The sequence below is a fragment of the Nyctibius grandis genome, chromosome 17, assembly GCF_013368605.1.
Source record: "Nyctibius grandis isolate bNycGra1 chromosome 17, bNycGra1.pri, whole genome shotgun sequence".
NCBI classification, from domain to species: domain Eukaryota; kingdom Metazoa; phylum Chordata; class Aves; order Nyctibiiformes; family Nyctibiidae; genus Nyctibius; species Nyctibius grandis.
In genome coordinates, this window is record NC_090674.1 from 11,898,115 (window position 1) to 12,033,773 (window position 135,659).

General features: G+C 58.0%; 9 protein-coding genes and 1 pseudogene across 16 annotated transcripts; all 10 read right to left on the reverse strand.

Moving 5' to 3' along the window:
* Window positions 1-442: 442 nt before the first annotated feature.
* Window positions 443-2,639, reverse strand: CFAP126 (cilia and flagella associated protein 126). Its single transcript, XM_068415160.1, has 5 exons — window positions 2,613-2,639; window positions 2,461-2,523; window positions 1,839-1,919; window positions 1,539-1,715; window positions 443-904 (listed from the first exon to the last, which is right to left on the reverse strand). Exons 1-5 carry the CDS (start codon window positions 2,637-2,639, stop codon window positions 443-445), a joined length of 810 nt encoding a protein of 269 aa, XP_068271261.1.
* A 527-nt stretch (window positions 2,640-3,166) lies between these two features.
* VSIG8 (V-set and immunoglobulin domain containing 8) lies at window positions 3,167-5,962 on the reverse strand. The gene is made up of 6 exons (XM_068415161.1): window positions 5,765-5,962; window positions 5,210-5,411; window positions 4,960-5,124; window positions 4,537-4,659; window positions 4,261-4,396; window positions 3,167-3,719 (listed from the first exon to the last, which is right to left on the reverse strand). The coding sequence occupies exons 1-6, from the start codon at window positions 5,960-5,962 to the stop codon at window positions 3,548-3,550; spliced, it is 996 nt and encodes a 331-aa protein (XP_068271262.1). The 3' UTR covers window positions 3,167-3,547.
* Window positions 5,963-8,945: 2,983 nt separating this feature from the next.
* CFAP45 (cilia and flagella associated protein 45) lies at window positions 8,946-17,939 on the reverse strand. Its single transcript, XM_068415272.1, has 12 exons — window positions 17,911-17,939; window positions 17,655-17,765; window positions 14,642-14,778; window positions 12,495-12,636; window positions 11,653-11,817; window positions 11,227-11,405; window positions 10,869-10,998; window positions 10,421-10,567; window positions 10,231-10,344; window positions 9,764-9,957; window positions 9,325-9,549; window positions 8,946-9,123 (listed from the first exon to the last, which is right to left on the reverse strand). The coding sequence occupies exons 1-12, from the start codon at window positions 17,911-17,913 to the stop codon at window positions 9,000-9,002; spliced, it is 1,671 nt and encodes a 556-aa protein (XP_068271373.1). The 5' UTR covers window positions 17,914-17,939; the 3' UTR covers window positions 8,946-8,999.
* Window positions 17,940-18,521: 582 nt separating this feature from the next.
* On the reverse strand, window positions 18,522-21,929 carry TAGLN2 (transgelin 2). The gene is made up of 5 exons (XM_068415310.1): window positions 21,840-21,929; window positions 19,508-19,703; window positions 19,259-19,433; window positions 19,077-19,179; window positions 18,522-18,997 (listed from the first exon to the last, which is right to left on the reverse strand). Exons 2-5 carry the CDS (start codon window positions 19,685-19,687, stop codon window positions 18,856-18,858), a joined length of 600 nt encoding a protein of 199 aa, XP_068271411.1. The 5' UTR covers window positions 19,688-19,703; window positions 21,840-21,929; the 3' UTR covers window positions 18,522-18,855.
* Window positions 21,930-24,238: 2,309 nt separating this feature from the next.
* On the reverse strand, window positions 24,239-36,042 carry IGSF9 (immunoglobulin superfamily member 9). The gene is given in 21 exon segments (XM_068415260.1): window positions 24,239-24,442; window positions 24,581-24,726; window positions 25,032-26,390; window positions 26,771-26,816; window positions 27,051-27,221; window positions 27,677-27,761; window positions 27,952-28,202; window positions 28,323-28,498; window positions 28,593-28,716; window positions 28,866-29,016; window positions 29,319-29,354; window positions 29,356-29,436; window positions 29,543-29,683; window positions 29,758-29,900; window positions 30,093-30,238; window positions 30,440-30,581; window positions 30,741-30,921; window positions 31,089-31,240; window positions 31,364-31,516; window positions 35,226-35,417; window positions 35,681-36,042. Coding segments are annotated over 21 exon segments (4,074 nt in total). The 5' UTR covers window positions 35,739-36,042; the 3' UTR covers window positions 24,239-24,302.
* A 1,578-nt stretch (window positions 36,043-37,620) lies between these two features.
* On the reverse strand, window positions 37,621-40,301 carry DUSP23 (dual specificity phosphatase 23). Of its 4 annotated transcripts, none has more exons than XM_068414706.1 (4): window positions 40,208-40,301; window positions 38,966-39,130; window positions 38,546-38,727; window positions 37,621-38,204 (listed from the first exon to the last, which is right to left on the reverse strand). In XM_068414706.1, exons 1-4 carry the CDS (start codon window positions 40,271-40,273, stop codon window positions 37,997-37,999), a joined length of 621 nt encoding a protein of 206 aa, XP_068270807.1. In that variant the 5' UTR covers window positions 40,274-40,301; the 3' UTR covers window positions 37,621-37,996. The 4 variants fall into 4 exon arrangements, with proteins under 4 accessions (XP_068270807.1, XP_068270805.1, XP_068270808.1 ...); XM_068414704.1 differs by having other exon boundaries at window positions 38,966-39,238; window positions 40,208-40,290; XM_068414707.1 differs by lacking the exon at window positions 37,621-38,204 and adding an exon at window positions 38,217-38,377 and having other exon boundaries at window positions 38,966-39,238; window positions 40,208-40,288.
* Window positions 40,302-40,307: 6 nt separating this feature from the next.
* On the reverse strand, window positions 40,308-41,131 carry LOC137671567 (mucosal pentraxin pseudogene; annotated as a pseudogene).
* Window positions 41,132-42,147: 1,016 nt separating this feature from the next.
* Window positions 42,148-43,192, reverse strand: LOC137671070 (serum amyloid P-component-like). The gene is made up of 2 exons (XM_068414308.1): window positions 43,119-43,192; window positions 42,148-42,861 (listed from the first exon to the last, which is right to left on the reverse strand). The coding sequence occupies exons 1-2, from the start codon at window positions 43,180-43,182 to the stop codon at window positions 42,242-42,244; spliced, it is 684 nt and encodes a 227-aa protein (XP_068270409.1). The 5' UTR covers window positions 43,183-43,192; the 3' UTR covers window positions 42,148-42,241.
* Window positions 43,193-44,837: 1,645 nt separating this feature from the next.
* Window positions 44,838-46,506, reverse strand: ACKR1 (atypical chemokine receptor 1 (Duffy blood group)). Its single transcript, XM_068414306.1, has 2 exons — window positions 46,330-46,506; window positions 44,838-45,868 (listed from the first exon to the last, which is right to left on the reverse strand). Exons 1-2 carry the CDS (start codon window positions 46,348-46,350, stop codon window positions 44,939-44,941), a joined length of 951 nt encoding a protein of 316 aa, XP_068270407.1. The 5' UTR covers window positions 46,351-46,506; the 3' UTR covers window positions 44,838-44,938.
* A 1,092-nt stretch (window positions 46,507-47,598) lies between these two features.
* On the reverse strand, window positions 47,599-73,480 carry CADM3 (cell adhesion molecule 3). 5 transcript variants are annotated; one of them, XM_068414301.1, is made up of 11 exons: window positions 73,328-73,480; window positions 58,457-58,597; window positions 58,085-58,237; window positions 57,718-57,855; window positions 57,312-57,482; window positions 56,640-56,730; window positions 56,078-56,247; window positions 53,980-54,102; window positions 52,712-52,837; window positions 52,123-52,188; window positions 47,599-51,633 (listed from the first exon to the last, which is right to left on the reverse strand). In XM_068414301.1, exons 1-11 carry the CDS (start codon window positions 73,395-73,397, stop codon window positions 51,515-51,517), a joined length of 1,368 nt encoding a protein of 455 aa, XP_068270402.1. In that variant the 5' UTR covers window positions 73,398-73,480; the 3' UTR covers window positions 47,599-51,514. The 5 variants fall into 5 exon arrangements, with proteins under 5 accessions (XP_068270402.1, XP_068270405.1, XP_068270403.1 ...); XM_068414303.1 differs by having other exon boundaries at window positions 51,537-51,633; window positions 52,130-52,188; XM_068414304.1 differs by lacking the exon at window positions 53,980-54,102.
* Window positions 73,481-135,659: the final 62,179 nt, after the last annotated feature.

The window sequence follows — 135,659 nt, forward strand, 5'->3', positions numbered from 1 at the left end:
AACGAAGTTAGAGACTTCGCTGCATCTCTCAGCTGCGCTTCACAGACCTTATTTCCCTTTCGGGAGCCGTGGCAGGGGCTGGCAGCGCAGCCCCACGGCTGGGGCAGACGGACCTGCTCCATCCCCACCACGAGCGATGGGTCGAGGCACGGGTGAAACCAGCCTGCGATGGCAGGGAGAGGCCGGGTGAGCCGTCAGCGGCTCCAGGCCTGTGGTGGGTCCCACATTTCCAGCACGAGACACGGTTAAATGGGACGAGCCGAGATAGATACACCACGCAGCCTCACACAGCCTGGACCTGCCTGGGGCTTTGCTCTGAGCTACTGAAACCAAATGGGATTTATTTTTAAAACAAAACAAAACCAAACCAAACCTGTGTTTTTGCAATTGCCATGAAAACACAAGTGCGGGCCCTGTGGTGCTGTCCCAGCGTCAGCCGCACTCAGGCTTCTGGCTCAGGGGATCTGCTCCCCGGGGCTCGGCCGCTGCGGACCCCCGGGCTGGGAGCGGAGGGCTGCAGCGGGGTGCCTTGCCAAGCACTGGCCTCCCTCGGAGCAGGGTACATCGAGGCTGGGGTTTTGGGCGAGCTGGTGTCCACACATTGGAGGTCTGTCCCCGCAGGCTGCTGGGAGCACGGGGTTTGTCCCCCGTGCTTGGCCTGCCGGGAGGACGGCTGGCGCGCAGACGGGGGCTCCGGGGACGCGTCTGCCTTCAGCCGGACCTCGGTGCAGCCGGGCTCACGGGAGAGTGGTGCCACGGCTCCTGCTCCGGGGCCAGGCGGCTCCTCCAGCGGCGCCCTGGGAGGGGACCTGAGGGGCTGGGTACCCTCGCTGGATGCCCGACGGCTCCTTCGGGAAGGCTCCCCGAAGAAGGTGGTCTGTGTGTCCGACCGAGGCTCCTGGGGCTGCGCGAGGGAGATGGGTTCTACGCTCATGGTGCAAAGATGGGGACGGGGGGCAGTGGGAGAAGGGGGTGGCAAAGGGACCGGACAGAAATGCTGGGGCAGGTGGGTCTGGGCCAGCCCCCGCTGCCCCGAGGGGTTCGCTGTGGGGCCAGGCTCTGTGCTGGGCTCACCACGGCACTTGGGGCCAGGGCTGGTCTGCCCAAGGACGAGGCACCGTTGCTGCGGTCCCCAGGGAAAAGCAGGGAGTGGGAAAGGGGTGCTGGGGGCTCCGGGAACCCCTCTGCATCAGGGCAGCCCCTGTTCTCGGCTGCTTTTCTCTGGGAGGAGAGCGGCGGGTTGTGAGCTCCTCCTGCCGGCACCGCAGCGGCCGCAGCAGCCCAGCACCCTGCCAGCAGCGGGGAGACCAGCCTGGGTTCGGGGTGAAGCGGAGGGAACCCCATCCTGAGAGCAAGTGGGTGGTAGCCCAAGCACCGGGCGCTGCCTCGTTGTGCAAAACACCCCTGAAATCTGCTCGTGGGGCGTCCCCTGCGGAGCGGGGAGCGCCGTGGCCTGTGCCAGCTCACGAAGCTGCCCTGGGAGATGGGCCACACCGGAGCCCATGGGCGCTGTTGCCGGGCTGCCGGAGGGCACCCACCTTGCCGGTGATCTCCGTCCGGAGGCCGTTACAGGCGTGGGTCAGGGTGGTGGGCTGGCGGAGCCGGTCCATGAGCCGTGCGGCAGCGGCGGCCGAGCGGGAGGTCAGGTCCAGCCGGGCCGGGGGGATCCTCGGTGGCATGTCCCACGTCCCCACAAACGTGCCCCATGGGGAGGCCTGGGAGGAAGAGGGGGAGCAGGGCCTGGCGATGGTGTGGGGGCAAAGGGGGGCCCCTGTGCCAGCTGAAGGCAGGAGCTGCCACCTCTGGCCCCCCCACGGGTGCTCCTGGACCTGGCTCACCTGGGAGCGGGGCACGGCGGGGAGCAGGTGCCCCCGGTCATCAGCGATGATCTGCGTGGAGCCCCCCCGCAGCGAGGGGCGCTGGGGGGTGGATGTATGGCCAGGGGTCCCGGGGACAGGTCCAGGCCAGGGTTGAGGGGCATCCCAGGAGGGTCTGGGTCGGAGCTGAGGGGGGGTCCCAGGAGGGTCTGGGCCAGAGCTGAGGGGGATCCCAGGGGTTTGGACTGGGGCCCAGGGGGTCCCAGGGGGTCCCACGTGTCCAGGGCAGGGCTAAGGGGTCTCAGGAGTCCAGGCTGGGGGGATCCTGGGGGCCTGGGCCAGGACTGAGTGAGGTCGAGGGGGTCCTGGGGTTCCAGGCCAGGGCTAAGGGGTCTCGGGGGGGTCCAGGCCAGAGCTGAGGGTGTCCCGGGGGTCCAAGCCAGGGCTGGGGGAGTCCTGGGGGTCTGGGCCAGAGCTGAGGGGGGTCCCGCAGGTCCGGGCTGGGGCTGAGGAGGGTCCCAGGGGTCCTGGGAGTCCAGGTCAGGGCTGGGGGCCTCGGGGGGGTCAAGGCCGGGGCTGGGGGCTCCCGGGGTGGGTCCCAGGGGTGCGGGCCGGGGCCTCGGGGGGTCCGGGCCGGGGGTACCTGCCGGCCGGGCCGGGTCACGCTCCAGTTCTGCAGGCGGTGGGGGCTGAAGGCGTCGTCGTACTGCGGGGGGAGCGGGGCCGGTGAGCGCCCGCCCCGCCCCGCCCCGCCCCGGCCTCCCCGTTCCACCCCCGGGCCCCCCCGGCCCCCACCTGCCCCGCGCCGTAACGGGCCGCCATGCGCCGCGCGCGCCGTCTCCTGGCAACCGCCCCGCGTGACCTCGCGCCGCGCGCTCCCCCTGGCGGCCGCGACGGGCGCTGCCGGCGGGGCGGGGCGGGGGCGTGGCTCGTGACGTCAGCGCCAGCTGTGCCGCGCCGTGCCCACGCGGGGACGGGCGGGGACGGGGCCCCGCCACGGCCGCGGCGTTACGGGACCCGTCCCAGGACGAGCTTCCCTCCACCGCTCCATGAATCGGGGCCGCCGGCTCCCCCGGACCGCCGCAAACCCGGGGCCGGGGCCGGGGCCGGGGCCGGCAGCCGCCTCCTCCCCCGGCTGCCCGGCCAGGGAGAGGCGAGACGCGACAGGACAGCGCTGAATTCACTTTAGTTTATTTCTTTTCCTTTTTTTTTTTTTTTCTTGTTCCGAACTGCAAATCCTGGTGCCAACGGCATCTCGTCTCGAATAACACCCAATTGCTAATGCCAATGGGGGGGCACCGGGCCGGAGGCGGGGGGCTGCCAGGCAGCCGGTTTGGGCGATTGGGGGCTGCCGCGTCCCTGCTCGATGCTGAGGGGACGGGCCGGAGAGAAATAAATATTGCTGAACTGGCAAGGGATGCCTCCGGGAGCGGGGCTGGGAGCTGCCCCGGGAGCCGGGCTGGGGCTGGGGGCGGGACATACAAAAAAGGGGTCCAAAAAAAAAAAAAAGAAAACCAACAAAAGAGACTGATGAACTCGAAGGGTTTGCTGGAAGCCGGGACTGTTCGGGGGGAGGAGGGAGCTGGGAGCCTGACTTCAATTTGCACGGTGAGCCCTGGCAGCACAGCCCTGCGCTGCTTGGCACCGGATCCCGGCAGTGCCACCGGCTCTGGGCGTGCGTCGCTCCCCCCGTGGAGCCGAATCGGGGCGGGCGCAGGGCTGGTGCGGGGTTACAAGGCCGGGCAGGCAACCTGGTGCCGCATGCCCTCGTTGCACATGAGGGCGGGCGCCCGCTCGTCTCCGTCGCAGTGCTGGCACTGCATGTAGCTGATGCCGTGGGGCGAGTAGCTGTGGTGGGTGCAGACGTTGCAGGCGCGGGTCATGGTGCCGCCTGTGCTGCTCCTGCGGGCAGAGGAGAGCCCCGGCAGCACCTGTCAGTGCTCGGCGGTGCCCACTGGCACCCACTGGCAGCCTACTGGTTTCCATCACTGCCAAACAGTGCCCGGTAGCACTCATCAGCAACCGTTGGTGCCTGTCAGTGCCCTTTGGCACCCATCAGTACCTGATGGCTCCCACTGGTGCTCAGCGGGGTCCCTTGGTACCTGGCACTTCCCAATGGTGCCTATCAGCACCCATTGGTGCCCATCGGTCCCCATCATTGTCTGGTGGTACCCATAGGTGACCCACGGTGGCCATCACACTGCCTGGTGGCACCCAGCAGTGCCCATCGGTCCCCAGTGGCACCCAGCAGTGCCCATGGGTGCCCATCGGTCCACAGTGTTACCCAGTGGTGCCCATGGGTGCCCATTGGTCCCCGGTGGTACCCAGCGGTGCCCATGGGTGCCCATCGGTCCCCAGTAGTGCCCAGTGATGCCCGTCAGTGCCCAGCAGCACCCGCTGGTGCCCGCTGGCTCTGTGCCGGTCCCCTGCCCCATGCCCTCACCTGCAGTCGCTGCAGGTCTGCTGGCACTCCTTCTGACGGTAGCGGCAGATCAGCGCCCAGATGAGGAGCCCGAGCAGGCTGAGGAGCAGGAGGCAGCCCAGGATGGAGCCCACGATGATGCCCACGCTCCTTCCTCCTGCCGCGGGAGCACAGCCTGTCACCGCCGGCCTCCCCGCCGGCTGCCCACTGGTCTCTGTGCCCCGGTGGCACCCTGGGATACAGAGCCAGCCCCCGGCAGCGCCCTGCCTGCACTGTCCCCTCAGTGGTGGCACTTACTTGGCACGAGGCTGAGGTTGAGCTGGCACACGGAGTAGCCCACCTGGTTGGTGACGCGGCACTGGTAGATGCCAACGTGCACCTCCGACAGGCTACGGATTAACAGGTCGCCAGGAGCACGTCCTGCAGTGGGGAGAGACGGCGCCGTCAGCCCCACCGCCGTGCCCCTGCCGGCACCCACACCCTGGGACATGGAACGCACAGACACGGGAGCACACGGACAAGGGCACATGCAGACAGGAACACCCATGAACACAGGAGCACACGGACACCCACGTACCTGGGTGCACACAGCCATGAGCACCCACCAACACGTGCACCCACAGACAGGGACACCCCACCCACGAGCGTCTCCCCACACCCAGCAGAGCCCCCCCGCCCCAGGGAAGTGCCCTGGGTGGGTGCAGCCCCGCCAGCACCCACCTTGGATGGTGCCAGAGGGCAGGCGTCCCCCGCCGTAGCCGTCGGCCAGCTTGGCCCACTGGTAGGCGAGCGGGGTGGTGCCCCCCCGGCTGTAGCACCGCAGCAGGATGCTGCCCCCCACTATCAGCTCCCCCTCGGTCCAGCACTGTGGGATGGCTGGCTTCTCTGCGGGGACAGGGACATCGTCACCGTCAGGGGTCCAGGGACCACCCGGGGCACCCAAGAGGGGGACATGGCAGGGGGAGCTCACCTTGCACAGTGACGATGACCTCGTGCACGGCCACGGTGTTTTTCTTCACCCGGCACTGGTAGGTGCCAGTGTCAGAGACCTGCAGGTCGGCCAGGCGGATGGAGGCGTCGTACTGGCTGGGGTCGTTCTGCACAAAGGCCACCCGGTCCTGCAGCCCCGAGCCACTGCCGTAGTTGACGTGGTGGTCGTAGTAGGACAGGAACTGGGGGGAGAAAGTGGGGAGACTGGGCAGGGCTGGTCTGGGTAGGGGGGACAGAGAGAACTGCCAGCTGGGGAAGGGAAATGCACTGTCTGGTGCCTGCCTGGCTCTGCCTGCCCTGCCAGGTCCTTCCCTGCCCTGCCAGGTCCTTCCCTGCCCTGCCAGACCCTGCCTGGTCCTTCCCATCCCGGTGCTCCCAGATCCTGCCTGGCTCTGCCAGGTCCTTCTCTGTCCTGCCAGACCCTGCCTGTCCTTGCCTGTCCTGCCTGCTCAGTGGGGCTCTGTCTGGTCCATCCCAGCCCTACCTGCCCTGCCTGCCCGGTGGCACGGCAGCTGCCAGGACAAGCGACACTCACCACATTCTCTGGGCTGGGCCGCTCAGGTGTGATCTGGATCCACTCGATGCCCACGCCCTGGGGACCGTTGTCTTCAGGCTCGAGGACGTAGGGGCAGCCCAGCTTCACTGAGTCGCCCTTGGCCAGGTACAGCACCTCCCGGCCCTTGCCATTGATCCTGACGGCCAGGAGGAGAGCTGGGGAGAGACCAGCACCCATCGCACTAGGGAGCACAGCGGCACCCCAAACCTGCACCCCCCAGTGCACCCCAGCCCCACGTCCTGCAGCACAGGGAGTAGGGACGGGGCAGGGACCCATCTGCCGGGGTCAGGCACCTGCAGGGCTGGGTCTCCTGGTGGGTCTGAGCACCCATCAGGGTGGCACCTGCTGGGTCCCGTGAAGCTGCATGAGGGACAAAGGGACATGGTGGGCTCAATGCCACCTGCCCAGCTCCGGCCAACACGGGTGGGTGTCAGGGCAGGACCAGCCCTGTCTGCGGGTGCTCTGCTGGCCATGGGGTGCATCTGGCACCCCGGGGTGCCCCGCGGCTGGGCAGGGACCCCCTCTATCCTGGGCGGCATCGCTGCAGGAGTGGGCCCGAGTGCAGGGACCCTCAGCGCCTACCTGGCATGAGACCCAGGAGCAGGAGCAGGCTGGCGCCGTGCCCTGCCATGACGCTGCAGCCGTGCCGGGCGGTGAGGAGGAGCGGGAGCGGAGGAGGCTCCGAGGCGACGAGGCAGCCGGCCGTGCGGGGCGGCTTTTACATGCTGGGCCGGGGCGCTCCTCCCTGTGGGGCGGATGCCTTTGGGATGACTGAGTGGCTCCAAGCTGTGCGTGAGCGATGCCGCCCTGCTCCACTCCCTACCCGGTAATTAAGCATTGCCATGCTATGGGCTCCCATCCAGCCTGACCCGGCCGGGGTCCACTGCAGGCAGCATGGGCGAGGGGCACCAGCACGCCCTGGAGCAGCGGAGCAGGAACTGGGGGGGCCATGGACCCCACGGTACCCGTTGGCTGGTACCGTGGTGTGGGCACTGGCAGGATGAGCGTCGTCGGTGGGAAGAGGCTGCCTGGGCCCCCCTGGCAGCAGCCCCAGCGCAGCCGAGCACAGTGGCTGCATGAAAGTGCCGGCTTGGCCCCGTGCAGGTCCCAAAAGCCTTTTGGACTCGGGGAAGGACTCAGGACAATTGGAAGAGCTTAAAGGTGTGGTTTGACCATGGGCTTAAGTTCCTGCAGATCCCTCCTCCAGTCCTGCCCCCTCAGCGAGCGGGCACAGGGACACCACCGCGGCCATGTGGGGACCGTGGCACCCGCCAAGCCCATGCTGGCTCTGGTGGCATGGCTGGAAAACAGTGCGGAGGCCTGGCTGGTGCTCCAGGCCATGGCTCACTGCATGGGGACATAGTGGCATGGCAGCAGCAGGGGCAGCACATCCCAGGCCATGCTCAGCACAGTGGAGGGGACAAGCACTGCAGCTGGAGGAGGCTGGGACAGCTGGATGGGAGGAAGAGAGGGGCCAAAACCTGCTGGGATCTGAGGGCAGGAGCTGGGACAGGGATGCTCAGCAGCAGGCGTTGCGGGCCACGCTGGGGATGCTCAGCCCCGTGGGAAGCCCCAGCCGTGGGCACTCTCCGTGCCCGGCTGAGCCCCTCGCTGGGCTGCCCCGGTGCTGTGGGTCAGGCCCCGTGTCCGGCTCACCGGGCAGTGCCCTGCGGCACAGCTCAGCCGTGCTGGTGCTTTCCAGGCCAGGCTGCCCCAGCCAGCTCGGCAGCACCGCCCAGCCGGTCCCAAACGCTCCCCGGGGCCAAGAGCTGCTCCATTTACTGGCCCCAAGCTGAGCTCACCACTGCCGGTTAACCCTCACCAGCCCCGTGCTGGGAATCGGGGCCGAGCCCAGCACGTGCTTCACCGCGTCTGTGATTTCGGGGCCCCGTGCGGGGCCTGGCCCCGGGGCAGCACCGACGCGGCCAGCGGTGCCGGGGCCGTTCCCGCGTGGCGCGGCCGTTCCCGCCGTGACGGGGCCGTGGCTCACCGCGGCTCAGGGCTCCTGGCCACCGCGCTGGCTCCCAGCTGGTGACTCCTGCGTGCCTGGACACGGGGAGCCCTGCTCGCGCAGAGGGTGGGGAAGCCGCTCCACCCCGGCCGGCCACCCACCGGTGGTCACGGCCCCCTCATTGCGGCCACCGCGGTGGCTTTGAAACCCTCCGGGCTGAGCCTGGCCTAGAACAGGGCTGTGACCGCCTGGCCGAGGCCGTGACCGGGAGTGACACACTGGCGTGTGGCTGCTGGGGACTGGGACAGAGGCGTGGGCAGCTGAGCCCGGTGCTGGGCACCGCAGATGCCTCTGGGCTGGGCACCGGTGCGAGGCCCTGGGGGTCCCACAGAGCTCGGTGGCCGTGAGGGCTTGCTTGGGGCTGGTCCGAGGTGGCAGATGCCCTGCAGAGCCAGCGATGTGTTGCAGCCCGTGCCCCAAAGGGACCGCGCAGCCCCACGTTACCGGGCTCCATCACGACACGGGGACACACAGAAGCTAAAGAGACAGGGAACGGAGAAGAATAGGCTGCAGCGTTTCATCCTCCCTATTTGCCCAGCCCGGAGGAGGCTCAGGGCTCACAGCAGCGTCCTCCGAGCCGTCCCCCTGCCCTGGGCAGTCTCGCCTTTGCCAGCTCTCCTTATTTTTCAGCTGCTCTGACAATTAATCAGAGCCACTCCTGCGGGATTCTGGCACTCTGAAGCTGCCAGTCCCTATCCAAATTGATTTCAAATGTTTACATCATGCTCCGGTCTCTTTGCTTTGCCCCTAAAGAAGGCCACTGCCGCAGGGCCTGGAGGTGACACCTCGGTGAGAAGGTGGCAGTGCCAGGTTTGATGCAGTTGCGGGCAGCCAGGGCCAGGGCTGTGTGCGTGGAGAAGAGCCCGCCTGGCTCATGGGGACCCCACCTGAGCTGGGAATACCCACCCTGCTCTGAGCTGCTTCCGTGCTGACACTGAGCTGTGCTGAGGGCCTGGGGACGCTCCTGCCCCTCCAAGGACACCGGCCACCTCTGACAGCTCTGTCCCAGTGGATGCGGGGAGACGGGCAAGGGGTGACTTCTGTCCCAGGAGTGGGGCAGGTCAGACAATGAGCCTTTGGGCTACTTCAGCCCTAAGGGCAGCTCCTGGCCCACAAACCCAAAGTGAGAGAAGGACGAAAGACACTGTCTACTCCATAAACGTTTCTGTTCATAGAAAAATCAGCCTAAGAAAATGGAAACCCCTAAGTCGCTGGGGAACCGGAGCTCCGCTCCTCACGGGGCTGAGCCTGGCCAGGGGCTGCATTCGCTCGGCTCAGAACCCTCCGCTCCACCTGGGCACAGTACTTCTCGGGGATGCCGGAGGCTCTGCAGAGGAAAGAAACCATCAGGCACCCTGTGCTACACCGGAGCCAGGCTTTGGGATGTGGCCCTGGAGCGGATCCTGTTTGATGAGGATGCAAAGGACCCCGTGAGGTGGCCCAGGGGTCAGGAGATGATGGGAAGCTGGGAAGGACCTGGGGACATGCAGGGACCCAGGGAAGTAGGCAGCTGCTGGCAGCACATCACCTGAGCTCCTGCATCTTCTGCTGCTTGAGCTGGGTGATGCGCTGGCTGCGCTGGCGAGCCTCCTCCTGCAGCCGCTGGCACTCCTCGAAGGCGGCCACCCGCTCCTGCGCCAGCTGCTGCTGACGCTCCCTCATCTGGCACCGGACATCGTTAGCGTGGGCGAGCCGCAGACCTGCCTTCCGCGCTTCCTCTGCCTTCTCCTTCTCCATCTGCTCCCGCTGCGCCCTGCGGGAGAGCTCGGGGCAGATGAAGGGCCCCACTCCAGCCCCTGCACATGCCAATAACCTGCCCGTGGGGCCTCAGCCAGCACCAGAGCCACCGGCTGTGCTGACTTGTCGCTGGCAGCCCCCCTGCCACTACGTCACCCATCCCTCGGCCCCATTTCGCAAGGCAGAGCCTGGCCATCTCGCCAGCGAGCTCCCAGCACCGTCCCTCTCACCTGAGGATCCTCTCGAACTCGTCGCGGTCCTGCTGCACCTGCACGGCCATGCTGTGCTCGCGCTGGGCCATCTGCTCCAGGCGGGTCCGCTTCAGCATCTGCTCCAGCTCGGCCTTCCTCCGCGCTGTCTCCTTCTCCTTGCGCCGCCACTCGCGCTCGGCCGCCTCTTGGCTGCGCTTGGCCCTCAGCGCGTCCTGCCGAAGGGGGACAGCGGTGACACCAGAGGCTCGTGGAGGGCGTCCCTCGTTGGGCAGGTACGGAAGCGCTTGACCGTGGCTTTGCCTCTCTCTCAGTGCCACGGCCAGCACTGCTCCAGGACGTCACCTGGCTCCAGGTGCTGGTCCACACCTGCAACGCCCCAGCAGACCCACCACATCCAGGGGAGCCTCCGCTTTGCTGGGGTGGTGACGAGGAAGGTGGTGAGTGCGCCAGCACGGGAGCACATCGCGTGTCAGCAAGCCGCTCACCTGCTCTGCCTTGTGGTCCCGGGCCCTCTCTTGCATGGCCCTCAAGCGTGCCGTCTCCTTCTCCTTCTCCAAACGGATTCTTTCCTGCTCAGCTTCGAACTTGGCCTCACGCTCCTGCATGGGACAGAGCCTCGTGGCAGCTCCCCGCAGCACCGCTGCTGCCCGCTGAACACACGCTCAGCTCTGTTACCATTTTCTGCCTCTGGTACTCGAGCACCCGTTCGTCTGCCATCCTCTCCTGCTCCCGCTGCTCCTCCTTGCGCCGCTGGTTCTCATCGTTGACACGTTTAATCTCAGCCTGGATTTTCTTCTGTTGCTCCTGTCTCTGCTCCAAGTCCTGAAAATGGTGCAGAGGGTGCGAGGGTGACAGGGCAAGTGCTGCAGCACAGAGCGCTCCCTCCGCTCCCCCCGTGTGCCTGCCTGGGGGCCCACCAGCACGCTCGGGGCGAGGGAGGGCTCAGTGGCTTGGGCCACTTTCTCAGGATGCCTCAACTTCCCCAAGAGACCAGAGCTTTAATTCTGCTGGCTGTTGTCTCCACGTGCCAAGTCTGACTTGCCCAGCACTGGGTCACCCCTCCAACAGGGTGAAAAATCTAACTCCCGCCCCCCCCTGCTCCCCGGCAGATCACTGGTCGCACCTTCAGGTCCTTCATCTTCAGCTGCTCCAAGTGCTCCAGCAGCTCCTGCGTCTCGCGGTCCCGTTGCTCGGCTCTCAAAGCCCGCTCCTCCGCGTTCTGCTGGATCTGCTTCACAAGCTCCTGCCTCCCTCTGGAAAGAGAGTGGAAGGTTTCCCTCCGGCTCCGTCCCACTCCCAGGAGCAGAAATGCCGGCACGGACATCGGGTGGTGTGTCTGCTGCCTCGTGCTGCCCGTCCCAGTCACTGTGACTGGGAGACGTGCTGCGGGGTGAAGCCGGCAGCTGTAGGTTATCCCAGCTCCTGCATCCTCTGGGAAGAGGACAGATGCCTCCGCGGGGAAGAGGGACCCTTTTGCAAACCTGATCAGCTCCTGCTTCCTCCTGCGCTCCAGTTCCTCCTGCATCTTGTTGGCCTTGTCCCTCTCCACCTCCATCATCTTGGCCAGGCGCTTCTCTTCTTCCTCCAGCTCTTTCGCGATGAGCTGCTTCTCGAGGATCTGCGTGTCACGGATCATGTGGCACTTGGCACCGAGGATCAGCTGTGGGGACAAAAGGTCTCCCTGGTCTCCGAGCCAGACTTGGCAGCGGCAGCAGGGACAGACACACAGATGAGGAGGGGGAAAAGGGAAGGAGAGGAAGACTCTGGGTAGCGACAAGTAGAGCAGGGTTTAGGTGTAGAGTGGCTGGGTGAAGCTCACGGGGGCTCTCGGCAGCCTGTCTGAGCAGGTCTTGACACCTGCAGAAGGTCCTGCGGTGCTGGGTGACGCGAGGGGCCCCCGACCCTACCTCGCTCAACTCCTTGATCTCGTCTTCCTGCTCCAAGCGCATCCTGCCTGCCCGCTGCAGCAGGTTCTGGGCCCGCTCCCGTGCCTCCTCCTCCAGCTCGCTCAGCTTCCCCATCTCCTGCTGCAGGACGGCCCTTTCCTTGGCCATGCGTTCACTGGCTGCCTCCTGAGGGGACAGGCAGGGCTGCTGAGGGGACAGGCAGGGCTCCCGAGGGGACAGGCAGGGCTGCCGAAAGCCGGTCGCCCTCCCGGGGCAGCCCTGCGGGGCTGAGCCTGCCTGGGGGTGCTGTGGGGCAGCCCGGCTCACGAGGGGCACGCTCGACCGCACCATGTCCCCAGCACAGAGCCAAGGGGCAGCTCAGGCTCCTCCAGCCATGGCACAGGGGCCAGGTAGTCCCTTCCCACACCCCTAGTGAGGAGAGACCCCACTCCCTTTGCAGGGTGGCAGAAATGCAGCACAGAGGCTTTGTCACAGCTTCCGGGGTCATCTGGGGAAGCAACCAGCGTGGGATCGCTGGGTACAACCAGCGTGGGATTGCTTCCCCACCCATGGACTGGGCAAACCCAGGGATCCTGCACAGCCCTCGCTGGGCTGGGGGTCAGAGGAGACCCGAGACACCCAGCCGTGCTGCCTCCCCTGCTCACTGCCCCGGCAGCGATGGGCGCACCAAAACGTGGGTGAAAGAGGGACGAAGGTGGTGGCCCCCAAGCAGAGCTCCGGGGACAGCCCCAGCTGGCGTCTCTGACCCACGAGGTTGGCTCTACCTGGGCGCATCCACCTCCACCCGCAGCCCGAGACCTTCAGCAAGCAGGGAAAGAAGGGGCAGGAGGGTAAATGCCTACAAGAACCGCTTCCTTCTGCGCTTTGAGGGCTGCCAGCTTGGCCTCACGCTCCTCCTTCGTCAGGACTCGAGCTGCCTCTGCGATGCGCTGGAAATTCTCCTGCCTGATGACGAGGGCTGCTGCCGGGTTCTGCACAGGGACGCTGGCAGCACGGGGCACAGAGAGAGCGCGGTCAGTGGCACGGGGTCTCTGACAGCTCCCCTCGTTCCCTGCCCCGCTGACCCCCTGCCCGGCCGTGGGACCTGCCCGGCTGCCCACGCCGGGGGCGGCAGGAGTCACCGCAGAGCAATGCAGGAAGCGCCTGAGCTGCGGGGACCCGGCTCTCCCGGTCGGGGGGAAGGAAGAAACAGAAAGCGCAGTGAAAGCGGCACCACGCTGTCATGCACGGGGGACAGGACGCTCAGCGGGGTGGCCAGGGGCCTCCTGGGAAAGCCCCAAAACATTCAGCATGGGCCTAGTCAGCCCCAATGAAAAATGCTGGAAGTATTTCAGTCCAACTTGACTTTCCCAGCTCTCGTTTGGGAAAATTCTGACCACTGCCCTGACCCCTTTTCCATCAGGACAAGCTGCCCATCCCTGCCCCAGACTGACTGTCGCTGCTCCTGTGTGCTGGATCAAAACCTCTGTTCTGTGGGGACAGATTTTGGGGAGCAGAAGCTGCCTTTTCACTCTGTTTAATGACACTCAGCCTGCTCCGGCTCCAGATCCACACAGCACAGCCCGGCTTTGGCTCCGCTGCCCCGGGAATCCACCCGGCACAAGACGAGGGAGCACTGCGCTGCCCAAACGCGGAGCACCCTCTCCCCTCCCAGCGCTGGCAGGTGTCCCTCCAGCTCACCACGGCTCGGCAGAGCCACGAACTCTGCCTGTGACTCACGCTGTGGTTTAGAGGAAATCACCGAAGCTCCTGGTGCCCCCATTTCCCCACTTGTAAAAATGTGGATAATAATATGGGGCTGTTTTCCAGGGGAGTTGTAAGGAGTTAATTACTCTTTGTATTACTCAGATACCATGGTGACGTGTGTGGCGTAGGAGCGTATATTAACCAAAAGCATACAGCACTTTGAAGATGTTCAGGACTAAGAATTTACTCATTATTACTGTGTGTCACCTTTCATCCACCCTTGTGAATATGAACAGATACCTGCATAATGACCATTCGAGAGCTGCATCACGGCATCGGATTCCAGGACGCTTTAAAGAATGGCTAATGGTCACAACGGCACTAATAAATGTAATGACACAGTGGCCACTGCTTTAGTCGTCCCAGTGTTTGGGTGACCAGCCTGGGATGTCCAGGGCCTGATTTTCAGGAATTAAACCAGCACAAACAGTTTCCATCAGCCTCAGCTGCAGCTGCGGCCGTGCGACACACCTGCAAATTGGTCCTCGGCTCCAGCAGCAGGGTCAAATAAGAACGTGAATGTATAAAACCAGGTACCAGCCTCGAGAGCCTGACCCAGCGCCTCTGTGCCATTTCACTCTCCACCAAACCCAAACCCGACCCATCCGCGGGGCGGGTGTCACGTTTTGCGGGGTGTAAGAGCATTACACAGAGGTTCAAAACAGGAAGCAAAGATGAACCTCACACCGAGCGACAACTACAAGGAAAATTTAGGGAGGTCAAAATGAGGTTAAATTGGAGCTGGCCGGGATAATGGCCCTATTCTCGTCTATGTGCTGCAGGCTTTTAACGAGGTGTAGTAATTAGCGCCAGGGTTCTTACAGTTCAGCCTTGCTTATAAACCATCCCTGTAGAGAAACACACAGCTCCCGGTGCGCAGGGGCTGCAGGCGACGCTCCGCTGCCTTTCTCACATGGGGCTTTTCGGTATCAGGGCGCGGGAGGCAGCGTTCGATACCTGATGGGGGGCTGTTCAGCCCAGAAGGAGCTTTTCTGGCTGCTGAGAAGGTTTTATGTTGCTTTTTAATTGTTCTTGTGATGGTTCAGTGACTCTGTAAAACACTCAGCGCTTGCCGGCTCCACTGCTGCCTGAGCCAGGCATATCGGAGCGCTGCTGCCCGTCCCTCCTCCCCTGTGATGTCCTGGCAAACGGTGGGACAAGCTCCACGCACCGAGACGGTGCTGTGACAGACACGCAGGGCTCCCGAAAGATCCTCAGAGCTGCCACTCGCGCACAGACTTACACAAGGTCACGGACGAAGTCCTTGGTGATGAGACGGATGGTCTCGGGCTTGTGCCTGCCGGCGGGCGACGCTTTCGAGGCAGTCTGCACATCCTGAAGGATCACGATGGGGCTGCCAGAGCGTGACTGCTGCAGGCTCTGAAAGAAAGGACGGTGTTTCCCACAGCTTTCCTGCCACCGCCCCGCGCCCAGCTCCTGCCCCCAGCTCCTGGGCACAGAGGTGTTCTGGGCACGAGAGGCCGCAGGTTGCCCTGAGCTCGGGACGCTGACAAACACCCTCTCGCACCACCAAGACCAGTGAAGTCTGGGCATGGGAAGGTTCTCACTCAGATCTGAAGTGAACTATGAGCTGACAGCTGTTTGCTTGGGGCCAGACCTCACACACGCTCAAGCATCATCTCGGCTACCTTGAGCTGATGGCAGTTGCCCCTGCCCCGCTCACCTGTGGCCACTGGCACCCGTGTCCTGCTGAGCCCCATGGACTCGGGAAAAACCAACCCAGACTGACCCAAACTCGCTGGGGGCTGGCAGGGGGGTCCTGGGGAGGGGCAAGTGGGGACAGCTCGAGGTCTGGCCTTGCAGACCAGTCTGCGAACGGCACTGGGCAGAAAACAGTCCTCCCAGTACAGCCAGGGCTGGTGCTGGTCCCTTTGCTCGAGCCGAGGCTGCCACCTAGTGAAGTGTCCCCGGGCAGCGTGGTGACTCGGGGACCCCGCTCCACACCCCCGGGCAGGGTGGGCGCTGGGTGCCCTGGAGGGGTGGGAGCAGCCGGGGAATGTCCTGAACATGCGTGGGTCCACCCACACGAACCGCCGATCAGGCCCGCAGGGTCTCCGACAGGCAGGAACAGGTGCCCCGACCACCCCGGGGTCCCCACTGGGGCCGCTGGCAGCCCCCCGGGACGCAGCAGTGTCAGAGCAGGGGCCGGTCTGCAGAGCAAACCTCCAGCACCGAGCGGGACGGTCCCCGGCCAGGGGACCTGAGCCCGGCAGGGCCAGCCTCCGGTGTGAGGTCGGGATTCCCAAGCCCAGGGCCGCTTCCCCGAGCCCAACCACGGCGCAGGCGTCCTGGTGAAATCCTCACCCAGGTCAGGGAACCGCAAGAGCTAATCTAAGGTACACACAGATGTGTGGTTTCCCTCGTACTTCTATTTACTAGTTCAGCTTTAAAATCCTAAGCGACTGCTGGAACAAAGCCAACAGCCGGCCGGGCGCTGAGTGGTTCCCTGGGAACTTGCTGCTGGCAATATTTCCATTTTGCGGGTCTGGTGACCCCAAGCCACGGACTCTCCCGCAGCCCAGCACAGCAGATACCGGAGCAGCTTCCCAGCCACCACAGGCCCCAGGTGCGAGCTGTTGAATTAAAGGGTTTGTCACTGAAACACCCATGCAAACAAAGATAATAGTGTTATTCACTGCAGCCAGCCCGCACGTTGTCCCCAAAGCCAGGAGAACTCCTTGGACTAGACCTGGATTAATCTCAGGGGATTCAATTAACACCCATATGTGCATTACGACATATTTATCTAACTGCCTTGAAGGCCTCCGAGATAACAGATCGTAAACCTGCCCAGGGCTCCTCGGCTCGAAGGGCGTCCAAGGCACACGGACCCGGCAGCCCCAGAGCAGGTCGCTTGCCGGGAGCGCTCCCAGCCTCCTGCCCCACGAGGCAAACTGTCCGCGCAGCCGCCAGTTGGGGAGCAGAGGTAATCTTCACTACACGCTTCCTTCCTCTTCTCCGAAAAGCCAAAGGGTTTTGGCAAGTCTGTTCAGACAGATTTGTTTCAAGCGATAAGACCCAGGAGAGGAAATTACAGCCACAACCACACACCCCCGCGGAGGGACAAGTGCCCGGACACAGCGCGGTCCCCGTGCGGCAGCCGGCCGCCCGCTGGAGATACCCACAACGTTTCATCAGCCTAAGAGACAGCGAGCGTGAGACAGGCCAAACTCCAGCGGCGTCCAGCCTGGCCCGTGTACCTCCATCTGTGTCAAAGATGACACGAAGGGTGGGGAGAGCCAACGGCTGCAGCCGTAAACCCAACCTGCCATGGGGAGAGCCGATAAAGGAGGCGGGGGGAGCAGCAGTGGGGGAAGGATGTCCAAAACATCACCCTTGCCTGGAAAATGCCATCATCCACCTCAGTGAAAAGGGCTGCAGCTCTGCCCTGGGCTCTCCTGCAGCAGCTGGGGACAGCCAAGGGACGAGCGTGGAGGAAGCGAGACTTTTCCTTACAAGACCGAGAGGAAAGAGCTGTTGATCTCTGTTTATCTCCTCTCTCAATGGCCAGGGCATCCGGCCAGGAGGTCAGAGACCTGCTGTAATTCTGCCTCGTCTCCAAGGGGACTGATTTCGTAGCTCCCCGCTGAAAGTCTAAATATGTTGGCAACGAGCTGCTCTGGAAGCTTCCAGCCCCTGCTCCAAGGACTCTCTCTGTCTCCCACATGAAATAACCGCTGTCTAACATACAGACCCCACAACGCTGGCTCCCCTCCTTTATGGGGTGTCCCACCTCCTGAGCCTCCTTTGTCTCACTAATTAACTAATTACCCTGTGAAAAGTGGAAGCACGTGGCACCAAGGAGGACCAGAGGCACACGCAGCCCCTGGTCTGGTGGCCTTGGAACCCTCCCAGAAGGAACTGAACATTGGGTGCCCACAGCGGGGCAAGGAATTAAGGGCGCAGACGTGGCAGGACCCAGGAGGTCTGGAACACAGGGACCATGGGGGCACTACGGTGGAAAGGAGCCTCCGGTGAGTGAGCCAGTGCGAGCAGGGCAGGATGAGGCCCGGCAGAAGAGGTGCGACGGGCCGAGGCACCGGGATCTCCCTGCCTGGAGGGTGCCTGAGCCAGGGCTGAGGATCACCGGGCAGGACCCCAGCACCACGGTGCCCCAGGTGGGCCGGGGCTGGCTCCGGCCTGGTGAGGTCCCAGCCACCCCGACCCCCACCCTGGCCTTGCCCGGCGCAGGGGGCAGGCAGCCGGTGGTGCCCCCCGGTATCCCAGCTCCTTACCCGGCTCTCTCTGAACAGCATCTCATCCACCGCGGTGCTCTGGCGCCTCCGCCGGTACCGGCTGCGGGGCTGGCTGGGGGCACGGCCGGGGCGTGCGGGGATGTTGGTGGGCTGCGGGGGGAGAGGGGCCGTGAACGGGCTGCGGCGGGGGGGACCCGGGGAGGAGGCGCCGGGGGAAGCGGGGAGGAAGGACCGGGGAACCGGGGGACCGGGCAGGGGGGGCCAGGCCCGGCGCACCGGCACAGGCCGCGCTCACCATCCCGCTCCGCGCGGCGGCCGCCGCCCGTCGCCATGGCAACGCCGTCCCGCCGCTCCCCCGGCAACGCCGCGCGCGCGCACGGGGGCGGGGCCGAGGGCGCTCTATGGTGGGGGGAGCGCGGGGGGCGCGTGTGCTCACGCGCGGGTCGGTGCACGCGGGGGCTGCGTGCGGGCCGCGCGCGTGCCCGGGCACACCCCCCCGCGCACACCCGCGGGCTCACGCGCGTTCACACCGGCCGCGCGCGCACCTGCCTGCACGCCCACAGCCGAGGCGCGCGCGCGTGCGCACGGGCGGGCCCCGCCCAGCCTCGCCCTCAGGCCCCGCCCCTTAGCCCTTGTCCCCGCCTCCCCAGCCCCGCCCATCAGCCCAGGCCCCGCCCCATCAGCCCAGGCCCCGCCCCTCAAGCCCCGCCCCGCCCCGCCGGCCCCGCCCCTCCCCGTGCCCCGCCTGCCGCCATGCCGCGGTGCGAGGCCGGGGGGTCCCTGCACCCCCAGGCTGGGGTCCCCTCAACCACCCCCGGGTCTCCCCTCACCCTGGGGCCTCATTTCCCCCCTCCACCCCAGGCCCCCCCCCTTCCCCCCCCCCTCATGACCGCCCAGGCCTGGAAATAAGAGGAGCCGTTTATTGGGGCGTGGGGGGGCCCCCCCCAGCACAGCGGTGGGGCCGGGGGGGGCACTGCAGCCCCCAAGGCACTGGGGGGGATGTGGGCGCAGCGGCGGGGGAGCCAGCACAGCAGGGCCCCCCCCACGCCCAGATGAATAATAATAATACAAAAAGACTTTGGTCCCAGAAATACTGGAAGGGAGGCGGGCGCCCGGGCTGGGGCAGCCGGCTGGTCCGCGGTGGGGGGGTGTTAAGGCAGTTTGGGGTCTGGCCCCGGGGGGGCCCCTCACAGGCAGGGCCCGGGGGGGGCCCGGCTGGGCGCGGGGGGGGGGGAGGCGCTCAGAGGATCTGGCGGGGCATGCCGTAGCCCGTCATGCCAGCCTGCGAGGCGCCCCGGTTGGTGCCCATCTGCAGCCCGATGACGCTCTGGCCCTCCTTCAGCTTGTCCTCGGAGAAGACGCGCCGGTTCTCCTGCGACTTCCTGCGGGCACAGCGGGTGTCAGCGTCCCCGCGGGACCCCACAGCCTGGCATCACCCCCCACCCAGCACCCACCACCTACTTGGGGAACCAGTTGGGGTCTCCCACGAAGAGCCCGTCGCCCTTGGCCACGGCCAGGCTGCCCAGGTTCATCAGGGTCCTCTGCACACACGCCATGTTCTTCCCTGCAAGGCCCCAGGCAGGCTCGGCTCTGTCCCTGTCCCCGGCCCTGGCCCGGCCCCCCGCGCCTACCCAGCCACTCACCCTCCCAGAGGTCGACGGTCTGGAAGATGTCGGTGGCGGCGATGCCGTAGCGCTCGGCTGCCTGCAGGAACTGAGAGATCTGCTCCATCTGCTTGAAGGCCATGGCGGACGCCTGGATCTTGGCCACCGGCCCCTGGCCCCGCGGGTGCAGGCTGTTGATGAGCCGGCACAGCACCTGGCCAGGAGGCAGCCGGGGGTCAGTGCGCGGTGCGGCGGCCCCCCGCCCCGGCTGGCCCCGGGGGTACTCACGGTGCCGTCCTTCAGCCACTGCTGGAAGCCGTCCCTGCCGGGCGCCGGCTGCCCAACGTCCCCGCCGCACTGTGCCAGGATCCACCGCACCAGGATCTGCTCCAGCTCGGGGTCATACTGCCGGTCGATCTTCTGCTGCACTTCCCGGCTGAGGCCATACGACGGTCCCCGGTTTGCCATGCTGACGGCAGGGGGTCTGCAGAGATCGGACCCCCGTCAGCAGCTCCAGTGGCACTGGGGCATCCGGCACGGGATGGACGTGGCCCTGTGACCACGGTGTGGTGGAGCCCCTCGGGGACAGCGGGTGACAGCAGGCGCAGCAGCTGCTCCCCAGCAGCGTGGCAGAGCCCCATCCTGCCCGGACAGGCTGCCTGGACGTCCGGCACAGAGCCTTATCGCCCGTGCCAGGCGCTGCCCGGGCGCTGCCCTGCCCTGCCCGCTTCCTGCCCAGCCGGCCAGGAGTGGGTGCTGGGTCCGTGTCCACCTGAGGGCGACGGGACAATTCGACCCCAGGCAGGGTGGGCAGCACCGCAGCCCCTCTGTGCCAGGGCCGGACCCCCTGCCCCAAGCATCCCCGTCCCCACGGCTCAGCCCTGCCAAGCGCGCGCAGACTTGGCAGGCGCTCGCTGCCGGTCGGAGCTTGTTTGCGAAGCTCACCCGTTTGCTCGGGCCAGGTGCCAGATCCGGGACCGGCTCGGGAGCGCGGGGCCCGGGGCTGCCGGCAGCGGTGCCCCCACCCCAGCAGGGGAGCCAGTGGGGCCCACGGCCAGGCACTGCCCTTGCCAAGGTGCCGCAGGAGCGGTGCCACCCACGCTGGGGAGGACGGAGGTTGTACAAGGGGACCTGATCGGACCAGCGCTGCCCTATCATGCAGCCAGGGTGCTCCAAGCCCTGGGGTGCTCTGGACCCCCTCTGCCCACCAGCAACGCCCAGCCCTGCACCCCTGGCACGCAGGAGCAGGAGCATGTGCTGCTCCCCCCCAGGGGTGCAGGTGCCCCTGCCAGTCTCGGTGCCCGTGTCCCAGCTGGGGACGCGTGGCAGTTGCCGGCCTTGGCCATCCCAGCCCACGCCTAGGGGACCGGGCTCAGTTTGGGACAGAGCTCGACCTCCTCACACGCCTGGCTTCAGGCTCGGGGCTCCTGCCACTGGGAGCAGCCACCCCGGCTCATCGGGACAGGAGGAAAAAACCACCCCGAGCCCTGGGGAAGCCGGCAGCGGTCGCGGGGCGGCCGCGTGAAGCCGCAGCACCACAGCCACCCTGTGACCACAGACTGCCCCGGGCTGGCCGGGCATCCCCCCAAAGCCATCGGCCACCGTGGGCCTCCCCAGGGCGAGGGATGGGGCACGGGCAGCTCCCACGGGGAGGAAGCTGCTTCCCCGGGGCGCGGGGAGCGCCCGGCCAGGGGCCAAGCCAGTTGGGAAACAAAGAGGAGCTGAAATTGTTGCAGATAGGGCTGATTTCCCGACACAGCTGGGGCTTGCCCAGACGGGAGGGGAGGGGAGGGCCGGACCCAGCCCAGCTGCGACACCGCCATGCGGACACCCCATAGCAGCCCTGGGGGTAGCGGGGAGGGGACCCTTCCCAGGTCGGCTGGGACATGGCCAACCTGGGGACCCTCCAGGCATCCCGGGCGCAGCAGGGAGAGGATCCCAATTGGGATGCAGCCACCCTGGGGTCCCCAGAGATACCCTGGGTGTCCCACAGATCTCCTGGGACCAGCAAGGAGGGGACTATACCCAGCCCAGCTGGGACAAGGCCACCCTGCAGACCCCATAGATCCCCACAGTCCCAGCAGGGAGGGGACCCCAGCCAGCCCTGGGGACTCCCAGGACACCCTAAGGGCAGCAGGGAGGGGACCCTGCCCAGGGCACAGCCACCCTGGGTCCCCACAGACCCCCGGGGTAGCGGGGAGGGGACCGCGGCTCGGGCAAGGCGCAGCGGAGCAGCGGGGCCGCCGTGGCGGCTCCGAGCGACCGCGCCCCCGGGGCGCCCGGAGCGGCGGCGCCGGAAGCCGCACCCCGGTCCCGGGTCCCGCTTCCCGGGCGCGGCCGCGTGTCTCGGCGGCTCCGTGGGCGCCGCGCCCGGCCCTGCCCGGGGCCGTTACCGCGGCAGGGCGGGGACGGCCCGGGGGTCCGGTCCCGGTCCCGGTCTCGCTCCGGGCCCCCGGGACAGCGCGGCCCCGGCCATTTTAGGGCAGAGTGGCCGGTCCCGTCCCCGTCCCCCTCTCCATCCCGGTCTCGTCCCCGTCCGCATCTCCATCTCCACCCCGGTCCCCGTCCCGGTCCCGTCCCCACCTGCCGCCCGGTGCCTGCCGCCCACGCCCCTCCCTACCTGCGGCGCCGATCCCGCGGTCCCGGGGCGGCAGTGGCGGATGCCGCCGCCCGCGCCCTTTTCACGGCTGATGTCAGCGCGGCCGGGGGCGGCCCGGTACCGCCCGCCCCCGGGGCGGGTCCGCCTGTCCGGGGCCGCGCCGCCACCGCGCCCCGGGCGGCCCCGCGGGGAGGGGGCTCCGGGCCGGGCGGGATGGGGGGGGGGGCACGGGGCTGTGTGGGGACAGGGCAGCGGTGGTGGCAGGGGGACACCGGGGTTGCGGTGGGGACAGGATGGCCGTGGTGGCCGAGGTGAGGGTGGCTGTGGTGGCAGGGGACAGAGTGGCTGTGGTGGGGACAGGGTGGCCATAGTGTTCCAAGGGACATCAGGGGTTGGGTGGGGACAGGGACTGCAGTGGCAGGGGGATGTGGGGGCTGTGGTGACCATGGTGGAGACAGAGCCCGGCATGGTGGCAGCAGGGGACAAGGCTGTGACAGTGACAGGGCTCAGCTGTGGTAGCAGGGGTCACAGTCACTATGCTGGCAGGGGACATGGTGGTGGGTGTCAGAGCCCTGCCGTGGTGGAGACCACCAGGGCCTGGCCATGGTGGCAGGGGGAGAGCTTGGGGGGCAGCAGGCCCTGCAGGGACAGTGTCCCCAGCACCCACGGTGTCCCTGGCAGCGCAGGGAGGCACGATGGCGCTTGCACAAGTCCCGTCTCCATGGGAAGCGCAACCAAAACAACAAACAAAACCTCGGCCCGAAGCCACCATCTGCTTCCGGCAGCGTCCCCACGACCCCACCCACCCCTCAGCACCCAAAGTCTGGCCTGGGCTCAGCACCCACCCCCTGAGCTGGCTGAGCTGCCACCCTCCTCGGGAGCTCGGTTGCGAGGACACCGTCTTGGTGGGGACTGGCCTGAGTGCCCCCACTGCGGTGGCCAGTGTCCCTCCTGCACCCATGGGTGACACGTGGCGGGTTGTGTGTTGTCCCTGTGCTTCCCCCATGCCCCCTCCCCGGGTTGCGGGTGTCCCCCAGGGATTTCCAGTGGGGTTTCCTGTGGCTTCGGTGACATAGGTGCATGGCTGGGGGACACGCAGATGAGGGGACCAGGGCAGGGGGTGGCACATGACCAAGGGTACTGGGGTGACCCATGGGACATGGGTGACATAGAGGGGTCAAGGTGTGACATGAGGGTGCAGGAATAGGGGTAGGGTTAGGGGTGACAGAATAAGGGTGGCACAGTAGCAGGACCCAGGGGAACAGCTTTAAGGGTGACACAGGGGGGCAGGACCCATGGTAGGGGAGGCCCAGGGTGACACAGAGAGCAGCAGGGAGATGATACAGGGGGACAGGTCCCATGGGCGTGACACAGAGATCAGGGAAAGGGTGATGCAGGGGCAGGATCCTGAAAGGACTCGGCCAGGGGAGTCGGGGGGTAAGAGAGGGTGATTTGCAGACAGGACCCCTGGGGGCAACAAGGGGGCCAGAGCTCCAGGGCACAGGGCCAGGGTGGCACAGGGCAGGACCCAGGGGAGTGGCACAGGGACAGGACCCCAGGGGACAGGGCTGGGGCTGATACGGAGGTGAGGGAGTGGTACAGGGCAGGATGCTCGGGGAATGCAGCGGGGGTGACACAGGCAGGAGCCCTAGGGGACACGGGGGGGGGGACCTGGGGGACAGGACTGGGGCTCATGAAGGGGACGTGGGGTGACATGCAGGGACCACAGGGACACAGGGCAGGACCGGGGTAACGATGTGACGCAGGGCAGGTCCGGGGGGACAGAGGGAGGGACACGGGGGGATGGAGGGGACAGACGGGGGTGATACATGGTGGGGGACACGGGGGCGACCCGACATGACCCGTGGGAGCGCCCAGGAGAGAACCCCGGAACGGAGGATGACGTATGCGCTCCGGGCCCCGCCCCCCGTGACGCGGCCCCGCGGCATGGCCATGTAAGGGAACGGGGCGCGCAGGCCCCGCCCGCCCCGCGCGGCGCCGCCGCCAGACCCCGCCCGCAGCCCAGCGAGGGGGGGGGGACACCGGGACCGGGGGGGCACCGGGCAGGGAGGGGGCTGGGGGGGCACCGGGCAGGGAGGGGGCACCGGGCAGGGAGGGGGCTGGGGGGGCACCGGGACCGGGGTGGGGGGGACACGAGGAGGGAAGCCTGCGCCAAGCATGGGGACTGAGAGGATGGGGGGGGGCAGCGGGGAGGGGTGAGGGATGCAGCGGGATTAGGAGATGGGACACAGAGGGGGGGGGTTGATGGGGGGGGCTACCCCCCACAGGGGTGCAGGAAGCACCGGCACGGGGGAGGTAGGGGAGGGGGTGGCATAACCCTGGAGGGACCGTGGGTGGTGGGTGCGCCGGGGCTGGGGGGGTGGCGGGTGTCTGTCCCCCTGCCACACACGAGCTGGTGCTGCTCTCACGCCTTTTTATTCCACCCCGACACCCTTGTCCCCACACCAGGGGTCCCGGGGGTCCCTAGAGCAGCGTGGCCAGCTCTAAGCGCTCGGCGCAGCACCCGCGGGGTCCCGGGGCCGTGCCGCGCTCCGGGGGGCCGCCCGCTGCCGCCAACGTCTCCGCCGACATCGAGCTCACCAGGGAGGAGCCGCCGCTGGGCTCTGCGGGGAGACAGGCAGCGTCACCCCCGGGGAGGTGGGGGCCAGAGGGCCCTGCCACCCCCTTTCCCTACCACCTCAGCCTGAGAAGGGTGGGGACAGCCCCGCAGGGCCGCGGTGGTCGGGGGGTCCAGCACTCACTCTGCCGCTCCAGGTCATGCAGGGCAATGGTGGAGAGGGGCCGCGCTGGGCCCCCGCTGCGGTAGAGCTGCAGCGCCTCGAGGATGTCCGACTCCAGGGCGAACTCCGTATCCCACTCATAGTTCTCGTCCACTGAGGTGTTCCTCCTGTGGGGACAGGCGTCAGGACAGTCCCCACACAGGTACCCCGGGGGCTGTGGGGACATGGGGAAGGAGGCAGCAGGTGTGAGGGCAGGCAGGGATGCTGTGGGGAGAGCTGGGGGGTCCCCAGGGGCAGCGACGGTGGGGACCCCACAGCGGGGTGTCCCCAGGGAGCAGTAGGGGGGGTGCCACAGGGGCTGGGAGGCAGCGGGGCGGCTCAGCACCCGGAGACTCAGGCCAAGCCCTGTAGGACAAGCTGAGAGCTGCCCCGGCCTGAGCTGGCCCATCCCCGGTGTCCGCCTGTGGCTCACCTCTTCCCCGTGCCGCCGGGGGCTGGGTCCATCCTTGCCCTGCCCTCCTCCACCGCTGAGCCTCCGCTGTGCCAGCCACCCCCGTCCCCCAGGGGGGTGCCCAGGCAGGTGCCCCCCAGGGACGGTGCCAGCGAGGGGGGCCGCAGGAAGGAGGCGCTGCCTCGGCCGCTGCTCTGGCTGGTCAAACTGCCCCGCGGCAGTTGCTCCAGGGGTGGCGGATCCGGCAGCCTGCCCGGTGCCGAGCTGGGCTCCATGGTGCCAGCCGAGGGCACAGCCTCCGTCCTGCCAGCGCCGGCGAGGAGGCGGTGAGCCGGCTGGGTGGGGGGCCGCAGGCTGGCCCCGGGGCTGGGGGAGCCGGGCCAGGCAGCGGTGCCGGGCAGCGAGGCCTTGGCAGGACCCACCGGCAGCCTGGGGGGCTTCAGGAAAGCGGTGGCTGGGGGGCAGGCGGCGTTGGCACACGTGTCAATGCAGTCTGGGCACAGGGTCTGCCCCACGCGCTGCAGGGAGCCCCCAGCTCCTGGCGGGGTGGTTGGGGGGCTGGTGGGGGGCTCGGGCTGGCCGCTGGCACGGCTGGGCTCGTCCGGCTCCTCCGGGGGTGGCCAGTCGCCGTCAACACACATCTCCTTGAAGAAGGGCAGGCTCAGGTACTGGAGGATCCCGCTTGGGGCCGGCTGCTGGCTGCACCCACGGCTGGGGCAGGCTGGGGGGCCAAGTGGTGGCTGCGGGGAGCTCTCGAGGGGCAGCGAGTCCCAGAGGGTGCTGGCGGTGCCCTGGCACAGCCCGGCGCTGCCAGGGCTGTCGCACAGCTCCTCCACGGTGCTGTAAGGCAGAGTCGCGGTGGAGGCCACGGGGCTGACGTCGACGATGCACAACGCGGCGGCCTCGTCCACGGGGCTGCTGCTGCCGTAGCCAAAGTAGTGGCCCTGGTGGCAGCCGGTGGCCCGGGCTCCCCGGGGGGCCTGCCCCGCGGGCCGGGGGCGCAGCGAGACCCCCTTGTGGCAGACGGGCTCCTCCTCTGCGGGACGCTGGAGGCCTTCGGGCTGTGGCCCCGGGGGGTCCCGCAGGGGGCACGGCTCCGGCCCAGCGTAGGGCAGCGCCCCGAAGCCGCTCTCCTGCGGCTGTGTGTCAGTCTCCACCACGAAGCGCCCGTCGGGGCCGCGGGAGATCCGCTCCAGGGGCACGTGCTCCCCGACGTTGCTCTCGTTCACGGCGTACTGGGAACCAGCCCCGGCGATGCTCAGACCCAGGCTGGTGCCGGCCTTCTCGCCCCACAGCAGCGTCCGGCGCAGGCTCCGGCAGGCAGATGGCTGCAGCTTCAGCTTCACGGTGCTGTCTGGGCTACCAGAGCCACGAGAATTGCTGCAGGGAAGAAGGGAGCTGCTGCAGCACCGCTGCCCTGGCTCCAGGCTTGTCCGGCTGCCCCAGGGCTGGGCCTGCGGCAGGAGGGACGGTGACTGCACCGCTGCCTCGCAGACCTGCTCCTGCGCGCTCAGCTTTCTGATCCCTTCTTCAGCCAACACTCCCCGGAGCAGAGAGCAGCATGCCCCGGGGAGCCCTGTCCCACAGCACCCTGCTCCTTACACCCCCTTTGTGCCAGCCCTCAGCCCACAGTGATGGGGGGGTCCAGCTGCCCCCCGTCCTGTCCCTCTGCCCCCGGCCAGCAGTGAGTGAACGATGGGGAGCGCAGCAAGACAGGGAGGGAGGGGGACGGGGAGGGAGCGTGGCATGGCGTGACTTACTGTGGAAGTGGAAGCTTCTTGCTGGGGGAGAAGACGAGTGGTGGATCTGGAAGGTCATGAGAACACAAGGGGATCACATGATGAGCAACACAAAGTGATGATGATGATGATGAGGCGGCAGCACCCACTCAGCCCCACTATCACCCCTGGTGAGCCCCCCCAGCCCCACGCTGGCCTGTCCCCTCCCCAGGCACCGGCTCCTGCCGCCCGGCACACAGCGCTTCGAGCTTTCCAGGAGCCCCGGGATCCCAGCGCCTGCGCCCGGCCAGCCGGCTCCTACCTTGCCTTCGCTTCTGGAGGCGTGCGGCACGCCGGCGGTTCATGATGCAGGCAGCCATGGTGCTGAAGATGACGGCCACGCTGAGGAAGCAGATCCCCCCGATGACCCCGGCCAGCACCGGCTGTGGCAGGAGCTCGGGCAGCTGGGTGCGAGACGGATACACCTCCATGCCTGGGCCAGACAGGAGACCCTGTCAGAGGCTCCGTTACCCACGGGGCACGCCAGCACAGCGGGCACAGCCTCCCTCATGTCACCAGCACCACAGGAACAAACAGCAAAGCCTTGTCTCTCGTCCCTTGGGGCTGCCCTGCCTTGGCACGGACCCCGTTCCCTCTGCCGTGCCAGCAACCGGGAGCAGGGATGCTCTGCGCAGAGCTCTCCTGCCAGGCCCGTGAGACTGAAGTCACACCAGATCCGCACATGGAGATGGGTGTTCCCACAGCGTCAGCTTTGGGGGTCCTGCTCTGGGCGCTGTGTGCCCTGGTCTAGCAGCAGAGACACTTGGGGGTGGGAACAGCGTGAAGGGGTTTATGTTTGGGAAGGTCCTAGACGACGCCAGGCACTTTATACCTCCGGTTTCTGTCCCCAGGGCAGGAAGAGCAAGCGGGTGGCAGCCCAGGCCTTACCTGCCGTAGAGACGTTCACCGTGTTGCTGGGATTGCTGATGTAGCTTCCAGCAAAGGCCACCAGTCGGAACTCGTAGAAGGCATCCTGGGGGAGCAGGGGGCCATCAGCCTCGTTGGCACGGTGGCCAGCCAAGCCTCAGCCCGCACAGCTGTAGAGCCGAGCAGCTCCGCGGCATCGCCAGAAGCCCCAGCTCTGGGTGGCAACGACACAGGAGATCTGACCCCCTCCCTTGCTGCATCCCCCCAAGAGAGGGGGCACCCGGTGACCTTCCCACCTTGATGAGTCCTGGCACCAGGAGCTGGGTCTTCGTGCTGGGGATGGAGCGGTCCAGCACCTCCCAGCCGCCCTTGCCCTGCCGCAGCTCCAGCGCGTAGCCGCCCAGGGCCACCGAGGACTGAGCCGGGGGCTGCCACTGCAGCAGGACCCCGCGCACAGTCTCGTTGGCCGTCAGAGCCTGTGGCGGGGACAGGAAGATGCGCACGGTCATGGCCGGTGGCTCCGGAGGCACTGTGGTCACTGGGAAGCCTGAGGAGAAAGGGGATGCTGGTGTGAGGGGACAGCAGGGCAGAAACTGGAGCCTCCTACGTGCTCGAGGGCTCTGGGGGGACGGGGGCTGCTCTGGGGAGCACACGGGCCCCCTCTTACCTCTGGGCATGGAGGTGACGATCTGGCTGAAGGGGCCGCTGCCCAGCTTGTTCTGGGCCAGGACGCTGAACTGGTAGCTCGTGTCTGGCTGCAGATTCTCCACCACGAGGTGCTGAGCCCCCACCGGCACCGAGAGTGACACCCAGTCACGATGGGCCCGGGGCGGATGCTTCACCCTGAGGAGATGTAGGACCTGCGAGTCCAGCACTGAGGGCCCAGGTGGGGAGGAAGGGGCGCGTGGGACACCAGCCCCGGCCCCCGGGGACTCACAGTGGTGTGTACCAGACGGTGAACCGCTGGAAATAACCCCCGTCAAACCCCGGCTCCCAGGAGACGTTGGCTGCCAGCAGGAGCGGGAGCACAGAGACGTTGGTGACAGCGTGAGGACTGGTACCTGGTGGGGGAAGCAGAGAGAAGAGCTGTCAGAGCGGGTGGCTCAGACAACAGCCGTGCAGGGGCGTTTCCATCCCAGCACAGGGAGGCTGGTGTTGTCCACCCCAGGGCGGCCCAGCACCCACGGCACCTGCCCACCAGGCGACTCACCCAGCACGTGGACGTAGGTGGCGGCGCTGACACTGGCCACCTGGTTGGTGGCTGTGCACTCCCAGACCCCGTGCTGCTCCTTGACGAGTGGGCGGAAGATGAGGCTGCTGTTTCCATCCACCTGCGCGCTGCTCTTCCCCGCGCCGCCCACCTGCACGGACACGCTGACGGTGGGCAACCACCCACCCCCCACCCAGGGCTGGGACAGCCAGCACGACCCACCTCCCTGGGGCTGGTTTAGGAACCGAGGGGCGGGATTTTGCCCTGGTTTCTTAGAGGGCAACACAAGCAAAGTGCCCTGAGCCCCTTCTCCTGCAGGAACCAGGAGATGTGACCCTGTAGCATCTGTGGGGGCACGGACACAGGAACCGCCCTAGCGCGATGCCCCAGAGGCCCAAAGCAGCATCCGCCCCCAGGAGGGCTCAGCTGGTTCCCTGGAGCAGCAGCTCCTACCTTCAGCCAGGTGACAGTTGGGGGGGGGGTCCCCACGAGCGGCGCAGTGGATCACCAGCTCCCGGCCCACCTCCTGGAAGTATTCCTCCTTGGGGCGCACCGTGAAGCTGGGGGGGTCCTGGAAGGCAGGCGCACACGGTGCAGGGTCAGTGGCAGGCGACGGGCACGCGGCAGTTGAGGCTGCTCGGTACAGGGGGTGGGAGCGCGCCCACCGCCTGCCTCACCTTCAGCAGGACGCGCGTGGGCTGGGACGCGCCAGCGGTGCCGTAGCTGTTGTACGGGGTGCACGTGTACACCCCCAGCACGTCGTCGTTCCCCGTCGCGATGACGATGGAGCCGTCTGGTCTGAGGGACCAGCCAGGGAGCTGGAGAGGGGGGCGTGGGTCAGGACGAGGGGCTCGGGGGGTGGGAGGGCAGGGGAGGGCGCAAGCTGCGGCACCTTGTCCAGCTCCAGCGGGTGCCCGTCCCTCGTCCAGCTGACGGAGAGCAGAGGGGGGTTGGCCCTGGTGGGGCAGCGGATCACACCCCGCATCCCCTTGGGCAGGGGGGTCTCTGGGAGCATTGCGGTCACCTGCGCCGGATCTGCGAGGGCAAACAGGGCACCGGGGCCTGCGTGAGGGCGGCCGGGGGCTGCGGTCCCCGTGGCAGCTGAAGGGGCACCCGCTTCCCACCACGACCTGGGGGGACCCCCCCCCGCTGCCCCAGCAGGGCCCGTCTGTGAGCGGAGCCGGTGACAGCGTAGCCCGGGCTGGCAGGGGGCTGCGGGGCCCTTACACAGCACCGTGACGAAGGCCGAGGCGGAAGGCGGCTTCCACAGCCCGTTGCTGGGGATGCAGGTGTATCTGCCAGCGTCGTCTGGGGTCGTTCGCTGGAGCAAGAGGCTCCCGTCCACCAGGATGCGGACCCGAGCCCGGAGGTGGCTGCAGGGAAGGGGAGGGTAGTGGTGAGCGGCACGGCTGGAACCGTCTCCACCGCCCTGGGATGAGCGAACCCCCCACCACGCACCCAGCCAGCCCACCACGCTCAGATCCAGGTTCTGCAGGGCCACAGCAGCCCGCTGGCCCCCGCACCGCCGGCAGGAGCCTGCAGCCACCGTGGTGCCATCCCCATCCTCACCGTACCTGAGGTGGAAGACATTGCTGCTGCCCTGGAACCAGGTGTAGGTGAGGTTTCCCGGGTATGCCTCAGCCTGGCATGCCAGAAATGCATCTTGGGAGATGTTGACGGTGACATTCTGGGGTGGCACCACGATGATGGGTGGCCCTGCAGTGTGGGGCAGAGGGGACAGTGAGGGCTGGGGACAGGGGACAGCCCCAGCTGCTCCCAAAGCCCATCATACCCACACATGCCCCAAAGCCCACCCCCGCGACACTGCTCCCTCCGTGCCCACATGGCCAGAGCCAGGAGGGCGCCTGCTCCTACCCTGCACGAGGACGCGGGTGGTGTGGGTGATGGTGCCCTCCTTGCTGGAAGCATGGCAGGTGTAGGTGCCCGCGCTGGCGCGCTCCACCACGGCGATGCTCAGTGTCCCGTTCCTCACCTGCCACGGCACCGGGCGCGTGGCATGGCCACCAAGGGATGCAACACTCTCAGGAACATGGTGCTGTGGGCAGGGCCGGTGGCAGGAGGTGGGTGCCACCACGGTGGGGATGGGCGCCCGCTCTCCAGCCAAGCAGAGCCGCATTACCCTGCATGCCTGGCTGCCCACGAGACCCTGGCCGAGGTGGGGGACACATCACGGGGGGACAACCGGTAGTTTGTCGTCCTCACCTGCACTGTGTCCCCGCTCTGGACAGCCAGGTCGCTCCTCTCCCAGATGACAACAGGCTGGGGGTTGCCGACAGCCGTGCAGGTAAGGCTCAGCACATCCCGGTCCCGCACCTCCACAAATGCAGGGGGGGTCTCCAGGAAGGTGGGGGGTGCTGTAAAGACAAGTCCAGACCCTCACCCCCAGCTCCAGCTCAACTATGTGAAGACCAGTGGATCCAGTCCCAGCCCTGAGAGATCTCGGCTGGTGCTGGGCAGCGGGTGGGATCAGCCGGTACCGTTGACAGTGAGGTGGATCCAGGTGCCGTTCTGAAAGTCAGTGTCGGTGCTGTGCTGGTCGAGGAAGAGTACGCGGCATTCATACCAGCCCTGGTCCTCGGCACGCAGGAGGTCGATGCGCAGCGAGGCGCCTTCCTCGATCCGCACGCGACCTGTGTGCCAGAAGTGGCCGTCACAGCCAGCGCTGCCAGCGCGGGGACAGCCACGGCCCCGGGCCACCCACAGCCCTGGGCCACCTGCCCACGCAGCACTCGCCCCCGCCACAGGCTCAACGGCTTCCCCAGGAGCGGGGACGACTGCTCCGCTTGGCAGCAGCAGGGCCAGACCCTTCCTCGGCCACCCTTTCCCCCAGAGCCCCCCCGGCCATCTCGCCCCAAGGAGCCCTGCTAAGCCCCAGGCACCCCCACACCATCCTGTCCCCACAGCACAGGAGGGTCAGGCGAACCCCTCACCTGCCTTGCAGGGACAAGCACTACGGGCCTCTGGAGGGGTACGGCGGTGGGGGGCTCTCCTGGACCGCAGGGCCCCCACCCCGAGCGGCAGCAGCCCTGCGGCCCACGGCCTCTTTGACGAGGAGAAGGGTAAGGGCGCAAAGCGATAGCACGCGCAGCCCTGTAATCCCCCGGGCTATTATCAGAGCCATAATCGGCTCAGGTGTGCCGCAGGCAACTGGCTCAGCCCCGAGCAGGGGGCACAGGCAGCGCACCCACTGCCCCGGCACCCCCCAGGGCTGCGTGCCCCCACCCCACTGCAGGCACCCACAGCCCGGAGAGCTGCTCCAGGCCTGGGATGCGGGTTTAGCCCCAGGTGTGCCATTGCCCGGGGTGGCCTCGCTCCCAGCACCGTGGCAGGGCCATGGCCAGGACGGTGGCAGCACTGCAAGCAGCTCCTGGTGCTGGAGCGGCCCAAGATGCTCCCGTTGACAGCCCAGAGCTCCCCGGGACCAGCAGCTTCCTGAAGCGTTCCCACAAAGCGAGTTTTGCCAATGCCCCCGTCAGCTCTGCCCAGGAGCTCGGTGCCACAGGCGGTCCCCACACGCCACCCAGGCCGGCACCTTGCAGGTGCTACCGGCAGCACGAGGCTGCATCCTGCCCGAGGAGCCTGGGAGGAGAAGGAGGAGCAGAGGTGGGACCTGGGCAGGCTGGTTTGGGCACAAAGGCTGGGTGGCTGAGGGACAGGATCGCACGGCGAGTGCTGGGGCAGCACAGACACACGCAAACCCTTCCCCACAGCGCTCGGAGCTTCTTCCAGCCACCCACCACGTCTCCCACCCCTCCTGCTTCTCCCCCTGGCCAGCTCCAACCCAGACCCACAGCGTCTCCCGCGGCAGGGGACTTGGCCACAGATGGATCTACTGGGTGCCTCCGGCAGCATCCCTCACTCGGAGCATGAAGCAACACTACAGGCAAACCTCGAAGACGAGGGCAGTGGCAGAAGCAGCGAGCGGGATGGGAGCCACGGCAAAACACGCGTGGGACAAAGGGTCCTCCCTCCCGTGGCTGCTCTCACACTGACCCCGCACGGCAGCTCTGGGAAGCCCCATCCCTGCCTGCAGCTGCCAGGGGCTGAGCGGGAGCAGCAGGCTGCTGAACAAAGGTCCCTTTGGAAGGATCAGAGTGCCTCGGGGATGCCCCCCGCCTCCCCCTAATCCCCGTGCTGGCCCCAGCCCCCTCCTCCTCTTCCACCACTCGGCAGATAACAAAACCGCCGCTGCTCTCCGGACCAGCATCCCCCAGCGCCTGGCAACCGCCATTCAGGGGGACACAAAGGGGGCTGCAGCCCCAGCCCCGCGGCTGCTGCTGACACGGGGTGCCTGAGCAGGCAGCCAGGCCAGGGACCACCAGCCCCGCTCCAGGCCAGCCGATGGCAGGGGACAGTGGCCCATGACGCTGTGGGGGACAGCGGCACCTGGGGGAGAGCTGGCCCCGTTCTCCCAAGCGACCCAAGGGGCTCTCACGGAGATGGCTGCAGCCCAGCCAGTCCCCAGGACTCCTGAAATCACCCCATGAGGGACACAGATGACAGCAGGGGCTGGCTGGTCCCTCTGGTTGACACCTGAGCTGCTCTGCCTGGGAAGGGCTGGAAAGGAGGGGCTGCCCTCACCCCTACCCTGTGCCCACGGCCCCTGCCCTTCCCTCCATCCCTTCCCAGCCCCCAGAGGATTAAAACCAAGCTGCCCAGCTGCCATGGTGACAGCCACCAGCCCCCCTGCCCACCCACCTCGCCCTTATTACAGCCGCCAGCCCCCTTCCCTCAGCACAACCCCCCCAGCGCTGATCCCACAGCCCCCCAGGGCCGTGCTGGCAGCAGGGACCAGGGGGAGGGCTGAAGGCAGCACAGGCAGGACGCTGCCGGGCCCTTTCGGGGTAACCCGAGCTCCGGCAGCCGAGGGGCCCTGCGGTGCCAGGCTCAGGTAACAGGAACCCAGCCCGGGCCTCCTGGGAAAGCAGGTGCCTGGTCATCACTGGAGGGTTTGTTGTCACCACCGGTCACACAGAGCCAGCTCGGGGTGGGCTGCAGTGCAAAGGTGGCTCCAGGCACAGGCTGGCAGCGGGGAGAGGCCGAGGTGTGCCCCAAAAATCGGGCTCCTGCACAGCCCAGGAAGAGACAGACCTCTCTGTCCCTGGCAGGAGCTGGCTTGGCTGGAAACCTCAGCCTGCCATGCATTTTTTAGGCAAGGGCCGGTTTCGGTGGCGGGGGCAGGCTCCTGACCTAGCACGATCCAGCGCTCCAGCCGTCGCTACGCAGTCCCATGGGAGGACCGGAGGGAGGATTTCGGTGTCACAGGCTGTCGGGGCTGGGCTCAGCCCTAAACACCAACCAGCTTCCCCGTCCTCCAGGGACGCTCCTGTTGCCTTCACCTGCATGCTCGCAGGGATCCCTCTCGGTCTGCCACTGCTTCACTTCAAACATCCCGTAAAGAGGAGAATACCCGCCTCCCACGCCGCAGCCCTTCCCCAGCGCAGCTTTGCTCAAATCCCAGCCAGCCCAGCACTGCCAATTAGCAGCTTCGCCAAAATCCCCTCCCCAGGCGCAACCTTCAGGCAACCCGCATGGGCCGAGGTGGCGGCGTGGCAGCACCCGGGCGTCCGCAGTCCCTGACACGGGGCACCCCACTGTCGCCGGCCCTGGTCCGGCACAGCAGACCGGACGGGAGAGCCAGGGCAGTGTGGCAGGCGGCGTGGCAGCACCCGGGCGTCCGCAGTCCCTGACACGGGGCACCCCACTGTCGCCGGCCCTGGTCCGGCACAGCAGACCGGACGGGAGAGCCAGGGCAGTGTGGCAGGCAGTGCCATGATGCTCCAGCCTGGGTGCAGGCAGGTGGGCGCTCGCCTGTCCTGTTCCCAAGCGGGTGGTGCTGGGGGAGGCCCCAGCAGCCAGAGACCACGGTGATGGGAGCAATGGCTAGCGTGCTGGGTGCCGCCCGCCTAGGGAGCTTCTCCACCCCGGCACGGATCCCTCCTGCTGCCAAGCTGGCCAGGGGCTGCATCTCCCCTGCGAGCTGGGTATCCACGTCCCCTGTGCCTCCTACTCCAGCCATCCCTGCAGCTGCTGCACAAAGAGGGGACTCTCCTCTGCTGTGGGGACCTCCCTGGCCCCACAACGTCCCCTCCTGCCACCCAGGGCCAGAGGAAGAGCCCCGTGCTTCCCCACAGCCCCGGGAGCGTGATTAATGCAGCCTGACAGGAGCAGCCCTCAGCTGGGGCCCAGCCAAGGAGAGCGGGGACGTGGGACACCGCAGCCAGCCCAGTCGGCCTCGTGTGCTGCCCTGGACCAGCCCAGCCCGGGGGCTGGGGCCAGGAGGGCCCCCCAGGACTCCACAACTGCCCGCCACCGCCGCAGCCCGGCCACGGGACTTACCGACGTACTCCGGGTCCACCCGCGGCGAGTAGAGCCCGAACTTGATGAAGATGGGGAGGACGAAGCCGAAGCGGACCCACTCGATCACGTAGAGGGGAGGACGGGCCCCGTGGGCGTCCAGGAGGTCGCAGCCCAGCACCGTGCTCTCCCCGACTCGCCCCACCACGGCCCTGGGCTCGCTCTGGCCGCTGCCTGCGGGACCACGCCGGGAAGGGTGAGCCCCGCCAGCGGGACGGGACCCTGCCCGGCCCCGACCCCCCACCCCGCGGACCCCTTCCCAGCGGCGGCACCAGCCCCCCGGCCCCGCGAGCGGCACCACGTGCGCTGTCCCCGCCGCCATCGGCGTCCCAGGGGCCCGGCACCGGCCGGACCGGCCCCGCCGGCAGCGCGGCCGCCCCCGCCTCAGCCCTAGGCCCCCGCCCCAGCCCGGCCCCTCCGCCGCGGCGGCCCCTTACCCTCAACGCCGGCGCCGGCGAGCAGGCTGAGGACGGCGGCGAGCAGCCACCACCGCATAGCCCAGGTCCCCCCTCCGGCGGCTCCCGCGGCGGCCCGGGGCGGGCGGCGGGGGCCGAGCGGCAGCGGGCGGCCGGGGGCCAGCAGCTGGTCACCAGGGGCCGGCAGCTCGTTACCAGGGGCCGGCAGCTCGTTACCAGGGGCCGGCAGCTCGTCACTAGGGGCCGGCAGCTCGTTACCAGGGGCCGGCAGCTCGTTACCAGGGGCCGGCAGCTCGTTACCAGGGGCCGGCGCGGGGTCTCCGGGGCCGGTGCCTCAGGGCCCACGGACCGGTGGGCACGGCCGGGCTGCCCGCGGCGCACCGGCCCCGGGGCGCTGGCGGCTCCGCGTCCCGCCGCTCCGCAGGCCCGGCTCGGCTCAGCTCTCCCTCCACTCCGGCCGCCGCGCGGCCGCAAACAAACCCGCGGCGCCGGGAGCGGCCGCCCCGGGCCCCGCCCCCGCTGCTCTGGGAACAGCCAATCGGGAGCCCCCATGAAGCGGCCAATGGAGCCGCGGGGCAGCGGGAGCCGCGGGGGCTGCTGGGAGTTGTAGTTCCGGCGGAAAGGGCGGGGGGAGCGAGGGTGGGACCGTGCTGCGGGTGCGGCCGCGTGACACGCGCGGAGGACGCGGCGCGGGACGTGCGCGTGACCGGGTGCGCGTGACACGGGTGTGCGCGCGCGTGTGTGTGAGACAGGCGTGTGTGACCACGTGTGCGTGACACAGGTGTGTGTGACACCAGTGTGCCCACACGCTGCCTGGCTGGGAGCATCCACAACACGCGGCGCCCACCCGGGGCTGCTGCAGGCTGAGCCCCCCCTGTGCCGAGCCGTGCCGTGCCGTGCCGTGCCACATCACACCACACACAGCCCCGCGGCGGTGGGCACAGGGTACCGCCGTGACAGCCGTGGTGCCAGGGCTCCCCACCTGCCCTTCCCTATCCCAGCTGCCTCCTCTCTAATCCCACCCTAAACGTGTCCCTGGCGCGGGGCCGGCCGCTGGTGCGGTGTCCCCACCCTGCCAGGCTGAGCCGGAGCTGGCCTGCCTGCCAGGCTGGGGGCTCTGGAAGGCCTCCTGGGACAGGGGCTGGCGAGGGACAGGACACCCACCGCATCCTGTTGCCTCGACGGAGCACAGCATCGAGGGCCGAGCATGGCCGTGCCGGACTGCACGCACTGTGCTGGGCCCTGCTCTGCGGCACTGCCACGTGCCGGGAGTGGCGCTGAGTCGGGGGTGCTGGGGCAAAGCCCCCCCAGTCCCAACCCCCCTTTCCTGGGGCAGGGGGGTCCGCAGTCCCCCTCGTCGGCCTGGCATGGCCTGGCTCGGCCCGGCCCCCTGAGCCGGGGAGACTATTAAGGACAGAGCTAAAGTAAGAGGAGTTAAAGTAAATAATTCTGTGGTTAAGCTGCTTTTCTGCATCTCACGGGCCCATGTGAGCCCTGCAGCTCCCGCGGGCTTAGGCGCTGCAGCTGGACAGCGCTGCCCCGTCCCCGTCATCCCTGTCCCCCTGCGCAGGGCTGTCCCCCCAGCCACTCGTGCCCCAGGCAAGGGGTGCAGGCAGAGCCGAGCACCCCCTAGACAGCTCCAATTCCTGAAGTGGCATCACAGCCACCGGAGCCATGTCATCGCTCATGGGACGCAGGTGCTTCCCAAACCCGCACTGGGGAAGAGCTGTGGAGCACCGGACAGAGCTGGAGGCTGCTTTCTAACCCCTGCTTTTCGGGGTACCCCACACCCTGTGGTGAAATGCACTCCCAGTCACCTCCTCCATCCCTGCCAGTCCTATCCCAGGCCCTGTGGGAGGAGCCGGGTCCAGGAGAGGGGGACATTGGGGTGCTACAGCTGGCCCCAGACGGCCAGTTGCCCCCCTGCCACAGCTCTGAGCAGGGCACAGCCATTTTGTCAGCAGTACCTGGTGCCACCACCCTGGTGCTTTATTCCCGAAGGAAGACAATGACATTTTGGTGTTTCAGAGCAACATCTGGGGGCCGCGGAGCTGCCTGGCAGAGGCGACGGCCCTGCCAGCCTGGCGTGCGGACACGGCGCTCGTGCCCAGTGAGCGCCAGGCGCTCCCGGCCATGTGCTGCATGCCCGGGAATGGGGACGGTGACGCTTCTTGCACTTAGGATTTAAATGCACCAAGGTTAGGAGCAGCTGAGAAGAGATTTTCAGGATTGGACTTTTGGACAGAGATGCCTAAATTCCATCTAAGCTTCACTTTAAGCATCAACGTCCCGGGCCGGCCCCTGTGCGCTGACACGGCTGCCACCCTCCGCGTGGCATCACTGCTTTGGCAGGCGACCAGCTCTGGTGACCGTCTGCCGGTGCCCGACATGCAGCTGCTCACGCTCCCCAAGGGCCGAGGCCCGAGAGCCAGGACCCCCGCAGCTGGGGTGCGGCTGCCGACCGAGCCGGGTGGTGCAGCGGGGTGGCAGGGAGCCGGCAGAGCTGCGAGCGCGTGTGCTGCCCACTGGTTCCCCACACACAGACCTGGAGAGAAGCCACAGCAGAGTCCTTTAATTTGGAAGGGGACAGACGGCAGCACCTCGGGGCTGGGAAATGCCCCCCACCATTTCAGAGAGACCGTCTCCATCGAACCCCTCCAGCACACACTGCCCAGGGGAGATGGTTGCGCTCATGCCTCCTCGCTGTCCTCCCCAGTACTGTGGTGGGGCAGATGCCACTGGCGAGCTGGGCTTTGGGAGCCGCAGCTCCCCTCCCGCTCACTGCTCCCACCACGTCACTGGCCACGGCCCCGACGCGGCACGGGGAGCCCCTCCAGGGAGGGGAGTGACACAGAGACAGGACTGCCCGCCGCGGGCTGCACCTACCGAGCGTGCTGGCAGAACTGGATCACGGCTTGCTCCTGCTCCCGCGTCTCGATGGAGCCGGGCCGCAGCCGCCGGATCTCCCGGATGGCGTCACCGCCGCTCATCTTCTGCGCCTTGGCCAGGTAGCAGGCCAGCATGGTGCCCGTCCGGCCGTGCCCCAGCAGGCAGTGCACTGCCACGGCCTGGCCAGCAGTGCTGCACCGTCAGCTGGCACCGGCCCGGAGGGGTGCGGGTGTCCCTGCTGCAGCCCCTCACGCTCCCCAGCATCACCCCATGGCATTACAGGCGTTGCCTCCCGTGGCATCGCCCCCTCAGCGTAACCTCTCCCTGGGTGCCACCTCCTCCCCCTGTGGTGTCACCCCCCCTGTGGTGTCACCCCCTGAGCGCTGCCTCCCCAGGGTGATGTGCCCCCCACCATACCTCCCCGCGAGCGTTGGCCTCCTCCACCAGCTGCAGGAAGCTCTGGATCTGCCCCGGCGTCGGGGGGCTGAAGTCAGGCACACGGAGCCGGTGGAGCCGGACGTCGGGGCAGCAGCTGTGGTGCGGGGGCGCCCGCTCTGACAGCGACACCAGGTGCCGCACGCCCTGGCCCAGCAGGAACCGGTAGTGCCCCGGCTCCCGCGGCATGCCCAGGCCCGCCAGCCGCCCCTCCGCCACCCACGAGAAGTTGGGGGGCTCGGACGCCCTCATCGCCTGCGGGGACCGGCACCGTGGGCCTGCGGCGCCACGTTCCCTGGGGATGGGGCTGCTCTGGGGACGGGGCTGCTCTGGGGACCCCGTCCGGGCCAGACCCCTGGGAGGCCGCTGCCAGGACCCCTGGGACCCCCAGGTCAGGCCCCCAGGACCCCCTGCCTGGCCACCCAGGAGACCATGGCCAGACCCGCCCAGCACCCCCACGTCAGGACCCCTGGCCACGCCCGTGACACCCCAGTTCGGGACCCCTGGGACCCCCTGACCAGCTGCCCCCGTACCACCCCCCGGAGGATGCGGCCAGGCCCCCAGGACCCCCAGCTCAGGCCCCCCGAGATCCCCGGGCCCGACCCCCCGACCGGGCCCGTCCCTGCCGGCAGCCCCGCCCCGGCCGCAGCGCCCCGTAGGCCGCAGCGCCCGGGCCCGAACCCGGCGGCCCGCCCAGCGCGGGGCCCCGCACCGGCCCAGCCCACCCCGGCCCCCCGGCCCGGCCGGTTCCCGCTGGCCGCCCCAGGCCCGGCCGGTCCCCGCAGGCCGCCCCCGGCCCGGGCCCCCCCGCCCCGCCGTACCGGGGAGGCCGCGCGGCGCCGGAGCGGGGCCCGGGGAGCGTCTGCAAACAGCGGCGGCGCGGGCGGGCGGGGTCCGTCCGACAGCGGCGGGGCCGCGCCGGCCGCCGGGACACGGGGCTGCTCCGGGGATCCGGGACTGCATCCCCCGACCGGGGCTCCGGGACACGGGGCTGCCCCTCCCGGCCCGGCCCCGCTCCCTGCCCGGGGGCTGGCGGGGCTGCACAGCCCCCAGCGCTGGGCAAGGGAGGGCCCCTCTCCGTCCCCCGACTCGTCCCCGGCCCCGGTGGCCCTGGGGTGGGAGCGGGGCCCCGGGCTGGCGGCAGCCCCTTCCCCTGGCTCATCCCCCGTCCTCCTCTCCCACCGTCCCTTGCCCAAACAAGTTTTCTGAGCCCCAATTAATTACCTGAGCCTCACTGAGCTTTGGTGGGCTTTGATTTGCCAGGCAAAGACCACTGCTGCTTTTCTTCATTTATGTGACGCCAGGTGGCGTTGAGGGGGGGTTACACAGCAGGGAAGGGGGGGACACACGGCAATCACGGCTCACCCAGCACTTGCCGGCCACCACGAGCGCACCAGCCCCACGCACGCCGTGCACCGGGCATCAGGGCTTCAGGTACACCTCGCCCGTAATCTGGTAGGGGAAGTTTCTCCAGCCGAAGATGGGTTCTTTGTCGGGGCTGTCGCGCATGGCCGCCATCACCCCTGTGGCAGAGATCCCCGTGTCCCACATGTACACGGATGAGATCTCCCCCATGAAGGACTGCTGGGCATCAAAGCCGCCCCCGAAGGCATCCTGATCCTGCCCCAGCACGATGGTCGCCTCCGCCCCCACCGTGTAGCCCCTCCGCAGCCCCTTGTGGGGCCAGGGCTTCCCGTTGAGCCAAAACTCGGCGATGCCGGTGGCTGACTCCCAGCTGGCGCAGACGTGCTCGCTCGCCACGGTGCTCTTGGGGATGCCGAAAGACACAAACTTGCCCCCCACGAAAAGCCGGTACTCACTGGGCTTGGGCTTGAAGAGGAGGATCTCGTCCTGCACCTTAGTGGCGCAGGAGAAGAGGCTGTGGGGCTGGGTCAGGTCAGTGTAGGACCGCAGGCACACGGTGAAGTTCTGCAGTGGCTACGGTGGCTTCGCCCTCACCAGCACGTAGGAATCTTTGGTCTCTTGGGGAAACACGAACGCTTTGTACACCAAGTCTGGGAGAGGCGAGAAAGAGGTGGCTGCTCCTGCCATGGTGGAGGCATCCAGCCAAGTTCCCCAAGGGGAAACAGCGTTGCAGCGTGCCAGCGAGGAAGCCGCCACCACCACCCGGAAGGTGGCCTCCACCATCAGACCCAGAGGTGGCTTCCAGCACCAAGGCTGCACTAGTGCCTGGGAGCCCTGTGTCCCCGCTGCCGCCCCCGCCGCAGCCCTGCAGCACTCTTGCTGCTGCCCGGTGTTGTGTCCCTGCGGCCCCCCCACTGCTGCCCCCACTGCGGCGCTTGCTGTGCTGCCATCGCATCTCCTCCTCCCACCCCTGCTGCACCCCCTGCACCCTCAGCGCCCTGCACTGCGCCCGCTGCACCCCTCTACAGAGCTCCACGTGCCGCCTGCGCTGCATGGATGCGGTGTGACCCTTGCACCTCTCCCTGCACCCGCTGCACCCGCTGCTCCCCACTGCACCTTCCGCTCTCCCCATGGAACTTGGAGGGGGTCCTGGCACAGCCCCTCCACCCCTACTTTGTGGGGCAACGAGGCCGAAGAGCGCGGCGAGGGTGAGGAGGCAGAGCCACAGCTGCCCCATGGCACTGCGGAGCCCAGTGAGGGGGAACCGCACCGTGCTGCGGCCCTGGGGCTGCTTGGGGCGTGTGCTGCAGAGAGCGCGGCTGCGCAACGGTGATGTTTGCCCGTGACCTTCCTCCCCAAGCGCCCGGGGGTACCGACCCGTGGGGCTGTTTGGCAATCTAGGGAGGGCCCCAGGGCTGGTTTTCCTGCCCAGAAGCCAGCAGACCCAGCAGGCTGGCAGGGAGCCCGAGAACGGTGGGTGTGCGTGGGGACGGGCATCGGGGACGGGTCCCGCATCCTCAGGGGCTTGCGCCGAGCCCCTGCCTGCCCGTCCCTAACCACTTCTGCCATTTTGTGTGTGGTCGGGCAGCGCTGGAGCCAGTGGATCCACGTCGGGAGCCAGCCGTGGGGCAGCTCGGAGGGGCGTGGGGAAGGGAAAGGGTGCCCCAGGTGCCAGTGACAGGTTGGTGGTGGGTGCTGGCACCTGGGGTCACCCTGCCAGGCCGCGTGGTACCCCCAACCCTCCCCAGCTCTGTCTCAGCCCTGTCCCGACCAGAGCTCCCCGGCTGGGGCACGCAGATGGCACCTTCTTGGTGAGTTGTAGAGGTGAAGGGGTGATGGGGACGGGGAGGGGAGAGCGGGGCTGAGGCCGCCCCAGCCCCACTCCGATGGCCCTCATGGCCCCAGCGCCTCCCGAAGCCGGGGTTTCACCACCACATCGCCCTTCACATCGTAGCTCAGGCTCTTCCAGGCCAGGACGGCGGGCGGCAGGCGCAGGGACTGGTAGGCAGCTCGCATCTTGTCCGGGGACAGCCCCACGTCCCACAGGTAGACGTCGGCCAGCTCGCCCGAGAAGGAGTTGTAGACGTCGAAGCCGCCCCCGAAGCCATCCTGCTCCTGCCCCAGCAGGATGGCCGCCTCCGCCCCCACCGTGTAGCCCCTCTGCAGCCCCTTGCGGGGCCAGGGCTTCCCGTTGAGCCAAAACTCGGCGATGCCGGTGGCCGACTCCCAGCTGGCGCAGACATGCTCCCAGTCCCCGCGGCCCTCGGGGACGCGGAAGGTGACGAACTTGCCCCCCACGTAGAACCGGTACTCGCTGGGCTTGGGCTTGAAGAGAAGGATCTCGTTGTCCTGCGCCTTAGTGGCGTAGGAGAAGAGGCTGTGAGGCCGGGTCAGGTCGGTGTAGGACCGCAGGCATACGGTGAAGTTCTGCAGCGGCTGCTCGAGCTTGGCCCTCAGCACCACGTAGGCATCACTGGGGTCATTCCGGAAGACAAACACCTTCCGGTACAGGTCTGGGGGGCGAGAGAGGGGACGCAGTGGGAGGTTGGGGTGTCCTGCAGCCCCCTTCGACTGCCTCTGAGCCTTCCTCTGTTCCCCCCAGGTGACTCCATGTCCCTGACGTCCCTTTGCTGATCCCACCTTGCTCCAGCGTTCCCCAGCCCCGCTGACCTGGCTCTGGCACGAAGCAGAGAGCCCCGAGAGCTGCTGCCACGTCCCCCCCGGGCCTGCCCCACGCTGTGCCGGCTCCTGTCCCCCGCGTTGCCCCTACCTTCCTGGGCCACCATCCCTGAGAGCCCGGCCAGGACGGCGAGCCAGAGCTGCAGCTGCCCCATGGTCCCAGGCACTGCGGTCGGTGCTGGGAGAGGAGCCGCCTCGGCTCGGGGCTGCCGCCCGCCGGGTTTATGAGCTGAGGGTGGGAGGGGAGCCACGTGCCCCCCAGTCCCGTCCCCAGCAGCCCAGCACAGCCTGGGAGGAGCGATTTCACGCTGTCACGCGGCCGTGCCACAAGACCCCAGGTCACCCGCCTGCACGGGGCTCCCCTTGGAGCTGTGCCCCGGGCGCGTGCCCACCGGGCCACAGGGCACCCCAGCCACATGGCTTCAACCAGCTCCTCTCATCTCACATCCCCGGGCAAAACCCTTGTGGGAACGACTCGGTTTAATCTCTGCTCCTCCGAGAGGATCAGGGGAAGCTACCCCGGGCACCCTCGCCCCAACCCGCGGCTCTCGGGCACGTTCCCAGGCTCTGCTCGCCCTGTTCCGGCCAAAGGGACGGAGCCCGGAGCCGGAGCCGTGGGCACCAGGTGGCAGAAGAAACCGCAGCAAAGCTGAGCGTCCTAGGGTTCGATGGCCTGCGAGGTGTCCGTGGTCTGGGCATCTTCTGAGGGCGTCCGTGTGTCCTGGGAGCGGATGGGGCTGGCACGCAGAGCACTGTGCCCCCTGCCTGGGTGCAGTCTGGTTGGGCAGGGGGAAGATTCCGGTTGTTTTGTGCTCCATAATGACGGTGCTGGGCTGGCTGCTGGGCCCTGGGGTCTGGGCTGGGGATGTGGGGCGGCTGTGTGGGTGCGCTGGGGGGATGGAGTGGGAGGTAACAGTGAGATGCTCTCAGTCACGTGCAGCCGCCCCCTTTTTGGGGACAATGTGGGCTTGTTCCTCACCGAGTCCGTGCCTCAATTTACCAGGGATGAGCCCCCAGGTCCCGCAGGGCTTGGCTCAGCCGGGGCAGCTCCTCGTGTGCTGCCATGCTGGGCCCCAGACCCCGCATGGCAGGGCGGGCAGGTCCCGGTCGCAGGCTCGCACCCCTCCATCGCCCTGCTCTCTGCCCACACGTGTTTCGCATCCCGTGTGCCTCGTGACTGCACGCACCCGTCCCTCCTGGGAGTGGAGGAGGGCAGCTCGGATGCCTCCAGCACTGGATATGTGTCACCTCACTTCCCACTAATAGACTGCAGAGCTTCATTATGAACTTTTCCTGCTAATTTGGAGGCACAAGGATCACACGCCTCCCGTTTCCTGTCCCTTGTCCGCAGGAGCCTGGTCGGAGGTGGTGGATGTCACCCGCCGCGCCCCCCGCACCTCCCAACCCCTGCCATTAACTGAGCTTGGCGAGAGGCTCTTGCAGACGTGTATATTGTACGTAATTCCCACTGGCTGATCTCAGATGCAACGCTCATCTCCGTTTGTCAGGAGGGAGTGAAAAATCCTCCATTGCTTCACATTGCCTCTGCCCTGCCCGCCTGCTGAAACCCCACTGTGGAGCTGGGGGGGCTGGGGCTGAGCCTCAGGGGTCCCCACAGGTGTGCAGGGGCTGACAGCCCCCTGGGGGCCTGGGGAGATGCTTGAGGCACCCCAGGGCTGTCTCCATTGAGCAAATCGGGGTGTCTGGCCCCAATGGTGGGGCTGAGACCCCAAGGAAGGGGACAGAGGGAGGAGAGGCACCAAGCCTGGTGGCCACATTGCCCTCCCTGGGTCCTGGGGGAGCGTTGTCAGTGGGGCAGAAGCTGCAGGGCTGGTGGGGACACTGCGGGGAGAGGGGACGGTGCTGGGGGCCAGGGGCTGGCACAGGGCACTTGGCTGCAGTGCCAGGAACTCAGTGGCTGCTGCTGGCACCTGCCCTGTGGCGGCAGAGCTGGGCAGCGAGCAGCGCCGCAGGCCCCAGGCAGCAGTGCAGCACCCCCAGCCCCTCGCTCAGCCCCAGCACGTAGTCAAAGTGCTCGAAGGTGCCACAGGTGGGCTGCAGCAGCCGGGCCTGCAGGAGGAAATCCACGGCCAGCCCCACGCTGTAAGGCACCCAGAGCCCGAAGAAGAGCCAGCTCGCGCTGATGCCTGGCTCCCAGCCCGCCCTCAGCCGCGGCACGGCCAGCGTGGCCACCAGCAGCACCGACGGCAGCAGCAGGAAGAGGCAGAGGCAGAGGGCGAGGTGCAGGAGGTACGCTGGGGAGAGGATGTCCACTCTCCGGTGGACGCAGCTTGTCTCCGGACCTGCCACGGTGCCGCTGGCGAGAGCCGACGGCGTTGCCAGCAGCAGCGCCCCGGCCCACACGGCCACGGCCAGGCGCCGGCTCCGGGGGTCCCAGCGGCACCAGGCGGTGCTGCAGGAGCCGCTGCCCACCAGCAGCCCTTGCGCAAAGAGGCTCCAGTACCACAGCAGGTGGGTGAGCCTGCACAGCCCCGTGCCCAGCCGCCAGCCCTGCCTGATGCCCACTGCCACTGGTGGCAGCAAGGCAGCGAAGAGACCCGTCCCCACCGCCAGCTGGGCCACCAGCGCTCGGCTCTGGGGCCAGCCCCAGGCGTGGGGCCGCTTGGCCAGTGCCACCAGCAGCGCCCCAGTGCCCAGGGCAGCCACGGTGCAGGTGACGGCCAGGAAGGTGGGCGCCACGCGCTGGAAGAGGGGACAGTACTGGTTGTGGCACGGCGCAGCGTCGTAGTCCAGGAAGGTCCCATTGCTGTCGTCATAGGAGAGGTTGCCCATGATCTCCAGTAGATCCAGGGAGTTTTTGCTCTCCAGGACGCTGGGGCTCTGCAAATGAAACCGGTGGGCGTCAGGCAGGGACGTGCCCAACTGATCGCATCCCACAGCATCGCTTAAGATGTCCCCTCCGATGGGCTGCTGCCCCACTGGTGCCAGGGCATTCATGTACAGCCCTGGTGCGGGTTGAGCAGGGTGATTTATCAGGGAGGGACACGCTGCGGGGAGACAGGAGCCCGCCTGCAGCTGATACCTTGGGGGTGTGGGATTGCCTTGGGCTGGCCCCACTGCGCACGAATGCCCCAATTTTCTTACAGCCTCAAAGGAGGGTTGCAAACCCTGCAGCAGGTGAGTGCAAACCCCAAGCCACCTGCAAGCGAGCATTTGCCAGCGGTGCCCACTGCGAGCTGTGGCCCTGATCACCACCGTACACCCACGTGGCCCCAGGCCCCGCATCCAGCAGGACAGGAGATGGCAGGGGAGAAGTGGCAGGGGAGGGGGGAAGCACTCACCACCGGGATGCAGTTGCCCATGACGTGTGTCCCAGGATGGCACCTGCTCCTCTGCTCGGGGTCTCCAATGGGTGCTGCGGTGGCGGCCAGCGCTCAGCCGTGCTCTCCGATGGGCACCCCGCACAACGGCGCACGATCTCCAAGAGCTGCGGTGCACGGCGGTGCCCGCTCCGCTTGCTCTCCCTCCGGCTCCGCTCCTCCCGCTCCAAAGGGAGGCAAAGGACTGCGGTACCGAGATAAGAGCTGCCTCGTTAACAGCAGCCCTCCCGGCCTGGCAATCCCCTTTGCCAAGGCCTGAAGGAAACGGGTGGGCCGCCGCTGCCGGTAAAGCCAGTGAGCCGCCAGCCTGCAATTTCTCGAGCAGGAAACAATCACTTCTTGGCAAAACACCTTAAATTAATTGGGAATTTACAGGCACCCCAGCCATGTGAGTGCTCCTGTTGCTGGCCCGGACTCAGGCATGTACCGAGTTTCAACCTGGGGATGCCGACTGCGTGCAAGCCCGGCTCTGGGGCGTGGGGTGGGCATTGTGGGTGCGGGACACGGGCAGCTGCTGAGGGAACCCCAGAGTGGCGCAGCCCGGGCACGTGGCGCTTCCCAGCTCCCGTACAGCAAGGAAATCCGCAGCTCTTCCTCGGGACGCCCCGCTGGGAGGCCAGATCCTGCAGGGTAACTCTGAATCATGGCCTCTCTAGGCTGCAGCGGGCAGCAAGCCCAGGCCAGTGGGGGACCGCGGGGGGCTGGTGGCACTTGGTGGCCTTGGGGGACCTCTTGCCTGGCAGGAGCATCCCCCGAGGGCAGTGGGGCTGGGGGGGGCTCAGTGTAACTGCCATTTAGGGGCGCTGATAATTTGGGGGAGCTGAGGGTCAGGGCCTGGGTGTCTGCAGTGGGGGTCTGGGGGACTTCGATGCAGGGATTTGGGGGCTGACAGGGCTGGGGGTCTGCGCAGGGGGCCTGGGGACAGGTGGCTGTTGGAGACTGTGGTTTGGGAGGCTGAGGGGGGACTGGAGCCAAGAGCTTGAAGGGGACTGGGGCTGCTGGGGTTGGGGGGCTGAGGGCTGAACTGTGTCCTCATGGGCCGTGCAATGGGCTCAGCCACTTCCCTCCTGTGCTGTACACCAGGGCAAGCCCTGTCCCCCCGACTATCGTGGCCCTGGTGCCCCCGGCTGCCCCCCACCCCATGGCCCCGAGTGGGGGATCACGGCCACGGCACCTCCCAGGCCCCGGCAGCGGCCAGCGCGTGGGCAGAAGCAGAGATGTGCAGGCAGGTAACGTGTGTAATCCAGATATATTTATAGGATTATTTTCCAAGATTAGCACAGGATATTAGAAAGGTTATAAAGTCACATCGACGTTCGTTGTCTCCCTTTTATGTACATACAAGAACACAGCACAACAACACCGACCATCCTCTGCCCTGCCCCACTGCCGCGCCATGGCGTCTCCAGAGCTCCCTACAAATATGGCTTTCGTGTCTATTGAGAGTTCAGTGCTGGCTGGGAAGTGGCTGGAGCCTCGCCGGGGCTGGCAAGAGGGAGTGAACAGGTCTGGCTGCACACAGGGGCCACGGGGTCCCGAATCCTCCCCGCTCCCCCAGCGCAGGCCCTGTCCGTGTCCCATTTCGGGTGCCCCGAGCCCAGCATGGGTGACCATGGTGGCACAGGGTGGACACAGGGCTGGAGGTCCCCTGCCCATGTGGCCAGCGAGGACCCCCCCACTCCCAACAGGGCCATCGAGGCCCGGGGAGGTGGCTGGTGCCCTGGGCTCTCCCAGCCATGCGGTGACACTGCCCGGCTTTGCTGGGCACAGGGAGGGATACGAGCCCGGTGTCCCTTCTCCCCTCTGACAGCATGTCCCTTGCGTCACTGCCCCAGCAGCACCGCCTGCCCCATCGCTGCTTCTCTCCCACCATCAGCCACAGTGACACTGTGTACCCCTGCCACCTCCCTGCGCCGCTGATGGTGTGTGGTGTCTGAGCATCAAGATGTAGCTTCTCACCCCTTCGTACGACCCACATCTCCTCTTGCACTTACGACACGGTGTACCTGACCCTCCTTCACAGCCCTGACCCAGCGTACCACAGCGCCACGCACACGCACACCAGGGTGTACCCATCACCCCCGCCTCACCCCCACACACTCATGGTGTGGTGCAGTTCATGACTGACACCCATTGTGCCTCCACTCATGGCTGTGTACTATTCCTCTTCACACACGTGACCTGGTGTATCTGTCACCCCTCACATGTGACCTGGGCTCTCCATCACCCTCATGCCCGTGACAGTGGGTCTACTGCTCCCTTGCAACTACTGAAGCCCTTTGGCTCTTGCTTGCGGACACAGCCTCATGTTCGTGCTCCCCCCACTCCCAGGACCTGCGACGCCTGGGGCTGCAGCTCAGCCTCTCTCTCGCGTGGCTGTAGCAGGACAACGGGCCCACCTGGGGTGAGATCTGGCCCATCGTTTCCTGACATCGGCTGCAGGCAGCAGGTCCCGCCCTGATGCCCTGCCCATGCCTGGTCCTCCCCGTGCTGCATCCTGCCACGTCCCACGCCATGCGGCACCTCAAAAGGCAAATCCTGACTTCCCTCACCAGGGTGAAGTGGCAACCGCTGGCGCCAGCCCTTGAAGCAGCTCTGGAGCAGCAGTGCTGGGGAGAAACCAGCCACGGCTGTGCCCACACTGCCTCGAAGGGGCACAAACCTCCCTGTCCGACCTCAGCTCCCACCTCCCCTTCCCTAGGGACCAGTTAACCCCCTTCCCTCCCAAAACCCCCAGCTGGGGCTTTCTTTGTAACCATCTACAGCACGTAGACTTACAGTGAGATTAAATTGTACTTGAAAACACATCCTTGCATTTTTATTTGAAGGAATCACATCTATTCGATAGTGAATGTTAAAGATCTTCAGCGAAGCGTCAGGTCGCACATTCATACGTGCTCAGTGTGCAGTGGAGCAGCTAACAGCTTCGATATCTGCAGTGTCACCTCCAGCAGCAACGGCTGCATCCCTCAAAAAGAGCTCGGAGCTACCACTGGGACTCCAGGCCAATGTCCTCCTCCAGAAAGATGGGAAGGGAGTAACAACATCGAGAAAACCGCAGGTTTTCTTCGCCAGGTATGACAAAGGCTTTGTGCACTTCTCTCTCGAGGTGCTGACACCCTGCTGCCTGCATGCTCCTGACACGTGATTTAGCCACGGTCAACCTAGTCACATCTGTGCACGTGCCACAAACGCATCGCTCATTCATGCCCTGTGCCCACTACTGAGCCATGCCTCTTCTTCCTCATCTGCTTGGCCCCAGCTCCCTTCCAGCGCTGCTTGCTCTGCGATGGCTTCCCCCGGGCATCCTCCTTGTGCCACGTGCTCGCAGGGTCTGGATGGGAGCAACACTACCTGTCCCACGGGCACCTCACGGACACAAGCTCTTCCTCTGCCTCTAAAGTGAAGTCACCCACACTACCAAGGGCTCTCCTCCTTCAGACAACCTGAAATCGAAGGGGTGCCCAGCCAAAGGGCAGCTGCTGCAAACCCCTTGTGTCAGACCAAGAGATGCTGGAATCTCGGGAAGCTGGAGAACCTCATCCCACGGGTGAGGGATGGTGTGTGGGGTGTCCTGCAGATGCTAGAGTGTGCAGCCCCTGCAGCCCCGTCCTGAGGGTGTGTGGCTGGGGTGGGCCAAGCGGGCCCTGGGGACATGCTGGAGAGGTTGGGAAAGCTGCTTGGTTTTGTCTTGGGAGAGACAGTGACACATGGAGGAGGTAGGGCAGGACCCCCCGAGCCTCCTTGGAGACCCCCAAACTACCGAGACACTAAACCTGGGCATTTCAGCTGCTGTTGGCTGCAGCCCTTGGAGCCGAGAGAGAAATGGCCTTTTCCAAGCTCACACCTGCCCTGGGAAAGGTGACAGACAGCTCCCAGCAGCAGACCCCAGTGGAACCCCCTCCTGCACATTTCCTCGGCCAGAGCAATCCCAGGCCTCATGCCGCCCTGGGCTGCCTGTGCCATGGAGCTGGCCATCTCCTGCGCAGCTCAGCTCAGCTCCCGTGGTGCCACCAGCTCTGTCCGCTCTGGTTGGAGCCACCCTCAGGGTGGCTACCTTTCCAGAGGCTCCGTGGGCCCCAGAGCTGGCCCAGCGAAGAGGGAAGCGGCGATAGCCACAGGCCCACCGGCTCCGCCCGGTGCTCCCAGCGCAGGTGGCCTCCTGCACTGAACATCTCAATAGATGGTGTGAATTGACGTTTTCAGTCTGAGAATTTGTGAAGTTGGGGCTTTGTCTCTGGATTCACCCCCAAACCTCTGCCCTCCCCCCTCCCGCCGGGGTGGGACCGGGGAGCCGCAGTGCCCGGCAGCTCCCAGTCTCTCTGGGGGCCTCAGCGGTTCCCACCCTGGAAGCTCACCCCCCCTTCACACATCTACCACACGAGGACAGATCTCCTCCCGAATGGACACTGTTCGACAAGAACCACCAAGGATAAAATCAGGGCAGGTGTCTGGGGTCCCTCCTCGCTCGACCCCAGCCGCGTGCCGAGACCTCAGAGGCAGAGACGCTGCCCGTCAGCATCCCGCTCCCGTCCCGCCAGCCATGCTCCCCACCCCAGCTGGGGCCGGGGCCATCACGCAGCAGCTGAGGCTCAGGGGAGCAACGGGAACGCGGTTCCCAGCTCTCCGTGGAGGCACGGGGCGAGCGCTCGTGGCAGAGGGGCCACCCAGCTGCCCTGAGCTTGCACCAGAGCCTGGAGCTGATTTTATCCTTGGATGTCAAAGAAACCAAAATGGAGAGAAACAAAGGAAAGAGCTACATTGACCCCAGCCCAACGTCCCAACCAAGGGCCCAAAGCAAAGAGCAGCCACAAAACCAAAGCAAAGGTCCAAAGGAAGAAGGAAAGTCGCTCACTCACTGGTTGGTCTGTGTTTTGTGCGAGCGCCGGTCGCGGGGATGGAGGTGCAAGCAAGCAAACGGGGCCGGGGCTTTCGCTGTTCGTAGTAATAACGTTTTGTACAAGTTCAAGAAGTAGCATCAGGTCTCAGGCCGGTCGCTCTCTGCTCTCTGTCCTGCCATCCCTCTGTCCGTCCGTCTGCCCGTGCCGGGCACGAGAGAAAATCTGTTGGGTTGAGTGGGGTTTGTGGTCTGGTTTCCGCTTCCATCAGGGTCTGTTGGCTCCATTTCTTGCTCTCTCCGACACCCCTAGATGAAATACTCCTTCTTGTCGTCGCCGCTGGCTTGGCCGCCCTCTGCATTGATGATGGCCGTGTCGGCATCTGGGGCATCGTCCGACCCCTTGGCCTCATGGGTCAGGTATGTACCTGGGTGGGGAGAGGGGGTCAGCATCACGGGGGGGCTGCCGGCACCCCGCTCCCACGCAAGCAGGGGGAGGCTGGGCTGCCTGAGGGGGCCTCGGTGGCAGAGCCCGAGGGCTGGCTGGAAAGCGGAGCTGAGAGGAAAGTCCTTTGGGTTTGGCCTGAAATGGAAAAGTCACCGGTCTCCTTGGGACAAGCCCTGCCTGGGGACCAAGCCTCGCCTGGGCTGCTCATGGCTGTCGCAGTTGTCTCTGGCCAGAGGGTGAAGCTGCCTCCCCCTCTGCAGGGAGCAGCCCCTGCCTGCATTCCCAGGCACGTCTCCTGCCCTCCCCGCATCCCTGTCCCTGTTCCCCCTCAGAAAACCGGAGGGCTTCTCTGCAAAACTGCCATCTGCAAGGAGGCTCCAGCTCCCAGCTGCCCCCGAGCCGGCATGGCGTGGGGCAGAGGCGGCAGCGCTGCTGGGCTCGGAGGGCAGGGATGGGGGCTCTTACTCACACATCACCTCTGCTGGGCTTTGCCGATGTCTGGATGTGACCGTCTCCCCGTGTCTTATGCACATACCTGCCAGGCGGATGAAAAGTCCAGGGATGGGGAGATGGAAATGGTGGAGGGGAAGGAGGAAGGTGGAGGGCTCGAGGGATGGCGAGGAGGGCAGGGAGAGGGAGGAGGTGGGGTCAGGCACAAATGGGGACAGTGGCACAGGCAGTACCGGGGCGGTGGGTACCAAACCATGAAGGAAAGATGGAGAAATGGGGTAGGAGCTGCCTCCACCTGGTGCTGCCCAGCTCCAAGGACTCACTGGGACATCTCCACGCAGGGGTTGGTGCCAGCACGGGCACAGGCAGCAGTTCCCAAACCCAGGAGGGCTCCATTGGCTGCGCTGGGTTTCTCCAGACACGGCGCAGGTCTGCAGGACGGGGAGCTGCCTCCCTTCACCCCTGCCCCACGCTGCCCACTCGCTCTGGGGATGCAGCCCTGCTCCCAGGGACCCACCGAGGGGGGAGCACACCCTGCGCTGCCTGCTCCGACACGGCATGGGGGTCTTGGCTCCGCGTCCTCCCCGTGCAGCTCCCCCACTCCGTACCTTTGTGTCTGATCAGGTAGTGTCCCAACACGATGAGAAGACTGAGCAGGAGGAAGACAATGACGGCAACCACCCCGCCAATCACTGCATGGTACGTGCTGGATGTCGAGGGCACTGGGCTGGCATCTGCCCAGACAGCAAAGGGAGAGAAAACAGAGAGAAGGAGACGCTGCAGACCCTGCTGCCTGGCAGAGGCTGCTGCTCATCCCCCGGACCGCTCAGGCTGCAGGCGGGCACCTTGGAGGGCCTGTTCCTGCTTGGCTTGGTGCCATCAGCTCGACCCTGCTGCAGACGAGAGCTGGTGAGGTGGGAGCAAGAGAAGAGAAGGCAGCGGGGGAAGCAAGGAGGGGAAAGCAATGGCCATTGGTGCCAGCTCCTGCGGGGAGTGAGCCGAGAGGAGCCCTGACAGCTTTGCTGGGAGCCCTGCCTGGGCGAGAAGGCAGCTGAGAAGAGCTGCGATGGGCCAACTCATCCCTGTGCCCGGCTGCCTGCGATGTGCCCCAGGGAGCAGCACTGTGGTACCTCTGCCTTCAGGCACAGCCATGATCCCACCACCCCATCTTTCACGGTGGGATTTTTTCCCTGAAATGGGAGGCTGAGCACACGGTGGAGCCAGGCTTGGCTCACTCTTCCCCTGCGCCGTGACAGCAAGAAGGTGACATGGCCACACACTGCTCCCCAGGAGGTGACAGCACCCCAAGGAAGGTGGGACCCCAAGGCCAGTCCCACGTTAGCCACATCTTGTAGCACAGTCTACGCTGGGATCCTGCATTAGCCCTGGTACACAGGGACAAATCTTCCTTCCACTCCACTCTCATTGTGCCCTGTCAGCTCGGGGGCAGACGGAAAGGGCCACAGAAACATTCAGAGACAGTGTTCAGACTGGACGGGGTGGGAAAGACAACAGGGGAGGCGACAGGACAGAGGGACGACATCTCACATGGACACAAGACACAGGTTGCAGCTCACAGGCAGCTGCTGCCACAACCTGCCAGGAAGAGCTGGAAGGACCATGACACAGTCCAGGCTCTGGGGGCTCAGCTCTCTCTGTTGCATACCACCACCCCGAAGTGCTGAGATGGTGGCTGCAGAGTCCACACATGCCAACAAGCAGCTGCACAGGGACTGGAGCCTGGCCTGGCTGGGCACCTGGGACGTGGCAAGGGTGTCCCTGGCCCGGGGCTGGGCCACCATCCTCGTGCGGAGCTTCTCCCGCTGGGCTGGGGAGCAGTGGGTCCGTAAAGAGAGAGAAAAGGAGCTTACGGTACCTTGGATGGGAGCTGGAGTGAAGGATGAAGCGGTGGCCATGGAAGCATGAGAGATGGGCTGGGAAGGGCCTGGCGGAGGGGCTGGAGTGGAGTGAACGTGTGGGGTGGGGAGCTGGGAAAGATCTGGGGAGGACAACAAAAACACAGGGACACGAATCAACCCCGGGAGGTGCCAGTGAGGTGTGACAGAGCCCATCGGAGCGGACCCCGTCTCCCCACAGCCTGATGGGACCCATTCTTCTCAGTGGCTCCTTCCACGACCCCTTTCTTGGCCACAGGTCCTGCTCCTCTTCTCCTGTCCCCGTCCTCTGGGACACACTGCTGTGAACGTCTTCCCCCATTCTCCTACCCTGCCAGCACCCCTGGTCACTCCTTCCTCCGTGAGGGACCCCACGGCGACCCTCCTGCCTGGGAGCCCTGGGACTGCAGTGGCTGGAAGGTGTCACCCACCGTGAGGTGCCATCTACACTTTCCTATGCGCACCCTCAGGGACTGCTCCGTCCCCCGCTGTCCCTCGCTGCCGAGCAAGGTGGCCGCAGCCGCAGGTGGGCTTGGGGGCTTGACTGGGCAAGGCGGCTGCTCCAGAGATGGTGCCCGAGACCCACTTGGCTCTGGGGAAAAACAGGGGGGATTTGACAAGGGGAACCAAGCCGAGACATGGAGCTCCTCTGCTGGGGCTGTGACACCAAGCGGGTGAGGGACACTGGTGCTCTGGGTGCCGTGTGCTTGTGGACGGTGTCGAGCACCCCAGATGCTGCTGTGAGCCCACGGATGGGTGCTGAGCACCCTGGAGGCTGCTGTGCTCCTGGATGGGTGCGGAGGGCTCTGGGTGCTGCTGTGTGCTCACAGCTGGGCTCAGGAACCGGCTCCCTGCGCAGACCCCGCACCCAGGGGGATGGGGGGGACACAAGGGGTGATGGAGGAACGACTGGCACAGGGTTGGGCATTTATGGGCTCATCCTGGGCAGGCAGAGGAGTGGGACTCAGGGGGACAGGGTACCCAAGGTGCCATTGCTGCCATGCGCTCCCTCTACCCACAGCCACACTGGAGGGGAAGGATGCCAAGAGAGCCCAAAATGGGAGGAGAGGGGAAGGGGATGGGAAAGGGAAGAGATGGAGCAGAGAGAGTAGGAGTGATGGAAGATGGAAAGTCCAAGGCTGGTAGAGAGGAGAGATGGGAAGAGATTTGGCAGAAATGGAGGACAACCCCAAATCCAAGGCCAAAACCGCAGGGAAGCAGGCTCCTACCAACACAGGAAAGCTGCCGGGTGCAGAGCACAGGAGCCGGGGCAGCACAGCCACAAGCGGGATGAGCTGAAGACGCGCTCGCAGCCCCATGCAGCGCACGGCTCTGCTCCACGTTTGACACGCGGCGCTTGGACACAGCAGGGCACAACGACAGCGAACGCGGCAGCAGAGCGCAGCTGGGGCAGGGGGAGGCGGCAAGGGGATGGCACCATGCGGGGAGGCAGCGGCTGCTGCCCCTTCCCACACGAGGATGGGGTCAAGTGGTGACACGGGACGCAACGCAAGCCTGCGGCTCCAGCGGCTCGGGGCAAGCCGCGGGGCCTGTCTACAGAAGCTTGGGACAGGGTTGCCAGAGCACCTCACGGCTTGGAGGTGTCGGCGCCGTCTGGAAATCCTCTTTGGCTCATGGCAGCGACACGCAGAGGCTTCCAGCCTGCGACAGGCTCAGGAGCACTGGCTTTTCCTCCTGTCCCAGAGACTCCAGCAGAGTCCTGCCTACAGCCCCCGCAGCTCCCCCATTGCACCCACTCCCCATCAGAGGCAAAAGGGACCCAGCTCAGCCTGGGCGGCGCCGTGTCCCTGCCCTGACCCCCCCCAAACTGCTCTCTACCCTTCTCTGCCCCAGGCAGCAGCGGAGGGCTGGCTGTGGCCAGAGTAGCTGGGGGTGCAGTGCTCTACCTGCGGGCGTGCAGGACCAGTTGCATGCATGCACCCACCCTGCGCCACAAAGCCCCCCTCCCACCACAGCCCTCCCCAGATCCACGTGCCCCTGCACAGGGGGACACAGCCGGGATGGAAGCGGCTGCTGGGAGAAGCCGGGTGACGCTGGGTGCCCTGCGGCCCCGCTTACCGCTGACGTCGAGGTTGTACTTGGCCACAACGCTGCCCATGGAGCTGGTGGCTGTGCAGACGTAGGTGCCGCTGTCGCTCTTGTTGAGGAAGGGGAAGATGAGGACGCTGTCAGAGCTCAGCTGCAGGGGTGCGTCGCTGCCCTCCTTCTCCCACAGGAACTCCTGGGGGCTGCGGAGTGGGATGGCGATGAGGCACTGCCACCCTCCCAGCAACCCCGGCAGGCTGGGGCAGAGCAGCGTCCCTGGCCGGGCAGCGGAGGGGACAACGAAGGTGTGGGAGTATTTAAGCAGGAGGGAAATACCCATTCAGAGATGAGCCAGCACGGATCTGCTGCTCCAGGGAGAGGTCAGGGGCTTTGCCTGCTCTCCGTGGGGTGCCCGGCCCTACCTGGCATCGGTGCAAGGCCAGTGGCCTGCCCTGAGCCCGCACAGTGCCACCCATGATGCCCAGCCTAAGCTCTGCGGAGTGCTAAGTGGTGGTTTTGGGCACCTGGCAGCAGGAGGGTGAGCTGGCCAGGGCCTGGCAGGGCTGAGCAGGACGAAGGCGAGTGGGGGCCTTACATGGGGTTGCCCTGCCCGTCGCACTGCAGCTGGAGCTTCTCGCCTTCCCGCGGGTACTGAGGATACGGCTCGATCTTTGCTGTCGGCTTGTCTGGAAAAGGAGGAGAGGCACAGCTGGGTGACCGCCGGTCCCTGCCCCACGCTGTGCAGGGGCCTGCGGCGCTCCAAAACCCTGCCCCTGCCTTGGCCCCAGCTCTGCCTGTGCAGGGGCGCAGTGTAAGCACACCCGTGGGTGGGAGGGTGCACCAGGGTGGGGGTCAGCACTCTGGGGATGCACCGTGCAGCTCCCACCCCCCTCACCTTGTCATCACAGGGGACAAGCAAGACAAGGGGAATGGGGACACGCAGGAGATGGTGCAGGCAGGTAGCAGGGGATGGGACAGACAAGTCTCAGGGAGATGGGGACAGGCAGGACACAAGGGACAGGGACAGGCAGGGGAAGCCAAGGGCATGCATGTGCAGGGGAAACGTCACTGTGCAGTGCCCTGTGTGTGACAGGACCGCTGCACATGCAGGTTTATGAGCCCGTATGCATGTACGCGTGACGGCTGTACGTATGTGTAAATGTAGGGCCATGTGCGTGATGTCTGCTGAGCTGTGGTGATGCTGAGGCCTCCTCCATCTCTCCCACTTCTCCACAGCCCTGTCCCATCATCCCCTTGCGTCACGTACAGTGGACCTGCAGCTTCTGCGTGGTCGACCTCTCAGAGTTCTGCAGGGACTCATGGTCCACGGTGCAGGTCACCTCGGCTTCGTTGTCCTCCTTGGTGACGCGGAACTCCACCCGACTGCTCACAGTAAAGGTCTTTCCGTTGGGGTCCTCCACCACCTCGGTGCCTTCATCTGTGGGGACAGGGGACCATTGGAGCTGATGGACACAGTACCCCAGCAGAGACATGGGGCTGACGTGTGTTGAGCAGGGGACACCCCGTCCCCGTCCCTTTGTTGGCAGTAGCATAGGATGCCAGTGTGGTCCAGCACTGGGCACACCTGCAACCCCTAGTGCCTCACCTGTCTCCATGGTGTTCCCCAGCCACCCCAGTCACTCAAAGCAGAGCCCCATTGCTTGGGCACCCACCCTTCAGCTCCTTGTTGCCCTTCTTCCACCGGAGCTGGGCCGCGGGCTTGCTGCCAGAGGACCGGCAGGTCAGCCGGGCTATCTTCTCCTCATCAATGGGCTGCTCATGGCCGAAGATTTGGGGCTTCTGAGGGACTCCTGTCAGAGGAGGAGGCAAGAAATACAACAGCCTGTTAGCCGTGCGTGTGCTGCCACCCAGAGACAGACACACATGCAGAGACATGTCAATAAACATGGCAAGGATGAGTTAATGGGTACGAATATGGGAGTAGCAGAGCTGAGTAGCTGTATGGACAGCATCTTGCAGGCAGGGCAATGGTAGACAGGAGATCAGGAGCAGGCTGGGGGGACGCTACCGGTGGCTTACCCAGCACAGTGACCAGGGCCTTCGCAGTCCGCACGGGCATGGTGAATATGGAGCAGGTGTATTCCCCCTCGTCTGACAGCACCACGTCACTGATGCTGATGGTCAGCTCGTTGGGTGTGGACCTCTCCAGCTGGATCCTGTTATCTCGCAGGGCTGGGGGAAAAGGGGCAACAGGGTGAGCGACAGGCTCAGCACCACCACATGCCTCCTCCACTAGCTCGTGTTCTGCCCAGTGGCATCACTGTAGGTGGGGAGCAGGAGGGAACATCACCCTCTGGGGCACCACTGGCCCTGGTCGACTTTCCCTCTGCCCCACCATCGCTCCAGTCCTGGAACTGGCTCCTCTCCCATCCCCAGTTCCTGTGCATGTACCTCGTTTCTCCCCGAAATAGAGGGTCTGCTGGGCAGGGTTGGACCACTGCAGCGAGGAGTCATCAGGATCCTCCACCTGGCACTTGAGCACCACCGTACCACCGGCCACCACAGTCTCATCCGACGTCGTGGGCTGGCTCTCTGGACACAGACAGGAGAGGTTAGCAGGGGCCCTGGGCATCGCCTCTCCCCAAGAGTGCATGAGCATCACTGAGCAACCAAGGGAAGGGAGGGAGGAACGCAGCAGTGTTCCCAAAATCCCTGGGACAAGTAGGGCTCCAGTGCTGGGCTGAACACAGCTTGCTTAGGACAAGCATTTTTTCCAGCTGCCCCCAAGCCCTGGATGGCTGGGCTACACAGACCAGGGCAGGGGCACTGGGTCACCCTGGCTCAGCTGCTCTGGGTGGCAGCACGGAGGGACACGGGGAAGAGGAGCAGGTGTTGCCAGAGGTCTGGCGGGATCCAGGGACTGTCAGTGCGAGTGTACGCCAGTGTGCGTGCCTGTGTATCTGTGAGCATCTGTACAGCCCCTTGAGCGTGGATGTGTGCACACACACGTGCTCGTGGGTGCGTGTCCCTCCCCAGGGACAAGGGGTTTCTATTGCACAGGCAGCGTGCCTGGAGCAGAGCCATCCTGCGCACCCTGAGGACAAGGAGGACAAGCTCAGAGGCATGTGCCAGCCCGGGTCTGCCCGCTGCAATCCTATTCCCCAGCAGGGAACAGCCCCACTACAAATGCAGAAGGAAGGACCAGTGGGCAGGATCCGTTCTGCTGCCCAACCTGCAGCACCCGCTGGGACAGCAGCTCCCAGAACCTGCTGTCCCCAGGCAGTAGCTCCATGCCAGCCGGCACAGAGACATCAGTCAGGCCTGGCTCCGAGCATGGCCCCTGGGGCTGCTGGAAGACACAGGCAGCTGGTGCCAGCCAGGCGTGAGAGGATCCAGGCAGGCGCAGGGGTACCAGGAGGCAGCAGGAGAGCCTGGCACTGGCACCGGCTGAAGGCACCTGGGGAGGCAGCAAGCTCTGCTCCACCACCAGTGCCAGCAAGCCGGGGTTTGCAGCCGTGGTGCCTCTGTGCCAAGCACCCCACGCAATGGGATGCTCCACCGGCCATCTCCACCCCGGCCTCCAGCAAAAGCATCCGCGGTCCATTGACCGTGGCCTGTGGGGTGCAGTCAGTAACCCGCTCTCCACGTCATTCCTTAAGTGGACCTTTTCCTGCTCGCGCTGCTCCTGGGCTCTGCACGTCCCTTCCCAGACCACGTTTCCTCAGCTAAGGCATCGTCCTTCGCTTCCTTCAGGCTCCTCAGAGGGCTCCACGCTGCCAAGCAGCCCAAGGGCAGAGAAGAGCAGCAACAGGATCAGATAACCCCCCGCCTGCCCCAAGGACAGCTATTTTGGGAAAGCTCATGTGCCAGTGAGCTGAGCTGCGCAGGGAGAAGGGGGACGCTGGCTCTCCCAGCCTGGGTGCCATGTACCCTCCTCACCCGCGGGGTCCACAGGCAGCCACGCGGACAAGAGGGAGGAACACGGATGCTGCTGCTATTTGCGCTTCGCTCACGTGCTGGACGCGGGGCTTCATAAAGCGTCGTCTTCTATGTCGGCCCAAGTTACTCACGTTTAGGCAGGGACTTGGCCTCAGGACCCCGAGCCTTGGGTGATCCCACCTGTGTGCCCACGCAGCCTGATTTCACAGGCTTGTTTTCCTGCGTGATATTCACTGCTTGGGAGAAGCTCCAGTTATTGGAAGGACAGGGGTGGAAGCAGCTTTGGCTGAATTTCCCCATTTTCCACTCAGAATGGTGAAAGGAAATATTTTCTTTTGCTCACGTTGCAAATTCCCCAAAGCCATCTCAGGGAGCAGGAAGGAGCGAAGAGGTTTCGGAGGAGGGCAGGAGGACGAGGCTGCTGTGCTTCCCAGGGACTGCCTGGCTCGTGTTAAACTCCAGGAAAGCCCAGGCTGGAAAGCGCGTTAATCCCTCCCTGCCCACTCCCAGCAGCCACGATCACCAGAGATGCATCAAATTCGGATTAGAAGTATTCCTGGGGTAAAGGCGCTCTCTCCAGCCCCAGGAAACTCCTCATCACTAATGCTAACATTTCATGCTTGCTCTTGATGTTTTGCTCCTCCCCACCTGCCTGGGTTTGACGTCCAGCCCTCGGCCGTCGCTACAGCCCTGCCTGGTCGGCTGAAGAGCCTCTGGTTCACATCTCCTTCCCTGCAGACATTTACAGGCAGTGATCAAGCTTCCCCACCCACCAGCCGGCTGGAGCGCCCGAGCCTCACTCCACAGCCTGTTCCCAGCGGCTGATCACAACCCAGGCTCTTCCCCAACACGTCTCCCGCTTGCTCAGGGCCTGGGCACCGTGGGAGCTCTGGCGAGGACCACCAGGACCCCCGATGCTGGGGACGGCACCGGGTGAGTGGGACCCCGCCTCTGCCATGGGGGACACGTCTCTGCCATGTCCCATGCTGGGGTCTGCAGCTCAGCCAGGCATCGAGGTCACGGCTCTCCATTCACTGCGCCTGACTGGGGAGATCTGTCTGTCGGCTTGTTTTAATTTGGTTAACGATGCCTTTGTGCTGCTACTACAATAATTAGGGGATTAGGCTGTTGCAAGCCACTGTTGTCCAAACTCAAAACACTCCAGCTCGGATGCAATTGAGGACAGGGTCTAAAACCCATGCAGAACCGACCCAATCTCTTAATTAATGCAATTACCATCACCTGCCACAGCACCGGCCTCATTATGGTATCAGTGTGGGGAGAGGCTAAACTGAGCAAGATGTGTTTCCCCAGGCACAGTGGCCAGGCAATGCCACCTGTAGCCCCCCACTGGGTGACACACAGGGCACCGCACAGACCCAGTGAAGCTCTGCCTTGGCCTTGTCGGCGACCTCCCTTCTCCCTCCCTGGCTCACAGCCGGGACCACCAGGATGGGTCTCCAACCCCCCGGAGACCACGCTTCTGCAAGAGCTGCGTCCGGCTCTCCTGCCCATGGGCACATTTTGGTGCCTTGTGTGGGGTGGGGAACGAGGCCCCTGCGGCGGAGTCCCCCTGGCCCACCGCTCTGCACCCTCCACCCCACCGCTTCGCACCCTCTGGCACGACCTAGATACTCAGCTCGCCTCCGCGCCGTGCGCCCGACAGCTTGGAGTAACAGATGGGCATGGCTGGGCCACCACAGCTTGATTTAATTAAAAACCACCGTGGCTGTAACCTGCTGGCCCTTGACAGAATAGGGACGGAGCCGCCGCGGGATCTGCCGTGGTGCCAGGAGAGGAGGGGGTGGCAGGACCCCAGGAGCAGCGAGTCCCACTACGGGCGGCTTCACCCCCTCCCGCTCCTGCCACAGCCCCTGAGGAACAAGGTTTGCAGGGTCCCCGTCCCTCCCCAGCCTCGCAGGGCAGGAAGGGAGGCACAAGGGGCAAAGCTGCCATCCCACGCTGAGGACAGTGGCACATGGAGAACGAAGATGCCTCTGCACCGTGACTGCTCCCAAAGCCAGCAGCTCCAGCCCCAGCACGGCCCCGTGCATCCTCCCAGTCAGATCCTGGGGGTTCCCAAGGAAGATGAAGGGAGCTTAGGGCACCCTGATCACACCGCAATGGCCCTTCCACAGCATCGCGAGGGGTGTTGCTATGAGAAAGCAGGCACCCATCACACGGGGGTCCCACGGCAGCATCCCGGGGCTTGGAGGCACACGGGGGAGCGGAGTGAGGATGCTCTAGAAAACCGGCAGCAGCGAAAGCTTTCAGGTCTTCCTGGCACACCAGTTACACCAGCCCCCGCGAGCCCGGGGACAGGTGCCCGGACGCTCAGGGAAGCATCCGCCCTCGCTGTGCCAGCGCCTGCTGCCAGCGCGGAGCTGCTGCCACCTGACAGCCTGGGCTGGCTCGGTCCCGTCCCCTCACCCTCCCTCTGTGAAACCACGCATGGCCAAAGCAGCCCCGGGGGCCGCCCCATCGCCACAGTCTGAGGGGCTGCACGGCCCGAGCCCCAGCGCGCTGGCAGGGCTCGGCGCGTCAAACGGCCTCTGCCCTCACACCAGGGCGAAGGAGGCGAGCGCACGGCCCTGGGGACGCCAGCATCGCTCTGCAGGGATGAGGCGAGGCAGAAGCACACAGCGTTTAATGCAGCCTTCCCGCGCCGTGCTGGGCCCTGCGGGTGCAGCCAGCCCGGGGCCCCGCTGCCAGCATGGCCAACAGCCCTCCCGGGCTCACGGCTCTCCCCTCCAGGGGGGAAGCAGATCTCTCCGATGGAGACCTCGCAGGGGCCACCGAGCCTCGCTGGCCACCCCAGGCCCCTGCCATCACCCTGCAATAGGGTGAGAAGTTACTTTGCAGATGGCAATCCAGCAGCGAGGTGTCCTGGCAGGCAGAGGAGCTGGCTCTCGCCCCACAGGACCCTCCTGGGGAGGCTGGATCCGCCGCAGGCCGGGACGCCGAAGGCTCAGTTAGTGCCCTGGACCCGGGGACAGGCAGAGCAGCCTCGGGCACCCACAGGACACTGAAGCAAACGCTCCGCCGGGCCCCGTTTTTGGCCAAGAGCTGCTGCCAGTGTTTGTTTCAGATCCCAGTCAGCAGAGCAAAATTAGAGCAGCACTGCACTCTAGAAAAATCAATATTTCATTAATTAAACCTGTGCACTTTTGCAGGGGGGATGCATTTATATTTATGAGGGGAAAAATGATGTTCACATCTCTCCCAGCTCCCTGAGCCCAGCAGGAGGACCTGCCGGCATGCACATCCCCTTCCAGCACAGACCCTTCTCCAAGGTCTGCAGCTCTGCTGCTTCCAGCCCCAGGGCACTCCCATGCAGACACACGAACCCTCGCCAGCATCTCCGGGGGCTTCTGTGACAAAACCCCACGGCGTGCCTTTGGCCTTCCAGGAGGAAGGCCTCAGGGAAGCTGTGAGCGGTGCCTGGGAAGGACACCACAGCCCAGCAGCCTTCACAGGGCGTCTGGCAGACGCCCGGCTGCCCGCAGACCTCAGCAGGGCAGAGTGTTCGCCAGGGCCTGTCAAAGGCTGGAGGCACTTCCAGCAGCAACTGCAGTCACGGCGGGCAGGAGCTGGAGCCACCAGGATCCTCTCCCACTCTCTCAGCCTCTGCCAGGCACGTCCACCCCACACCTGAGTCTGCCTCCAAGCTGCAAAAGCATTTCTGTTGGGGCAGAAGCATCCCCAAAGGAAAACACCCACTGCTCAAATCCCTCAAATGCCTCCAGTCTGCAGCCATGGCCCAAAAAAACAATACTTGTCATTTTCCTCATTCTTTTCTTTTAGTCTAGTTTCATCATCATAAAGATCCAATCTATCTCTGTTGACACAGACATTTTCTAAGGTGAGTTACCTCCTCTCCGAGGACTGTATTTTAATAATTCACTCAGCAGCCGTGAACTGCAAAGCTCCATTTCCAGCCGCAGGCATCCTTCCTGCGCGGTGACACCAGAGTAGCCCGGCCAAGGCACCAGTTTTGAACTCGGTGGATTGCGAACCCAGCCAGGCGGGCTCAGGCATCTGCTGTGCAAGCTGATTTGAGTGGTGTGTGAATCCACAGTCTGGGACACTCGGAGCCCAACTTCCAGGCTCCTCCTCACCGGCAGCTGACTTGCTCCAGATTTTGTTAGAGGGGGAAACCTGCTCTTGTTTCCGTGCATCTGCTCAACGCCACCCTGCGCTCCTCTCCCCTGCACACCTGCCTGCGGAAGCCACCCTAGCCAGCGCGAGGCATCCCTCTGGGAGCCGCAGGGCAAGGGGCCCTCCTGCAACCCCTCCGGGGCCAGCTCCTTTTCCAGTCCCGTGGCATTTAGACATGTCTCATGGCTGCAAGGCTTTACCAAGTGCTGTCACCAAGCGGCAGCTAGCAAGATGGGATGGCTCCCTGCCAGACAAGCTAGAGCAAGGCAGAGGAGGATACAGGCAGCAGGAGGTAAAGGAGCAGACGGAGGACCAGGCTGCAGGCTGAAGCAGGCTCAGATCAAAAGGTGGTGGTGGGAGGGATACAAGAAGCCAGGCTGATCTAGGACAGGACTAGAAGTGGGGACATCCCTGTGTGCCATCACCCAGCTGCTCTCCTGGCAAGCAGGGGTACCCCACTCTCAGGCTGGGCAGGCGATTCTCCCCAGCACAGCAAGGCCACAGGGGCTGTGGCATCCAGGCGCTTTGAGAAGTTTCCCAGGTTTTCCTCACCCTCACAGGGCCAAATCCATTCAGGATCCCCATTTGCACCCTCTGGCGCCAAAACTTCCCTCTGGCCCCTCCGCCAGCTCCCACCCTTGTACCTCTGGCCCACAACAGCCAGCCTCTCTGACCCATCCTTCCCACAAAGCAAGGGATTTGATCTCAGGGTGACAAAGGACTGTCACATTAACACAAATGCTCACTAGAAGTGGAAAACACACAACCCCTAATAGTCCGCTCCAAACTCCAGATCTCTTATAGACAGGGATGCTGTGACATGCCATTCTCCAACAGTTGGCTCTGCAACAGCCAAGCCCTCTGCTTCGAGGGCTTGTGATGTGGGGTGTGGGATCCAGAGGTTAATGAGGGGAGCAACAAGGGGACCTGCTGTCCAAGCTCCCAACATGACAGGATCTTGCCTCTTGCAAGTGAAGCAGTCAGCCAAGTGCAGAGGCTTCATGCCTTCAAGTGTGGTCCGCATGAAAAATCCCGACTCCCCACCCTAAACAAGAAGTTCTATATTATTTCTCTGAAAGCAGATGCGTACATGAGCATTCTCTGGGAAGGCGTAAAGCAAGAGGACCCAGCTCCTCATCACAGCCTGCTCTGAACCCTGGGCCTTTGTTGGCATTCTCCCAAGCCCACACTAGAGACTTTGGTCACAGCCTCCAGGACCGCACTGATGCTCTCCAGCAGCCCCAAGCTCTCTGCAGGCGAGAGCAGCATGGTCCTGGTCCAAGGGGCACCGACACTCCACCTCAAGCACTGATGGCAAATTGCAAAGCTGCATCCTTCTCCCAGGGTGTGGGGATGTGGTCACCTCCCTGACAGACCCTGCCCAAGGGTACAGAGAAAGCTGAGAGCTGCCTGTGACACCTGACCAGGGTTAAGCAACTGAAACATGGCCAGCAATCAGCATTCAATCAGGAGCCAAGGGCAGCCAAGAAAGAGAGGCTGGTTGCAAGTGCTGCCGAAGCTCTCCAATCAAAGGATGCCCTCCTCCTCCAGCCCTGGCTGGCTGCTTTTAGAGCAAGCTGACAGAGTCCCTCCTGCGTGCCTTCGGGTACGTCCTCGCCGCACGCCTTCTGCTGCTGCCACGCATTGGAGCAGAGCTGGGAAGCGGCCTCTCCACCGGGACCAGCAGGACTCTGCTTTCTGCCCTATCAAAGCACACAGACTCGTCCCCCCCAGACACTGACGGCTCTTTCAGTTTCCCCAGGACCGGACAAGCCCCCGCAGAGAGCTGGGACAGGAGCAGGCTGATCAGGGGACTAGGGAGCTGGGGAACACCTCTGATGGCAGCAGCAGCCCTGCCTGCAGCTTTGGCAGCCGCACAGAAGCAGGCGGCTCTGCTCAGTCGTGTTTGCACATTCACACCGGTTTGGCGGCCAATTAGCTCAGCAAAAGGCAGTGGCATCATCAGGGAATCCTGGCGCAGGGCACGGTGATCGCCTCCTTCCGAGGCCACCAGCAATCCCATGGCTGAGAGGATCTGTTGCCATCCTGGCCCGCAAGTCACCAGCCACAGCCCAAAGCTGCAGCCTGCCCGGGGAGAGCAGAGACCCCAGCACAGGCACATGCCGCACGCAAACCTGCGAGTACAGGCACATCCTCGGAGGAGGCAGGACAGAGAGGAGGGGGCAAAAGCCCTGTCCTGGGCCACCACAAATCATCCAAGCACTGTGACAGCCATCCCCAGTGTCAGAGGTTTCCTGGGACCCTCCAAAAGGGGACTAATTCCCTTGCGAACAAGCAGCGAGCTCACCCGGACCCTCCATCTCAGGCCTCCCTCCGGCACAGGGCAGCAGCAAGCAGAGCCAGGCAGGGTGACCCCTCTCCCCGGGCCCTCCTCCAGTTTGACAGCAAACGGCTGATAACTACTTTTTTGAGCGTGTTTTCTAGCTCCTACCCTAAGGCCAATCTCCAACACGGCTGTTGCCAAGGGAACGAGCTCTTTGCTTTGACAGTTCTGTTTTAAGGATCGCCCGCCTGCCCAGCGAGATGTCTCAGAAACGGTTGCTTTGGATGCCCTGGTACATCGCTTGTTGCTTTGCAGGCATCTAAACACTTGCAGCAGAGCTCTGCCCAAGCTGGCATGAGAAACCGTCACTCCCAACCGTCTGAGGCTTAAACACACACAAGGTTGTGTAAGAGGATATTTATAACAGAAATAAGAAATGGGAAACCCTGGCAGCTCTGCTCCCCTCCTAGGGGACAGCATGCCTGCCGATGGGCACCACACACTCATGCCTCCTCCTCCTGACTTCCCAGAAAGACAGGAGGGAAGAGTAATTTCAAAAGACTAAAATACAGGTTCAATCCTGCCAGTCTTTCAGATGACTGCGGCAGATGCTCTGTAGTGCCCAGCTGCAGCAGGGAGTCCCCACATCCCACTGGATGCCCCAGGAGAACGGAGTGCTCTCAGCTTTGGTTGTGGCCCACCAGGTCATCTCTGCTGTTGCATGGTCTGTCCCTTTTGGAGATGAAGTCCCTAACATCACAGGGAGACAAAAAAACAAACAAGAAACCAAAGCTGGCCAGATGAGGAGAGGCAAAACAGCCCCCCAGGAAAGCGCCACGATGCTGACCTGTTACTGCGTTCTTCAGGGTGAAGCTGTCTAAAGACAAGGTAAGAGCAGAGCCCCACAGCACACAGCCAAGGCAGAAGGCACCATCAGCAGCATGCCACACCACTGGACCTGTCTCCCCGTAGCTGCCACTGCACATCAGAGCGGGAGGAGAGCAGAGTGCAAGCCTGACAGCAGCAGAAAGGAGCACAAGTTGTTGCTGCCCTGGGCACAGCACTGGCACAGACACCACCAAACACATCCTGCCTCAGGGTGCACAGGGCAATGGGGTCCCAACGAGCCCTATCTTCTGCAACCGTCAGCCCTGCGCTTGTCTCCAGACTGAGAAAGTGAATCCAGCTCCCGTGCAGCATCTGCGCAGCGGGTGGCCCGGGAAGCCTGCTGCTCTCTGCGCCGCTGGCCACTCAGACCAGAAGTGTCAGAACTCGCCTTCCCTGGAAACAACGGCCTGAAAGCAGCAGCAAAAGCAGTGGTCTGGAAAAGCTAATGCTCCACATTAGGCTTGCCAGTAAGCATGCCATCTGAAGCACTGTAAGGTGAGGAAGAGCATCTGTAGATGGAGCAACTGCCTGGGCCATCACCTGAGGAAGGGGCAGGTTCCCCCAAGCAGGACCCTGCAGCAACAAGGGCAAGCTCACAGCTCTGCTGCTCCACAGCCACAGGCAAACTCCAGGGTCACCTGGAAAGATGCTGCCATCTGGCTCTGCAGTAAACATTGCCGCCCTCCAGCACATCCCTGTGACACCAGGGAGCCTCCACAATCCCCAAGCGGTGGGAGCTGCAGCATCTGATGCCTGCCCATGCACACATCAGTCCCTGTGCCCTCAGCCCACATTACAGCGGAGGCAGAGCGTGACGCCAGGCAGGTGACTGGAATGGTTAAGCACACTCCTGCCCAGCCCTCATCATGCATCTCAGCTTCCCCGCCCTACTCCGCTGTTATTGACTGCTCATTTTAGGTAGCCTTGTCTGGGTTAGTGCTTCTGGCATCAGGGCTGCCCAAACACAACACACGACATTACTGCGTCCAACTCCTACCTGGCTCCTCTCCATTCCCCCCAGCCAGCACGGCCCTCCCTCTGCCACAGCAACCACACAGCCCAGCACTGGTTGCGACAGTGGCAGAGGGGCTGAGACAGCCCTGGGTGAAAGCAGGAGCTCTTTCAGAGCGGGATGAGAGCCTTGTCCCCCACCTGCCCTCGCAGGGGGACACGGGAGCCGGGGCACCAGGGAGATCACTTATACCTCACCATCACAGCATGATGAAGGCCCTGCTGCTGCATCACTTCATGGCTGCAGGTGCCTGGCAAAGAGCAGAGGGGAGAGAACTGGACCAGATGGTTCAAGCTGAGCTGACCCAGTAAGTCAGAGGAGGAGGATCAGATACACTGACTACGTGGATGTTACAGCACCGGCATCACCTTCAAGGTCCCATGGAGTCACTGAAGAGCCAAGCAACGAGGAGGCAATTCAATCTCTGTAGACACAATGTCAGATGACCTGCATGGCCAAGCCATTGCCTGGGCTGTAAAAGGAGCCTGGAGAGCAGTTCAGATGGAGATAAGGCTGGGCACTGGGCGTACCATGCCAAATGCTGGCACAGGGAGCAGAGCCCTTCCCAGAAGGCACCTGCATAAGCAGACCATGCTCTACAGCAGCTCTAACACAGCAGCAAGACCCAGCAGAACAAGCCCAGCAGCATGCAAGCAGAGCCCACCACGCTCCAAGACCATCACACTGGCACCACCACCAGCAAAGGCACCTCGGACACATGTTCACATCCTGCACCACCTCCTCCCTCACTCTGCTCCTCTCCTGTGAGGATGTGAACAGTCACGCGGCACCCTGGCTTGGGGTAAAACTAGGTTAAAACCAACCTAGTGAAAACAAACAAGAATGTTAGCTTTAATGCAGATTCCTCCATCTGGCTAAGTGCCTGGCCGTGCCAGCACCAGGGTGACTACCCAGATGTAGACGCCTCCAGTTACTCCGGCAATTCCAACACCCCTGGCGAGGCGAGAACGTCAGGCAGAGGGAGAAGAGGCAGCGTCTAGCATGCAGGAGACCTCACAAGCAGGTAATTCTGGGCAAGTAGGGTGCTTCCCTCCATCTCCTTCCAGAGAAAAGGTACCCACACTTGGGAGGTGCTCAACTCATGTGTCAGCAGCAACACATCTCTGTTGGGAGATTTCTCCCCTGCCCAGCAGACCAAGCCGCCACAGTCCTAGCAAACACCCGGGCCTCAGTGTTGCAGACCATGCCAAAAACCTGAGGCATTATTGGGACAGCAGCAAAATTCCTGTCCCACGGCAGCAGTGCCAGCACATCCCCTCACTGTCTGGGTATGCAGCAGGGCAGCTCTGCAGCGCTTGATCCCATGTATTGTCTTAAAATCCAGCATTGCCTGTTGAGCCTAACACGTTGTGCCAGACAGCTGAGTGGTGGCTTTCACGCTCCCTGTCCAGCTCCCTCCACCCAGCCACTCACAGACGGATGCTCTCCTCCGGCTGATGTGCTGATCCCAGCTGCGCTGCCACTGCAAGAACAGGTTGTTTCCCCCAGGCAGCTGATCAGAGTCATCCAAAATCAGACCATCCAGGTATCGAGTGATGCAGATAGGTTACACTCCCTCTTCTCATGCCTGCACACCACCACCTCATCAGGGATGTCACTGCTTCCTCTACTCTAGTGCCAAGGGCTTGTGCTGGCATAGAGAGACTTATAGCATATGGTGAGCCCTAATGATATGTGAGAACAGGGCATTTGCACACATTACCTGGGTAAAAGCACTGCCGTAAGCAGCAATCAAAGGATTATGTTAGCTTCAGACAACTACCGGGCTTCCACCATCCCACTTCTGCACACCAGGGCTCCCTCCCATGGACCCAGGGCTGATGCTACAGGCTGGAGGTCACGCACAGCCTCCTGTAATCTGGCTCAGGACCAGTGCTGACATCTCTCCAAAGCTTCTTCTGAGGGAGAAGGACTACAAGACCTGCAGCCACCATCTGCTCTAGGGCTAGACGATGGCAAGAGCCCTGTGGGAGTCCAAACCTCTCTCACAGCCCTCCACTCCTACCACTAGACACCATTCCCACAGAGGCACGGCAGGGTGCATGACTTCTTACAGAAACGACATCAGCTGGAAGCACAGGGCATTTCCCCAAAACAGAGGAAGCTCCTTCTGCACGGTCTATCTGAGAAGACACTTCCACCAGCTTCAGAAAGATGAAGCCATCTTCCAGGAAGGGGAGAGTCTCCTGAACCTGCCTCTCTGCAAACGCCAGGCAGGTAGCTCACCTCACCTGGCTTCAGACATCTCAGCATGGTCTGCAGGCTCTCCTCAGCCAACAGGTAGTCATGGGCACAAGCCATCTAACCAGCCTCAGTATCTACAGGAGGAGACAGAGCAGCCCTGGCCCCCCTGCTGTGGCATCTATACCTGGTCTGTCAGACCCAGCTCTAAGACCCTCAACGTTGAGGCTTCTCCCAGCAAGAGAAACACACACAATGAATGCAGCAGCTCTGACACAGTGGAAGATAACTGGATGCAAGACCTGAGCTCAGCTCCCTACTGTGCCACTGAAGCTGCCCAGCCTCCCCCCTCGCTGCCGCAGGATGGTGGTGCTCCTCGTGCTGCACGTCGAGGGTTGCTCAGAGCCCGCAATGCCGGTGTCACAGCAGGATGAGGCTGCTACCAAGCACAGGGAAAAACAGCCCCAAGAAGTCTGTTTTTGGCATGTTATGGCTTCCCATGGGACAACAGTACAGCACTGTTCAAACAAAAGGGTTACACAACTCTAGAGTGGAATAACTCCGTGGGGAGAATAATCCTCACAGCAAGGACAACCACGCATCCAGCCCAAACACTCAGAAATCTGCCGACAGCAGCACAACACCAGCCAACCACACAAACACAGCCCTGGTGCGAAGCACCAGCGCTTTCAGTGCCCAGGGGGCCTCAAGGGACTCTGCCAGGCCCCACCGCAGTTGTAGCTTTGAAATCCAGAGTGCTGGAAGAACATTTCTGCAAGGAGAGGAGACAGCTACTCCATCCCTACCCCAGGAAGGGTGCTGCGGAAGGGCTTTCCTAGCTGGAGAGCCATGCTGGGAGCTGATGGCTGAGGGGCATGAGGGTAAGGCACTGACTGAGAAGACATGCCAGCAGCTTCTTTTCAAGCATCTTCCAGCCATCCGTTTCCTCTGCTCCCAAGGGCTTTTGGGGGGTCCACTTGTCTCACTGTATCAGACAACAGAGAGCCTGGCAGCTCATGGCCAGGGCTGGGCCACAACAGCAGGTCAGCCCTGGAAAAAATCTTGCCGTGTCATCATCCAGGCTGCATCCTGCCCTAGGACTACACACAACTTCAGGTCACGGCCACCTCTCCTCATGTGAGCACTTGCTAGGCTGCTCAGCCACCCCCTCACATGCTGAGCATCACCACACACAGGATGCCAGGACATCCCTGTGCCATCGGACTGAGCATCACCCACACCCAAGTGACTCTCTTGGGCTCCTGTGGGAGGAACATGGCCATAACCAGAATAAATCCCCGGATTCATGGATGGGAGTGCAGCCACCAACCCACACCAGCCCCCGGAGAGGCTCTGCCTGTGACAGTGACCTCCTCCAGCAAAGGGATGGGCCACAGGGGAGGCAGCTGCTGGCAAAGGCGGGTGGGAGGCTCGCTCCTCGCTCCAGCACGGGCAGCCCAAGCCATGGGCAGGAGGCTGCTGGGTTCAGACCTCTTGCGCTCTGTACCGTGCTCCCTCCACAACAGCCCTTGGGACCCTTGATCCCAGGGCCACATACTCATGCTAGAATTACCACCCTCCTTCCACTGAGCCACTGGCAGGGACTTGGATGGCGACTGGACCCTTTCCTGCTGCCAGCCTAGGCAACATCCCCCAAAACACAACGCGCAGACCGGGGGTAGAGGCCGAGCCCCAGACGGCTGCTCCATCTCCCCACGACCTGCTCCCCACCCAAACACACACAGCAGCGATTTCATCATGACCAGCGACTGCCAACCCAGCAAACACAGCCCTCAGCAGCCCGACAGGAATTACAGCCCCTCAGCAGCGAGCGCTGGCAATCCAGCAAGGACTCCACAGCTGAATGGTTATGGAAAACAAGGTGTCACCACTGACGAGCCCCTACCAAAACCGTATTTGCTTTGCGGCAGTTCATTACGGCTGCCTCGCCCTGCGCCCGCCGCTGGGGCGCACGGCGGGTAAACACCCTTTGTCTCAAGGGCTGATGCTCCAGCCGAGCCCGCGCCTCCCGCGCACGAGATGCTGCGATGCCACCAGGCACCGGTGGCGGGATTCCAGCGGGATGGCGAGCGGCCGCCCTTCCCCGAGCCCACCGCCCCAGGGAGGGGGGGCTTCGACCGGGCAGCTCACACCGAGGGCTCCTGCTCTGCCGGGGGCGACCGGGGACCCGCCCGATCCTGGGGAAGGGTCTCCCAGCCCCAGGGAGGTCACCGCCGCCCCGCCGGGGGCTCCATCTCCCGCTCAGGGGGGGTGTCTGCCTCCCCCTCGGGGTCACCACGGACCCCCGCCGTCCTCTCGAGGGGGCGGCTCTACCCCACCGGGGAGTCTCCATCCGCCGGGCCCCCCCGCAGGCAGCGCCGGGAGGGGCCGGGCGCCGCCGCCGCCGCCCGCCAGGGCCTGTCTGGAACCTTCCGCCGCCCCGGCCCCGCCCCGGGCGGTACGCGGCGATGGGGGGGACACGGCGGGCAGCACCGGCGCTGCCGTGACCTTGAGCCCCACCGGCCGCCCGCGGCACCCGCACCCGCACCCTCCCGGGGCCGGCGGCGCGGGCGGGCCCCGAGGGCAGGGCCGGGGCGGGGCGGCGGCACCTGCGGGCCCCGCCGCGCCTGACCCACATAACGGCGCGGCCCCGCCCCGCCCGCCACCGCCCCCCGCACCTGTCGCTCGCGCGCGGCCGGTCCCCCCCCGCCTCCCCGCGCGCAGCCGGTCCCCCCGCCGCCGGAGGAAGGTGCGCGCTCCGCCGGTCCCCGCCGCCACGGGCTGAGCGATGGCGGGAGGGCTCGCCCAGCCCCGGTACCGGCGCCGCGCCGCTACTTACCGTCGCGGGAGAGGTTTCCCCGGGCGGCGCCGAAGCAGGCGAGAAGCAGGAGGAGGCCGAGGGGCGGCATGGCTGCGGCAGGTGCCGGCGAGCCGAGCCGAGCCGAGCCGAGCCGAGCCGATCAGGCGGCGGCACTGGGCGCGCGCTGCTCTCCGCGCTGGAGCCGGCGGTGCGGCAGAGGCGCGGGTTAAATAGAGCGCGAGGAACAGACCATTCGCGCCGCGGCGGCGGGGGGGGGCGGGGGGGCCGCGCCGATGCCGCCCCCCCTCGGCCCCCGTACAAACATGCCCGCTCCGGCCGCCGGACCCCCCCAGCGCCCCGAGGAGCGGTGGTGCGCTCCACATGCGCGGCTCCCCACGGGAGGCAGGTGGGCGCGGGGCGGCAGCGGCGGGGGGGGGGTCCCGGGGGTCCCCGTGGTCCGCACCCCACTTTCGGGCTGGGGGGGCCGGGTCCGCGCGGGGCCGCGATTTGTCAGAGTGTCGCCCCCGGTCCCGGTCCCGGGCTGAGGGAGGTCCCGCCCTGGGGGAGGTCCCGGTCCCGGCCCCGGCCCTGCCGCTGGGCGCCTCGCAGCCCCGTGCCTCGCAGCCTCGCCCGGCCCCGAGGGGGGCCCTCCCAGAGCATCGGCCCCGTGGCCCGGCGGGCCCTGTCCCTGTCCCCGTCGGAGCCCACCGCGAGGTGCCCGGGGCAGGCCAGGGGCAGCTGCTGTGGCGCCGTGGCTCTGCCCCACAGGCGGGGGGCACGGCCACCAGATGGCGTCCCCAGGGCGGGACAGTGCACCTGCCAGGCCGGGACCCTCTGCGTGGTGGCTCTCCAGGTGGGTCTGGGATCAGTGGTCTGGGAAGCACGTGGCAGAGCCCCGGGCTGAGCGACGGGCGGCCGGCGTTGCCGCGGGGTGGGGGCAGCGGGACGCAGGGTTGCTGCTCTCTGGGGCAGTTGGCCCTACTCGGTCTGGGATTGCTCTCCTCTGTGCCACGTGCTTGGCATATGTCGGTTTGCGAAGCAGCTCCCATGGCTCTCGTGGCTGAAGGCCTGGCTTTGGCTTTCCGCTCACTTCTGCGGCCAGCCTGTCGAGCACGACGAGCAGAGAGCGTGCAGCTTGATTGATGCAGGACGGTCTCCTCAGTGTTTCATGGGGTCGGAAGGACTACAGCTGGCATGCTGGGGTGTGACCCATGCTCATCAGGGTGGCTCAGCCTGTGCCGGGTCCTCAGGGTTGAGGACTTCCTCTCTGTCTCTGCAGCAGCCCACGTACTGCCCGGTTGCATGACCAGTCCTTGCTCAGACTTGCAGCTGAATCACGTTTGGGGTGAAGTCCACGTTTGTTCCAGTCCTTGGCTGCCAGTGCCTAAAAGTCAACGTCTAGCCCTTGCTATCCCATGGCATCTCCCAGGCAACTCCTTGATCCACTGTTATTCATCCATGTGAGCATCCATTAGATGATAACACCCGAGTGCTCGCTCATGCCAGTCCAAACATTTCTAGCTTGGACTCCCTTCTGCAGCCCTAGAGGAGAAATTAACCCCTTTTGCTTTAGTAGGTCTGCAACAAACGTGTACATTCATTTCACACGTCAGCGTAAACTCCTCCTCACGTGCTTTTATACTGAGCTTTCCCACACCCTGATGCTCTCCTGCACAAATGCTGTGCAAGAGGGATGTCTCTGTTAGTCATCATCTCCGTGGGAAGGGGCTGTGGGCGGAACAGCTTTCTGATGGTCAGATCAGATCGCTGCTCTGCCTCAATTTTCATCCTGTGTCTGCATGTGGCCCTAAAGGTGATGCTGCTTGTGTTACGGCCTCATCCAGCTGACCTTAGAGGAGCTGCAGCTGGCCCCAGCTGTGACTTCAGTGCTCAGGGTACAGGGCTGCGGCCTGTGGGGCAGATGTGGGGACAGTGTGGGCCCAGTGAGGCCATGGGAGTCTCTCCCTGGGTCTTTAGCTGGAGAAGGGGCTGCCTTTGGAAAACAGCTCTGACAAGGTGGAGGATGTGAGAGCAGCTCACATGAGGTCTTCCCCTAGAAGCAGAGTGAATACAAGCACGGCTCCTCTCTGAGGCATGAGCGTGGCCTTGTGTGTGAGGGAGGCTCTGGTGGGAGGGTGAGATGGGGCAGGGAAGCTGGAGGGGGTCTCGTGGGATGGCTCGTGGAAGGGGACCGTGCTGGGTCGGCCCCTGGGAGGTTTGTGGGTGGCTCCTGGCACTGCACATGGCAGCTGGGGGGGCAGTTTCCCCTGGAGAGGAGGGTCTGCGGTGTCGCTGGGTCTCTTAGGGCCTTTCGTGATCCCCCAGCCTCTCCTCAGATGTCTTTGCTGGAGGGGAACAAGCGGGAGTGTCATGTCCCTCGGGGCTGTGCCGCGGGAGGGCACGCTGCCTGCCTGTCGCAGCACTGGCTATGGTGTGGCAGGGCTTTGTCAAGGGAGATAGTCGCAGTGCACGGAGCCCTGAGCCCCCTCCCTGAGCCCCCCACCTCCCCAGCCTGCTCCCCCCAGCCTGTCCTCTCTCCCTGCTTCGTAGCTCCAGGCGGTGCTTTTAACCCTTTCTCTGTCTCCTGCAAGGCAGGTGCATTGCAGAGAGCCTGGCTGCCAGCAGACGGCTGTCCCCTGCCTCCGTGGGTGCAGCACCCACCCTCTCCATCGCGCAGGTGGCTCCCGAGAGGCGATGGCCGGCGAAAGGCAGGGCGGCCGGAGGCAGAGGAAGAGGAGGTATTCGGTGTGCAGCAGGTGCCGAGGCGATGCTCGCCACAACAAATCCCTGTGATTCAGCCCCAGAGCATCTGCCACCGCCAGGGACCGAATGTTAACAAACGGCAACAAACGGCCGAGGGGGCTGATGTCACGCAGCCGCCTCTGCCGAGGCGTCCTGGAGCCCCCGGGAACTGAGCTCCCCTGCATGGATTCACTCTGCCGTGCTTGGAAAGGATGGTGCTCCTCAGCTCTGCTTTGCCTGAGAGACCCCCAGAAGTCCCTGCCAGCCTAAATCTTTCCAATTCTCTGCTGATGACAGCGCAGGGCTGCGAAGGTGCGTGTACATTCAAACCAATGTTGGCCTCCGGGTCTCCTTGCTCTCTGGGAGCACGTGCCTCTCTTGAACTGGGCTGTTGGAGTCCTCCAGACCCTCCCACATGTGCCAGCAGTGGTCTGGCAGCATCCTTCAGACAAGTGTAAAGGACTGTGCAAGGTACGGCCATACAGGCTGCATGTGCAGGACTGTTTTTTTCAGCTACGCCACTTAGGTATAGCACCCTTGGGCAGAAGCAACCAGATCTTACTCACCTCCCACTGACATCAGTTTAAGAGCTGCCAGCCCCGATCATCTGTGAAAACCTGCCAGCCCCGTGTCCTGGCTGCAGCTAATATTAGTGCTACAGAGGAAGAATAAACCACCCACAATGTTAACTTTCCACCTGGAACAGGCTGGAATGTAGAGCTAAAACACTTTCCCAAATACTTTAGCAATGCCAGTTATAATTTCACCCCCCTACACCAGATCTAAAAAATCCAGTCTGTTTGGCCATTCTTTTATCACACCTATGGAGGGATTTTCCCCTCCAATTATCTGAATTGGGCCTTTTCTGGTGTCTTGCTGCCTGTCTCTTGACTTCTATGATCAGACCAGAAGCTCCTGCCTTTCCTTTGTAGTCCCTCCAATGGATACGCTCTCTGGAAGTGGGGCTGGAGGATGGAGTCATGGGCTCAGTAACATATTTATTTCCCTTTAAACAATGGTATTTCCTAACCCATGTTTGCTGTTGCCCCAGCCATGGAGAGTATCTCCCTGGAGGCTCTGCAAAGGCATAGGAATCTCCAGGGAAGGTGTGGAAGATGGAGGGGAGGAGTCATTTAGCATCTCTGCGTTATCCTTGTCTGCCATAACTGCTTCCTTTAACCTCTGACAGTCTAATGGCCCCATGTTTTCCTGATGACTTTTTGACATGCTCAGCCCTGTTGTTTGTTTTTATACCTTTACTGATTTGCTCTTCAAAGCCCCTTTAGGCTTTGCTTAATTAGTCTCACACTGATTTTTAACATTTGCTTCCGTTTAGTGTCACTCTGCCGTTTGGCCCTGGCTTCCCTGTGCAATGCTGAGTTGAACAGCGCTGGGGCTGCTGTTATGCAGCATCTCAGCTACTATTGCTTTATGAATTTGCTCCTGTGTGCCACTTAAAACTAAGTCAAGAATGGCCTCCCCACTTCTTCCTGCTCCTCTCCTTGCACCAAGTGAGTGATTGCACAGAGCAGCGTGTCGAACGTGGAGATACTCTGTCTCTGAACTGTGTCCCACTGTGCTGCGTGTTTGTATGTGCGTGGTTCACGTCCCTTACTATCATCCACTGTTATCGCACCTTTACTGGAGTCTCATGCCATTTTGATCTCTCATCAAAGAAGTGAGCCTGCCACTTCTCTGCAGCCGTCTGGGTGGGGAGATAGAGTCTGGCAGGGATGTGATTACATCTGGGCGTTTGACTGCTTCTCTTTGCAGCTTGCTTGAGCTGTCCTGCAGAGCTTGCAGCCAGATGTTTTGGTATTTCTTTGACTTTTGTAACTCCTTTTATATCAAGATCAAGGTACAGGCAATTCACCTACGTTTGAATACTGCCCGGATGTTTGTAATGCTTGTTCCAGACCAGTGCAGGCTTTTGTCAGACTCGTTAACCTGCAACCAAGCTGATTTTACAGAAATATTCTGTACAGAAATATCTTGTCCTTGATTTGCTTCTGTTAAGGCTTTGGTAGTTACTCCCGAGTCACATTGCTGTGAGTCAGATTACAGCTCTGCTGTGTGTTAGGAACTAGAACCTGATGGCCGCGCTTGGGGATTCCTCCCAGAGCTTGAGTTTCATACACTGAGGAACTGTCTCATCTGAACCAATTTTTATCAAGGCGGGATTTATTCATGGCTGACTGCAGCGAGCCCAGAGCAGCAGAGAAGACAGGAGTGGGGAGTGAATACAAACCCCCAAATGTGGCAGGGTTGTGTGGTGGGTTCAACCTGACTTCCACCAGCTGCTTAGTCTGTTGTGTCGCAGAAAGCCCTCAACATCTCTTTCATCCAACTAACTCAGATTTTCCAGCACTGTCCTGTGTTTCTGTAACTTCTAGACCTCACACTTTATTCAAAGTGCAGATTCTTAGAATGACCTGTATTGTGGTCTGGCTACATTCAACGTTTTTACCAAAAGCCTAGCAGAAAAACGCAGAAGTGTCTCTGATGCGCTGTGCAGATGACAGAACGGTTGGAGGGTAGGGCTGGTGATTTGCTAGGCTGGAACTAAACAGATGCTTTAACAAGGCTGGATGTAGCATTAGATGTTGAGGAGCAAATGATGGATGGTGCTTTTCTGGCCACACAGTGGCCAGAGAAGACTTGGAGGTCACTGGAGTATCAGATAACCTTTATCTACTTTAACTATTGAATTTCTAAGAGCATTAAGGGCTTACTTAGCCATGGTACCTAAGTGTCTCAGCAAAAAATCCTACTCTGTTAACAGGTCTTCCAGTCTGGAGGGCAGCAGTAACTGGAGTAGGATCCAGTGGCTGGAAGCTGGCAGAGGACAGCTGGGATTTGGAATAAGGTCCTGACCATTGGAGTGACTTCCTGAGGCAGATTAACCCACTCAGGTGATTTTTAAATTACAAATGAACTTTTCCCACAGTCCATTCACGTTCAGCACGAATTCAGAGAGGGGTCGTGGCTGCACTGCACAGGCTGATGGCCAAAATCCAAATGGCCATTTCTAATCTACTCTGTGCGGACTCGGTGACATTTATTAGCTCCTGGCTTACAGCACAGCTCTGAGCTGACTCCAGATCCTGGCTGGCAATTCGCTCTTCGTGGGTTGTGCAGACTGCTTTTCCAAGCACTGGGAGGACAGGTACAGCAGAGCTTTTGAGTTCTCTCTGAGATCCCCCTGTAGTCCCCATTGCAGTTTGAACAGTGGGTTTGCATAGCTTTGGTGTAGAAAATGTTGCAAATAGTGTAGGAATTTATTCTGGAGGATTTTATTTTTGCAAAGGAATGAAATTCGCCCCAATTAATGATGTATTGAGTATAAATGCACATGATGTCAAAACAATACATTTAAATAGCTACAAGCAAAACAATAAAAAATGCCAGTCAAAAAGAGAATGTTCTTTCAAAAGTTGGCATAAAAATTAACAGAAAAAGGCAAATGCAACAGAACTTTCTCCTTGGTAACTCTCAAACTTCAGAGCAGAATTCAAAAGCTCAGTAACACCAGCTCCAGAAACTCCTCTGTTATTGAGAACTAGTTAGTCACCTGAGCATGTAATAAGAGAAATAAATTGTTGTTTAAAATGGTTTAATCCATGAAACATTGACATTTTATAGATCCAGCTTTGCAATCCTCAGCTACTGAAAATGAGATTTTTGTTATTATGGGGAAATGCCTTGAAAAACTGGGCAAAATTTGAGTCTGGAGAAGCTGCGTCTGTCTAGGGGCAGAAAATGTGTTTTAGACACCATAAATGACAATCCGTGAAGCAACCGGTGAAAGACCTTACAAGGGGAGAAGTAACTTTTGATTTATTCGAGAGTAATACACAGAACCTGGATCAATATATCACTATCAAAGATATGCTTTTTTTTTTTTTGTACTGACTGTAATGTACTCAAATTCTCATCCTTATGAGGGGAAAGAGCCAAAAAAGTTGACTGCAGCAGCAGAAATTTGAAAAAGTCTTTAAATGACATAAAAAGAGGAAGCCAGTTAAAAGGAATTAAAGGGAACAGCTAAATGAGTAAAATCCTTGGCTCTGCCATGGAGAATATTTAAAACCACCATGTGAAGGTCTTGAGCCAATAGTCCTTGTTCTCTGCTGTCACAGATGTACTGCGTGGTCTTGGGGGGCAAGTGGTAGGTCGGGGGGGGGCGTCTGGAGCAGCTGGTGGGGCTGCGGGAGCGGAGGGACAACCGGAGCAGGCAGAATGTGCTCTGTGGTGAGGGACCAGGAGGTATGGAGGGGATCGGGGAGCCAACACACAGCCAGGCTTTGACAGTGAAGCAAGAGCCTTTGCAGAGCTGCAAGAGGGACTCAAGTTTCCTAGAAACCAGGAAGCTACCCAGAGTTGCTGAATTGGAGTTGAAGGACAAATTCACTCTGCAGGGACACCGGTCTGAGTTTCCCCTGTTTCAAGACACATTTTGTTCTCATTTGTATTCTGACACTGTATATATTTAGAGGTTAAAAGTCCTTTCACGAAGCCAATTTTCAGGAAGAAATCCACGCAGCTCTGTCCTGAGGTGCGCGCATCAGGAGCAGGGAGAACATACAAAGAAAACAAAGCTATCATGCAGAAGCGAATGAGTTCCTTGTGTCACTGCTCGCTGCAGCGGCATCCCAGAAAGGTTCCTTTATTCGCTGTGCAGAGGGAAATGGGGCTGAGGTACTCTCTCAAACCGAAGTGTTGGCGAAGAGGTTTTGGAGCAAATCAATACATTGCCCAGGCCGACTGCAGTCACCCAGCGGTGCCGGAGGAGCTCAGTAGCGAAGCTGTTCAGCTACTAACTGGCTTGTGCTTTGATGCCTGAACCAGTCTTTAAGGGATGCAGGACTGTGATGTCAATGAGTGAAGGGAGTCCTGGACTGATTTAGGAACCAGAGTTAGTGTTCAAACAGCCTCAAATTGTTAGAAACAACAATGTAGAATAATTTTATTAGATGCTTGAATGAATACAGTATATTGGGGAAGAGTTTTATGTGGCTCTTTGAGAAGGAAGTCAAAGCTCAGAAGTGTATCCGAGCTCTCTGAAGGTGTGAGCGAGCTGGTGCGCCAGCGTGATGTACAGCTAATGCACTTGTACATGGGGGTTCGCATGTTTTGAGTGAGTTCCTGCATCAGTGACCTACAAGAAAACTAACTTTTCAAGGGGTGAAGAGGCAGGCCTGTAGATTAATAGCTGTTTACAGGAGTATCGAGCCCATTTTCACAGTGGCGGCGGGTGCCAGTGGCAGCGTGCAGAGGTCTGTGCTGGTATTAATGCTGATCAGCACATTCACAGAGGATGCAGAGAAGACTGTGAATAGCGAGCTGGCAAATTCGTGGGGAAAAAAATGATTCAGGAGAGCCAAGTCTAGGGATGAATGCAAGAAGCTGAAGAGGGTCCCATGATGCCTATGCATAAAATGGCAGATTACATTCAATTCAAACACATGCAAAGCGGAATTCAGAGGAAGGAGAGTGGTGTGTACAGTGTCGATAGTATCTGTTGCAGCTGGCAGGAGAGCAGACTGGAGGAGGTACAGAAATTCTGGCAAGGAGGCCAGAGCTGGCTTCTCTACAAAGGATGGCTTATGGGGTAGCGCCCAGCTTGGGATGGGGTGAACTGAAGGGAGTGTAGCAGGCATCTCGGGTAGAGAGAGGAAATGCTTTGCCATTTCCCACTGCATGAAAAATGGGTGCATGGATAGATGTGATCCATTTACATCTCTTTATGAACGCAGCCTCACATGATGCTGAGGGTTGAAAGCAGAGTGAGTTCAAACTGGGATTAGACGAGTTCACGGCAAAAATCACGGTTCAGAAAGTTCAGTCCAGGATGGAGCCTTTTACCTGTCCAGTGATGAGTGAGTCAGAAAAGCCTGGTATGTCCTGTCCATGGGCGAAGGACTGGCACGAATTCAGTTCCGCAAAATCATTGACGTGAATTCAGGCACAGATGCGGCATAGTAGCTGGAGGGACTGAGGAGACATAGAAAGGTTGCTTAGTATGTCTGTGTGGAAGGCCTCTCTGCTTACTGCTGTCAGCACCGGTGGTCCCTGAAGCTGTGTCTCGTTGGGATTGGTGATAATGCTGGTTGCTCTGCTTGGTTTTCTGTGTTTTGCAGCCTCTCTTGGCTCTGGCCCCCGAAGGGGATGGTGGCATTTCCTACATGAGTAGGAAATGACTCCTTGAGTCTTGAGGGCAGGAACCCCCTCGGCAGTGCCTGGGCTCTTGCCTGTACGCCAGTGACAAAGGGGCAGGTAACAGGAATATGACATGTGTTTTCCTGAATGACTGAGTCTGTGACACAAGACAAACATCAAGCCACTGAACAGGCAAATCTGTATCTCGGTTTTGCTTTCTCATTTTTTTTACATGCCCACTCTGCTTGTTGTACCATCTTCTCCACGGTTAAAGCAGCTACGTCCCTAGCAGCATGGTTACGCAGGGTCCTCAGCAGCCTTGCCAGAAAATAAGACAACAGAGAGCTCTCTGGGGACAAATGTTCTGAGACTTCTCCACTTTTATGGGTCTAAATGACCAACTGCCCCAGTCCTAGTGATGCTGGTGGCCAGGGTGCTGTCTTGCCAGAGGACGGTACTGTCTCAGCTGCGCTGCAGAGAAACGGCACATGTGCTGAAGCATGTTGTAATGCTGGGTGCTCTGCCCTGTGTCTGAGCTGTTGACCTAAGGTTGCCTCCTGCCCGAGTCATATATTGGAGCTCTGGAAACACAAGATTGTAGCAGATTACAGGTTGCTGGCATGATTAATGCCTGCCAGTTCTGCTCTGTGGAAAATAAGTTCTGCCCTGCAAACCTGAGTGGTATCTCTTGGCCAGATTACAAACTTGGCTGCTGAAAATATACAAATGTATTAATGCTGTATGTTAAAGCTCCTCCAGAGCATTTGAGTTGCTTTGCTGCACAGTCCGGTTAGAGTTAGCCTCAGTCGCACAGCCTAGGAGAAAGTTATGCAGTGGATCAAAATTCAGCTATATTCTAGATCTCCAAGAGCCTTTGGAAATCCCTCCTCTCCCCTTCTTTTAGCTCACATTTTGCCACAACTCTGCTCTGGCCACAGATAACGTGTGTGAAATTCAAACGCAAAGAATTTTTTTGAGAAATATAGGCTGTGAAATTGGGCTTATAAATGAGCACAAACTACACCCTTGACTGTGGAGTCCTTATCCTGCCTTAGAAGGCTGCTAATCCCCGTCTGCCATAGAGGTAAATGGCCTGAGGAGGCTTGGACTGTTCCCATTACAGATGGGTTTTGTGCTTTCGTGTGTGGTAGCACTGAAATAATTTGCTTCTCATGTAATTAATTACTCTTGTGTCTACCCAACATGTCTTATCTGCTTCTTCATATGAAAAATCACCCTTGTCCTTGACCACCCCAGGTCTTTCTGGAAATATCTGGGCTCACCTGGAACCAGACCTAGGACCAGGGTGGTAGACTTTAGCCTGGACAACAAGGTGCTTTTCTCTTACCCCCTGTGCTTGCTAGGCCCTTAGCTCAGGGAGCCAGAGACCTGCAGGGCAGGGGCTGCATTAGGAACATGCTCTGATTTCAAGTGGTTTCACTGCTCTCCACTCCAGTGTACAACTCCTTTGTGAGGTCTCTGCTCCAGGAGGTGGCCATAGCAGGTTGCACCAGGCATTACCCTGTTTAACTCCCTCCAAACTCTGCTGCATGATACTGAATTTGAAACTGGCATGTACCGCTCAGGAAAGAGCCCTCGGAGCCATCGGTCGTTCTCTGAAATCGTCAGCTCTGTGTGCAGCAACAGCAGCCAAAAAGGCAACAGCGTGTTGGGCATCCTCATGGAGACAGCAGACATCACTTTGCAGCTCTGTTGCACCTTGTGTTGCTCTGGTCTCTGCATCTCAAGTTAGAGAGAGGTGCAGAGAAGCAGCTAAAATGATCAAGGAGATGAAACAGCTGCCTTATGAGACCAAAAAGACCCAGACTCCAGTTTGCAGAGGAGAAGGTGGTAAGAGGGGGAAAGTGGCTGACGTTTATAACATCATTGGAGGTGGTGAGTAAGATGAAGGCAGAGCTGTCATTCACCAAATCTCACAGTACTAGAACTATGTGCACTTGATGAATCTAGGAGAGCAGCTTGAAGCAGATAAAAGAAAGTTCATCTTTGCACAGCAGAAAGTGAAAGTGAGGAACTTGCTGCTGGAGAAGGCAGAGGGAAGACAGTAACGGCAGGGTCAAAAATGCATGAGAAAACTTCAGAGGCAAGAAGTCGACAAGCAGAGACGGAAGGCAGCAGGCAGGGACATCTCTAACATCCCTGATACAGCAGCTGTGGATGTGGGGGAAGAGCAAGGAGGATGCCTGCGGAGTGGCCAGGACTGTGTGCGCCCTGAAGAGCAGCTCCTTTTGCTTCTGCCAGCGACAGAGCCCCAGGCTGGGTGAACATCTCTGGTGCGTGTGGGGGAGCTCCCGAGGCTGGAGCTGTATGAGCCATGGGGGCTGGCATAGCTGCTTGGTTTGGTTTGCTGTTGGTTTGCTGTTGGTTGTGCTAACCTCAGCCGGAGGATCAGGCAGATCACGTGCTTCTTGGAGGGCGTTGTGAGCAGCATTGCAGCCTGAGACAGGGGATCTCTGTGGAACTGCCCTGGAAAGCCACTTCTCCTTTCGTACCAAAGAACTTGCAAGTACTTCTGTCACGGGACCGCTCAGCCACTCTCACAGAGGAAGAGCAAGATTTGTTTGAAATACTACACTTTTAACAAAAGACCCTGACCCCAAGATGAGGATAAACATTGTTTTCTCATAGGAGCAGACACAGTTAGAAAGCTAGAGCCAAAATATTTATCAGTGACTAAAACTTTGGATTCTCGCTTTTTGAAAGTTGATTTTAAAACTACCTTTTTAGATGTTAAACTTCTGTGGGAAAATAAAATAGTTTGTGAGAGCTACGGCAGTTTTCTGTACCGTGTTTCAGCATGGGCTTCTCTGTGCTGGAGGGAAAGCCTTACCTGTTCAGCCCTGAGCAGCATCTTCACTCCAGACTTCTGGGATCTCACAGCACTGATGGGGATTTGGCCCTTATCCAGAGATGAAATCAGCCATGTAGGCCACAAGTGTGCGTGTGAGTGCATTTGAGTGGGATGTTCTCCAGCTCCCACAATTGGCTTCTCTCTTTGGATAAATTCAGGCTGCAATATTTTGCTTGAATAGGTTTGCCAGGCACATCCCCGGATGGTAGACCATTACCTACAGCCTTACCCCATGTGCGCAACAACAGCCAGCAAGAAAAAGCCTTTCCACCACGGCTCACGATGTTTGAGATGGCTCCGTCGCTGTGCTAGCGGCAGCTCTCTGCTGCTGGTGTAATGGCCTTGTCGGGGATTTTGATGAAATAACCCATCACTCCTCTGTGGGCATCGCCACAGAGAGAGGCTAAAAGCAAAGAAAGAGGATACGGAGATGAGGAAGTACATCAGGAACGGCATTTACTTTATAGATTTTACTGGATTTTGGTGTGTCCCTGCAAGCAGGAGTCCCTCCCCCTCCTTGCCCCTCCTTTCCTCCCCTGCAGACCTGGTGTCCTCAGAAGCTGGCACAAGTGGGTTTGTGGCTGTAAGGTGACGTGGTCTGAGAAATTACTCCTACTGCAAAATCACTATTTTTTGCCACTTATTTTTCATTTGTGCCGGTTCCCCACAGGGGAATGTCTCTGTGGCCTGTCCACCACTGCTCACAGGGCAGTGCAGGACCATCTCCTCCATTCACAGCACTGGCTTTTCTGGCCTCAGATATTTGCCCAGCTGGAGCACTAGTGCCTACAGCATTTGCTCACTCTCCGTCTTTGTCCATGCCACCGTTGCTCACTGCATGCTTCATGGGCAGATGCTCTCTGAAGCACATGGTGTGAATCAGCCTGTACCGCTCGCTCCCACCGGGCAGACTGCGAGGGGTGCAGGGTCTGGCGTGGGGACTGGGCTCTCTGTGGGCTCGTTCTCTGACACTGCTGAGTGCGAGAGCTTTTATCTGTATTGTGGTCCCCGCAGTCTGTGGCCTATCGCAGCAGGCTTGGTCATTGTTAATGTTGCTATTGTCACTACCTGCGCTATGTATAACTTGCATTTTAAATTGTGTCTCAGATCTGCTATGTTCTGCGTTGAACTGCAAATCCAGCATTGTATAAAAACAAGGGAGAGACCGTATGTGCGTGTGCACATGTGCCCATGCGCTCTACAGAAACCCGAGGTGGAAATGCGATGCAAAACCCGTCACGATAACTTGCCCTCTGTGTGGGAGCGAGCAAGAGGGAGCGTGTGTGCTTGCCTAAGTGGAAAGGCTGCATGGGCAGCCTTTGTTTCCGGAGTTATGTAAGGAGATTTCGAGTGTTGCTTAAGTGCTTGGCTGACTGGTTTGTCCTCACAGAAGTGCCTGTGCATCCTCTCGTTGCACAAGCTCTCTGGAGAAGCCGGGAGTTCGGGATGCAGCGCTGAGCCGGAGCGTGTAGGCCTGCTATCGAGTCTGATGACGGTGAAAAGACAGGGTTCCCATTTGCACATTAATCTTTGCTGTGCAAGCGTGCTAGCCCAGCACTGGGAGCTTCTGGGAACGGACCCTTCTGCTCGAGATCAGACATTCCCGGGGTAGTTCAGGTGGGCAGGGACCTTGGGAGGTCATCTGGACCATGGCTTATAGCTATGCATGTCAGGGTATGTTCATCAGGGATTGTGCTTTTACTCAATACCCTTCTCTGGGTATTCTCAGGGAGCTCATGAGCTTCGGACGAGTGCCCCTCTCTCTGAAGGATGCCTGGTAACTGCTTTTCTTTCCTAAACTGTCATCCCTGCACTGTCCGAAATCTAGCCATTGCTGCTGAACACATCAAGGACAAAGGCAGAGTTATGAATCCGCTCTAGCACAGAGATAAGACTCAGTATAATTAGAAACTTTTTATGTGGAGAAATGAATCAAAGCTTCTTCTACTCCTGGGACATTTTAACTCTTCACAGCTTCTGTTATTAGTTGTAGAACCATTTTTTTCTCAGTTTCAGGCCAAGAAAACCTGCAATAAGAGGTCCACACTGAACTGACCCTGCTGAGCTGCTTGACCCCATGGACAAGTGAGTGACGATGGAGCATAGCGCACATCTAGGGACATCTCTGGGCTTCACATGGAGCACTGGAAAGCAACGGTAAGGCTGCAAAGCAAATATGTCGTTTGGCCTTGTGGGTGGGCAGGGCTTTCAGCGCTGATAAGCAGCTACAGCACTTCTGCAGACAGGGACCAAACTGGGAGTATTCGACTATTCATTTCCCAATAATATGCCTATTATCCTTATTGCAGAAGGCCAAGGGGTTTGCATTGACCAGACAGCGTGGAGTCTCAGGTCTTGTTTGGGCTTCATCTGGTTTTAGCTGCATTTAACAGTTGCCTGTTGGTCAGTAACTATTGCCTGACTTGTCATAGCTTGAGCTCTGTGAACATGTGCTAAAGGGCTGGTGAACCCAGGCATTTCTGTGCAGCAAACAACAGCCCTTTATGTTAAGTGAAGCTGGAGGAGGCTATTGGGCAACTTCCAAACTTCATCTGGGAACCAGCAAGAAGGCAGTGTTAGCGAAACACATGAAAACGAATCCAAGCGTGTGCAAGACTGAGGAGGAAGAAATCACTACCGTGAATGGCAGGCTCTTCTTGGCGATGACTTCAGGGTGCTGATGACTTGTCATAACCCTGTTCTGCTTGAAGAAGACCTGACCTTTCTCCAGTGTGGGGGGTTACCAGTGGCAAATTGTGACTGACCAATTTGATTGCCTTGTGTGAGGAGGCAACAGATGAGAGCAATAGATATTGCGTAGCAAGGCGTTTGGTGTGGTCTCTCAATTCACAGGATACAGATGACTGCAGTGGAAAACGGGCTGGACCAGCAACTCACAGAGTTGCAGTCAGCAGTATGAAGTCCAACTGGTGGCCAGCTACTAGTGGCTTCCTTTTGGGACCCTGCGTCCCTCTACTCCAGCACTAGTGAGGCCACATCTAGTGTCCCATTTTGGGTTCCCCAGTTCAAGAGATAGATCAACATACTGGAGCAAGTCCAGAGGAGGGCCACAAAGATGGTTGGGGGTTTAACCATAGAGCAAATGAGGAGAGGCTATGAAAAGGTGAAGGGGGATCTAATTGCTATCTTCTGCTACCTAATGAATAGCCATAGAGAGGAAGGCAGACTCTTGAAAGACAACAGATAATGGTCACAATTTGGAACAGCAGAACTTCTGGTTGGGACAGGGGCCAAAGAGGTGATGGGATCTCCATCTTAGGAGGTATTCCACACTTGACTTCACAAGGCCTTGAGTGATGTAATTCAGCTAGGAGGTCAGCTCTGCTCTGATCAGTGGTTGGATGAAAGACCTCCAGGGTCCACACTGATGAAAATCTCTGTGTGATTATTGTGTTGGCGCACTTCAGTGCAGAGTACAGCAGGACATGACACATCCCTCTTGTTTTTGAAAGCTAAGATATTTGATAAGAGCTTTACCCTGTTTTGAGCACCTTGAGAGGGTTCAGAGAAGAACTGAGATCTTAGGAAATACCAGAAATAAGATAACTTCCTCTTTGCCTGTGGCAAACAAACTGTACCGTTCATGCTCTAATTTCCTGGACAACTTGGTTTTCTTCTGAGACCACCGGCTGCACTCAGAGCACCATGTAGTGAGCAAAGCGGGTCTAGCTGGGCAGGACCACAGCTGCATTAGCAGCCTGAGTGCTGAACAAAGTTCAGTGCTGCTGGATGTCCAAGGGCTGCCTTTCAGAGAGGCACGTCTGGGAGCCAGGTTGAAGGGCAGAATATATCTCCTCACATCACAGGGCACTGTGAGAATTTATAACCTCCCTGATATTTCTGAGGCTTACTTCTCTGGGTGATGAGCGCAACAGATAAATGCAAAAGGAAGCAAAAGATTCCCTATTCAGAGCAGGGTTTGATGTGTAGTAAACAAACCCTGAGGCTGTACACTGACTGATGAAGATACAAACTGCACTGAACAGTGCAGGAACGCAGAACAAAACAATATGTAATGTGTAGTTGTCCAGAAAAGACTGGTTAATCTGTCTGGAAATAGAGTTGTGGAGCACAGACAGTGCACCATGTCAGTGTGAAATTGGTGAGCGCTGCAGGTGCTGAGCTCCACAAAGGAGCCGGTGCAGCTGAATGAGAGGTGTGCGGGGCAGAATGGACAGAGATTTCTCAGCGCAAAGTGGCTGTAAAGTCCTGGCCCAGGAGGCAGGCTCAGGACCTGGGAAGGAGTGGGGTCAGTGAGACAGACCCACACTGCAACTGCTGAGCACTTTATTGGCAGGAAGGTACTCGGAAATGCTGCAAATCGAGAGAACAGGCAGGAGTGGTTCCTTCAATCTGAGCTGCAAGCATCGAGGAGTTTTGACACGTTGCCAAAGGAATCTGTTGTGCCTGGGAATGCAGCAGTGATGTTTTGGGTGTGATCCTGCCTTGAAAGAAGTCTGGGATGGGTGGTTATCCCTTATATGCTGTATTCAAACCTAGAAAAACGAGGGAACAAACACTAAGAGCAACATAGGGGCACAGTCTGGCCACTGCGACAGAGGTTATACCCATCCGGGACTCTTCCTTCTCCGCAGGACCACATGAGACTCTGCCGTGCCCTGGAGCTGACTGGAGAGCACTGACTCTCCTTAGAAAATGCAAATCACCCTTGTTGTTTCTATGTCTTGTCAAGTTGTATAAAGATGCCTCAAGTTTATGCCAGGCCACTGTGTGAGTTGCTCCCTGTATATGCTCTGCCCTCCCCACCATTGTTCCCCTTCTGCGTCAGGGATGAACACAGGAGAGTGTTAGACCAGGAACAGACCGACTGAGTTTCCTTATTCATTTGTTAAGGCCTGTTAGTACGCCTGTACTGATTGACATTAATTAGCTTTTAATCTTTCCTAGTTCTCCTGTGTCAGCCCTCCCCGGACTTCTGGATATGGCCTCAGATGACAGGACCGTGCCTGCGCTGCACAGCTCCACTGGTACTCTGAGCAATGCTGAAGGTTTGTACCAGCAGCAGACGCCGACCGTCCAGGCACAGGTTATTGTTTATATCAGCTAAATTACCCAGTGACCCAGGCCTGCTTCCTGCTGCACTGCCCCACAGTCCTGCCTATTTACCATTTAGCTCTGAAATTGCAATAATGAGATTACTTGATATAAAGCAAAGCTCCACCAGCTTTCCTGCTCTGGCTCTTCTCCTCCCGTTCTGCACAGAGGGCTCTCTCCCAGGAGGAGTCAGCAGCGGATTTGCTGCTGGAGATTGCACTCGCTCTGGCTTTGCCTATATCCTTCAAAGAGAATCACTGCGAGGAAGGAAGAGCTGTTAGTTTAATCAGACTGTTTATCCCTTCAAAGTGAGCAGTTCACTTGGAATAAGTAGGGGAGCTCAGTGGGCTCAGCTAACAGCAGCTTATCCCACCAATTTGTGCTTCCAGAGACGGCTTCTCCCTTCTCCTGAAGGTGCAGGGGAATTGGTGGGTGAGAGGTGCGCAGGGGTATAGCTGTTGTCAGTGCAAGAAGTGCAGTTATAGAGGAGCCGGGAGCTGTGAGAGCATTTGGGAGAAACATATTCATAGACTGTGCCAAGCAGTGAGCATCTGTGGGATTGACGGCAATCAGGTTTTATGGATCAGGACTCGTGGCTCCTCACGGGGAGGGGGCTGGGCACTGTGAGGGCTGGCAGCAGCGAGACAAGTGGTAGTGGGCAAGCTGGGTCGTGTGCCTCCAGTCTGAAAGCAGGTGGCTGTGGAGAAGGGCTGGTGGCTCCATCGTGCACAAGGACAGGTTAGACTCAAATTCAGTCTCCCAACAAGACATTGTCTGTTCCTGCTTGGGAACATGGTGCGAGTGGCACTTCTGATGGAGCAAGGAGAGCTTTTAAAAAAACCTCTGCTATGTTTAATTCCCAGACTGAGAAACAAATCCTCGAAGCAGGTGTGATGATGGCAGAACGGGAGGTTTTGCCCAATTGATGGCAGAGTAAAGGCATAACTTGTTGCGAATGCGATGCCTTCACAGGTGGATGCATTCTTCTTCTGTTCAAACATTGGAGGATGGGGCTTCATTTTGCACATAGGACGGTACTGTGGAGGGGTCTGAGGCAGGAAGGGAGCAGCTGTGGAGTAAACAGGACTGCATGTGAGAGTGCGGGTGAGTAACGTGTCCAGCCTCATTCACAGCAGCACCACTCTATCCTGCACAAGCAGATCCCAGATTACCCCCTCCCCAATTCCTGTCTGCATGAATCTGAGCAAGAAGACTTGGTGGATGGTGATTTGGCTGCAGCTGGATTTACCCAGGGTTTTGGGAACATGGAAAGGGACTAGCATGCCAAACCCATCCTGCCCTGAGTACTGCTGAGGAGTACAGAGATGGCAGATCTCGTTAGAGCAGAAATGTGTAATAGAGCCTGTGCCTTCTTGTGCTGCTCTTTGAGCCACAGCCACAGAGAGCGGGGCACAGCTTTCTCTGGACATGTCCTAATGCATGGATAAAATAGGATTTTAACTCTTACCTGCCCTCAGTTACTCAAGGTCCATGAGGGAGGTTATTCTGTTGCATTAGAGCAGATGGACAGAGTAGCCAGGGACACATCCAGACAAGAGCTGCCACATGGTAGAGGAGAAAAATGTGGAAATTTGATAACTAAGGATAAGGGTGAGGAAGGCAGTAGGACCCGCCTCCCGGGAGGCACTTGGTCAGCCTGTCTTCCTTGCGCTGTGGTGATGGAGTCAAGGTGCTGCAGTTAAATCGCTGATGCTGGCACTTGCACAGGATCTTTTGTATTAACTGCACTGTTGTTCTGTTGCAGATGTGTGTGAAAAATTACCCTGCTGAAATGACAATAATCGCAGCATGCAGTATGTATACTTGCAAGCACAGTATGCGAAGTCTGACCCTGCCAGGTAAGGATACGCTACAGTTCTCTCACACTTGCTTATGGCTATTTAGTATCTGCGCAGTAGCAGCACCAGTGAACCCCATTTATATTATGCTGGGACTTTATTATATTAGGTGCTGCACAAAGAAACAAAAATGCTGCTTTTCCCAAAAGCAACTCAGAGGCCAAGTGTGGGATTTGGGCTCTGGGCACCTGCAGCCTGTAACGTCATCTTCTCTGTGTCTCTTTAGATTTCATGCAATTTGCACTATACAGATCATTAACACAAATGTGTTGATCAAATCTCTGTGACTAACTAGAAATTGAGATTTTATTCCTCCCTTCCCTCTAGTAAGAGATAATAGACCCCATGCCCAAAGCTTCTTAGGGATGTGGATTGCATCTGTATAACCCTTGGTGAGTTCCTGAAGTGTGTGTGTGTTGATGATGAACTTCTGATTTATAAACCTCCTATTTACAAATTAATTCTCAGGCACAGACACTTAGGCTGACCTGAGAAACCAGCACTGACGAATACCTTTCAAGCCCATTATATTCTCACTAGATCTACTGCTCTCTCTGGCCTCTGCATTGGGAAAGAGCTCCACGTTAGAAAACATATCAATGGTAAAATTAAGAGGGATAACTGTTTAACTGCTTGTTATCTGAGATTGTTTGCAGTTACTACCATCCTTTTAACTTGAGGTCTGAGCTCTTTCCTGAGTAGCTCCATAGAGATCTGCTGCTGAATGGAGACCCTCTCCGTGCCTGCCACTGCTGGACATGCAACCAAGGAATTAGAGCAGCACAAATGGCAAGCTTAACCAACTCATTACCCTTCAGTGTACAGTAAATAAAGTAATTGGCTTTAGACCCCTCTCAAAACCTCTGCTGTCTTCCTGACAGAAGGGTCACAGCATTTAAACGCTGTGCGCACAAGCATTAGGCAGCACTGGGGAATTGGAAACTACAAATACTTTCTCCTCGGGTAAACATGATAAATGTGTATTTACATAAAAATGGAATCAGGAAAAACTAACAAGTGTTAAATACCAGCTCTGGAGTCTCTGATATGAAGGGAAGCACAGAGTATCAGGCACAGATGGATTTGAAAGCTTGCAGAAAGACTCATCAGAGCAGTTCCAGCTGCCTGAACTTATATGTAAGGCAAAAAGGAAAAGGTGGCCAGAAAACATCACCAGCCGTAAGACACAGGCGGTTATGGTGTTGGCAGGGATTTTACCTGACATGCTTCTGCGGTGTCCTGGAAGGTATTAGCAGCTATTTGACTAATGGGGTCCAGGTGACAGTGGATATTTGGACTTACAAAAGGTGTGGGAAAAGCCCTTCTATGTCAGCTCTGAAGGAAATTTAGCAGTCACAGATTAAGGGGAGAGTACTTGCAGGGACTAATAGCATGTTAAAGGATGGGGACCAAACTAGAATGAGTATGTGGTTTTCAGGGGAAGGGGAATTAAGTGTCGAGCGGTGTGAAGGTCTGTGCTAGAGCTGGCAGTGCTCAACATATTCAGAAGAAAAGGTGATAATTGTGAGTGGCAGTATTTTTCATTGGTGCAGTGTTGTTTAGAATAGTCAAATCTAAAGCTGTCTGTGCAGCCCTGCATCAGCTTCTGTGTCCTTGGGCTGCATCCTAAGCTCTAAAAGAGATCCTGCAGGTCTTATGGCTGTTTGTTGTTCTTGGCCTCACTTGATGCCCTGGCATCCAGCACCCCAAATCTAGCATCACAAGACAAAAGGTCACTGCAAGGAGCTCTGTAAGGAGGCAAGGACCTGTAGGAAACTGAGTCCTCACCACGTGTATTGGGCTCTGCCAGGGCTCCTCATATTTGCTCTGGAGAAAATTTGCCAGGACCAATATTCAGCAATAGCGGCAGAGTTGGCTCGAGGTGTCTTTAAATACACTGATATGCACTGGATGCTCATTTTTTAAAAAAAAAAAAGTCTTTAAGGCTATTTAAATTTGTACTGAGGGTAGGATTCAGCACCTGGGGCCACTGGTCTGTGAACAGACCCAGAGCTGGGCCCTATAGTCTTGGATAGTTCTTCTGCACTGCCATCATAACTGTAAGTGCTTACAATTCTCTCTCTGTAGGGCACAGAATCACTTTTTTTCTATTACATTTCATATTTAATACACCTTAAAGGCTAACAAGTGTGTCAGCCCCTTGATACTGCAATGTACTCTAGGACCAAATGTGACGCATAGATAACACGAATGATACTTGGACTACATCCCAGTAGTACTGGGATACAGTCCCTCCCATCCTGTACATTTAACCTCTGTGTTTTAGGGAATTCATTCCCAGGAACTTAAAGATGAAGGATTCCTCTTCTTTGTGATATTGCAAGAGACACAAGGAAGTCTTTGAAATGGGTTGCAGGTTTAATGCTTAGGAGGAATGCTTAATTTGGACTACCTAAGATATCCTTGATCAGATAAATGATGAAGGGCTGCAGCAAGAAGGGACACAAATGCATGACCAAAAGTTTGAGAAAGCCTTAAAAAAAAATCCTCAAAACAGCAAAATAGACAAATTTGAGGGGAAAAAAAAGTCAAGAAACCAAACAAGAGGATCCCATTCAGTGACATATGGATTTGCCAAAACTGCAATAAATAGACAGGCAGAGCTGAAGTGTGAAGTGAGGAGGTGTACTCCCACTTGTAATTATAGAGAAACAAACACACTTTGTCATCCTTGTGGGAGAAAGCATCCTTATGAAATGCCTAGCATCCACCTTGTTGCTGAGATTAATACGCTGGATATTTACATGTTAATGCAACACATCTTTGCTCAGACCATCGTAATGCCATTAAATATAAGTAAATGCATTCAAAGGATTGTTCAAAGGAAAATTACTAGTAGTGGATAAAAAGATACCCAGGAAAAACGGAGAAGGCAAGAGGTGATGGGCACAAGCTGCATTAAAGGAAGGTTTGAGTAGAAATATGAAAAAAAATTCCTGTGCAGGGGAGCGGTCAGGGGCCCAGGACAAGATAGTTCTGCGCAGATGTTTGTTCAACCCCATCTTATAAACAAGTTTATACACTCCAGCGTGGCATGGTTGTATCGGTATGGTACCCACCTTCGTTCATGCTATTTTAGAGCCGTTATCAAGCTATTTGTTCCCTAGTCTGTGTTTCTGAAATGGGCTGTTCTTATGTAGCTGAGCTAATACAAAAATCAACTTCCTAATCTGTTATCAGGATCCTTCCATTGTATCACTGAAGATTTCACACTTCTGCCACTGGAGTGAACTGGAGTCGCTTCCTTTTGAGTAAAGGCCGTACCAAAAGAGCCTCGTGCTCGTGACTGTCGCCTCTTGGCAGTGTTTCTGCGTGGTGAGGTGCTGGACCGCTCCCTGCCATCGCCCTCCGCACACTGCCGGTGCCAGACGGAGCGGTCCTGGGTGCCTCGTGAGTCCTCGGAGGTTGTGCCTGGCCCCTCTGACCCTGTGCTTAATCCCCTGTGCTGTTCTTAACTGTTCATCCTAAGTAACCTGAAGGATTTTTCCTTTCTTTTCACTTCTGTCCTATGCTTGATGTCAGGACAAAGTTTCTAGTTTTGAAAAGTTGATCCTTTACTAAATTCCTCCAGCTACTTCCTCATCAGAACAGTTTTCAGTTGTTGCAGTTGTTTCTCCAAGTAACCACGCGTTCTTTTTAGCATCTCTGTAGATTTCTCTTCCATGGGCTCTTCCTCACCAATTCTGACAGTTTATGAAGCAGCTGTTTTTCTTTCTTCCCTTTTGGCCAGAATCAAATCTAGAAAAACTTCAGCTTTAGGGATTTTGTTTGTCTGTTTTACCTTTTGGATAAGAGCTGTTCTGCCAATGCAGTCATAAAACTTGCCAAGCAATCAGTGATTTACAGGATCTCTGTCAAGCAATTCTGAGTAGCTAAAATCCCTTGCTACCACCAAATACTGTTTTTTGGATGATATTGTGAACCACTCGTTAAAATGGCTGGTCTGTATTCTCTTCCTAGCTGAATTTCCGTATGCCTCTGCTCTAGTAACACCCATTTATCCTTCTTTAATTCTTATTCAGAGACTATTCCTTCCTGCAGTCTCATACTCAGTGAATGTACCTATGCTCTTGAGATCCTCCTTTTCTCCTTGTTCACCCTTCCTGAGCAAGCTCTACAGTTGGATATTAATATTCCAGGCGTAAGTTATCCCAACAAGCCTGTTACGGCAATTAAATCAGAATTTTGCTTTGTATGGAGAATTTGAGCTCCTCCTGTTTGTTCTGTTTCTGATGTTTGTCCACACAGATTTCTAAGACATTAAACGTGTTGTCCACTATTGTCCTTGTCCTCTTATGAACTATAAATGGTTCAAAAGCCGTCCTGAAATCAGCATGGTTTCTTGCTTGTCAAAAGGTTGTTTCAGAACATTACTTCTCTGGTGGTTAGAATCCTATTAATTTTCAGCCTATGTTCATGGCAAATTTATATTTATTCTTGTGCCAATTTGTACTTTGGATTAAATAGGTCTTCTCCTTCCATGGTGTTTACTTCTCTGTCGTATTTATAGCAAGCGTTTCTGCCTCTCCTTAGCCTTCGCTTTGTTGCATTGAACAAACTGAGTTCTGTCATTTCTGATGGACTCCCATTTTTGAGCAGAAATCCTTAGGATCAGCGCCTAAGCACGCGCCTGTTCTTTTCTTTGGCTAAATTGCACTGGAGTGTTAGTCCAGACCCTCAAGATTAGGCAGCCCTTCTTGTGGAATAACCTCACTCTTCGCTTTGTATAGATGATGCTTCAACTTTAGACCAGCTACAAGTTTTGTGATAATTCCTGCTGGAATCGCTCAGTGAAATATTAACTCCTAGATGGCTGTTTGTTAGCGGATCCATTGCCTGCTGGTCCAAATTAGTGTCAGGCTCTGGACGCTTCGAGGCAGGGGGTCCTTGGTTTGCCATCAGCAGGTGAGCGAGGGCTCCAGGAGACAGGGTCGTGCTCGGTGCTCTCTGGTTGCTGTGAAAAGGCGTGCTGCTGGGCACCGCACTGGGCTGTGGGTTGGGGATGGGATGTGGGTAGCGTGCTCATTCGCAGCTCCCTGGAGCAGGAGTTCAGCTGGGCTTGGTCTGTTCCTGAGACAGTGGCTTGAGGTGGCAGAAACCAAGCGGTAATTCCAGAAAAGGATCCTTTTAAATAAGGCGATTTTAGCTTAAACTGTAAAACTCAGCAGATGCTGAAGACGAGAAGTCTGGCATGTCCAAACATAAGCGTTAACTGCTGTCATCCCAGGGCTGCTCTAACAACCAGGAGGAGTATTAGAAATGAACGGGCTGAAACTGTGTCAGAAACTAGGCAAAGTGGATTAGTGTGGTGATGATCGAGCAGGCTGCTCTCCTGTCCCAGCGGAGCACACCTCTGCTGGTGCAGACTGGTCCTGCTGGTGTGACGGGCGTGATGGGCATGCCAGGCTTGGGCTGCACTGCAGCGTCACTCCCCGTCCTCCACTCTCCAGTCCCTCTGATGGGGCTGGCCCCACACGCTGTGCCCACCACCACAGGCTACGCCTGGGACTTGGAACACGTGGTCTTGTGTCCTGTCCTCCAGCGGTGGGTCTTGAGTGCACCAGGGCATCTCAAGTGGCCCTGGGTGCTGTTGTTTAGGCACTGCAGCCACCCAGAAGATCTGACCCATGACTGGTCAGCTTTGGGTTAAGCCGCCTGTGTGTAGGTGTGCAGGGATGGGCATCTCTGTGGGTGCTGAATGTGATGTCTTGACTTCTTTTTCAGTCGCTGGAGATTGAACGGTGTTTCAGCTTGCTCTGGGTACCTCTTACTTGACAAGTGAATTGCTCTGGTTCAAATAAATGTGAAGGCAGGGCTGGCCAGAGCTTTGTGGTGATCTGTCTTGATCTGCTCTCGCAGCCAGCTTTCTAGAGGAACCAAGAGGCTTTTAAACTCAAACAAGCCAGGTTTTATTGTAATACGAGCTAAAATACTTAACAGAGATATCTCAAAGAGACGGATCAGATCGAACAGGACTAAAAAGTGTTTATTTAACTCTCCCCTTCCCACTTGCAGAAAAGAGTATTGCCTCCAGGCTTGTCTTTAGTCGTCTGACCTTCTGAGGTGCAGAAAACTCTGCATGGTCTCCTCTGAGTCCAGGGACATTTCTACCTCTTCCAATAGAGTCTGCTCGGGAGCAATTTGTGCATTGAGCTCACTTGTGGAGGTTGAAGAGAGTTTGATAGCCTGGATATGGGCTGGGTGATGCCAGCTGACATTAGTGCTGGAGAACAGTCCTGGACGTATTTAATTTACTAGTACAAAGAGACATCCTGGCTGCACAAGGTGTAGAGCTGGGCTGGTAAAGGGCTTGGTGCCAGGTGTGGGAATGGTGCTTGCTGCACGGAGCGAGGTGTGTTTGCAGCCGGAGGACTCACGGGAGAAGTGTGTGGACAGCAGAGGCTCCTCCATACGGAGGTGAGCAGCTGACAGATTCACGGCAATGGTTTGTGCACAGGGACGCACAAAGGGGTAGGCTCTTGTGTATGTGGCTCCAAGCATTTGTGTCCCCTGGACACAAGTCCAGTGTCCGTGGCTGTGCCTGAGGGGAGCACACGCTCTCATGCTCGGCTCAGCTCTGGGTCTGAACATGCCGTGGAGATGCTGCCTGGAGAGCGCTGCTGTCTCCGAGCTGAGCAGAGACGAGCAGGGGACTGGTTCGGCCCAGAGACAGCCCCCGAACTCAGCTTTGCTGGCTCAAGGGCAGCAGTTCTGGTGCTTGGCTGTTTCTCTGCGATGGGCTGAAGCCACGTGTGCTCCTCCCCAATTCCAGGAAGAGGATGGTGCCTTTGCAGCTGTTTGTTCTTGGGAACTGACAGTCCCAGGAAAGCTGCCAAATCTCCAGCTGATGGATGAGCCCCTCTCAGAGCCTGAAAACCTCTCAGAAAAACAGAGCGGAGCTCTTTAGGGAGCTGCATGTGGGGATAATTCGGAGTGAGGGGGCAGAATTGAAAATGGGTGCAGGACCTGGTAACGCTGGGCATAGGATACGCCGCGCCCAGATATCCCTCCTTGCTTGGGACAGCACAGCAGCCTGTAGGGATCACTGCCTGTTGATCATCAGCTGGGGGAGGACTTTTGTCCTCTGCAGGCACAAATTATAACGACCAGCCTGCTGTAGGCATGGGCCCAGAGACAGAGGCTCCTGGGTCACAGCAGGGCAGCTGGCTTTTTAGCTGGAAATGATGTGTTGGGTCAAAAACTGACAAGCAAAATGGCTTTCCAGCCCATGGGAGTGGATGGAGGTGGTGGTGAATCAGACATCTAGCCAGAGATACGTGTTCAGGCTCTGTGCACTGTGTTCCTCCTTGCTTGGCTTTTGCTGTGTGCTCCCTTTGGGATCCATCGGGGACACAAGGCTTGTTCTTGCTCCCTGGCAGTACTCTGAAATTGCGCAGAGCCCATGGCCTTGTGGGACACGGACTGTGGCTTGGGTACCTCAGCCCTAGTGTTTCCAGTTCTTGTTTACATGCTTTCCTATTTAACGAATAGTTCTGCAGCTAATTACTGATGGCACTATTTATAGCAGCCTAGTTGTCCCTAATAGGTCTGTTTGCTGCTCCCGCCTGCACACTCCTTTGATATAAATAGAGAGCCAGGGAGGTTGAAAAGCTGGAAGATACAATGTGCAACAGGAAATAACAGGGAAGGGGATGAAACCTTCTTGCCCCTGGGTGCTGCTGTCCTCTGCTATGTTGCAACCTCTCTTGCAGACTCAGCAAAGCCTGTTACAGGAGGAGTGACTCTGAGCCATGCCAGACCTGACCGTGCTTTGCTGTGGGACGAAATCACTGGCGAGACGATCAACTTGGGGCCTTAGTGTGGCCAGAAGAGGAGTCTGGACCATTGCCAGCAGTGAAAACCAAGAGCTCCAGGGATGCATGGGAGTCTGCGGTAATGAGACCTGAGTGGGATATAGGGAAGTCTGTGTGGGTCGGAGAAGGGAGGGGAGTGGATAAGATGTGCGAGAGGGTGGCACACCTTGGGACGTGCACCGTGAGTGGCATTGCTAGAGACTCGGGCAATCTCGCCTCTGAGGGAGCTCTGTAGCAGCAGGGGACTGAAGCTGAGGAGAGGGGCAATGGGGAGTATTTCTGCAATCTCTTTGCATTTCTCTGGCTGTTAAAGCAGCAGCATTTCCTTGCATTGCCTCTGCTTAGCCAGGCACTGGCTCCCATCACTTGTGCATCCATTTTGCTATCAAACTGGAATCCAGAGCCGCACTGTGGCTCTGCTCCAGTGTGTTTAAGGAGAGATGGAAGCTTTGGTTTCCAAAGTTTTCCTGGTTTTGTAAACAACCAGAAGGAAATACTTGACTTAGCGTGGGGGTTAGTTGAGGACACTGTGGATGCTACCAGTCTGCGTGGATTCAAAAAGCAGCTGGACAAATTAATGGATGAAAAAATGCATCAAGGGCCATTAAACCTGAAGATACCATCTTGGGCTTGGGAAATCCCAGAGCCACAGGTCGCTGGGGGACGAGAAAGCATGCCAGGGATGCTTACCCTGTTCTTACAGCCTTCCCTTGCTGTCTGCTGCTGGAAATGGTGATAGGCATAACCAGAGATGGGTGTTTTTAAATTCTTCGAGTCAGTTACTAATCCCCATGAGCCACCGCTGCTTCAAAACCAGAATTTTGTCTCTGTGGGAGCCCTTGTTGTGCTCAGTTCACTTCTAGCCTGCTTCTTCCACTGTTGCTATGAACCCCCTTCTCCCCTATCAGATTAAAACCAGGAACGAGCCTGAATATTTGAGAGAAGAGAGCATGTTATCTGGGCTTGTCTGGACACACATATCTGCATTTCCAAATGGCCTCTTGTCCTCACCCTTGGCTCCCAGCTCACCTTCTGTTGCAGAGCCGCCCTGCGCTGCTGCCCGCCTTCAGCCCATGTCACGCAGGCTCAACAGCCACAGCCCAGCCCAGGATGTGACTGTGCAGCTCACCTCTGGGTGTGCAAAGCGTCGGATGAGCTCACACAGTCTTTTGAGAGGATTGTCTGTTCCATGAGTCGTTTCCCCCTACCCCTACCATGGCACATCCTATGGGGCAAGGAGAAGCATGGGCTTATGAGTGCCCCTCGAGGGGTGGTGGGCTGGAAGTGACCAGGACAGTGGTAGGGAGGGAAGCAGGGCTGGGGTGAGCATGGCAGGAGGGAGGGATGCACTTCCCTCACATTTCTGGAGTTTCCCTTTGAGAAGAGGGATGCTGCACCAGGTAGCTGTGAGCTCACTGCATCCCTTCCCCCTGGCTCCCGCCCAGTCCCTGCTCCTCCATCATCTGTAATTCCCCTGCCTGGCTGCAGCCAATCTGCAGTGTTTCTGTGCGCAGGGCCAGTCGCTGGGCTTGTGCCAGCAGCCTCGCCCTGCTCAGACCAGACAGCATCAAGGCTCTGCACCGTCATGTGAGTCAGGGTCTGAGGAGAATGTGACTCAGTTGGCATCAGAGCCACAGCATCAGGCAAAGCCGTACAGACGAGGGCGGCTGCAGCTCCGCTGGCTCCAAGGTGTGATGCTGAGGTGGGATGGGAGCATTGCCCTCCCCGGCCGTTCCCAGGAGCCCGTGGAAAGGACTGTGATTTGTCCTGCAGTGATAAAGGATCATGTCTTTTCTGCGTGTCCAGGGAAAGGCTGAGGATAACCTCAGCACTCCTGCTCTGTGCAGCTCCTCTTGTCCCGACATCCCTCGCAGCCGTTTGCTCTGCAGCAGTTGCGGTGTGGCAGCAGGAAGGAGGGACCAAACGCTACCTGTTCATCTCCTGATATAGATAATCAGATATCCAAGTCTCCTACCATGGCCTAGGACATTGTGGCTAGCTTGTCTGTGCCACCCACACCGTGGACTTTCGGCACAGCTCTGAGCAATGTTTCTTACTGGTCAGATCTCTTGGGGTAAGGAAGGGCATACTCCCTGGGATGAGCTTGCTCTGCTGCTCTATCCTCTCACTGAGCAATGTCTCAAGTACTGCCCTGCTTTTCCACAGCTGTCCAGGGAACAGCTCAGGGCAGAGTTTTGCCTTGGCTCCAGACTCCTGTGTGTGCTGTTCTAGTTAGACACAGATTCACTGGAATCAGCTCTGTGATGACAGAATTTGCTCTGGATTCAAGTCCCAGCGTGGTTTCAGGACAAGCCTCAGGTTCATAACTGACCTTGTGCCCTAGCTGCTGTGCAAAGAAAGCTGAAGGCCGCAAACCTGCAGACACCCCAGCGCACTTCAGCTCACCCCATGGTCTGGGCAACCTCTGCCGGGTTGCACAGCCCCTTGGGGCCTTGCTCGCACCAGGCAACACTGCTGGAGAGGGGCTGGTGCTTCTGGAGGTGTCATCACGTATGTCCCAGGCCTTCCACTTGTGGCAGGAGGGAAGCCAGAGCATCTAGGAACAGGATGGGAGAGGGAGGGACATCAGCAGAGATGCAGTAGGGCACAAGATGAATCTGTGATGGCATCCGGGTGTGCTGACCCTGCTGCTGCCCAACACCCAGTGCTGCTCTGCTCTGCTGGAGCCTTGCGCCGCATGCCTGTCCACCTTGGATGGGAAATGAAATGGGTTTGCATGATGAACGTTACCACATTATCAAATCACCCCAGCCTAAAATTAGCCCTTAATGCAGGAAGGGGAAAGGCTTTGCAATGTGGAGCTGAATCAATAACAGCTTTTCTCCATCTCACCATACCTCCCTGTGGCTGTCCTCAGCAGCAGGAGGGACACACTGTGCCTGGGCTCCTCTTTGTTTAAGCAATGTCAGTATTTGGCTGGTGATGTTGAAGCTGAGATCAATACTTACCAGATTTTACTGTCTTTCATGTCCCAGGGAAAAGAATGCCATTCCTTCTGTCCAGAAACAGACAGAAAGACTTGATGGTGAAGGGAAAATACAGCACTGGATCAGGTCATAATACACTAATGATAATCATGAGATGCTGTAAGGGAACAAGAAGAGGTGCAGGCTCTGGCTCACTTCAGTGCCCCTCTTGCTTTCTGGGCTCTGTTGTCCCAGCACTTTGAACAACGAAGTAGGATGGGGCTGAGGAAATAATCTTCCCACAGCCTCGCTGCCCGTTTAACTCTCAGCTCGCTGGGTGTTGCTCGGTGCGTTCATGAATTCTCATCAAAGATTTATGCCCCTCTTTACAAGTGCTCTCCTTAAGCAACTCTTATTGACACAAGAGGTAAAGTCCTTCAAGGAGTGTGAGCTTTCTCCTATAAGCAGGAGAGGAATTATTGCTGTAGCCTGCAAAGAAATGAATCCTGCAATGCGAGTGCTGGGACAGGGCTCCCTCCCTTGCAGTCCGGCTCCTGCCTGAGGGAGCTCTGGCTTCTCCCACCACTGGCATGAGGTCTTCAGGGCAGGGGAGACATACCAGAGCCTTGCACTACAGGAGGGAGATGACTGAAATAGTAAATGGAGAAAGATAAGCAGATGGTGATGGTGGGGAGGAGACCCCGGGCTGAAATCACTAGTTCAGCCATAGAACAGCTCGTTGGGCCAGAGGGTGCAATCCTTTCCCAGGTCTCCCCTATGAAGACTGAGTCTGGAGCCAGCAAAGGAAATAGATGCTAATGGCTGGAGAAGTGCCAAGCCCTGATTCACGGTGCCCTCGCCTGCCCTGTAGCCATATTTGAAGCACAGAGATGTGCTATTTGTGATGAAATGCAACATGTACAGGAGGGTTTTCTCACCTTCTTCCTTCTTTGCTTCCTCCTTGCACAGGTTTGTGAGGACTGGACTTCAGCCAGGACATCCTGGAGACAGACACAAGGCTTCCTGCATCCTTTCTGATAGGTAGCAATTGCAGGGGGCAGGAGGGGCAGCTAAGCAGATGGGTCACCAGTGCCTGTGGGATTGGGAAGCCAAGCATCGCCAGGCAGGGCTGTCTGGGGGGTCTCGCCAGCATGCTTGGGAATGTATGTCGAATATCATGTCTGTCCTCAGCTGTGTGTGCCCTGTGCAAGCAGCTCTCGTTTAGTTCCGTCCAATTCATTCCTGTACAAGACGTATGTAAATGTACGGTCTGTGCTATTTAAATAGTGAGAAGAGAGAAAGTCTCTTTGAATATTTACATTAGAGACTATGAAATTTAATCAGCAATATTAACAAGTGAAGAACCCTGCTGAGATTCCCAGTGAATAAAAAGGTTTTGAGAGAGAAAAGGAATAACCTGACAGTAGCCAAGAGGGAACCTAGAGTAAAATTGCTTCAAAGGCGTTTAGTCCAAAGAGATGTGGCAGAGAGCTCTTCCTTTACGGTGCCTTTAAACAAAAGGCTCCTGGGAATCGCGGTAGCTGGTTTCACAGTCCTGACTCCCCACATGTGGAGGTGCATACTGCGTGTACGTGCCGTGTCCTGGGCGTGCGGAGTGCCTCTGCCCCGTGGCTTGGATGCCGGTGTGTTTTGCTGGATGCTGTACTCCAGGCTCTGCACCGCAGGTGTCAAGACTTTCAGAGCGGTGCAGCACGTCACTGTACCACTTGCCGCTGCGTCTGACTTTCTCCACATGCGCTATGTGCTTTGGGTGTGCATGGGGTGTTTGTAGGTGCAATTTTTCATGAGCCATGTGGAGGATGAAGAGCATGTGTGTCTCGCGTGTTGTACAACTGGGCATTATGGTGTGGAGCTGGTGCGTTGCCTGCAGACCCAAGCCTGCTGTTAGCTTTGAGGTGGAAAGTATGCATGGGTTGGGAGTTTTTGACTCCTGGTATGCTTTTGCCATGGTGAAACAGTAGAGAAGGATGGACTGTGCCCGCATACCTGAGTAACAGAGAGACTAGGGCCCATGGTGCAAACATCAGAGGGTTGATGGTGCCTGCCATAGCCGTGGTTTCAAAAGCAAAGGTAGTAACCTCCTGGGGAAGCACGCAGATTTTCAGGTACGTGTTGTCCATCACTGCCAGTGCTTGGGGGAACAACACAGCACATGTATACGCTATGCCCCTAGGCCTACGTGGAATTAATTTTCCTAGATGCTTTCCAAGGGTAGCCACAGAAATCCCTTGAAGTTACAAAACAGCTGATGCAGGTTGACATGCTGGAGATGCAGACATCTCCAAAGTCATCCGAATGGGGTTGCCTCCTGGCTAGATCATCTCTGTTTGTGCGATTACCAGGACAGGTACATAATAGCTCCTGACATCTCCATTTGGTCAGGGAATTGCATCCTGTGCAAGACACCAAGCAGAAATTTTCATCTAGGATCTAGCAGGATAGAACCTGAGCCGAGGCTTTCCCCCTGCCAATGACCAGTGTAGGGAAGAATCACCCTTCTTCACTGGTGCTCATCCCATTCTCATTGTTTCCATAAAATGTTTCTGCTTCAGCAGAACAGCAGGTTTGCCTGAATTTTCACAGCATTAACACTGCCGTGATGATGTTTTTACCCTTGTGCAGGATATGCACTTGCTCTGCATGTCAGGAGCAGGATCTCAGAATATCTCACCAGCAACAGCATAATCCAGAAGTACCAAATTGGCTTATTCTCCAAGAAGTGAACCATGGGCTTCACCTTTACCCTGGAGATGCTTATTAGCAAATATGTAAAAGAATGAAAATTGGCCAGCATGCTTCTCTGCATCATAAACTTTTAAACAGCCTTTAACTCAATCTACTACTCGGAGCTGAACATTAAGTGGCTACAGATGGAACTGGTGGGAAAACACGACCTCATTAAATCCGTGCACCATCCATCTCTGCAGATAGGACTTCAAGCAAAAAAAAAAAAAGTAACAGAGAGATGCAGTCTCAACCCAACAAAGGTCATCATCTCTGGCCAATCAATTACTCCCTATCCCTACTGGAGCAGTCTGACTAACCACATGGGATTCTTGGGTCAGCCTGGAAAAAACAAAAATGATGATATTTTAGAAAAAGCCCCAAACCAACCAAAACAGTATTTTTTTTTATTACAGAGGCAGAGAGATTAAACATATTCTAAATTATACATACCTGGGGCCCATTACAAACACATCAGGGAGCTTTGGGCTGGCTATAAAAAACATTACAAGGGAAGGCTTTGCAAGTTTGTATGCAGTAAAGAAACCACTGGATAGAGTAAAAACTCAGTAAACTGTTGCTAAAACTACTCGGCGGTAGAACTCTACTCCTTCTCCTATTTGGGACTGAAGGCTGATGCCCAACTTCAGCAGCAGCCAGACTGAGTTAACTAAAACCTGAGAGAGACGTTGCCTATACTAGCCGGTGAGAAGTCCCTCTCTGGGCTCAGAGGCACTGGGGTCGAGTAAAAGCCCAGTAATTCAAACTCCTCCATGCTTCCTCCTGTTGAATTCAGGCAGCTCAGTATGGACAGGACTTCCCAGAGACTTCTGGACCAGCTGCTGGAAGGAGGTAGCAATTTTCACAGTGCCAGACACCGGACAGACCTGTGTTACATGCAATGCTCCATCTTCTGCACTGTCTCAGGCCTTGACTCCATTGCGCAATCCGCTACGTGGAAGGCTCTGGAGTCTGCAGCTGATGCCCACCCCTTGTCAATATTCTGAATAGACCTTGGTGTGTGATTTGTTCATAGTAACGTTGATGTCTGGGGTTCAGCTGCTCATCCTAAAGCTTTTGGTGCTGAGATGCTCTGGAGTATCCTGCCTGGCCTGCAGGGATCTCAGAAGGTGTACAGCACATCTCCTGTGGTATCCCAGCACTTCTAACAAAAGCCCAACTGGGCTGTTACTACGCTGGCCTCAGGTGATATTTATGCCTGACCCTGAACACGGTGTGTTCTGCCAAAACCGCAGCAGTAGAGCAATAGCCACAACCTGCCTTGTTGACTTGAATCTCATGCTTCAGAGTCCATCAGAAATTCTGGAGAACGTGGACTTGTGGTACTGCAACATTGTCAGCAACAAACTGTGTCCAAAATGAAAAAAAGGGGTTTATTTCAAAATTCATGCTCCAAGCTGGAAGAGCATGCTCTGCCATGGTACATCTGAGCTTGAGATACTGTAAAAGATAAGGACTGATTCCTCTTCTCAGAGTGTCTCGGTCAATCACAACTGCCTCCAAACCTCTGAAGTGGGGCACACCATCTCTTTCTGCTTTCCCAGCAGTGCAGCTCCCACCCTTGGGTGGGAGTCAGTCCATCCAGAAAGGGTTTTTTCTCTCATTTTGGTGGTTTCCCTTACCACTTGAAAGAGGCTGGATTAGTATGAGCTGCATGTTGCCGTGGTCCACAGGACCAGTAAACTCTCCCCTTAAACCCCAGAGCTAATGAGTTACTAACTCCTCCTCACACGTCACTTTTTGGATCCCGTTGCCTTTCTCTTTTCTGAAGCTGTTTTCTAAAGGACTTGGCCAACTATGGAAAATCCACCAAACCTGATGTCTGACCCCATTCAGATCACACAGTGGAGCGGGCACGGGACTGATGTGAGTGTGCATCGCCCTGGGAGTGCGCTGGTTACCATGCTCTCTGAGCCGTGCCTGGGGCCTTGGCTTCATTGCATTAGCAATCCAGGTCAGTTGTAAAGTGAATACTGATTCCGCTGCCCTATAAAACATCTGAGTACGTGTGTGCGTGCACCTGGGCGTGATCGTGCTGCACAGAGCGTCCCCCACGCTTTTTTCTCCATTTTCTCCCATGTGTTAAACACTATCTCGTTTCCTAATAGCCTGGAGCCCGAGGGTCAAGAGTCACTACTCGGCTGCTCCCTCCCTGCTTTTCGTCAGGTTCCCCAAGAGCATTGCAAACAGATGCCAAGGTGCAAAGTCTGTTAACAGAAGATCATGCAAGGAGAACCGAGACATACAGTTTGACTATTTATGACTCTTTCTTTTGCTGAGGTCAAGCGCTTCTTGAACGGACGTTGTGTAGTGCACCAGCACCCCTCCCCCCTCCCCCTGCTCCTACTGTCATGGTGCAGTGGCAGTGAGGGGATGGAGATACACACGATGGTTGCATGGGAAGGAGGTCAATGCATAGTCCATGTAGGCTCCAGTTCTCACTGTGAACCTTCTTCCTGCACATACTTCCTTCTAGCACAACATGTCACTAATATGTCATAATTTAAGCCCAGAGCTGTAGAAAGGACAAAAGATTTCCATGAGGAGCATCCTTGTCTTTGGCCTGGGAGCGCAGACTGGCTAGGTAAACAGCGCTGTTTGGCCTCAAAAATGTATGAGGGGCTGCATGTAGCCACTTGACATTGTCCCTTTTGGAAGCCTCTGCTGAGAGTGACAGCTTGATGGGTACTCTGAAGCAGTCATCTGTCTGGAGGAATTAAGGGAGATTATTTATTTATTTATTTCTACTAGGAATGACAGGAATACGAGCACTGGCACAGGCTCACTCCCACATGGAAGCAGTTAACTTGGCAGTCTCAGCGGAGGACAGCCAGGCTTTGTAATAGGTATTCCTGTTCTGCATTTTAAAAACAGCAGGAAGATGTTTCTTGATAACAGAGATAATGAAATCCTTTCTCCTCCTCAAGTGAGGAGGCAGGATGGGAAGTGGCAATTGTTGAAGATGAACTTCTGTAACTGTCCCCCTCCATTAGATAGCTTAAACCCAGCACTAGTAAAAGGATCAGCTGGGGAGTTCTCCCAACAGTTAACGCTGAACTGCTTTAAAGATCTATCCCAGTCCATCTGCATTCCTGCACACCTCCAGTCCTCGCCGTCCTCATACTTGTCAGCCGTTAGCAGTCTCTCTGGTGTAGAGATGTGATTACATTTCTGTAACTAATTTGGCAGTATGTGTTCAAACTCTCAGTCTGCTGGAGCGCCGAGAGCACCACAGCCCCACTTTCACGTAGCAGCAGATGGCACCGATCCACGGCCACCACGGTGGCACAGGGACCTCCACTCTGGTCTCAGCCTCAAACAGTCCGAGCAATTTTCCTTCTGGATGGTGGCATAGGTCCAGGTGTCCAGATGAACAGAGGGTTTAAGGTTCAGATACTTGCCTGCCATCAGCTCTCACCCCATTTCACACCAGTACCAGGGAGAGCCACTAATTCCTGTCTGTGGATGTGGTAGGGAAATGCGTTCGCTGGGGAGTCCCCATGAGACTTGTGAAGATTGGAGAGGGATCCTTGCAACTCCATCTGGGCTCTTTTTACTGAATCTATTTGTCAGTGGCCTCTGCCTAGCACAACACTGCCCAAATAATGTGATAAAGCTGGGTCCTCCTGGAAATGCGGGGTGACCACAGGTGCCTGTGGAGCTGTTCGGTGTGGGCAGCAGCTGTTCTGGCAGTCGGGATGAGCTGGTAGAACAACCATGCAGCCCTCTTTGGTAATTTCAGCCCTGAAGGATCAATACTCAAGTTTCATGCTGGTCTCCAAAATGGGGGATACCTTGCAGGCAGGGGCACTGCGGTGGTGATATGTTGCACTGTCCAGCAGGTGTGAAGCATTTTTAGTTGGAAGCAAGTCAGAAGGAGCCCTGTAGGCTGCGTGATGCATGTGGCAGGCTAAACCGCCTGCCTGGCTATGACCGAGTGGCAGGACAGTGCGGGAGCTTGGTGTCAGATTGGGGCTGCTGGTTTGCATATGGTAGTGATACACTAATTTTATTTTCACATTCAGATCTAGCTGCAGCATTAGAGCCCTGAGTGCACTGAAGCCTCTGCGACACTCTCACCCCCACTCCAAGTGCTTGGCTGCCTGGGTTCAAGATGAGCTCTAATACGAGACAGCTGTGTAACCCTGGGTCAGCTTGCTGGGAAAATAGATAAGCTGCAAGAGCAAGCTCCTGCTCTTTGCTGAGGAGCTGTAGTGAGGTTTAGGTGCTTGCCCTTGGTCGGTGCCTGAGCTCCGCTGCAGGGGTACCTGTGTCTGGCCATGCACCTTGCTGATCTTCCTCCTCTGACTTCTTGGACTGAGCTGGACTTGTCTGGTGATCCCTGGGCTGTGGCTGATCCTGGAAGCCTGCTCCAGGTCTGCTCTGATCTTCTCGTTTGGAATTGCACCCCCTGCCCATGAGGATGCTGTCCTGGTGGTCCCCTCTAACTGTGGAAGCTGCTGTGGACAGAAGGTTGGGTGCATCTTTCCCCGTGGGTGGGTGTGAGGGTGGCTGACCTACAAGCAGTGCCCTGCCTGCATGGGAGGAGGTGGGGGAAGAGAGGCTCTGGGCTTCCCTCCTGCATTAGGTTTTCCTCGTTGAGCTTTGCATGAATGTCCCTTAGCAACCACATGGATTCGTAAGTGTGCTTGTATTCTGATTTCCTTCACTAAAACTTTCTGGGAGAGGTCTGTTTCTGGGGTAGTGTCTCTTACAGCCAGGTGACTGAGCTGGGCTCTTGTGTCCCAGCTGGAGTCGTGAGTAGCAGGGCAAGGTCTCCAGGACGCCCCTCTGGGAGAGGGGGGAGCCAGCCCCATGAGGAGCCCCGTAGAATGCCCTAGTGCACACGGGTGAGGTGTGCAGGACTGAACCCAGGCCGGGGTACCTGAGGCCCTAAAGCGTGCAGGTAACCTCAAGGTGCAGCAGCTGAGTCACGTCCAAGGAACATTTGTGTTTGGCACACCTTGCTCTGGCAGGTCGCTGCAGCGTGTTCGTGTGCCTCGTGCCAACAGCCTTACAATAACTATTCTGTATATGTTGGCCTCTGAGGGTTGCTCCTCTATAGCTAACACTCAGTCATCAATCAGCGATGAAGCCCCTGTGGTTTTGCTGCCAGGGGCAGTAGCCGTTTCCCTAAACAGTGTGAATCCTTTGTGCCATGGGGGGTCTTTGAACTTTCTGCGCTGGGTCACTTAGTAAAAAAACCAAACAGACAAATGAAAAAAAACTCCATCTGCCTAGCTATTTGAGGTCATTTGAGCACTGTGATTTGAAAGGTATGGCATTCCCCAGCCCAAAAGTGTTTTAGAAAATTTAAATGGATTTAGGCTTATTGTTTCAACCTCTGAGAATTTATTCAGTGCGGCACAGAAATGAACAATTGTCATGATTCCTTGTGAGGCAATCCCAGGGCTGCTGTAACACTGTCACCTCTGTGATGTTGCACGGCATTAACATCTTACGGTGCAAACCGCATTGACGCGTGGCTTTTGTTGTAGCCAAGGGGAAACGAGCCACAGCAATCTCGCCAGTTGACTCCTGACACTGTGCGCTTTCAGAGCAGTGCTGAGGTCAGGTTAGTGTTAAAGTTTGCTGAAACCTCGGGAGAGATTTTTCACCAGGTTGAGGGAGGGAAAGGCTTTGGATTAAGCTCATCTAGCGCACCCGTGGGGAAGCACAAATGCCTCTAGGCACTGCATTTCTTATTTGTTTATCTGAGCCTCGCATTTACTCACCGTTATTTGTTTAGATAAGTGTAGCTGTGCCCAGAGGAAGCAGTCTTTGGAAAACTTGTGAGATGCTGACAACTAATTATTTGTCCTTCATCAATATATATTTGTAGACTGATTCCAAAATTATCCAATTCACTAGCTAATTAATGTACTGTGCTTTCCTGGGCATACAGCAAAGAGCACTTGGGTGCTCGGAGAACTGCTTTTGGTCTCTCTTTTACCAGTTCCCTCTCAAGGGACTCTCCAGCTTGGTGCTTTGTGCTTTGCTGAAGTTATCCCTGAGTGCTCAGCCCCTCCAAGGCGGTGGTTTTTAACAGTTGCCACCAAGAAAAGCAGCTGGCCTTTCTCCTCACTGCATTTTTTTTTTTTCTGCCTGTGCTCTTCTACTTTCTCCTGGCGATGGCTGCTGTCTGGGTACCTGATGTGGTCTGGCTGGTGAAAACCTTTGGAGCAGGACCCCTGAGTCGCTGCTGCTGCTTGTGAGGACCAACGTACCCATCAGGACCTGAAAGGCGTGCCTGGCACAAGCAGCAGAGATGCATCAGTGCAAATCCGAAGAGCTCCAGGGAGTGCTGTCACCAGGCACCGTTTGAAGTAGAATGCTTGTCTGCAGACAGGGATTTCTTCTGCTTTTTTTCAATTGTAGGGGTTGAGGAAATACAGCAAAGAGCCTTCAGTCTCTTTGCCAGCATAGTTCAGCTTATCCAGGCCAGGAGACTGTTACGTTTTATGTACGGTGTTTTTCTGAATCAGATCGTACACTCATCAGAAAATGGACCTTGCTGTTTGATGTATGTTGAAAAGTGCCATGTACATTTATTGTGCTGTATAAATAAAATATAACAATGCTGAGACTCAAGAACTCCCATGGAGTCATTCAGAAGAGAGGCAGAGGGCCAGTGAATTAATTTGGACAAGATTCAGAAAAGAGAGAGTTGTTTGTTTGTTTGTTTTTTAACAGAAAAAACAAGAGTGAGCCTTTCCTGCCACAGAAGCAGGTCCTGAGCTGCCAAAAAACTGGACTAAGCAATAAGCCAGATCCTGTGGTTGATGAACGGGAAGAGGTATGTACTAGATGGGATTTTTCTGCCTAAAAATGTGTCTGTATCTGTGTGGGTGGCCCAGGGCTGCTTTTGGAGTTGAAGGTACAGGTTTATTTCTGCCTGAAGCTGACATCTCTATTGGGGGGGAGGAGGACTGGGTCACACTGGCCTCAGCCACTCAGTGAGCTGTTTCCAGTTAGTGATGGTTTAAAGGTCTTGAGAGCTCAGCTGGCCGGGGGTGTGTGTGTGTTTTCACCCAAGAGCATAGTATCCCCTTGTTCCATCTGACCATCAACAGAGGGACAGAGACCATAAACAGTAGTGAGATGCTCTGATGGTCCTCCCACTCTGGCACTGGAAACAGTTTGACCATGCCTGAGCCTGTGGCACAGCACCTTCTGCCATGGGCGGCCGTGCCCTGTGACGGCACTGGTGACGTGCCGGGAGCATGAACAACTCCATTTGCTCCAGCTGACCCTGCTTTGAGAAGGGGGTTCGACTAGGTGATCTCCAGAAGTGCCCTGCCAACCTCAGCCTTTATGAGTTTGTGTGTTACTGTAGGGACTAGAGCAGAACCAGGTATCAGAGGTCAGAGATACGAAGAGAGAGGAAGGGAGGGAATGAGCAGATGGCAGCTCTGACCCTTGTATGGGGAGCACACGTTCAGGCAGGTGAGGAGCTGCAGGCAGCATGCCAGGAAGGAGGTGACCAGGGGTAGAACATAAAGCTCCCAGTGACCCTGCTGTAGCAGAGAAAGCTGTCAAAGTCGTGCCATTAAGGACCAGGCTTTCAATAGGGCACAGCATTTTTTGGGTGTCTGGTGATGTCTTCTCGGAGTCTGACATCATCTCTCTGTGCTGAAGATCTGCACTTTCAGCACCGAGCTGTTTTCACGCTTGGGCCCTAGCTGCTCTCTCGCTTCAGATGAGCCCCTTTCTCCGGCTTAGATGCAGTAACAGTGAAATGTATGCCGATGGGGCATGTTAATGCAAAACTTCCCGGCCTGTTTGCACCTTTTCCTGGAGCAAATCCAAGGCTGCTGCAAACACAAAGGGATTCATCACTCTCCAGCTGTCTGCAGACAGCAAACCAAGAGCAATGTTTGACAGTGAGGAATAATTACCTTGCCAGCTTTGCTTTATCCACATTTCAAATTCAGAAGGGAGATAAAGCCACATTACCAATGGCTCAGGCAAGGAACCCATCAAGAAGAGCATCTAGTGCAGCTGGAAGCTCCCTCATCCTAGGAGAGATGTGTCTGTGGCAGCTGGGTGGAGGGATGAGAGGCACTGCAAATGCCATCTCCCCCACCCCCCCCCCAGGGTGTCCTCTGCATCTGGTCCTTCCATTCAGATTCGTTTCTCTCCAGGGGCTGGCTTTGGTTACAAATGGCCCTGTGATGCTTGAGATGCCCAACCAAAGCCTGGCATCATGAATCCTGCCCAGCCAGAGGAACAGCATCCCAAAGTGAAGTCTGTGCCAATTTATTTTGCTCATTCTGCCCACCTCTTTAATTAAATTAGCTTGAACATGAAGGGTTGCCTGACCCTTATTGGGTTAAATGAGCCAGTCTCCATGGCAACCTGCTTCTCGGAAAGTCTGGTATCTTGCTGTCTCTCCTCCAAACCCTTCCGCGTTCTTCACGTCTGATCCCTCTTTGCATATGGTTTATAAAAGCACAAAGTTAGGTTTGCGTCTGGGGTGGGCTGCTACTTCAGTGCTATTTCCTTACGCTGCAGGAGCTGTACCACACTTTGGAGGGAGGCAGCTTTTCTCAGGCTGATGGGACTACTTGAGATGGCTAATCTTGCAGCGACCTCAGGGTCTGCTTCTTCCAAAGCTGCACAATAGTTCCCATTCAGATAATTTTTTGGTGTGGATCAAAACTTATGGAAAGTATTGTTCTGTGGTAATCCTGTTGGAGCAAAAAAAAAAAAAAGCCATTTAGAACTTTGAACAGGAACAGGCCAACTGTTTCCAGGTGTCATAAATAAACAGAATGATGTGTCTCTGAATGCACATGCCTTGGAGTTGAAATTTAAAGTGCTGACCCAGACCAAGCCAAGGGCACAGACCATAAAATCTGAAGGTGTCGCCAGACTGATGGGCATCCAGAGTGCCTGGAGATGCTGAGGTGAGATGGGACAGACAACTTTATGCTTGCTTAGAGTGTAGACCTGTGCTTGTGCAGGAAGTCCCCTTACGCTTCCCCTGCTTCATATCCACTACGAAATCCTTTTCTTGCGCAAAGATGTTCTCTGGCATTCTGCCTCCACGCTGTAAGGTTTGGGGCAGGTTTTTTCTTTTGGTGGCCCATCAATTCAAATGCTAGTGGCTAGCAAAATTTCCAAGTAGTGGAGACCAGAGCTCCTTCTTTTATGTGTCCAGTGTTGGCTTTTCCCAAGAAAACACGTAAAAAGCTAAGCAACATCATATTAGAATAACAGCCTCCAGGCACTGTTGCCTCTGTAGGATTTAGCATGGAAAGGAAAGGAGGCAATGCAAGGGAAAGGTTGGGAAGTTACTTGACTGCGTGCACTAGTTATGTACCTAGCAAAGAATGTGAGTGGAGGAATATTTACTATAACAGGCAGAGATGTACTAAGACTCAGGGATGAAAGATTTTAAGCAATTTCAAGCTCAAAATATGATTCAGACTTTTAACAAGGAGGGGAATCTATCAGGAGAACATATCCTAAAGGAAGCAATACCTTTGCTATCTTTTTGCCGCTTTACATTTGGGAACACAGTTCATTTACAATTCATTTAAGCTATTTTAGATGACTACTTTAGGATGACATGACCTGCACCCGTTACCTCCACTGACAGTAAAGGGAGCTTTGGGTGCCTGGATGAAATGCAGGTGGCTGTATTTTAAGCATCTATAAACAGCCAATTGAATCCCTCCCTGGGGTGTCTCTGTGAAATAACTGCTTCAGATGAACCATGATAAATGCCTGATTTAAGAGTGACTTGGGAAGCTTTGCTAGGTCTGGATTATGTAGCCGGCCCCAGAACAGAGATGAAAATTGTCTGGGTTTAAAATTACAAATTTAGGGGCAAAATGAAGTGTGCATGCCCAGCCTCCACTTCAGTCCTGTCATACACACAGGCTTAGATATCTGGACATTTTCTCCAGTTTGCTGCATACTGTTTCTCAGACGAGCCGATCTGTGATTAAACGTTTCAATAGGTTTATGCAGATACATCCTGCCTTTCACTACAGTGAATGCCGGACAGGGCTTCTGAAAATTGTCTACATGTAAAGTGCTTGATAAGCTATGCTTTCACAATACATTGCAAAAAAAGATATAGTGATGCAGAAAAACATTAGCCACGTGTGGAAGGGACATGCATGTTTGCAGTTTCCTTCCTTTGAGCGGCATTTATGTGCGACCGTCCTTTTTGAAAAGCATGTGTCTGTGCTGGGGCCCTGAGGGCACCAACAGGCTTTAATGGCTCTGACCAGCCCTTCCCAAACCCTGCACCTGAGCTCAGGAGCCTATTTCACCTCAATATTGCAAGTTGATAAAGGGACAAAATGGGTTTGTATGTTGGGGTGTTGCTGAAAAATAGTGTGTGATGGTGTATATAAAAAGCATGATTGCACCCTCCTACACATGTGAGGACATTTGAAGTCATCATTGTGTGGTCAGCAAGCTCAGGAAGGCAATCTCTACATTAGTTCCTATCGTATTTAGTGTGTAAATTGTGGCATGGTGTCTCTGTTCCAGGCCCTTGGCACTCTTATGTCATTACTTTTCCAGAATAAAGAATGGCACCTCTCTCTTTCCCCATCAAAGCCAGGGTGGGCTGCACCTGTTTTATTTAGTCTGAATGGATGAAGCCATCGTACAAGGTTTAGGGCAGCAAAGGTCCACAATAAATCCAGTCTCATCTGCATCATGTGGGAAAACTTCACAAAGGCTGTGTGCTCCACGGCTCATCTCTGATGATAGCACCGTTGTCCTTCGACATCCACTGCGTATTCTCTTATCTTGTTGGAATTGCAGTCTTGAATGATAAAAGCTTTAGTGTGATTTGATGAATTTCTGTAAGGTGCTTGCTTGGGCATCATATGACTGAGCAACTGGAGCACCAGCAATACTACTGTAAGCCCAGTGAGCTGCTAGGGCTCAGTGTAATTATAAATGAGGCATCACCATGAGAGGAATACATTTCTAGTGGAGGATCTCAGTGAAATCTCCAGTTCTAAGCTCTCACACTGCAGCCCCCCTCTCACTGCATCTCTCCCACGCATTGTTGCTGCAAAAAAAAGCCTTGTGCCTTGTCTCTGTGTCTCACCTTTGTGCCTGGGGAGGTGCCCAGTAAAGTGAGCATGGGGGCAGAAAGGGAAGAGATGGGCTGGAGGGTAGCAGAGCAGCAATAAGAGGTGGAGGCTGGACTCCCACCAGCCCCTTCTGAAGCCCTGTCAGGGGTGCAAGGGTGTAGTCACCCCTCCAGGCTGTGGGGATCCCGGCAGCTGCACCCACCCTGCAGGAATGGGTTCTTGCAGGTCTTGGGATGGTGGTGTGGGGATGGCTTACTCCTCCTCCCTGTGAGAGGTGCAGAAACCCTGGCGGGAGGCATCATCTTCCTCTGCGCCAGCATAGCTGCTCTTAAGGTCTTTCAGTGGGGTTTCATTATGCCCTGCTCTTGCTGCGAATGATGCACGGATGAGGATGAGGAATGCATCGCTGCTGAAATATGCCCCAGCCACCTGGCGCCGTCCTGGCCTGGCCCACCTTCTTTCTGCTTAAGAGTACAGTAATTGCCGTCCTCTCCCTGCTGCCCAGGGTGAGCCCTCAGTGGTAGGGATGCTCTTCCCACCTCCTGCTGCTGAGCAGGAAATCTCTGCCTTCGCTTATAATCTAGATGGGTGTTTGAAGGGGATGGGCAAAAGCAGCACTGTGTGCCACAGGAGGCAAAAAAAGAGAGGAAAAAATTGAAGAAATGTAAGGTGAAGAAAGCGCTGATGATGCAATTTAGCAGGAAACAGAGATTTGGAAACTGCCAGTGCAGAGAAGATACTGTCCGTACAGCTCTTACCCAGCTACTGCAATAAAGAAAGCAGCTTGATGAAGCAGAAGATGGAGAAGAGCACTGGACTCGGCAAAGGTCAGTATTTCTCAGTTCCGTACATCCATGTGTTACTTCTGAGCCCAGCCCACACTTCTGTTTGACCACAGCTGTTCGAATGCAGGATTCCCTTTGTGCAAGCTTTCAAGATGTGTTGAATAAAGCTTTCATCTTTCTCTCCTCCCCCCCACTCCCCAGAGAAGAGCACAATAAATGGGACACACAGAAAGGGGTCCTGCCTGGTTGTGTCCTCCACCTTCCAGTGTCACAGTTACTTATTTGAATCATGCACTGTAACTTTGAGCTGGCCTCGCCCGGGGACGTTGGTGGTGGTGGCGTGCTCCTTTTATCATTGCCACGTGTGTGTTCCACCAGTTCCCTTGTGTCAGGTGGAAGCACCCCATGCCAGGGCTGTGCAATGGCAATATGGTGCTTGTGGCCTTCGGAAGGCACCTGCGCGGTCTCTGTCTGCTGAGGGACTCTGGAACAGGGAAACTGTCTTAGCGCTTGCACTTCCCTGTTGGGTTTTGATTAGTTCATGTCAGAAATCCAGCTCTATGGCCATTTCTCCAGCCCTGCTCTGTAGCTGACATCTAAACAAATTCAAGCTTCTCATCTTCTTCATGGTGGGTTTTGATCCCCTGAAGACCACCTCCTCGGTTGTCCAAACAAACCTCCCACAACTCCCCCTTTTGCTTTGACTCACAGCTTTTGCCACGTGGGGTTTTTTTAGGGTTTTGGGTTTTTTTTTGTACTGTCAGTGTGGCTGAGTCACGAGTGAGTAACACCAGCCTGGTCCACCTCTGCCCCTCTTCCCACTGGAGGCCGGACTCCTTCCCTGCTCCTTTCCCAGGCATGGTTCAGCTGGGTGAAGACTTTCCCCCGTTGTCTCTGTCCACAGCTGGGGAAGATGGCCTGGTAAACCCCCTCAATACATCCCTTCGTTTTCATATTGCATATGTACTTCTTCATTTCAATTAATTATTATTGACTAGGATAATTATAAGCCTCTGGTCATTGTCTCTGGACATTTTGCTGGTGTCTTGCAGCAGAGCTCTTTCTTGCGTTCCTGAGGGAGATGCCGTATTTCTTGTATTTCTGTTAATCTTTGTGAAGCAGCTGCAGTTCATGTCATGGATCTTAACGGAAGAGCAGAGCTGATGCCACTGAACTTACCCTGACAGGTTAACCTTGTACAAGCATCCAGAAGACCTCGTAAAATGCCGTTGCCTTTGGCTGGATCTTGTTCCTTTAGTTTGCTTATGAGGACATCATGTGTGGCAGTGACAGAGACCTCACTGCAGCGGTGATTTATCACAGCAGTGTCTCCCTCTCTATCTATTTCTTGTCAGAGGAGAAATTAGACTGGGAGTTTTGGCCCATGTGTCCAGAGGGCACAAGATGCTGTTTGAGGGAGTTACATATGTGTCAGAAACTGCTCTAAAAGACATTTCTCACCAAGCTTAGGGCCTGTTCTCAGGTGTTTTGTCAGCATGCCTGGCCTTTGGTAAATGCAGAGCTGCTCACACGCCGAGCTTCTGTCTCATACCAGTGCGAAAGGGTACTTCTTAGTTTCCTGAAGGCAGCAAAATGTTCTCCTTCCCTTGAGTCTCTTCTGAGGTAGGCTACATTAAAACTTTTGGTGCACAAGTAAGAGACATACTGTCCTCTTAGCAGAAGATACTCAGTTGCACAGGTTCTCATCATCAAAAGGTGCTGTGGGTAGCTACCCCAGATGAGGTCCTTTACATATGCTAAGTACAGTGCATCGTTAGTCATGTTGTTATATACTGTTAGTTCCCTCAAAAGCCATTACTGAACCCTGAACCTGAGGCTTAAAACAGCTCGTAACTATGCTAAAGCTCTGGCTGATGATCAAGTTAGGCTTATCTTTGCATGGATGACTTGCAGGTGTTGTGTACACAGCTCAAGGTGATGGAGCATGCAGAAAGAGTGGGTTTACGTCTCCACTTGCAGTCGCCCACTGAAGAGGCATCCCCATCTGTGCCCTGCACATCTGTGACAGCCAACGGAGATATGCAGGGGCGTTGGGTCCTGCCATCCCAAGGTAAAGTGCAATACAATGAAGGGACCCCAGCACTGGGGCCAGATGTGCACATCTGCTCTGTTGATGGTTGATGTTAAGTTGTGTGAGCCCCACACTGGTAACCACATGTCCTACCTACTAGTTAGGAAGATAGTGATGGCTTACAGCATTCGGTCTTGGGCTCTGCATAGAGGGTATGATCCAATGGTTAAACTTATGCTGGTTTTCAATGGGGTGTGTGTGAGCAGCATGGCTGTGCTGGAGCTTCATCTCTGCTGTAACTTCTGGCAGAAGCACTGATTGGTTCTTCTTGAGACTTCTCCAGAGGGCTGTAGTCTCTGTGTCTCATCCTTTTTCTGAGCTCAATGCTCAGGAAAAGCCAGTTGCCACTTGGGCTGCAGGGGTGCTGTTATTTCAATCACACTTGGGCTTATTTCTGGGTAAGAAACTCTGTGCGTGTGTGTGTGTGTGTGTTGGAGGTCGTTCAGAGGATGGGGAAGGTTGATGAGGTACCCTGGACCCAAGTGACTCCATGTGTCCCTTGGTCTGCAGGCATCTCGTCGTCCTTCTGTATCTCTTCCAGTTGCCTCTTCCCTACAACGGACATTGATGCGTTGGTGGTTTCTGCTCCCAAATGCTCATCCGTCTCTCCATTTTTTTTGGCATTTGTTTGCCTTCACAAAAGATATAAGCAGAAATATGGGTAAAAATGAACAAACTCAAGATGAGAGCTGGAAATTATGCACTGGATTTCCAGCACATCCTCACTCCATAGCTCAGAGAGCCCTGAGGTTAGGTAGATGTGGTGGGTACATTTTGCTGGTGTCCCCTGTGAGCGTGGGAGGGACTATGCTGTTCTGTCTATTGGCTGCATGTTCCTTCTGAGCTCGCAGTGTAAATTGGATAGCAGGAGTCTGGCAGAAGCAGAGAGAATGGTGCAGCTCAGACCTCCAGCTGCTCTCGTGGTGGGGATGTCTCAGGTACTCAGGCATTTGGAGTGAGGCTAGCTGCTGATGTTTCAGCAACTGAATCTAGCTCTGCATGTCTAAATGAAGGTATATCCAAGGGTGCTGGGTGGCAGTCAGTGGGACCTGTTGAGCCATCTCACTTGGTAGTCAGACACATCCATCTGATCAGCTGAATCACACCTAAAATCATACAGGCTAAATCCCATTCCAAGCTAGACTTAGTGAGCAGCTGCTTCCACTGAAGGGCCTGTGAGCGACGTCAGCAGAGTCCCAGGGACAAAGACTGAGATGTTTGGTCCATGCACTATTCACAAAAAAGCCCAACCTTTAGTGTTCAAATCCTCCTCCCTCTTCCTCACGCAGTCCTTGTCCCCCCACCCTCCCTATCCTACACTTCTACATCCCCTCTTCCAACCTCACATGCCCCCTCCTTGGCTGTCTGTATCCACAGGTGCCCTAAAGTCTGTGCTCTCCCGTATGTGGTGTAGCATACGGCACATCCTGGACAGACCATCTCTCCTAGTATGAGATCTATCTGCTCACGGGGACTGAGACAGGGACTCTACAAGTGAATCTTTATTGCTTCAAGGAAAAAGGCAGATCCCTTGCTCCTCTCCGCTCCTCTCTCCCCAGGGCACAGGAAAAGCGGCACAGCCCACCACAACCTACCAGTGCCATTTGCTCCTCGAAGACGAAACCCACAGCCGCACGCCCTGGGCAGACAGCAGTTGCCTCTAAGCAGGCGTGGTGGTTTGAACCATGAAGCCCAGGGCAGGGTCTATGCCTGTCAGAGCCGCCCACGGTGCAGCAGCACAGCAGAGGGCTGAAAGGGCCAAGTGCAACCACAAGATCTGGTGAGGACCCAAGAACTGGAGACAAAGAACTTGGACTCATCTGCTGACATGAAGTCATCTTATCACCTGATTGCAAAGCCAGAGAGCTGGGAGAGCATTTGAATGGCTGCTGCTGCCGCCGCAGTGATAAATTAGATCACTGTGAGAGCACTTTAGAGCTGGACAGAAAATTCAGTTGCTCTCCTGCCAATTTCATCCTGTAAGTGGAATTAACGCTTGCTTTAGCTGCACTCTCCAGCCGTGAGCAAGTGTCCCTTGTGCACTGTCTCCAAGGGATTTTGCTCTCTGGGAACTGTGTGTATCTGAACCAGCAGAAAGCAGGCAGAGGAGAGACCTTGCTGTGTGCACAGCACCAAGGGGAACACCATGGGAACAGGAGCCCATTTTGGTCTTAGTGCCTCAGACAACTTGGACCTGGGTCTGAAAAGCAAGGTTTGAAAAGCAAGGCAGTGGCTTGTGTTTGTTTTTCTCCTAGGAGCTGGGTGAAGAGCAGCTGACTGGGAAGGAGGTTCAGAAAGCTGAAGGAGAGTTCAGGTGTTGGAAGCAGCAGCCATGCTCCATCAGAAGAGAGGAGAGTGAGCGTTCCCTACCATGGTGGGATTTTTAATGCCCAAGTTGACAATGAAAAAAAAACCCCCTTGCTCTGCCTCCGAATGACACAAGATCTGGACATGATTTGATTTGCTGGCTCGCAATGCGCAGGAGACCTGATGTTGGAAAGAGGTCTCCAGCTCTGACATCTATGAAACAGCAGAGCAGGAGAGCTCCAGGGAGGCGGCGCATACCAGGCAGTCCCCGACACCCTCCCTCCTGTCGCATGCCACCCGTGTTGGGGCACTCAGACCACGTTTTGTGCCCGAAATGATGAAGGAGGCAGAATCAGAGAAGGGGGACAGGTCGAAAGAGCTGGGCTTCCCAGGCATGGCGACTGTTTTTCAAGGAGTGAGGAGACCATTGGCTTGAGCTGGAGCACAAGAAATACATCTCCATCCTGAGACTGGAAAAAGAAAGTGCAGAAAGGGACACAGAGCTCCTAAAGTATGAAGCACTGGGAACCAGTGCAGATTTATGAGGCTGGGTGCGCAAGTGTAATGCCTGTCCCGCTGTCCAGGGGATGTGCTGTTCTTTGCAAGATGAAAGAACAGAAGTCCCCAGATGACCTGCAAAATGTACGGGAGATTGTTTTAAGAAATAACCTTAACAGCTTTCAGTCTGTTTAAATAAACTCTTTTTTTTCTTTCAAATGTTTCATAAAGCTGGACTGGCCCAATGGTCATTTCTGGTAGAGTCTGGAGTAACAGAGCTGAGTGGGAGAACAGAGGGTGGAGAAACAGGAGAACGGAGGGTGGAGAAACGGGAGAACAGAGGGTGGAGAAATGGGAGAAGCCCCTTTTTGGCAGAGGATTCCTACCTAGTGCTTGGTAAAGCTTTCAGGAAGAATCTTGCTTGCCTTCAGTATTGCAAGCTCAGAAGCTGTTCTGTGAGCAGGCTGGTGAGGGACAAGGACAAGGTGGTGTTGTGGCCCCTCTGCAATGGGTCTGCCTGACCCCTCTTTCTGGTGGCGAGGTGTACAAGACTTGGTACGTAACGGAGCTGCAAGGAGCTTTGTAAATCTGTTTCCTGCTTTGTATCCAGGAACATATCTTTGTTTGCCTGGAATACATCAGTTTTTGTTCTCGGCTTGTCCCTGGGAGCAACGTCAGCCTTGTTTCTGAAAAACATGGAGTGGATCTGTGGCACATGATGGTGAGGGCTTGCTTCTCTCCGTTCAGGCGCTGGGACTTCTCCCATCAGTGGAGAGGGTCAGATAGTTCAGGGGAATGTCCCACAGATGAACAGCACCTAAGCAAGCCTGCTTTCCCACTGGCTTTGAAAGGATTGCAGGGGATTTGCTCAGAGCTTCTCCACCAGGTTTGATCCCACCCTACACATCAAGCTGAAGGGAGTGTGTCCCTTCATCACTAAAGGCTGATGAGAGAGCCTGTGGCTCTTTACAGCTGAGATGAGTTTAGGGGTCTCAGGAACCGGTGTGTTTTCCACAGCCCTGTGAGAGACGGCGAATGGCAGCGATGACCAGGACAAGGTAAGACACCTCTGGTGGCTTCAGCCTTGGCCAGTCATTGAAGTGAAGTGTGCTTGGGCAACCCCACTGGTACGAGCAGGACCCTGGTGTCTTGAAATCAGTGGCATCTGACTGGGGCATTGCCCACACACAGTACAGGCAGGAGCTGGTCCTCTCTACCACAGGACAGGGGGTGCAGTCTCCTGTGTTAACCTATGAAGGTGTCCCCCTGCAGATGCTAATGCAATGTGAAGCCTGTTCTAGGCTTTTGCTAAAAACCTCTGCCTAATTTATAGCCTAAATGTATTCATCATTTGGTTTTGCTCTGAAACATTTTTCACATTTGATATTTGAAGGATCCTGTGTATAAGGCACCTGCTTAACTTCAGGCAGTGTAAGAAGCACCAATACATTTGATAATTAAATGTTTGCTGCCACCTAATTGTCCCTTATTACACATATTCTTTGAGCCGAAAGCCTGTCTACTGGCACACTCCCCAGAGTGCTGAGCTTCAAAGAGAGCTGGAGAAGAGTTTATTTTCTTAAAGCACAGTATATATTTAAAATGGAGCCATCTCCAAAACTGTCAGGAAACAGATAAAGAAATTGAGAGAATAGCAAACCCAGTGGGCTATAATTATAAACAGTCAAATACAGGGGAAAAAAAAAGCAGATTGCAGCAAGCTGATAAAATGACAACAGCAATAATGCTGAAAGAGCTAGTACTTACCTACAAACACCAGAGCACTCGAATGAGCACAGTTTCAGCTCTAATCATAATTTTCGTCTGCAGATCTGAAAAATCCGGTCTCTTCGTGCTGGCAGGATGATACAGATCAGTATCCAGAGGTCAGCTGCAGTCATCAGCTTGACTTCAGCCTAAAACCAGAGGAGATCTGGCCTCATGAATGAGTTTCCAACCACCTCTGTGCCTCAGGCTGGCATTTCCCTGGATTTGAAAGTCCACCTCTGGGCTCTTCTCTGTCTTGAGCGCTCTTCCCTGTAGGGTCGTATACAACGTGCCCGCCTTTGCTGCTGCTCAGCTCTGCATCTTGCCCTTTTGCAGAAATCCCAGGAGGAATGCGGAGGGTGGAATGAACTCTACGAGCTGGCAACGCTGCAGCCACCTGGTGGGTTTGCGCTTCTCGATCGCACATACTGAGCAAATGGTCGCATTTACACAGGCTTTCAGCAAGGGAAGCAGTGTTTTCTCAGCTATAAATACAAATACATTCAAGGCAGTTCAGATTTTTTTAAAGCACAAGCAGCCTGTGTGTGCAAGCAACTCTATTTTCAGCTGCACCAACTAAGAAAGGTTTTGTAGTACTTTTAGTTGAACTTTCTCGTTATATTTTCTCCTTAGTTTTTAGCCTGTCTTGCGAAAATGAGGTTTATGCACAAATATGGGAGGTGTGATTGAGGAAGCTCGTACGAGCGGGTCATGAAGGGCAAATTAAGCCCGGGTTATGGGGTCAATGGGGTGTCTGTAGGACTGTTCCTGAGACTCCGCAGAACGGATGTGAGCAGTCAGCAATCCTGGGACATGTTGCTCCAGGGAATCAGGGAATCACGGAATCACAGAATGTTAGGGATTGGAAGGGACCTCGAAAGATCATTTAGTCCAATCCCCCTGCCGGAGCAGGATTGCCTAGACCTTATCACACAGGAACGCGTCCAGGCGGGTTTTGAATGTCTCCAGAGAAGGAGACTCCACAACCTCTCTGGGCGGCCTGTTCGAGTGTTCGGTCACCCTCATTGTAAAGAAGTTTTTCCTCATATTTATGTGGAACCTCCTGTGTTCCAGCTTGCACCCATTGCCCCTTGTCCTGTCAAGGGATGTCACTGAGAAGAGCCTGGCTCCATCCTCATGACACTTGCCCTTTACATATTTATAAACATTAATGAGGTCACCCCTCAGTCTCCTCTTCTCTAAGCTAAAGAGACCCAGCTCCCTCAGCCTCTCCTCATAAGGGAGATGTTCCACTCCCTTAATCATCTTCGTGGCTCTGCGCTGGACTCTCTCTAGCAGTTCCCTGTCCTTCTTGAACTGAGGGGCCCAGAACTGGACACAATATTCCAGATGCGGCCTCACCAGGGCAGAGTAGAGGGGGAGGAGAACCTCTCTCGACCTGCTGACCACACCCCTTCTAATACACCCCAGGATGCCATTGGCCTTCTTGGCCACAAGGGCACACTGCTGGCTCATGGTCATCCTGCTGTCCACTAGGACACCCAGGTCCCTTTCTCCTACGCTGCTCTCCAACAGGTCTGTCCCCAGCTTGTACCGGTACATGGGGTTGTTCTTGCCCAGATGCAGGACTCTACACTTGCCCTTGTTATATTTCATTAAATTTCTCCCCGCCCAACTCTCCAGCCTGTCTAGGTCCCTCTGAATGGCTGCACAGCCTTCCTGTGTGTCAGCCACTCCTCCCAGTTTTGTGTCATCAGCGAACTTGCTGACAGCGCACTCTATTCCCTCATCCAAGTCATTAATGAATATATTGAATAGAACTGCTCCCAGTACCGACCCTTGAGGGACTCCGCTAGACACAGGCCTCCAACTGGACTCTGTCCCATTGACCACCACTCTCTGGCTTCTTTCCTTCAGCCAGGAAAATGGGATACATCTGCTTGAATTTCAGCATCCAAACCTTGGAGATCAGCGTCTGAGCAGTGCAGGGCGGTGGAGAGCAAGGGGCACCTCCTGAAGGTGAGTCAGCTTACGCTGGGACAGGTGTCTACTGCTGTGTGAGTCATTCCTGTTTCTTGCCACTGGCTATACAGGGACCAAAAACTGATGAGCTCATTGGAGACATCTACTTTGCGGTTGTCTAAATTTGGGTAGATGATTCTTACCAGTAGGCTCGACAGCCCTAGTGATGAGGTCTCAGCAGATCTTCTGCATCCCTACAGGACAGGTGGCAAGAGGCATCGAGGCGCTGAAATTGACTCTAAGCAGACTGGGAATCACAATGGTCCTGAGGATGGGCAGTGGGATTAGCACATCTGTATTAGAAAATTAAACACGTGTGGGACCACTGTCAGGTATAGATGCTAAACTGTAATAGTGGGGTTTGCATCTATGCCATTAAACTCTCTTCCGAGTAGGATGACCCCAACTAGAGCCTCTTGGGACCAGTCCCTCCCCTGTGCCTGGAAATTATTTGAGAGAGCGCTGGCTTGCATGGCATGGCGTGGCCAAAACCATTCTGGAAACTGTTCAAATGATGTAGTACTGAGGATGATAGAGTCTCTGTGCCAAGGAACATCTGACACTCCTTAATTTACTAGTGGAGGTGGAAGCACAAGGCAGCACTTCAAGTAGGGGACTGGTATTTGCCAGGCGGGGAGCTGTGGACTCCCTCTGGCACGCAAAACATGAGCGTCATCTGCATCACATCTTTTAAAAGACCCAGCGTTTGGGAGTATCTGGTGAGAGCAGGTTCACGGTTTGGGGCTCTGCTCCAAATATTTTGGTTGCAGTAAGCCCTTCTTGTAAGAGCAGCAGAAATTGACTCTGGCTTAAATATTTCACAGCAAGCAGCAAAACATCCCCAGATGGAGACCTCATGCTCCTCTTCCTACCTGCCTTCCTTTCCTTCAAAAGGAGCGTTTTGCTGCCCTCTCCTGTCCAAAGGAAGGCAGAAAAGGCGCCGGACCGTTTGTAAATACGCCTTCAGGTCTCTGCGTGTTGCGGGGAAAATCGCAGTGTAATGTTCGAGGGCTCCGCCGGCCCCCCCAGCAGCCAGGAGGGTGCCCAGGGCATTTGTACCTTTGCCTCGATGCATCTCCCTTGCAGGCATCCCCAGGCTGGCTGGGCTGGCATCCTCAGCCTGCCTGGAGCAGTGCCGTACCACAAAGCTAAAACCTGGTAGCGACAACATGCAGCCGGGACATGACGGCACCTACCAAACTCACCTTTGGGTGGAAAAATCCAGCTTGCTCTGGCTGTCACGAATGCTGTGATAAAGCTGTTCCCTAGGTGTCTGCCCCTGCTGTGCTCTGAGAATGAGGCTGAAGCATCATACTGATTTGAGAAAAGGCCAGATAAGGGCTTTATCTGGGACGTCTCAGTCTGAGAAAAGAAATTGAAGCATGTTTCTGTCTGGACATACCACCCTCGTCTTCAGGGGCTGCCTGCCTGGAGCCTCAACCAGCTTGCACTGTTATCGGCCCTGCCTTGCTATCATGTTCCTTAGGTGACAATCTCCTCCAACCACAAGAGAAGAAGAAAGCAATCGCTTATCAGTTCAGACTTGTCGCATCACATCTCTGTTCAAGTGACTTTCCATTGCTTTGGCGATTCCAGTAGTGAGGGTTGTTGCACTGACGCATCCTGAGGATATTCAACTTGTATTAAATGCTAGGTGGTGAATGGCTGGGGGACTGATGCTCTCCAAAAGGAGAGCATTTTTCTAGCCACTGACAGACACTGCTGCACCTGTGCCATCTGGACTCTGGCAGCAGAATGAGAAACTCCAGGGAAAGGTGGACAAATGCAGGAAAATGACCCTGTTGTAAGAGTCAAATTACTGCCCTCCAGCACTGGAGATGAGCTGGGTGCCTGCAGAGACATCAGGTATTAAACACAAGATCATGCGGTCTGGCCACAAGTATAAAGCAAGACATAGAATTTTACAGAGTTATTAATAAGTCCATGTATGGGCTTTATGTGGCAAGGTTTCAGTAGTGGGTGAGCTGCAGGGATAGCTTCTGTGAGAAGATGCCAGAAGCTGCTCCCATGTTGGACAGAGTAAATTCTACCCAGCTCTGAGCCAGACTCATCGCTGGCCAAAGCTGAGCCCATCAGCGATGCTGGTACTGCCTCTGTGATAACCTATTTAAGAAGGGGGGGAAAAAAAAAACAAACCACAACAAAACCTGCTGCATCACAGCAGCTGGAAGAGAGGAGTGAAAATGCGAGAGAAACAGCCCTGCAGACCCCAAGGCCGGTGAAGAAGGAGGGCGAGGCGGAGCTCCAGGCACCGGAGCAGAGATTCCCCTGCAAGTCATGATGAAGATCATGGTGAGGCAGGCTGTGCCCCTGCAGCCCATGGAGGTCCACGGTGAAGTAGACATGCCCGTGCAGCCCGTGGAGGACCCCATGCCAGAGCAGGTGGATGCGCCTGACGGAGGCTGTGACCCCATGGAGAGCCCGTGCTGGAGCAGGCTTCTGGCAGGACCTGCGGCCCCATGGAGAGGAGCCCACGCTGGAGCAGGTTTTTGTGGCAGGACTTGTGGCCCCATGGGGGACCCACACTGGAGCAGTCTGTTCCTGAAGGACTGTACCCCGTGGAAAGGACCCACGCTGGAGCAGTTCGTGAAGAACTGCAGCCCATGGGAAGGACCCACATTGGAGAATTTCATGAATGACTGTCTCCCATGGGTGGGATCCCATGCTGGAGCCAGGGAAGAGTGTGAGGAGGAAGGAGCAGCAGAGACAATGTGTTATGAACCCCCATTCCCTGTTCCCCTGTGCAGCTTGTGGGGAGGACATCGAGAAGTCGGGAGTGAAGTTGAGCCTGGGAAGAAGGGATGCACCGGTGGTGCGGGATTGTTCAGACATTAAACTTCCATCTGATACCTTTCAAAGATGCCAGAAAAGATGACTTTTCATATGTCAAATTGCCAGGAAACTCCATCACATTGTTCATAGGCTGGGATGTAGCTTGTCAGTATCTGCTATCAGGACATTATCTTTCCCAGCTCCAAAACGGAAATAGACTATTCAGCAGTAACTAAAACATCCCTGTGTTATCAACACTGTTTTGGTCACAAATCCAAAACATAGTACCATACCAGCTACTGTGAAGAAAATTAACTCTATCCCAAATAAAGTCAGTACACTGGAAAAAGCTGGAAGAAACAAGATCTAATCTCTTAGTAAGTATCTGTAAGTTACTGTCATTTCATTGCTTTGTCATACTGGCAGCGGTTTAGGCCTGAAACATCTTTTCCCTACACAAGAAATTCTTCAAACTCTGCCCTTGTGTCTTTTCTGAGAGAGCTAGTGGAGGAAGAGGAGATCTTATTTCCTAGAAATAACCTTTGTTCTTCTGGTTTATCTCAGATCCCTGAAAAATGACTGCATTTGTGAATGCTGCCTGATAAGGTATCTTTTCTTTGACACTTTGAAATCTGTTCTTACGTCTATTAGCTTTTAGCAGTTAAAGTTCACGTGCTGACCAGGATAAATGAGTCTTGTCCCTCCATGTGTTTCTAAAGCATCAGCTACTCTTGGGGTCCTTGGGGAGCCCCTCTGCTCCCAGGCACTGAAAGGACTGAGAGAGGTGAGCTCCCTTCACTTCGTTTTCTCTGGATTAGAGGCATTTTTATACCAAGAGAGGAGTGATGTTTGAGATGGCCGTACCTCCTGCTCCTATGAGGCTTTCCTTGTGCTTCATCCCTTTCAGATCAGTGCCTTGTACAGACATAAGAGGGGTTACACAGTCTGTTAGAAAGAAACTTTTGGTGAAGTTGCACTAATCTCCAGTTCCCCTGTGACAGTGATATAGAGGGACAAGTGAGAGCCCATATCCTAACAAACACACTCATCTCAGAAACTCCAGCCTCTATGCAACGTTTTTTTCTGGCAAACTTTGAGGATAACTCTGTTTCAGGTGCCAATCACGTATGCAAAAAGCTGCTATCTCATACTCTCAGTGGGGCCAGAATGACTCTGGCCAGAAGTGCTTTTTGAGGGTGCTGGCTGCAATGGAGGTGCTTTAACAGCTGGAAGCTGAAGCAAGATTGGCAAAAAGGTGCATGGCTTTACCAAGGAAGCTAATGAGCTACTTTAAAAATGACTTTATGAATTGAGCGAGTTCTCCATCAACTGGAGATAAGAGTTCGCTCTCTTTTGAGAAGTGCTCTGATTTAATTTTTGTGACTGACAATGGTGTAAGAGTCTCTGAAGGAGATGCTGCAGCCCATGTTACTGTCAGACTTTATCCTTTTAATGCATTCTGACCAAAACCGTCTGTCGCCAAGAGATGATTAATGCCTTGAAAGTGATGAGTGTGTTCAGAGCACCTTCACATTCCTGGAGGACAAAGCGGACAGGAACTGCTTGCAAGCTTTCAGGATTCCAGAGCAGTTGGTGGACCTAGAGCTGCTCATGCTGCAGATTCCTCTGGGATGAGATAAGGACTTGCCACCCAACAAGATCAAGGAGGAACCCATGAGGCCAGAGTGGGGGAGCAGCCAGCAGCCACAGGGATCTTACCATGAGTTAAAGGAGTAATTGGGCATTGCCGTTATACCTTTTTGATCCCTCAAGTTTCATCTCAGTCAGAAACACCTCCATCGCTCCTGGGAAAATGGTGCTTGCTCCAGCGGAAGATCCTTCTAGATCTGCCATGCACAGCTGGATGTGTGTGTAGCCTCCACATCATCCCAGGGCATAAGATCCCTAGCCCAATCAACCCTTTCTGCCCATAATAACGCCACTGCCAATAATGTTGTTATAACCATGAGTTATGACGTCCTCTGAAGCCACTTGCTTCTCCCCTGTGATATTATAATTGTTTAAAGTACTGGCTAATTTGTCCATTAATATGGGGTTTATCAGTTCCCCTGTTGCTGATTCGACATGCTGTGCTCAGCTCTGGTTGTTCTCAGTCTCTGCTCTCTGGCCGTTTGCCAGAGTTGATGGAATCTGTGCAAGGCACAACAAGGATTTTCAGCTGGCCTTTGCCTAAGACCTCCTTTGGTATGTTTTCCACCTGACTGGTGCCATCCCTGGATCTTCATGACTGCATAATTCCTTCTTTAAATAGATTCCTGGTCCTCTCTGGAGCGATGCGCACAGTAGCGTATTTGTTTCGATATCTTGTTCGTGATTTTGAGAGCAAAGTCCCATCAGAAAACCCCATGCCCATCATTTATAATAAAGCTCTGCAGTCCCCTGCCAAGCATCATGATTCTGCATCATCCAGTGACAGCCAGCCCTTTGCCTTGTAAGAGATTTATTCCCTAGGAGATAGAGAAGTAATCAACCATCTCAAGACCTGAGTCTCTGGCATGTGAGTCAGGTTTAACTGGATGGCTCCTTTTGGTGATCTTGTAGGAGTTCACCGGTTCTGCACTGATTTATAATATCTCGCAGACTCCCAGCCCCCATTGGTCCTTACGGTACTGTTCGGGCCTTGCATAGACCTTCCATGGTACCAATGTGGATTAAGCATATGGGGATTAGAACTGAAGGGATGTGGCAGAAAAGGCTATTTCTGTCTTGGCTCAGCTCAGTGCTCTGTTGAGAGCCTAATATCAAGCTGTTACGTGTTGTCTTAGCTGATGATTGTGGGTGTACACGGAACAGGCACTAGAAGAGTTAATTGGTGTGGGCTATTATTTTTAATAAGGCGGGAACCTGTGTCGTGTGCATGCACTCCGGGTAAGGATTGTGCACCGCAAGGCACGGCCTAGCGTGAACCCATTTCAGACCTGGCTGCTGCTAGCAATAGACGCGTGCATCCATCTCCCCTCCTCATCTGTTGCTCACCCTCATATCATGTGAATCCCCACTGGTGCGTTTGAGGTTTGCTTTAGCTACAGGCACAGTGGGGAATCACAGGAACCTGCTGGACTGAGCAGCCAGGGGCTGAATTCAAGGGGCTTCTAGTGCCAAGGTGAGAACAGGCACGTCTGACCTCCCCAGCACCTGCTGCCAGATCTGGCAAAACTGTAGGAGAATATAGCAACGAACTTAGAAGAGCCTTGCTGGATGCTGACCCCAGGCTATTAAGAAACATAGCAGGCAGCCTGTCAGAAGATGACACAGAAAGGAAGGCAGCCAAGGCAGCCTGGAAGGAGAACAGGGCAGCGGAGGGCACGGTCAGCGAGGGATTTGGACGCTGGCAGGGCGCGGCACGTTTGCGGTGGGCTCATGCCCCGGTCGGAGGTGTGAACGCAGCTGCTGAGCACGCTGCAGCCTTGCTGGGGAACAGGTTTCAGACTCGTCCGTCTTTGCGACGCACCATCCTGCCCGTGTGAGAAATCTCAGGCCCGTTCTCTGGGCTGGGGCTCTGCCAATGGCGCTGTCCAAGCGCGGGTCTCCCCCCGCCCAGGACACGCGGCTGTTTGCTATTAAACACCGTGTCTCCCAGGCAGCGTCCGCCCGCGGTGCTGCCTTGCGGGAGCTGCACCGCCGTGACCGCCGGCACTTCTCGCGGCGGGATGTTCTCCCCTCCCGTTGCCGCAGCAGCGACCGCGGAGCCCGCTCAGCGCCGAGGCGACAGCCCCGCGGCCGCCGCCATCCGCACGGGGGCGCCCCGTGCACGAGGGGGCGGTCCCGGAGGGAGCCGCCGGGAGCGGCAGCTCTCGCGAGAGCGGCTGACGAGACCTGGGCGGGGCCGAGAGCAACGGCGGGAGATTTAAAGGCGGCGTAAGGGGCGCCGCCGTTTGGTGTCTGAGGGGGGGCGGCTTCGGTGCCGTGTACGCGGCAGGGCCTGGCGGACCTCCCGTGGCTCTGCAGGCTCAGTCAGGGAGCAGCAGCCTCTCCCGGCAGCGGGCCGTGTCCGCGACTGACGTAGCTTTGCGGGCAGAGCTCCGGAGGGAATGTGCTGCTAACCGGGTGTCCGGCCGCATACTGGGCCCGACTCCTACACCGGTACGGGATGGCAGCAGCGAGCACACCTGTGGGAGACGTGCTGAGGAGAGAAACTCCTCAGCTTAGTGAGAGAGCTCCAGGAGGAGGTGAGTAGGTTGAGGGGTATTTGGGAGTCTCAGAAAGAGGTTGACTCCTGGAACTGCACCCCACCTTGCCTGGGACAGGCCTGTCGGGCAGACAGGACACAGGTTACGGAGAATTCCCCGTCCTCTTTCCACCCAGCAGCATGCGGTGGCTTAAGGGATAGGAGGGAATGCAGTGAGTTCCTGCCCAGTGCAGCAGGCACATCTCCTCTGTGACTACCCCACCTTCCCAGGTGCCGTTGTACAATAGGTATGAGGCTCTGGAAGTGGAACCCAAATTTGATGAGGACAATGGTCCTTTGAGGTTGGAAGTGTTGCCAAGGTTAAGTTGGCCTATGCCCCATGTGAAAACTACTTCCATTAAGAAAAAAAGATGAGGTATTGTCATAGGACACCGTTTTCTGAGGGGAACAGAAGGCCCAGTGTGCTTGTCTGAGAACACCGCTCCCCTGCAGTAGATGATTTATCCTCAGATGTTTGTAGGTGGCTAATAACTGTTGACATTCCACTTTTGAAGTCACAAAACAGGTGGTTTATTTCATAAGGTTCATTAAAACACTATTTCTTGAAGGCAGTAAGAAAAGGCTCTTTGAGAAGGAAAGAAAGGAGAGGAGAAACTGACTGGAAGAGAATTTGGATGAGGAAGAAGATGAACAAAGGAAGGGAGCTGAGTATGTGATCCAGGAGAGTCTAAGTATAAAATGACCACAGCAATTAGCACAGACAAGGAGGATCTGCAGGGCCTAATGCACAGGAAGAGTGACAGCCAGTTCTAGAGAAGAAAAAGAATAGAAGTATTTGGTGTGTTTGACCTTGCAAACTGCAGGGTATAACAGTGTCTGATTGCTTCCTAAAATGAAGTTGGGGTGGGAAACACCAGAGGAAGGTGCTTAAGCTGGAGGACTACGCTCCCAAATGTGGACATATTACAAAGCAGTCAGGGTTCATTTGCACTGCAAATTGAATTCACTTTTCTAGTATCAGAAATAGGATGCTGTGAAGCAGATTCTGATGGGCAGAGTGAGCACAGGAGATGTGACTGATGTGAAGGGAAAGGCTGAAAAGTTTATGAAATTAATTATTTGATGTGGAGTCTGTGATCGCCAAGGACTCAACTCGGTGGGAGATGGGTATCCAAAATGGAGCGTCCTCATCTGAGCTAGTCTTTCCAAAAGAGGTGCCAACCTTGTACAGAGTAACGAGGGATCAGTTTGGGTGTCTGAACATGGATGCACCACAGTAGGCACTGGGTTTCTACTAGGTCCTCTGAGTATGTCTTATGTCCTGTTGGACATCTGATTTAGTGTTAGGACTCGCTCCCTTATGACAGCAGGCTCCAGCTGTGCTCCGTGACCCAAACGTGCTCCTGTCCAGATGCTGAAGCTCCCAAAGTCCAGGTGTCGCATCCGTGCCCTGAGAGCTGTGTGATAATACTGCCCATGTTTGCAGCCAGCCTCTGCTGCTCCTGTGCTGTTCTGTGATTTTCCTGACATTCTCCCTGTTCCTTTGTTTCTGTTTTTGTCTGAGCTTTTGTGTGTGAATGCTTGAGCTTGTTTATATGTATCAGCTGAAAAACTCCACAAGCTCCAGCAAAATGCTAATAAGAGGCATTAGCTGCAGCTAATTGAACCGCTTCTACGATCCTCCATAATTATCTCCTGGTACAGCACCTACCCTGAGAAAGGCTGTCTAAGAAAGGCAGAATGGACGCCAGAGATAATCTGATATGAGATCTGGGAAAAGCATTTAATTTTCTTGTCCAAATTAAGATTTTTTGGATTGATTACCTCACTAAACATTTGCTGTTGAGAGCAAACTAAGCTGGTGCTGGTGGGAACCGCAAAGGGAATGACGGGTGCTCAATTATTTACAGACTTGCTTGGCTAGCTGAGTGTGCGCCAGGAATACAAAGAGAGCCGTTGCTGGGAATCTCATTGGAGATTTTTCATTGGGAGTAAAAAGCAAGCAATGACAAGGGAGAATGTTCTCCTGAGTCAAAATGCTGAAACTTGCCCAATGATAAATTGAGCTGTCACCAGGGCTTGATTATCACATCCAGAGCATGCCTGCCCCCAGTCTTTCCCCAGACTCCTTGAGTTTGCAGACAAGGAGCATATATTGGGTTAGCACAGACCTTGGAGGTCAGCAGGTGCAATTGCTTACAGTGCCTTTAGAAATCACCATTAATAAATGCACTAGCTTTGTCCTAACCTAGCTTGTAGGTCTTTTACTGGTGGAGCCCTTAGCTGAGTTGGATGCACTGCAAGCTCAGCATGTGTGGCTGACTCCTTGCTGAGTGGTCAACACCTTGCTTGTCCCGATCTTTCATGGATCTCTAACTTGCAGAGATAGAGACAGCTCATAACAATTAAAATCAGATTTATAAGCTGTGCAGACATAATGCAAATTGTCACAACGTTTTGAGTGTGGTCCAGGAGAACTGCAGTCACAAATCATACAATAGGCTTGCAAGTGAGGCAAAATTCATGTATTCTTCAAAATGGCAGAAGGAGAATTTGGCAGCAGTAGCTATTAACAAGCTATGAAACATGGGCTGCTGTTTAGGAAGCTTGAATATCGATGAAAACTATACAGCCAAGCAGAGCTAGCAGTGCGAATGGTTTTATACACACATATGTATATATCTCAAAAAGAAA

Bases quoted from the DNA above. Each gene is read 5' to 3' on its own strand.
- DUSP23 (XM_068414704.1), bottom strand. From the start codon at position 40,273: ATGAAGAAAAGCAGCAGTGGTCTTTGCCTGGCAAATCAAAGCCCACCA. The intron at 39,239-40,207 runs GTAATTAATTGG...CGGTCCCCGCAG, and splicing joins CAAAGCTCAGTGAGGCTCAG to GCGATGAGGGCGTCCGAGCC. The intron at 38,205-38,545 runs GTAGGTGCAGCC...GCTTCTCTCCAG, and splicing joins CAGTTCTGCCAGCACGCTCG to GTCTGTGTGTGGGGAACCAG.
- CFAP45 (XM_068415272.1), bottom strand. The intron at 11,818-12,494 runs GTAGGCATTTAC...CTGTCCCCTCAG, and splicing joins CGCAGAAGGAAGCGGTTCTT to GAGGCAGCCAGTGAACGCAT. The intron at 10,345-10,420 runs GTAACAGAGCTG...TGTCCCATGCAG, and splicing joins AGTACCAGAGGCAGAAAATG to GAGCGTGAGGCCAAGTTCGA.
- LOC137671070 (XM_068414308.1), bottom strand. From the start codon at position 43,182: ATGGGGCAGCTGCAGCTCTGGCTCGCCGTCCTGGCCGGGCTCTCAGGG. The intron at 42,862-43,118 runs GTAGGGGCAACG...CTCGCCCCCCAG, and splicing joins AGGGATGGTGGCCCAGGAAG to ACCTGTACCGGAAGGTGTTT.
- TAGLN2 (XM_068415310.1), bottom strand. From the start codon at position 19,687: ATGGCAAACCGGGGACCGTCGTATGGCCTCAGCCGGGAAGTGCAGCAG. The intron at 19,434-19,507 runs GTGAGTACCCCC...CCTCCTGGCCAG, and splicing joins AGTGGCTGAAGGACGGCACC to GTGCTGTGCCGGCTCATCAA. The intron at 18,998-19,076 runs GTAGGTGGTGGG...CTGTGCCCGCAG, and splicing joins GACCCCAACTGGTTCCCCAA to GAAGTCGCAGGAGAACCGGC.
- CFAP126 (XM_068415160.1), bottom strand. From the start codon at position 2,639: ATGGCGGCCCGTTACGGCGCGGGGCAG. The intron at 2,524-2,612 runs GTGGGGGCCGGG...CTCCCCCCGCAG, and splicing joins CCCGTTACGGCGCGGGGCAG to TACGACGACGCCTTCAGCCC. The intron at 1,716-1,838 runs GTGAGCCAGGTC...TCTTCCTCCCAG, and splicing joins CCGCCGTGCCCCGCTCCCAG to GCCTCCCCATGGGGCACGTT.
- CADM3 (XM_068414301.1), bottom strand. From the start codon at position 73,397: ATGCCGCCCCTCGGCCTCCTCCTGCTTCTCGCCTGCTTCGGCGCCGCC. The intron at 58,598-73,327 runs GTAAGTAGCGGC...GTCTGTGTCCAG, and splicing joins GGGAAACCTCTCCCGCGACG to AGAGCCAGCCCACGACGTCG. The intron at 56,248-56,639 runs GTAAGGCCCCCA...CCCACTCCGCAG, and splicing joins GACGGGCAGGGCAACCCCAT to CCCCCAGGAGTTCCTGTGGG.
- ACKR1 (XM_068414306.1), bottom strand. From the start codon at position 46,350: ATGGGCAACTGCATCCCGGTG. The intron at 45,869-46,329 runs GTGAGTGCTTCC...TTTCATTTGCAG, and splicing joins TGGGCAACTGCATCCCGGTG to AGCCCCAGCGTCCTGGAGAG.
- VSIG8 (XM_068415161.1), bottom strand. From the start codon at position 5,962: ATGGGTGCTGGTCTCTCCCCAGCTCTCCTCCTGGCCGTCAGGATCAAT. The intron at 4,660-4,959 runs GTGGGTGCTGGC...TCCCCACTGCAG, and splicing joins GCCCTCTGGCACCATCCAAG to GACGTGCTCCTGGCGACCTG. The intron at 4,397-4,536 runs GTAAGTGCCACC...CTCCCGCGGCAG, and splicing joins CAACCTCAGCCTCGTGCCAA to GAGGAAGGAGCGTGGGCATC.